The sequence below is a fragment of the Protopterus annectens genome, chromosome 9.part0 (assembly GCF_019279795.1).
Source record: "Protopterus annectens isolate FY-2018-M chromosome 9.part0, PAN1.0, whole genome shotgun sequence".
NCBI lineage: Eukaryota > Metazoa > Chordata > Ceratodontiformes > Protopteridae > Protopterus > Protopterus annectens.
The window spans coordinates 1025639690-1025783868 of NC_056743.1; positions in this window are offsets into that span (position 1 = coordinate 1025639690).

The window sequence follows — 144179 nt, forward strand, 5'->3', positions numbered from 1 at the left end:
TATGCTTAGAGAGGGCATTATGTTCAGATCTCTTCTTAATATGATAAATATGTTCTCTCATCCTATCACGCAGAACCGTATTGGTCTTGCCAATATAGAATGAATTACAGACTGCACTCTGCTAAATAAACACGGGATGTCATACAATTTGCATGAGCATAAAAATTAAACTCTCTGCATAGATCAGGGTGATAGAAAGTAGTGGAGGTATTAATAAAAGAACAAAAATTACAATTGCCACATGGTGAAGTAATACCCGATTCACTATCTGACATGTTAGAGCCTCTTTCATAACAGAGTAACCTCTTCAGGTTCTTTCTGTTCTTAAACAAGAACCTGGGTTTGTCACCAACAATCTCACCAATACCCTCATCAACCTGTAAAATAGACCAATGCTGTGCAAACAGGTTGGTGATCTCTCTATGATCGCTGGTGAAATAAGAGGGATTCTGACACCCCCTTATCAAAATTAGGTGCAATACCATTGTACACACCATACTCAAATGGTGGTCTGAAATAAGGGCTGGCTTTAGTTGTTCTTAACTTATCTAGGTCATTCCACTGTTGATTAATTTCATCATATCCATACCCCCTGGCTAGTAACCTCTCTTCTAGGTTATCCATTTCTCCCAAGAAGCCCTACAAAGTAGGATTCAAACTGGAAGCCCTCATTCCTTGCTCCCTGATCAAGTTCCAAAAAACATACCCTGGGTGCATACTGGACCTAAACAGAAAGGCATTCCTATGGCATGTTTTCCAGTGAATACAAGTATTAATAGCACAATTATACAGTTTTTCCACAAAATGATCTAAGAACTCAATATGTGTATAAGACCAGTTGATGGTGAACTTCAAACAACTGGTCAGACCATTCATCATTTGATGAAATCCCTCCAAATCTGCCCGGCTACCCTTCCACAGAAGAAACAAATCATCGACAAAACGTGGATAGAATAGAACATGCTTTCTGTATTCCTCTTTATCAAATAAAATGGTATTTTCCCAGTGTACAAGGAACATATTGGCATAGCTATTGGCACATGAAGTGCCCATAGCTACGCCATGCTTCTGAATATACATTTCCCCATCAAAGGTGAAGGCATTGTTCTCAAGGACAATCTCCAAAAATTAACAAATTAAGTCCACCTGGACAGGGGTTAAATCACCATGAAACAAGAGGTAATCATGAACGTACTGTATTCCCAAATCATTAGGTATCATTGTGAACAGGGACTGTGCATCAAAAGTAACAAAAATAACATCTTCAAAATCAATAAAACCTTTTGTACAATCATAAAGGTCTAACAAGAACTGCTTTGAGTCCCTTAGGACAACTTTACTTAAACTAATGACTGGTCTCAGAAACCTTTCAACATAAAGTGATAGCGGTTCTGTGACCCATCCACCACCTGCTACAATGGGCCTCATTGGTGGGTCAGTTGGATGTTTATGTATTTTCGGCAAACCCTGTATAAGTGGTATCAGGGGTTTGGTGACTTTCAAATAAGTGGCCACTTCTTCTGTAATACGATGACCAGAAAAAACGTCACATAAACTGTTGGAAACAGAAAAAATAATCCTATGTACATCCTCAATTGTGATCCTGCTGTAAAAACTACGATCACTAAGCATTGAAATCATGGACTGACAATAATGGGATTTATCCATCACAATGACAAGACCACCTTTATCTGCTGGACTAATAATAACAGAGTCATTATTTTGTAGATCCCTAAGGGCTATCCTTTCTTTATAAGAAATATTTTGTTTAAGGTTCCTCTTACCATTATTCTCTCTACTGTCATAAAATTTAAAAATATCATCTTCTGTAAGCATCAAATATGCTTCAACCAAAGGATGATTAGTAGGGACAAAGTTACTCAACTTCTTAAAAGTGGGGTGATGGACATTGTCACCAGATCGCTCATCTCCTAAGTTGATGTCACCATATAATAAGCGTAACATAATGTTTCTACAAAACAATTTAAGATCCAAAATAGTATCAGACATCCTGCTTTTACAAGTGGGTATAAAATACAGGCCTTTGCACAGGACCCACATCTCCTCAGGAGATAACTCATATGAAGAGATGTTCAAGATCAATGATTCAGCGCCTTCCCCCACATCTTTTTTAAGGTTTGATTCAAGTTCTGATCCCCAGACAATTTGTGCTTCTGGTGCCCCCCTGCTCATTGAGCACATACAGCCCCCTCCCCTGTCCATACGGACAGGTAAGGGAAAAGGAAGATCTCCTATAGTGCCATTTCTCATTATATTAATGGCCTCAATGTCAGCCCGATTATCTTGGGTCAAGTTCTTATTCTTGGGTCTAACCACCCTCTCATCCCTAATATCACTTTTGCCACTATTCTTATTGTTGATAACTATATTGGGCTACAAATTTCCTGCTCTAACAGATTTACAATTATCACTAGTACTGGTACCTGGCGACAAACCTGGTGTATTCAGTGGTGTAACAACACCACAATCTCTCAAAGAGGGCTCCTGGTTGTCGTCAACATGTAACACAGGGTCAATAATAACTGTAGGGCATTCCCCATCCATACTGACAACATTAACAAATTCAGAATCATTTTTGCCATTAATGGCATCACCAATAAGTAAAACAGTTCTCCTAGCTAAAGGAACATTATCGCTAGGTTTAACAGCAACATTAATACTAGAACTGAAGCCACAATTTTTCTCTACGTTATGTCCAGCATGTGGCCACATAAACACATGGCCGGTCCTAAAGTCATTAATGTCCCTTAGAATTTTAGTCTTCTTTTGATACATGAGCTTCCGCTCAAAGACGGCAATGCCGTCTAACAAACTTTTGAACAAGGGATTCAGAGTTTTTAAATTGTAATTGTTTGTAATGGTTTCCTGTCTCTCTTTCAAAGTACTCCTCAGTCTTTCCTCTTCAGGGAGGAAAAAATCAATAAGTAAACTCATGTATTTGGCGTTTACCTCCAAGTTTAATTGGAGTTCTGGATACTGTGAACCCTGGGTGGGCATTTTAAAAACTTGTAGTCCACGGGGTACAATCTTTTTCTCCAGACAGAACTCAAAGTGAGGTTGCTGTGCCTGCAGCCTTTTCAATTTCACAAAGTCACGTTCGATGGCCTCAATACTGTGCTGTAGGGAATCAAGTTCTTCCGTCTCACTGATTACATTATTCATGGCTCGTACATCGAACTGCCATAAAGAGCTCCTATCTCTCAGCAAATACTAAGAGAATCTCTCAGAGAATGTCACCTCCATACTATTCCCTTTACTAGGGTTATAATCCAATTCAATAACTGGCGACTGTTCTGCTGCCATGTCCCCCTGGACTACAACAAAGATAAAAATAATAAAAGCAACATACTAACCAAGGGACAAACACTCCATTGTGAAAATAATAAGATAAATATGTAGAAATAATGGTAACACAATGGAAGACCAGGCAGAAGACACAGTCTCTGAATCCTTCAATAAAAAGTATAAAACGTAGTATTTATTGCAGCAAACAATGGTAAGCGCTTTTACAATCAAGCTTCATCAGACCTATACAAATGCTAAAAAGTCACTCAATTTAAACACTCTCTCTATGGTTGCTGGTGTAAAAAAAGAGGGATTCTAACACCCCCCAAAAAACATATCCTGGGTGCATACTGGACCTAAACAGAAAGGCATATTTTCCGATGAATTAATAGCACAATAGAAGAGAGGTGATATTAGTCATACAGAATATAGGGAAACATACTGGATTATTTTGCTTCGAGCAGGCAGGGGGAGAGGCTTAAATGAAAGGGTCTCTATTAAGCCCGTATTGAAGAAAAGAAGATTGCAGAAATGACTGTTTTTCAGTAAACATGTCTTTCAGTAAATACATCATTATGATCTTGTTTTTATGTATGTGTATATATTTCTAATGAGACATTCACATGTTATTTTCATTTATATTATTCATTTTTACTGCATCATGCTTTTTTATATTCAGGAGGTATAGCTATAAATGTGGGTGTGATGATTTATGATGTGTTTCTTTTTAAACACTGATTATTTCTTAACTGATGTATCTTTCTTATTGGATGTTGGCTTTCTCTATGTGTTTAAATTGAGTGACTTTTTAGCATTTGTATAGGTCTGATGACGCTTGATTGTGAAAACGCTTCCCATTTGTTTGCTGCAATAAATACTACGGTTTATACTTTTTACTGAAGGATTCAGAGACTGTGTCTTCCTGCCTGGTCTTCCGTTGTGTTACCATTATTTCTACATAAATAATAAAATAACAAGTGAGAAAATAAAAAAATGATAAACCATTCACTTTAATAGAAATGAAAGATCAAATAAAAATGTTAAAAAATAATAAGGCACTGGGCTTAAATGGCCTTATACCAGAACTATATAAAATACTACCAGATGATGCAGTGTAAATATTAGATAAGGTCTCTAGAGAAATAAAAACAACTGCTGAAGTCCCACCATCATGTGAATATTCCCTTATATCACCTACAGTATTTTAAAACAAGATAAGGATCCCACAAATTGTTCATCATACGGACCCATTTCACTTTTAAATGTGGACTATAAGATGTTCATGTCCAGTTTAGCTAACAGAATTAATCTACTTATACCTAAACTAATTAACAATGATCAAACTGGGTTTATTTTAAATAGACAAGTGGAGGATAATATAATAAAGAGTATATACATTAATGCACTATGCAAATAAAAAAAATTCTATAATTAGTCTCAGTGTATATAAGGCTTTTAACTCAGTTAATTGGTCATACCTGTTTAAAACAATTAAAGTATATAATTTCTCACCTGAGCTAATTGGACTAATTTTAAGTTATAAAATAAGTCTTGTGCTTGTGTTAAAATAGGCTCTTTTCTTTCTAATTCCTTTAAATTGCAAAAAGGCACAAAACAATTCTGTCCATTATCACCTTTACTTTTTACATTAGCTCTAGAACCCTTTGCTAATAGTATTAGATTCAATAAAACATTAATGGTATCAGAATAAAAGAAGATTTTGAACTAAGGATTCAGCTCTTTACTGATATTTTACTAACAATAGGAAATATAGAGAATTCATTAAAATATATAATTAGTTATACGAGTCAGTTTGATGAAATCATAAACTTAAGATTTAATCATAATAAAACAAGTAGAGTATTAATTAATAAAAATAAAAAAAAAATCTTACAAAAAATATTCTAACTTTAACTGGAATAGCAATCAAATGAAATAGCTTGGCATAACCATTATGTCTAATAGTAAAGAAATGAAATAAACTTTCAACAGGTTGTTGATAAAATTTTAAGTTTAGTCACAAACTGGAACAAATTCTTCTTTACCATGGAAGAATGATTAATGGTTATTAAGAAGGTAATTCTCCCTAAAATATTGTTTGTCTTACAATCTTTGGTATTATCCCCAGCAAAAAAAATAAAAATGATGAAGAAGATAGATAATATTCTACTTAATTTTTTTGACATCCTATTAAACTAAAAGTCTCCTTTAATTAGCACAGAAAAGTTTGGGATAATGGTGGAATAGAATTTCCTGATATTCAATTGTATGTCACTTCAACAATTGAAGTTATAGCATTGTGGATACATTCATCTCATGATTCAAAATGGAAACAAATACATCAATTAGTATTATTAGAAAATAATAAATATAACACAACCAGTCATAAAAAATAGTCCCTAATAGTTTTATCTGGTTATTAAAGATTTTTGCGTAGGTGGAATTACACCCTCTTCTCAAATTCCCTATTTAAATAACATCCTTTCCTCTTTCCAAAGTTCACATATTGTAATCATTGTATTAAAAATTTTATATTTTCTATGTTTCCAATTGCATATACAAATGACTGCTTAGAAACTTATAACTTCAATAAAATGCTAGAATTGAAACAACAAAGTAACTTAATTTATTGGCATCACTTCTTAAATGGTGCCGATATATACAGTGGATATAAAAAGTGTACACACCCCTGTTAAAATGCCAGGTTTTTGTGATATAAAAATGAGACCACAATAAATAATTTCAAAACTTTTCCTACATGTAATGTGGCCTATAACCTGTACAATTCAATTGCAAAACAAACAAATCTGTTAGGGGAAAAAATATGAAAAATAAAAAATGTACAATAAGCTGGTTGCATAAGTGTGCACACCTTTAAATGAATACTTTTGCTCTCCAGTCTCATCCTACATGTCAAATTTTATCTGTAGATGAATTTGTGATCCTCCTATTTACCCTCAACTGTGCATGCTAGTGTGAGAAAGTATGAGTGCATACTCTGCAATTGACTGGCACACTGTCCAGGATAATCTTTTCTGTCTTGTCCCACTGACTGACATGAGAGGCTCTGGCTCTCCAAGAATGTGAACAGGATTAAGTGGTAATCAGAGAATGAGTGAATGAATGAATGAATGAATGAGTGAATGAATGAATAAATAAATAAATAAATATATATTTTCTTCCCTGCAGCCAATCATCAACTATCGTCTACCTTTTCTAGTTCACTATAGTCTACCTGACCTGCTTACCATTCATTTGCTCACCTTCACCTATATCCAAGGCCAGACTGAAGATCAAAGATGGCAGTGCAGCATCATACTTCTGCTGCTGCTGCAGAGGGCACCCTAACTCTAGCAACCTCACAGCAACCTTGTGAGCTCTGCAGTCACTGCCTTCGGAGGTGCATTCAGCCTTCCATACATACACAACCCCCAACCAAGCATCACACTGCTTATACAGTATAGAGCCCACCATGCATGCTGCTTTATTACAGTGAGTCTAGGCTGCCTCTCTCACCACCAGGATGGGCAAGCCAAAATTAGCCAGTCACTCCATCATCCCCTTACATCCCCTTCAGTATCTTTGTCATTGCCACTAATTGAATACAGGTTGCCTGGGGCACAGTAAGGCTTTATCCGTTTGTGCCACATAGATGCTAATAAAGACATATTTTTGTTCATTATGTTGTTGAACGTCACAGGTATCATCATGTGTTCTTGCTTTTAGTACATCTTCCTTATTTTGTGTATTTGGATAGAATGCATTCATAATGCTGAATGTCAGACACACTGAATGGCATTACACTGAACACAAAATGCTGAAACTCACATTGCCAAAAAACTTGTCTGACATTCTATGCAGGGGAGCAACTCCTCTGCACCCCCCATATGGGAGAGCTGTAACAACAGTACCCCCTGCTTATTATATATACCAACTGCAAGATCACACTACAGTGCAGAAATGGAGAAACACCATTCTCCACTGTACTTCAATCTCATTGTCATTTTCAGTGTTGGCCTTTTGTGTTCATCATGGCATTTTGGCCATTCAGTGTTCTGAATGTAACCCATCTGGACTGGTGAGCTAGCTATCTAACTGGTCAAATGTTAGCAAGTTTGACTAGCAAATACTAGGACCTTCTGGAATTTTCCAAGTGAACATCCTCCCTCTTAAAAATATAAACATTCTCCATTTTGCAGAAAGAGAAATATTGAAATGCAGTTTAGGAGCATAAAGAGATTATTTTCACACTAGTGGTTTCTTGCTTTCTGGACTTGATTGCTGGGGTCAGCCAGCACTGACTTCAGATCCCATAGAATCCACTATAGCACTTTTTTTCTTTGGAACTACCATCTTTGAGGCATACTCCAAAAATTATTTTTGTCAGGTATGTGCTCTCTTTCCAGGGAGGAAAAGCTTATGGTTAGCAGACTATGCATTTTTGCATGACCAGAGAGAGGAACAGAAGAACAGGAACCATCATATTACTGTCAGCTGGTATGGCCAATGCTTATTCTGTCCTAACTGCCAGGATGTACAGTGCAACATGTACAAGAACATCAGGACCGTATATACTTTCGCAGTGAGGCTCCTAAGTGACCTTCCATCACATTGTTGCATGCTGCTCCCATCAGTCTGACACTAGGTCTTTACTTGGAGCCTACGTCAGGTGCACCCCCAGCACCCCCCCCCCCCCATAGAGGCAAGGCTGCATTTGACTCATCATTCATCTTCCAATCTTCCAATCTTTCATAGCTAGTATCTATGCTGCTAGTCAAACCCAAGTTTTATGATTCATGGTCAGGACTGCATTCATCTGTGTCATAGAGCTGACAGCAGAGTAAGAATTTGTATTGCTTAAGTGTTTATTTTTATTTATTTATTTTGCTGTTGAATTTTCTTCAAACATTAAAAAATGGAGAAACAATAGAGTCAGTGCAGTGTGCAAGAAATAAAACTGAGTAAATGCAGATGAATATACATATGAATGCTGCTTAAATAAAAAGTGAGCACATCTACTGTTAACCATAAGGAATAAGGTAATAGTCATAATTATGAGGCATTTCCATACTTTGTTAGATATAATCATACCTCTCAACTGTCCAGACATTCACCTCAAAATTTTGGTCTGCTCCTCATAAATTTGTGTTTTTCTGGTAAATCAGTGATTGCTAAATTACACGTACACGAGTTTCAGACTTCATATCCTTTAGAAAATGGATGGTAACAGAAAACATTTTATTCTTACAACTTTCTAAGTTTACATCAGCAATATTTAAAATGTGTCCCTATTTTTTGGCCATTGTCCTCTCAATATTTTTGGCTTTGTCCCTATGTCTTGTAATAAGAGGTTGAGGGGTATGGATATAATTTAACTGCACTCCCTTTTTCATTCATTTACCCACTTCCTTAACAGTCAGTTGGACACTGGGTAACTGCTTCTGCCTTTGACCTTTGACTCACAAATTATTCACTTTACTAAGGCAAAAACAGAACCTAGCAGGGAGCCGTTTGCTTGTCACTCTGCAGGACTAGTGTTAGGCTAGTCTTACCTGTCCTGTCTCAGAGCTGTGGGCAAGCAATGGTCCAAATGTAGACATAATTGTACATGTTCCTATTCCAGACTTATCTCACTAATATGGCCAGCCCTATACTAATTACAGACAATTTCTGCTTGCCAATTCCCAACTGTGCTATTGCATTACCGATATCATCCTCTTAATGCCCTTCTTGTGAAGCAGGTGTTGTGTCACCTGGGTTGGTAATTGAACCTTGATCTCTTGTTCCACACCAATTTCTCAGCATCTTCACTCCAATCTTTGAATTTATTTTATAGCAGTGGCAAAAATAAGACTGGCTTCTCATTTGGCATGCTTTCCCAATACAAGAAAGCAAACAGTCTTCAGTTGTTTAGCTCTGAACCACCCGAAGTGCATAATAATTAGACAAGGTTTCTGTCATATGAAGTATAACTTTATTCATATGTTTTTGCATATACATGTTACATAAGATGTGTGGGTCACATTTGTTTGCTCCTGATATGCACTGCCTACCAATAAATCTGCTGATGCCTCTGTAAGATTGCCCAGAAAACAATAGTCTGCACACTTCCTTTCTATACTTTATCTCAGCACACAATCATTATGGCCATATTTGGATCCATCACATTTAGAAAAGAGGATGCTGTAGTGGAGAAGCTAAAGCCTAGCAGCATGCATCTGTATGAGTGAAAAGTCATTTATACTGCTGCCGTAATCATAGCATGAGCTGCATACATTATAGCTTTTCTCACAAGTGACATGACAGCATATGCATTTTTAAATTAAACCCGTTATATTCACTTGCACATCATATCTTTTACTGACAAATAGGCACTTTTCTCTGTCTCTCTGTCTGTCACACATGCGCACACTCTGTGCATTAAGGATCTTGCTCCTGATGTTTATATAATATTAGTAAATAGAGAGAAAATTAAAATTTGTTTCTGCCAGCTGTGCTATCAGTTCTGAAAGGTTTGTATCTCTGGTCCAAGCCTTGGTAACAGCAAATATGCCTACTTCCATATCCATGCTCATGAATTTCCTCCTCCCACATGCCTACTTCCATATCCATGCTAATGCATTACCTCCTCCCGCATGCCTACTTCCATATCCATACTGATACATTTCTTCCTCCCACAATGACTGTTGTGACTCAGTGCTTCTCCAGCTTTGGTGCACTTGTACATGGCTGTCTACCATGAAGAATGTGCTGTTAAGTCAGGCAGCACAAGCTTCAGCTTTTTTTTCTAGTCACAGCTTGGATCTCCAAGTGGGGGGGGGGGTGCAGGGAGGCTTGTCCACCCACATATATATTTTTTTTATAAACCAAAGAGAAAACTAGTAGAGCAGCAAAGAGATCTAAAGCTGCAAGTCTTTTTAATATTTTAGTAACCTGGGTAATTCAGATTACTGTGACTTTTTCTGTATAGTTTAAAGTTGTATAGTTCTATATTTGTTAGGACTGCAGTTGCTGCAACAACACAAAAAGTCAGAATTTCGAATACATCAGCAATTGATTCTTATATAACATAATCGCCATATTCCTTACTCCAACGATAGTGCATTCAAACCCCACTACAGCTTTCATCTTTTGCTTTGCCGACTGTTCTTTCTTCTAAGCTTTCCTTATTGGCAGTGAGCCATATCTGTTTGACATTGCTTTGCTTCACTACTGCTTTCTAACTTCTACTGTTTAGATCTGAATGAGTGTACTTGAGCACAAACTATGATACATTCCAAAACTGGAATTTGTAATAGTGGTAATTAAATTTAGTTAAGTAGTATGTATTAAATCCTTGAAACCTTGATTATTAACTTAATTATAGCTGATGTCTGCTGTTACTTTTACATGATATGGTGTTTTGCTCCAAATTTCTGCTGAAATTTGGTATTCCCACTACATATCATTAGGGTGTAATTGTTGTTGCTTTATATATTCTTCACATTATATATTTGTTACCGAGCATCACCGGGCATAACAACAATCATGCTTACTATACTTCACTGAAATGCATCTGTGTAGACACTTCAAAGGGGTATAGCCATATGATACAGTACATAATTTGGCATTATATGAAGCCATTTGTATTTTCTTATGTGTTTACTTATGGACATTTTGTTAATTGAGTAGTTATGTGATGAGCTAACATACTGCACAGCTTAAGTTTCTCTGCCTAGAGCCCACTGCATGTTGGGATAGGTATCAGTTCCTCAGTAAAGCTGGACTACAGTAGGTGGGTAACTGGAAAACTGAAAAGTTTTGAAATTAAATTCACATGGTATAAAGGGTCTACTACAACTGCCTGTGTACCATTTGCTTGAATCCCAGTTACTTGCAGCCAGTAGCCTGGGTCTGCTACATCTAAATGCATTCTGTTTGCTTGCTTGAAACTTCCTCATGGAGAGTAACTTGGCTTCCTGTTTACTTGTATGTGCTGTCGCTTGTTCTGAATTCTAGTTTGAGTACAGCACATTTTACAGCCAAACTTCTAAATTTTACTGTATTTGAATTGTATATGGCAAAAACAGATTTTATTACTGTACTGGAATGGTATATATCAAAAACAGACTTTTAATTGTATACATCAAGAACGGATCTTTTTTACTTGTGTTTTAAATGTACATGGCAAAAACAGACATTTGATATTAATCACACATAAAGCAATGCATACTGCATGGATATTATGAAGTTGTGTTATATGACTGTGGAAGTCTACATACGTGTGTGTATTAAGGACTTGTGAAGTCTTGTCAAAGTTATTTAATATAGCATCCTTTATATCAAGTGAGTGCATTATAACTGTCAGCTAAGAGAAAGGCAACATAAAGATATGTGCAATGAATTTGTAATTACAGTATCAGTGTGGTTAATGGACATGTATTAGTGGGAAAGGGGATTGTAATGAACATTTTTTCATTTTTTAGGGTTATCTTTATTTTGAGACTGGGGTTTGTGATGACTCTAAACCTCAAAAGTGGGTGCTTAACAGTTAATGTCTGGTCAAAGTGAGTGCTTAAACGTGACTGTGTAATGAACATTTATGTAGATGTGTATAGTGTGGTGATTACAACCTACAGCTATGGGCCCAGCTGTAAGGAAGTCCTCCATTTAGTACTGCTCCTTGTTCTGAATTACAGTGGAGAGATTTTCATGTTTTGTCTACTGTCTACATTTTTATGAAGATGCTTGAAGACACCTGAAGATACTCTCTCAGACGTTGCTGTCTTCATGCTTTGCCTGAATGCCCCTTAGAAGGTCAGGTAAAAAAATATTTGGCTTGTAAAGTAAAGTTCTATGTCTCCCGTGTCAGGCTTCCATAGAGTTTTGTGTGTGAGGTACATCAGACAATACACTGTAAGACACTCTCCAAAATGCAGGTGGAAACGGGAGGAAGCCTTTGAGTTTTCCACAACCATATCCCATACATCTTAAGTCTTCCCAGGACAGAGTTTTACTCCATCCACTGTACTAATCCAAAGACATTGTCTGAGAACTTGTCTTTCAGCTGATTTCAATCTGAGGCAACTTCCTCTGGTGCCATAATTTGTGTTACAAGTAGCTTAAAGTTTACATTTTGGCTGTATTCTCTAGCTAAACCCTGAGTCTGTACCTAACACCAGATTATTCTGCCAAAATGGAAGAAGCAACCCTTAGCCTTAGTTACTGGGAAGTGATTTTTACAGCATTAATGACTACTCTTTTAAAATCAGTGATCACATAGGCTGGATGGATGCAGTCACTCCCATGGACGTTGCCAAATAGCACACACTGTTCAGCATTGTTTCAAAGGCATTTTCTGATTTTATGCTCATCAGAGCATACACCATAGGTACACTCTGGCATTACTTCCTGTACTAACCTTTCCATGGATAACGCAGAGTTGTCTGCAAATAGTAGCTCTGGTTGGAAAAGTGCCATTTATTAGCCAGAAACACAACAGCTCAAGATCAACAAGGTTCTGTCATGGTGTCACCAAATGTATGGCAGTGCTACCATCTTCATTACAGGCTGCTTGTTCTTGAAAATGCTGCTGTTGTCAGCAGATCCACATCTGAGAGGATCAGCTCTGGGTTTCTGGATGTCTTGTCAGAAGCTGCAACCCTCTTCCTATTAATCATCTGCTTTATGGCATGTTTGGCTAGTAAATGCTGCACAGTCTCGGTGTCAGCTTTAGCAGTAAGTGTATTAGTAACTGCCGATGACACATTTTTGCTTAAGAAGCCAAAGTCCTCATATCATTCAGCGTTTACTAGCTTGGACACTGGCTGCAACAGGACGATGGTGGTGTTGGCATGACTTCAGCAGCTCCTCTCCTTTATGCTCAGTTAGTGTAATAGCTCATCCATGACACTTGGTTTTCCTCTTTAAAGAACAGCACCAGCACCTCTTTCCATTAGCCTCTTGTGAAACATAGTACTCATAGCCATTCCAATCCACATACAAGTCCAGCACACAAGACAAAAAAATATGACAATGGATACCAGCAAAAGCTGATTTTATTGACTCATAAATGCAGGGCCCAAAGGTCTGTTAAAACGTATACTGGGTTTGGTGCAACCACACCTTCTTCAGTACATTTGAGGCAACTAAATTGCATCACCACATTAAATACAGTGGAATATTAAATACTCAAAATTAAAAGAGGTAGACCACAAATATATACAAATGAACATTCATTCAAACAAGGACTGAGCAAAACACCCAATTTGATTATCCAGAATCGCTCCCTGTCAGACAGCAATCTTTGTAAACCTGAATTAGTTAAAGACAATGGCAACAGCCTGCCAATACCTATTAGTCAAAACCGAATATTAAAATGTTTTAACCAATGTTGCTATAAAGCATCGCTAGCATGCTCATATTAGAACAGTTGAATGTTTCTCACTATAACAAGTAATTGTATGCCTAACATCAAAAATCCTATGATTGCTGGCAGAAGTAAACTGTTTACTCCTAGAAATATCGGACATGCAGAACAAGATCCACAAGGGACACTACCTCTCAATACATCCCCAAACAAAGTCTGCTGATGTGCAGTAGATCCAATCTGTTTATCTAATTTCTTATACCTGCCAAGAATTTGTCCAATAGATTTGTCCCTTTTACAAGCAAATTGGCACTGTGATGGAATCTATGAAGCTATTTCATTATCTGCCAATAACAGACTACAATATTATCAATCAAATGCCTGAAATAAGAAGTGTTGGTTCCACAGGTTGTTGTAAAGAATAAAGAAGAATTATCCTGAGAAGATCTGTGTACATAATTCAATGTCTACCCTGTCTTTTAAATCAGCTCTGTTTTAGCCGAGGACATTTAATGATATGTGCAACTCTGTGAAAAAAAAACTTTGCCTTAATTTGGAACATATTTCATTATCAACTTCTCTGGAATAAATCTGTATAATTCTGCATGTATGTATATGTATATATATATATATATATATATATATATATATATACATACATGCAGAATTATACAGATTTATTCCAGAGAAGTTGATAATGAAATATATATATATATATATATATATATATATATCTCTATGTTACAAACTTGAAATGTTAAAATCACCTAATTTAAATTACCGAGATGAAAATCCCGAATGCTTATAATACTGAAAGTTTAAAACACCGACTGTTATAATATTGAAAAGTAACAAATGAATTAATAGGAATTTTTTTGTATATATACATATATCACTTTAAACATTTGTACTACATACCTATTCAAACATGGCAGACATTATGTAGGATGCTCCAGGCACTATCGGCAATCTCTACTGAACAGCACTATTACAAAAAGGCAAACAAGCACTAGTAGTTGAGGGATATATTACACATTTGGAGATGTGTAAAAGTGAAGAAATACTGGGCTTGTAAGTATAAATCTCTAGGGAAATGCAAAGGCAGAGCTGTTACTGTTTCTTTAGCAAACATTGAAGAACTTGTTAAGTCTGTTCTTCACAACCATACTGAAGACCCTGCTGAAATAGACAAATATGTATTCTGTACTGAATTAACACATAACACAAGGTTATCTAGAGCTACACCATGTCTACTTGATGGTGCCATGGCTTCTGCATCTCTTGATTATGTACCAAGTCTACTCAGTAGAAAATCTCTATTACAACAAGTAGGAAGAGTTCGAAAAAAAGCTGTAAAACTTGACAATTTTGCAAATCTAACTTGAGAAAATATTGATTTAAGTAAATTTCTTTTAGAAAATGTAAAATTTCTTGAGAAACAAGTTACTGATGCTGTCGCTGACAATACAGTTTTAGTGTTTACCACTGAATAATTTATACGATTTAAGCAGCCCAACTTTCTGGTTAATGGATGGTACTTATTTCTATAAAGGAATCATTTGTAGATAGCTTTATCACATCCATGGCTTAGTTATAGCAAGTCTGTGCCTCTTATTTTGTTTAATGTCTAAGAACTCATTAAAGTCATACAGTCTAATGTGGCACTGTATTTTTCATTTGTTGTCTGAAAATGGATTTGAATCTAATCTCAAATGCATACTGTACTGTGTGACTTTGAAGTTGCTGCTATGAAAAGTGTAAAACTGAATGCAAATGTTTCTAAAGGTTGCTTTTTCCACTTTGGCCAAAACATGGCAAAAAGTTCAATCTTTAGGCTTAGCTTTATTATGCAACTCTCCTGTAAAAACACTTGCTGCTTTAGCTTTTTTGAATGAAGATGAAGTCTTATCTGCATTTCAGGATATAAGAGAAATATTTTCTGTAGAAGGGAAAGAGTTAATAAAATACTTTGCTGACTGGTACTTGTTAGGAAAACGAACCAAGAAAGCTCAGTACAAGAACTACTGCTTTTGCCAGATTTACTCCTCTATTCCCTGTATCATTTTGGAATATTTCCTATTTAAATGCTTTATTTCTTCCAAGAACACAAATTCGCTAGAAGCATGATACAGAAGACTGAAGTGTTTATTGGGTACGCAAGCTACCAAGCTTTCAGTTTTAATGTCTGCTTTAGTTAGAGAACAAAACAGCATTGACAAGTTAGAATGTCAGCAGGCTGTCCACCATCTCCTAAGAAATGAAAACTTTTGCTTTGGCATTCTGAATTTGAGTACGTGTTGCAGATCAAGTCTAACTACAGTACTACTGAATTTCTACGAGATATAGCAAGGCTTTTGAAAATGTAAAGAATATATTTATTACACTTCAATTTATTAAAGTTTACTTCCTGTTGCATTATAGAGAACCTGTATTTAATAAATAAAGAAGAAAGTTTTCCTTTAAAAAAATGTACACATTTGTTTTACTTACAATACTGCAGTGGTGGAGGGAAAAATACGTAATTTCTGTACATTAAATTTTTGATGTTATGAACGCCAGTGTTTTAAACTTTCAGTATTATAAGCATTCAAGATTTTTGTCTCAGTAATTTAAATGTCATGATTTTAACAGTTCTAGCTTGTAAAGTAGATCCATATAGATACATGTATGTATATATATATGTGTGTGTGTGTGTGTGTGTGTGTGTGTGTGTGTGTGTGTGTGTGTGTGTGTGTGTGTATTTATGGGCACTGGCTGAGTCTACCCCTGCGGCCTTCCCCACGTGTCTGCTTCTATGCCTGGCTGCATGTAACTACATGTGCACAAGGCACTGCATTATCAGCTGTATCCCTCGTTGCAGCAGTCTCTTTCTACTCAGACAGGAATGTGCATAGACCTGTGTTGTAGTTTGGCACAGCTGTTATCTCCAGAAATCCCACCACTGTCATAGTGCTACCCCTGCTTGCTGCTTCACATGACTTTTATTCTCTACCTTATCTTAGGGGACATTGGTATCAGTACATGTACATTTACATGCAATGTTTTGTTACACTGAAAACATTTGACCCCCAAGACCCAGCAATGTACCAAAACTAATGGCATCCCCTTTTGCTTGTGGAACCTTATGTGATGCCTTAGGCTGCTCCAGTGGCTCTTATTATATCCTGGCATAATGCTAGATACCTCCGTCTTGTGCAATTGTGACCTGCTACCTAACTAGATGTCCCCCTTCCTTCACATATCTTCAGCAGTGTTACATTCCCAGTCTGCCATGTCTTCAGGCAGGCTACTGAGTTCCTCTCATCATACCGTCTGCCAACCTTTCAAATGTAATGACTTGACATCTGAAAGTAAGCTCCTATGTCTGTAATATAATCTCTCATACTGTCATCTACCTCTCTTCTATAGTCTCTGAATTTCTTTCTACATGCTTCAGCAATCAGTTTAAAGCATTCAGACAAACATTGTTTAAATTTATGATATTTCAAGCAATCGTCATCAGCTATTTTTTATACAGAATGCATTGTCTTTCCTATGAGTAGAGGAGTTAAAAACCTTAGCTAATGCCCCTTGTCAATTTGATTTTGATTATATACCTTTTCAGATTCTTAAATGAAATTATCAATGTAGGGAAAAACATACATAATTTCATACATTGCATAGAAATAGTTCACATCTTTGCATGCCACTGAACACCCACATATTGGTCATTATAACAAATTGTTTTTCCAGTTTTCCTGCTGCAGGTTTTATAATGCTTAATGCTTAAGTTCAGCACAAATATGTGTTGCAGTCTGACTCAGAAAAACAGTGGCAATTTTTTTGTCAGATTTTACACACACTTTCTCATGCGGACACACATACACACACACACACCCACACCCACACACACACACACACACACACACACACACACAAACATATACACACACACATATACACACACACACTTACGATTATATGACAAACAATCAGTGGAACTTTAACTCCCATTCCATCACTCTCACATCACTGAAACCCTCACAACTGAACAAACTATAAAACTTTACAAAACAGGGTTTCCAGATAGGGCACAAGACCTCTCCATCCCAACACCTCCCCTCATCTATATATATATATATATATATATATATATATATATATATATATGTATATATATATATATATATATATATATATATATATATATATGTAACTCTGACATCACATAGCAGTGGGGAAGGAGGAGAAACTTCCTAATCTCAAGCACAATATTTACCATCGTCATGTTTCAATGAATGGTATGACTGAACAAAGATGTCCAAACTCCAAAGAACCTTTCAGCTACAACCTGGTCACAGCAGCATGTCGAAATATAGTATATATACAAGAAATTTAATGTAACCAATCAAGCAACATATTTTAGGATGAAACCATTGTACCTAGAGAAAATCAACACAGACACAGGGAGAACATATAAACTCCACACAGATGATGACCAGAGATGAGGACTGAAACCCTGACCCTTAAGTTGCGATACATAGATTTTACCACTGATACACCCTGCTACTCTCTGGTAATCTAATACTTAACATAGACTTAACATCAAAAGAATAATCCATCAATGGCTGAAATATTCACTTTCATTTCAAGTGTAAAATGTCATGTCACAAATCAAGACTACTAAGTAACTATGTAAGTTATTTAATGACACAACAGTACCAACCTCCAGGTCTTTATAACAGTCAAATACTGCTGAAGTCTAACAGGCAAATTAAAACAATGTTATAGTTAAAACTTTAATGTTGCTCATGACTGTGCTTTAAAAATCTCATTTATCATTAACCCATGGTGGGTCTGAGATGGTCCATTTGTGCCAGTATATCCATTTGATTAACACAGTAGTAAATTAACAAAATTACAGCAAGGGCTCTTTGGTGTCGATTTCTGTAGACAGTCAGCCAGTGGTTTTGTTTGAAAACAGAAACAGTGTAGTGAGGAATTTATGTAAAGGTTCTAGGTGGTAAAACCAAGCCCAAGAGAAAGACATTGAACTGAAAGTGATAGATATTTACTTTTGAGTCCTAGGGACATCTGCGTGCCTTTTATGGAGGTACTAAAATATTCATCCTTCATATACAGACAGATCATCCTAGCATTTTTGCCTACTCCAGGTAAATAATTATTTAAGGTTACCATGCAAAGCATCCTTCAATTTGATTTAAATGTACAATGTCTAAAACTGATTCACTATCCTTGCTTTTAGAGGGAGTAATACAGTTGGGTAAAAGTGGCATGTGAAAAGTACCAGTCAGCACTTTTTATCAAAATATATTTTTACCAAATTAGGTTATTGCAAATTGAGAAGTATTTCATTTAAAATTTAATGACTTCAGAATTGATTATAAAAAATTCAGGGTGTGTAGATTGTAGAGCTGCAGCATGGAGTGAAATGGACAACTTTAGCCCTGCAAAAAGGTTTTTCTAGAAATGTTGTGCTTACTGTTTTGAATATTTCTTTTTGTTACAGGTAGTAGATACAGAAGAGACTGCTATATAAGAGGAAAACCCATTTTAATGATAATAAAAAACCTTGGGGAAAGCTCTTTCTCCTATTCTGGTAAAGGAGCTCTTTGCACTGCACTTTTGTTTGTGAGTTTTGTAACTTAGGTTAAAGCCCAATTTGTCTGAAGAGTTAGGCTATCTAGAGTATCACAGTGGTTTGTCTGTGTCCAACATTCTGCTGGATAACCTTGTGTATTGGTCTCTAAAATTTGCTGATTAGAAATTATCTGTCTCATATGTTCTACAAGGAGAACCAGATTAACTATCAGGTTTTACCTCATATCATGCGTTCTGGCCCCAAAACCCGGACCGTACCACAAAAGGAGGGGGTGTATCCATATTCATCAAGGATACCCACACCTCCAGGCTGGTGGCAACTCACGAAGCATCAGAGACCATTCAGGTGCAATTAACCATAGGCAAAACTGCTCTACAGTTTGTAGCATGTTACAGGCCACCCTCTCAAACTCAGGAACCCCACACAGCCTTCCTGAAGACACTGGAGAGTATAAATGTCTCTCCAAACACCATCATATTGGGTGACTTCAACTACCCAAACATAGACTGGGAACATTACTCAAGCCCCAATACCCTAGCCCAAAGGTTCCTGGAGTTCATAAACTCAAATGCTATGGAACAACTTGTCACCATTCCCACAAGAGGTGAAAATATACTAGACCTGATCATCACAAACATGGGGACAAAATGCTGCACACTGGAAGTATATCCCTCATTGGTGAGATCAGACCATAAACTAATCTCACTGGAGATCCACATCCCGCCCCCACCCCCAACAAAACACCACAGTGAAGAACTTCTCAAAAGCCAACTTCACACTTCTTAAGACTGGTGTGGTATCCTTCAAGGCCCCTGAGCCATTGGAAACCACAACCCATGCTGCTGAATCCCTTACAAATGCTTTCTACGAGCACCTCCAGGATTGCATGGATCAAGCAATCCCAAATAAAATCAAGACCCTTTCCACCAAAGGCAAGCGCCCGATCTGGTGGACCCCAGCCATAAACAAACTTTACAACAAGAGGAGAAAGCTACTACAAGATAGAGCAAAATCCCTAAAAGGGAAGACATCTCTGATCAATACTAGTAAAAACTACGATCACTCATAAAATCATCCAAGGCCAACTTTGAGAGAAAAATCGCCAAGGACTCAAAAGACAATCATAAGGCCTTCTTTAGCTATGTTAGAAATCTGGGTGGAAACTCCCAGATATGCTCAGAATTAGTCCAAAATGATACAAAAATCACTGAACCCACAGACATTGCAAACATACTGGCAGACAGGTTCAGTGAAAATTTCTCCCTCCCCCCCAAAAGGAGAAATATCTATCCCAGCAGAGTGTAGCCTCCCAATCATCTCAAATGCCCAGGTGAGAGCTGCTCTCTCTAAAGCTAAAAACACAACATCAATGGGACCGGATGGTGTCCCCGGCTGTGTGCTACACGAACTCAATGAGGAACTAAACCCACACATAAGGCTGCTGTTTAATCTTAGCCTTACCACAGGATACGTACCCAAAGAGTGGCGTATGGCAACTGTGGTCCCACTCCACAAAGGCGGTGCTTCTACGGACCCTGGTAATTACCGCCCCATAAGCTTAACAAGCCTGGTCTACAAAGCTATGGAGAGGATCATAATGGAACTCATAAATAAAGACATAGGGGACCTACAGACATTGGACCCTACCCAATTCGGCTTTGTCAAGGGCAGATCATGCCTCTTGAACTTGGTCGACTTTTTTGAAACAGTCACCAAGGCCATTGATGAGGGTAAGGCAGTTCACACAGCCTACCTTGACCTTGCAAAAGCTTTCGACACAATACCCCACTCGGGTATCATAGAAAAGCTCACCAGCTTAAATGTAAACCCATATGTCACAAGATGGGTTGCAAACTGGCTCAAGGACAGAACCCACAGGGTTAGAGTTGCTGGTGCCATGTCAGACTCCAAGCCAGTCACAAGCGGTGTCCCACAGTGCTCAGTCCTGGGCCCCCTCTTGTTCGGCATCTACTTTTCAGAAGTGCAGGCAAACATAGGAGGATTGTGGCTGACAAAGTTTGCAGATGACTGCAAACTGGGCGCCATAGTTGAAAATCCATCAGACACAGATATCCTTCAGAGAGGTCTCATAGAAACGGATAACTGGTGCCAAAGCCATGGCCTTAAGCTAAACGCCAAAAAATGTATAGTCATACCCTTTGGTAAAAACAAGGTAACCCCAAGTTACCACATAGGTGGCAATCCATTAAGCACAGAAGAGGTTATCAGGGACCTGGGGACCCAAGTTGACAGTAACCTTTCTTTTGACACTCACATTGCCAAAGTGGTTAGGAGGATCTTCTACATTGCCCACCTGATTATGAAGGGATTCACATCCAGATCAAGGGAGGTCATTGTTCCCCTGTACTCTTCACTTATCAGACCAATGATTGAGTACAGTGCCCCATTCGGAATGTATCTTACCCGACACCTGCAGCAATTGGAAAGACCCCAAAAGTTCCTCACCAAAAGGATAAAGGGGCTCAAAATATGCCATATGCTGCCTGACTGAAGAAACTCCAGCTCTATTCAGTCGCATACCGTCTGCTCAGAGGTGACCTGTGCCTTACATACAAGGCCATGTCCAACCCGGAATTAATGGACATGCTCCACCTCAAATAATCCAAATCCACCAGAGCCACAAGAGCAAGAGACTTAAACCTCAACACGGATATAAATAGGACATGCTGGAGGGACAGATTCATCACCCAGAGACTCCCTATGCTGTGGAACAGAATCCCGGTCCATGTGAGACAGAGCACCTCGCTGGCTCTGTTCAAGAGGAATCTTGACCAGTGGATGGGAGATTGTAGGTTTACCCCGGGGATCATCTCTGTATCACTGCTGGACAGAGGCACGGCAAACTAATGGGTATAGTATTCTTCAACCTAAGTGGTGGTGAAAGCCACACAACTCTGGCTAGGCTTATAAATGCCCTAGGGCAGATAGCCTAGTATGAACCTATGAACCTATGAACCTATGAACAAGGTGGCTGATGAAGTTGCAGCCCCAGGCCCACATATCTGAAAAAGGACCTGCTTCATCTATTCCCAGTTCAGTCTGAAATCACTTGCTGTTTTCACTCAAATAAATTGGCCTATTCTAATTTTCAGCTCTAGGCCTGTGAGGCCAATAATCCAGAACTATCTACAAGTCTGATAAACTTTCCTCTTATGTGAACCTCTTAGGGTTGATGGAGGTTATACTGTGAAATTGAGTTACTGTGATTTTTTTGATTTTGCAGAATGGCTGGGACAGTAGGGTGTTATGTAGGAGTGGCTTAGGTTTTGCTGCCATGATGTTTGTTGTTCAGGAAAGTGTTATATAAGTTATAAGAAAATTCCTTAAATTTTGGTCCAGATTCTTCATCTCCTTCATCAGAAAAACAAGTAAATTGTCAGTAGGTTGGTCTCCTGATGGAATGGGCAGCTGTCAGCTCTGATCTGTCACCATATGATAAGGTTTCACTTTGATCCACCATACATGCCTTCAGTTAGATAGATACGGATGCTTTTACTATACATCTGCAAACTTCTAAGCCTACCTTGACATAGGTGTACATCTAGCAAGCCCTTTAGGGCACCATTATCTCATAGCTGTACTGCTCTGACCTTTGAACATATTGGTAATGTAATTAACTGCCTTGATGGTTAGTGCGACAGAGGTATACATGATTTTGCTTAGCCTGTCTATAGTCCTGAAATCCTAATTGGAGCAAGGATTGTATAACAATTTTCAATTACCACTTGAAGAAGATCAGGTGAGTCATATCTTGGTCTGTCTTAGAACTTTAGAAGTCTTCAGGCATGTCTATGAGAACCCTGTACAATCAGTCTGCTCTTTTGCAAGCAGAAAATTGGAAGTGTATGGACTTTCCATACTGATTTAGTTATTATGCCCTGTTAAGCATGTACTACAGACAAATGGTACATGGATGAGGATTTTATAAAGTATGTTTTCTTAGGGACACTTACTGTTATATTTCAGATGTATGCCTTCCTCTTCACATGTATATTATGCCAGAAATTGATATCACAAGGAATCACAGCTGGTTTGGTCCAGTGATTATCCCCAATGTCAAAGACAAATGGAAGATGAATCTATGTCCTGTTCAGAGGATGTCGAGTGAAGGAATATTCTCTTTTCTTCAAAGTAGAAAGAACCTCTAAAGGTTGAAAAGAAATCCATGGAGACCAGGGAAGGTATTTGTCCAGATATCTGGCAGATAACTTGCATTGGTTAGGTGAATAATAGTATAAAACTAGATGTTCCTAAGCCTGCAGGGGTTCTACTTTAACTTCTTGAAATGTGGTTCTTCTAATGCCTATAACGTAACAAATGTGCTGAGAGGGTTTAGCGATTGCTGATGGCTGTACTGGTTGAGGTAGATGGATTGCTGTGTTGCTATTTTGAAGTGCACTGTTGTCCTATGGAAAATCATGAAGGACTGTCATTAAGGCGAATGCTCAAACAAGGGTCAAAGAAATGGACACGAGTTTCCTGAAACAACCTGTAGAGATCCTATTTTAAAATCTTTGACAGTATCTTTAGAGACTACTTTTACTGATCTTCATGATAAACATTCCTTCTCTAAAATCCATTCGTATATACTTAAAACCTTTTCTGGCAAGTTCAAGTTTTCCCTTAAATGACAACAATGCACACTTGACAAAAAAAATGGGAGAGAATTTTTTCTTGTTTGCATTTTTTTGTCTTTGTCTTGCTTAGGTGATGGCTTCTCTCTTTGCTTTCCCAGTTTACATTTATTCAAAATTTCTTCACTATTGGCTTCTGTTTTAAGGTATTTTCTGCCAGCAAATGTGTTTCTGGTACCTTAAGCTTTTTATTTATTTATGGATTTATTAAACAGGGTGGATTCTAACAGTTTTTATAGCTCTGTTATGTACACAAGACAAAAAAGACAGTGAGGAAAAACTAAAGATAACACAAGGCAGCATTGCCTTTATATATTGTAATATGCCAGGCAGTGCTAGAAAAAGCAGGATGTATGCCACCTTGCACAAAATGGATATATGCACTGCTGAAAAAAAGAGGTTGGGCTGCCACATCAGTGAATAAAAAAATACTTATGGAAGAAAGAGTGCTCTTATAGATTCATAGACATGTTACTAGGCTAATGTCCCAAGGGGTCTTTCTAAGCCTAGCCCAGTTTTCTTGAAAGAATAATGATGTCCTGCATATAAGTAGGACACTGAGGGTCAGGCATTTATCAGCAACCTCTGTCCATAAGGAACATAGGTGCCAGGCCCAATGTAAATTTCCTATTCCCCATCCACTTGAGTAGGTTGTGCTTAAACTGGGTAATAGATGAACTCTGCTTCACATAGATGGGAAGCCCATTACATAGAAGGGATGGTCTCTGGGACACATATCTGTCTCTCCAGCATGTTCTGTTTAAGTCACAGATAAAATTCAGGTCCCTAGACCTTGTATTTCTGGTACTCTTTGACTTATGAATATGCTGGAGATTCATAAGTGTGGGGGTTTGTGGATACCTTGTAAGCCAGCCATAGATCACCCTTCAGCAATCTATAGGAGACTGAGTACATGGAAAGGGCTTTAAAGCACTCTGCATAAAGTAGGCTTGTTATGCCTTGGATTCTTTTCGTAAGGAACCTTTGAGTTTGCTTTAGTTGCTGCATATGCCTGGTCAAGTACATACCAAACAGAGCATTGTACTGTATGACTGGTCTGATAAGGGTGGAGTGCAGTGGGATAATGACCTCTTTGGACCTAGATTCCATGCCCTTACTTATAAGTTGTGCGAAATAAAAAGATTTCAAAAATGAAAAAATAAATCACTGGAAACCAGGGCAGAGTGAGCTAAAATTCTTTAATAATTCCAAAAATTTTTCAGGTACACAGAGTGAACTGAAGTCCTTTAATGATTCCAAGCAATTTGAAGATACACAAGTAAAAACTTTCACCCACTGTGCTTCCTCAGGCGCATAAATCAACTAACAAAGGCTAGTACATGGTTTAAATACAGTGTAAAAGTCACATGTCTAAGTTAATAAGCAATTAAAAGTCAATCAATTTAAAGGAGAAGTACCAAGAAAAAAAATTGTTATGGCATATTATGATAAAATCTTGTAGCCATACATTTAAAAATTATATTTATAAATACATATGCTTGTGTATAAGAACCACATTGATAAAAACAGCCATTAGTATGCATACAAATTACATTAATAAAAGTCACATTAATAAGCATGTCTGTATATACATACAGGGTCCACTTCTAAATCTTGAATCTCAAAATTCAAAATACTGAAAAAATCTCTAAAGCTCAAAAGTACTGAAAACTCAAAATACCGAAACTCAAAATACTGAAATTCAACATATCGAAAAAAAAACCACAGGACAGCAACACTAACTATATTGCAGCACAACTACATGCAGAAACATATTACTCTTCCCCAAGTATAGGCAAGGGGACAAGCCAATTCTGAGATTGCACTCCACAACAGAAAATGACAAACATGCCATTACGTGCTTCATGACTGCCAGTTGCAACCTTCGTCATGTTCACTTTTAATTTACTATATTACAACATAACTTATCTTAGTGTAGTGAAGTGCGATCTCGAAGTTGATATATTTAAGTAGCAGGGAGTGTGGAGGGCTTGCCCCCCACATGGGGGTGAAGGGGGGCTTGCCCCCCTGCCTATACTTGGAGAAAAGTAATATGTTTATGTATGTAGTTGTGCTGCAATATAGTTAGTGTTGATGTCCTGTGTTTTTTCAATATGTGAATTTCAGTATTTTGAGTTAAATTATTTTGAGTTTTCAGTATTTTGAGCTTTAGAGATTTTGGTTTCAGTATTTTGAATTTAGAGATTTTGAGATTCGAGATTTAGAAGTGGACCCATATATATATATATATATATATATATATATATATATATATATATATATATATAGATCTAGTACTATGGCCGAACGCATAAATCACCGAATTGCAAACAACCGAATACTAAGCAACGAAAACACACTACTACGAAAACGCATTCCACCGAATCACTAATCACCGAAAAGAACACAATGGCAGGTACCTTCAGCAACTGTCATCAGAGAAAGACATAAACACAGAATTCAGTTCACAAAGTTTTACTAATACTTTTTTTTAACAAGATAATTAAGTGTAAACAGAGTCCCGTTCCGTTCATATTTGCAAAAGATTAGCAATTGCTTTCACGTAATCAAGGGGAGTGTACTCTTCTCTATTGGAGAACAAAGTCTGGAATTGCTCTTGCTGACGAATAAGGGCCCTTTTCTTTGGAGTAGGTGGGCATGCAGCAGACATCCTACACCGTACTTCATCCACCTGGTTCTGTTCACGGCTAATAGCCTGCAAAATGCTGTACACATCAAACAAATGCTTTCCTGCTATACAGCAAAACCTCTTGTGCCATGCTTCAACAGCATTCTGGGTCCTGGGCAGGTTTAACTCATTTAACACACTGATGTTCCAGAACTGCACAAGAAATAGTGGAGGGGAATCTGATAGAATTTGTAGTCCTAGTATTAAGGCATCTAGGCTTCCCTATCAAATACCAGTCCTCAAAATAATTTAAGAGCAGCTTGCCCACTACAGAAAATTGCTCTTTTAACATAACAAAAGTGTCCATGACTTTATCCTCTGGTAGGAAAACTAAGGCTGCCAACTGCTTGATACATTGTTGGAAGTGAATGTCTGAGTTGTATAGTGAAGCCAGTCCCAAACCTTGAATTTTCCGCCAAATGTTTCTTCCAAAATGGAAGAAACAACCCTTGCACACCACTCCACTAATATTGCGGTTTATGTTCTGAATGGCTGCAGGCTCAAAGTCACACAAGACAAATGAGATCTGTAGATGTAGTTTGCGGTCATTAAAGAACTGAAAAATGCATCTCCACATTAAATTGTATGCACGTAATGACTTCTTATTCATTAAGCAGTACATTAGGGGTACACTCCTGCTATAAGCACCATATTTGACAACACTATGAATGGTGCACAATTGCCTACATTCTGTACCTCTTTTGAAGTGCCATCCATTAACTATATCTTTGTAGCTGTCATGTCTTGCAAATTTGCGTCTGTTGTCAGCACTAGCACCTTGATATGATTGCTCATATCTTCACAGGACTATTTTAGGAATACACCATTTTTAAGTGGGAATTGGGTGACATCAAAGTTGAATAGATCTAATGCAATACAATTTACACCACGTCTTCTCTTAGAATGGACATGCTTAACAATCTGAAGCATGGATTGTTTGTTAGGCAAATACGGTGCAAATTCCAGGGAAGTGGAGGCTACAGCATCGTCTACAATGACACATGGTGCATCTCTGGAAAGGGATGTCCTTTGCTTCAACTCTGTTCTAATGCGATATTTCTCCACTTCTTGTGGTTCACCTGCATGGGAATGCTCAACAGATTTCCCAAGCTCTTCACCATCGGTTACAGAGATAGTGATGGCTCTACCTGTACATTTACTGGTAATTTTATACTTGCAATGCCAGTATTTACGCGTTTTAGTCTTTTTCTCTAACTACTGCGGTGGTGGTGCTGCGGTAGCGTTGTCGCCTCACAGCAAGTCGTTGTGCCGTTCGATTCTCAGCTAGAGCGTCTTCCATGTGGAAACATGCGTGAATGGGCATACCTTCGTTGAAGGTTGTACGTCAGGGCTGGCAAACTCGGCACATAAAAAATCTACTGCCAATCATTAGCGGACCGGAGTTCTGCTGTGGCGACCCCTAACTGGGAAATAGCCGAAAGACACAAGTCTTTTTCTCTAACTGGTAGACATATCCGTCCAATACCAGTATTTCTCCACCTCGTTGAGACTTTTCAGTTTTGTAACCTTGTCCCAGGACACCGGGTGCTAACCTACACATATCAGCCATGTCTCTTAGCATGGTAGTGCTAGTTCACTCATAATGATTTGATACTTGTAACCTTAATAGCTGTGTGAATTACCAGATTACCACTTAATTGCACTCTGCTGTTTTCGGTGATTAGTGATTCGGTGGAATGTATTTTCATTGGCTAGTGTTCGGTTGTTTGCAATTTGGTGATTTATGCGTTCGGCCATAAGTACTAGATCCATATATGTATATATATATATATATGTATATATATATATATATGTATATATATATATATATATATATATATATATATATATATGTATGTATGTATGTATATATATATATATATATATATATATATATGTATATGTATATGTGTGTATATATATATATATATATATATATATATATATATATATATATATATATAAAACTAAAAATATACATACAAAATAGATGCAATCAGATAATACAGCCCAAAATATGTTAGAGTTAAATCTACACATTTTCATGTTTAGCTTTAAGCATCAGTTTTAGAGAGGCTATGTCATTTAGCCCTGGGATGACATGGGCCCTGAATTGCAAAATCCAATTTAATTCCACTCTCTCAGTCCTAAGGATTGTATTGTCACCTGTTATGTTCTCAAACAGGACTTCTAAAATTAAAAACTTAAAGTTATGAGATGGCCCCTTCTCAAGCTTATGTTTGCATAAAACATTAGTGGGTATATGTCTTTTAATTTCTGAGAGGTGACTAGATATACAATCTTTGAAATTTTGATTAGTTTTTCCTATATAGAATGAATTACAATGTGAGTATGTTGCTAGGTACACCAAGTTTCTTCCGTTACAGTTACCATAGGCTTGGATTTTAAAGTCTGTGGCTGTCACTGGGTGCACTGTTGTTTTCCTTGTGTCAATATATTTACAAAACATGTAGTTTCCACATTTGTAGGTTCCTTTTTTATGAGAATTAAATGAGAATCATGAGCTAGGTCGTTCCTTATAACATAATATATTTTTTAGGTTTCTGTGTCTCTTATGTGAAAATAAAGGTTGTGGAGTGATAAAGTTACTGAGTGCAGGAACATCTTGGAGTATATGCCAGTGTTTTCTTATAATGTTCTTAATGGCTAAAGAGTTTTTGTTGTAGGTCAAAGTACATCTGAGTTTTTGTTTGTTTCCAAAATTGGTACCATGTCCTATATGTTTATCTATATTTGTTCTTGGCCTGAAAATACAGGGGCAGCAACTGTATCTCTTTTCTGTTTTACTTCTTCACAAATCTGCTGAACTTCTATTCTGTCATAGCACCTATCTAATAAATCACTGACTGCCATTTTCATTTGTTCCAACATATTATTATTTTGTGTATTCAGTCTTGCTAATCTTAAGAATTGATTGCTGGCTAGGTTCTTAAAGGTGAAATGTGGGTGCGTACTGTTTCTGTGTAATTTATTATTAAATTTAATGGGTTTCTTATATAAACCGGTGTCTAAGAAGCCTTAATCATTTTTAGTAACAGTGATGTCTAAAAAAAATCTATGCTAGAATAGGAGATATATTTCTTAAATTTCAAAAATTCACATGTATCAGATGGGACTATATTATAACATCAAAGTTTTTAAACATAGAATGCTATAATATCGAACCCGTAATGTCGAATGCTGAAAACAGCGAAGGTGCAGGACACCGAATTCTTTTCCAGGAAAAGAATTCGGTGGGCCGTTGCTGTGGCTTTGCTGTTTTCAGCATTCGATATGTTGGAACGTTACGGGTCGGGTTCAGGTAAGTGTGCGATTGTGTGTAGGTTAGGATTAGGGGGCGGGTTAGGGAGCGGGTCAGGTAAATGTGCGGTTGTGTGGACGTTAGGGTTAGGGGGCGGGTTAGGTGAGTTAGGGTTAGGGCGTGGGTCAGGCAAGTGTGTAGGTTAGGGTTAGGGGGCGGGTGAGGTGAGTGTGCGATAGTGACGGACCTTAGGGTTAGGGTTGGGTTAAGGTAAGTGGATACCTAGTAGTGTATGTAAACTTTAGTTTAGGTTTAGGTGTAGGAATTTAAGTGTATGTGTGTGGATTGCTGTTTTTTTTGTGTGTTTGTGTTGTGTGTATGTTTCTCGGAATAGCGATTTTTTTCCCTGGGAAAAAATTCGGTATTCTGACTGTTCGATGTTTTCAGATTTCGGTGTTTGGGGTTCGATATTATAACATTTGATGTTTAAAAACTTCAATGTTATAATATAGACCCGTATTAGATAAGTAGTTAAAAAACAGATCAAAGGTGATTTCATCTGCTTCCCAAATGATAAACAAATCATCCACAAATCATTTATAAAATACAACATTCTCAAGAAATGGGTTGTCAGATGATAAAATGTGCTCCTGTTCCCAAATATACATAACAAAAGGGGCATTGTATTCAATAATCGGTCTTAGAAGGGAAGAATACAGGGATGTTATGCCCACCTTGTCCCTGAATGAGATACCCTTACTAATGAGTTGGGCCATGTAGAGAGCTTTCCGTACAACAGAGGCAATATATTAGTCACAAATCAGTTTCTTATCAACCTGGGTTCATTCCCAAGTTCCTCATGACTAATTACATGCTTAGTGCCATATCAATTTGATAATTTGTGGGGATGTCATTCTCCCCAAAAGGGATGATGATACATTTTTTGGCATTCAGTTTGAGGTGATGTTTCTGGCACCAGTCATTTATTTGGGTGAGACCCTCTTGGAGGAGGTCCACATCACTAGGGGAATTGACAGCACCCAGCTTGCAGTTATCTGCAAACTTGGTCAGCCATAACCCACTAGATTTGGCCTGCACCTCTGAGAAGTATATCCCAAACAACAGAGGTCCCAAGACCAATCCCTGGGGTACACCGCTTGTTACAAGTCTACTACTTGAGGTGGTTTCCCCTATTTTTGCCTAGGTGGGTTCTATCAGTAAGCGAGTTTGCTACCCATCTGGTAACATATGGATTGATGCCTAGCTGAGAGAGTTTATCTATTAAACCTGAGTGGTGAATAGTATCAAAGGCCTTGGCCAGGTCAAGGTAGGTGGTGTGCACCATCTTCCTCTCATCTATGGCCTTGGTGACTGTCTCAAAGAAGTCGACCAAATTTAACAGGCATGACCTCTCCTTGACAAAACCAAATTGTGTCAGATCAAGTGTCTGGAGGTTGCCAATGTCCTTGTTAATGATGTCCATGATAATCCGCCCCATGGCCTTGCAGATAAGGCTAGTTAGGCTGATGAGGCTATAATTTCCTGGATCGGTGGATGCTCCAACTTTGTACAAAGAGATAATGGTAGCTGTCCTTCACTCGGCTGGTACTCAGGCTTAGGATGAATAGGGTGCCTAATGGTGTTGCAAGTTCCTGTCTGAGTTCATGTAGGATGCAGCCTGGGATGTTATTGGGTCCCATGGAGGCTGTATTTTTTGCCTTTGAGAGGGAAGTAATGACTTGCTCCCTGGAGATAAGGGGAGGGGGGCAAGTACTGGAGATGTCCTGTGTCAGTGATGGGAGGAACAGAGGAGTGAAGTTTTCCCTGAACTGGTCTGCCAGCAGGTTGGCTATATCTACAGGGTTTGTGTATATGGTGTCCTTGACCACCAGGTAAACATGCATACTAATGGCTGTTTTTATCAATGTGGTTCTTATTCATAAGCATATGTATTTATAAATATAATTTTTAAATGTACAGTTACAAGATTTTATCATAATATGCCATAACAATGTTTTTTCTTGGTACTTCTACTTTAAATAGATTGACTTTTAATTGCCTATTAACTTAGACGTAACTTTTACACTGTATTTAAACCATGTACTAGCCTTTGTTAATTGATTTATGTGCCTGAGGAAGGCCTCATGTGTATCTTAAAATTGCCTGGAATCATTAAAGGACTTCAGTTCACTCTGTGCACCTGAAAAATTGTTTGGAATTATTAAAGAATTTTAGCTCACTCTGCTCTGGCTTCCCGTGATTTATTTTTGCTAACCTACTCTAATTGTTTTTTGCATTTTGATAGCTCCCACCCATATCATCAAAAATTATCTGTCGTCAAGGGACAACTTATGACCACCCTTCAGCATGATTTTTTTTTACAAATGTGAAACCCTTAAAAGAATGTTTCTAGCTTGTGGGTACTCATCCTCTTTAATAGAGGAACTAATTGTTGAATAAGTAGAAAATGTGATTCGGGGTGGTTTAAACCTATACTTAATAAGTTAGGGTTAATGGATCCTGAAGAGATGTCTGAACCAGTATCACATAGTAGTCCCTTGAATGATATTAATGGATCCAAATTTTCATTGATTTTTAGTACCTCCTTTTCTCTAGATGCCAAATTTGCGAGAGATATTCTGTACAAAAATTGGGTTGTTTTGACTGATCACTCCCATGTAAGGAAAAGGATCCCTGATGTCCCCAAAGTTGTTTACAAGTGGGGTTCTAACCTTAAGAATTTGGTAGAGATGAGGACTCTTGTTACTCACAGAAATGGGGGGATGTTTAAGTGTGGTAGCTGTAACTACTGAAAACACATAAAAGATTCAAATAAGTTTACAGTGGGGAACCACACTTATTCAATTAATGGCAGGTATAATTACAATAGTTCTGGTGTTGTGTATTTTGCTAAATGTAAGCTGTGTCCTCAGTTCTACATTGGTAAAACTGAAAGACACTTAAAACAAAGAATTTATGAGCACCAGTATAGTATTCTGAAAGGTGATTCTACCAACGCTTTAGCTAGGCATATAACTGAAAACAATGACCATTTTTTCTTGTTTTTAGTTATTGAGCAGGTGAAAGAGAATCCCAGAATGGACCCTGGTATCTCATATTAGAAATGAGAGCTCTGGTAGCAAGTGTTAACTAATGCATATATGTTCCCAGGTTTAAATGAGCTAAGCTCTTTAAAATACCTGCTTAAATTAAAGTCTTTAGAAAGATGTTCATAGTATATATGTATGTGGATATATATATATATATATATATATATATATATGTATATATATATATATATATATATATATATATATATATATATATATATATATATATTATTATTACTTATATTATTATTTATGTTTGATTTTACATATAGTATTTATTTTATGGTTTTAAATGGACTTAATATATTCTTATGTGGTTTTTAGGGAAGGTTTGTGCCTTTAATTGTGGTGGACTAAATGATGATGTCATTTTCGGAGGCCTATTTAAACTCAGTTTGTACTTTTATGTTTGTCTGAAGAAGTTTTCATATTATTGTGTTGGAAAGTGCTCACATTTAATTTGTCTGGAGAATACCCATTGCCTTTGTTATTTGTTTTTACTTGTCTGTTTTGTCCTTTGGATTTGGGAGTTGATGATAACCCCCGGATTGCAATCATCTGCAAACTAAGCTAAAAAACTTCAGCATTTGCTTTCATTTCAGACAAATAGATATCAAAAAGAGCAGGCTGAATACCGAGCCCTGGAGGACTCTACAAGTGACTGACCTCTTGGTGGTGGTGGCCTCACCTATTTTCACCTCCTAGGTCCTATCAGTGAGCCAGTAGGCTATTCAGTGGATGATAAAAGGGTTTATACCTAAATTAGTGAACTTGTCAATGCCTGATTGGGGTATTATATCAAACACCTTGGCCAGCTTGAGGTAAGCTGTGTGCACAGTTTTACCTTCATCCAATGCTTTGGTGACCCTCTCAAAAAATTCACCAGATTTAATAGGCACAATGTTCCTTTAACAAAGGCAAAGTGTGAAAGGTCCAGCATTTGCAGTTTACCTATGTCCTTATTTATCATGCCCATGATGATACTTTTCATGCCCTTACATATGAGGCTGGTAAGACTTATGGGCTTGCAGTTACCTGGATCAGTGGTTATACCTCCTTTGTGCATTTTCCATTCCTTGGGCGCAAAACCCAATGGAAGGCTGCAGCTGAAAGCTGATTCAAGTGGACCAGAGAGGTCATGTTTCATGCTATTTATTAAACATCCAGGGATGTTATGGGGGCCCATCTATGCAGTGTTCTTGGCCTTGGAAAGTGGATTAACAATCTGTTCTCTAGTAATGGTTGGGGGGATTGTGTTATGTGGTATTTCCTTTGGACTATTGGGGGAAAGTGGGGAGAGATATTTGAGCTGAACCTCACAGCCAAAAAATTGCCAATGGCTTCCAGTTCAGTGTGGATGATGCCATTTACAATAGGTTCTGCACATTGTTGTGCATCTCCTCGGAGGGTATGGACATAGCTGTAGAAAGCTTTGTGGTTGTCCTTTGCCTGAGAAGCTATTTTTTCTTCAAATATAGCCTTTGAAGTATTAATTAACCCTGTTAGCTGCCTGTTTAGACTGGTCAGGGGGCTTTTAGTATGTATGACTTTGTTCCTTCTACGCTTGGCCAAGATTTTTTTCTTCTGTTATATAACTGATTGATAGTGTGATTTCACCAGTGTTGCTTGTCTTTTGAGTTTGTCTTATTCTTAATATGAGTGGGCACAGCTCACTCTATAAAGCTATCAATATGGCTGTACGGAGATTTTGTAAATAGATTAGTGTATTCTATGGTAGTTACTGGGTTTGGGGGGGGGTGCTGGGAATTTAGCCAAGGTGTTGCTTAGTAGAGAGAAGTTGGCCTTGGAATAGTTTCAAAAGGTTTTTGGTTTTGCTGGGTCCCTGGATTTAATTTTTATTTCAAGTAATACTGCCTTATGGTCAAATCTGATGAGCGAGGATATTACATTAAGTGAAGAACACTTGCTTCCATGTTCATGAGTACAAGGTCAAGGATGTTTGTAAACCAAGTAGGAGAGTGGACCAACTGTTCCAGGATGCTGGTATTAAGAAAGTTTAGGAATCACTGAGCTTGTGCATTAGAAGTTGTGTAGGATTCTGAATCTATAGAGGGGTAACTGAGATCCCCCATAAATATCATATTGGGTTGAACGTGAGGGACTCTAGCACATTGCGACAGGTATTATGGGTTTCCTGTGACATGGAGGTTGACCTATATGTTGCATGGATATGGTACAGCACCCTGTTTATGGAGAGTTGCGCATGTATGAGTTCTAGTGGGTCATACACTTTAACTAGTCTGGATGTGAGATTAGTCTTAATATAGACTGACACTCATCCACCTTTAGTTCTCTCCTGTGCAGTAGGTGGTCTAAAGGTGTGAAAGGCATTATAACCTTGCATTGCTGAGGTACTCTTAGTGATTTTAAACCATGTCTCTTTTACTACACAGATGTCAACACTCTCCAAGGAGAGGAAGGCTTACAGGGAGTGGAGTTTCTTGTTAAGTCTTCTAACATTGAATAATACCACCTTCAGATATTCCTTCATAGGTTCATTTAAGTGAGTAGGTTTATCAGTTTGGCATTGCCTGAAAAAGGCACCATCGGGTTGAAAAGGTCTTTGCCAATAACCCAAAGACTAGAGGGAATAAGTGCAGACCATCCCTGGTGAAGCACCATGGTCTGTCAACCATGTCTTACCAAGCTGTCAAATATAGTACCCCCTGGACTGACACCAGAAGCTAAGCCAATTGTTAAAATCAATCATTTTCTGTTGGTAACATGGCATCATCCTTGGATAAAGTAGTACATTGCTCAGTGCTAGCTCATACCTGCCTGACACACATAATCAGCGAGCTCAATCATGTCTCACTTCAAATCGTCCAGGGAGGTAAGTCTCAAGTCATTAACACCCACATGGGCTGTGACAGAGTCATACTGTCATACTGTGGTTCAATGACCTGAGTGTCTGTGTGACTTGATGGATCCTAGCCCTGGAAAGGCAGCTAACACCACTCTCCTTTCTCAGTCAGGTGAGTGGAACATCAGTGTGCCTCACTGTAAAATCACCGATGACTAGGAGATTTGTTTGTGTGCTGGTTTGCCTTATCAGCTTAACAGTGGAGGTATTGGATACAATGTTACTATGTGTAGCTGTGGGTGGTGTTTTAACAGAGTGTTTATGTGATGGCTGAGGACCCTTACTTTGACTGCACTGTCTAGGAGGCCTTAGTGTTTTAGGAAGGTTACCTCTAAGTGTAGGGTCTTTACCCTGTCCAGCATTAAACTTTATACACTATCTGTTTTATTAAGAATAGGTGGGTTGTCAGTGTACATGAGACAATTGCTACAATGTTTCAGAATACCCATCTCATCAAGACTGGCCACAGAGAGAGTCAGGAAGTGCATATCCATGGCCACTGATCTACTAGGGAGGAATGAGGATAACTTAAATATTGAATAAGTCAATAAGACAAGCAACATGATGAACTATGCTCAGCTATGACCAAGCTAGATGCTCTAGTAGTCACAAAAAATCTGCCTAGATAGTAATGCCACAAGAGTGCAGACCACAGACCAGAACAAAGCTGCTTAGAATAACAGGCACCAGCAATTTCCAGCTCAGAAGGGTGAAAGCTACACTCTCCTCCCACAAGATTGTAGACCACAAACCTTCATAATGTAAAATAACTGGTTTGGAACCCAAGTGCTTAAACCAGAAGAAAGACACTTAAAATAACAGGCACAGTAAGCTATCAGCAGTGATTCCCAGCTCAGAAGTGTGAAGGCTACTCTTTTCTTCCATAAGAGTAGACCACAAACCTTCCTAATGTAAAATAACTGGTCCAGAACTCAAGTGCTTACAACAGAACAAAGACAGTTACTATAACAGGCACAATAAGCCTTCACCAGCATTTCCCAGCTCATAAGGGTGGAGATTACCCTCTCCTTCCACAACAGTGCAGACCATAAACCTTCCTAATGTAAAATAACTGGTTTGGAGGTCGAGTGCGTAAACCAAAACTAAGACACTTTCCGAATAACAGACACAGTAAGCCTTCAACCAGCATTTCCCAGCTGATAAGGGTGTAGGCTATCTTCTCCTGCCACAAGAGTTTAGACCACAAACCTTCCTAATGCAAAATAACTGATTTCTAGCCCAAGTTCATAAATTAGAACAAAGACACTAAGAATAACAGCCACAATAAACCTTCACCAGCAATTCCCAGCTCAGAAGGGTAGAGGCTACCCTCTCTTCCCACAAGATTGTGGCCTACAAAGCTCCTTAATGTAAAATAACTGACCTGAAGACCAAGCCCTTAATCCAGAACCAAGACACTTTTAGAATAACAGACACAATAAACCTTCAACCAGCAATTCCCAGCTTAGAAGGATGTAAACTACTTCTCCTGCCACAAGAGTGTAGACTGCAAACCTTCCATATGTAAAAGCAAAAATAAAATAATAAAGTAGGAAGAAGCACAGATACAGTAAAAGCAGCTGAATCATTTTTTTTTTATTTTAAGTAAGTGGGAAGGGAGGAAACAGGAGGTAAATCAAGTTTAAGAGACTAAGAGGGTGGGCCTTCCCAACTGACTTCTCCATACTTAGTAGATTGAGCTGATGAGATGGGACTGGGTAGAGTGTCCAAAATCAGATTTATAGTATGGGTGGGCAATCAAAAACCACCAAGTTTAAAATTACAAAAGCTGGGTGGGTGGGTGAGAAAAATCAAATGCAGACAGAGATCAGCAATAGTCAGGCAGAGAACAGCAAGCAAGTCAAACAAGCATTCCAGCTAATTTAAGATGCCTCCAAATATTGCTAGTTAAATAAGGAATGCTATTTCTCAGCTCCTCTGACTAATTAGCTAGATGTTATTCAGTGTCTGCAAAGGAATTCTTTTCTAACTTATCTAACTGACCCTAGCCAAGACTTCTTAACACTCCAAAAGAACAAAAAAACTTAAAACAAAGCAAATGCAGTATAAGAAAAAGATAAAAAAATAGAAGTAACCAAACCTTAAATGAAACACTGTTAAGTATGCATTACTCTTCACCTAACTGTAAATGTCAGAAGTCCGCCAATGTTTATAGAAATAAGCATTTCTTCACACTTCTGCTAAGCCCTACCCCACACCATATCATTCCAGTTTCCCCCATTAGTGATACATCTTTTGCATCTTTTGCTTTGCATCTTTTTAGAGGTGTGATTACTACATCCTGAAGTTGCACGTAATGTCCAGTATAACAGCTTTGACTTGTAACTCTTGCCATTGACACCTCATGCCCCTTTTCTTATATGTTGCTCAGGTGCATGAGTAAATAGCTCAGAGATAATTGCACTTGTGGTAAAATGAAATGTTCATACATTGCTGATGGACATATTTACTATGCACTTAGCTTTGTTTTGTACAGCAAGCGTCACAGATTTGTTGCAAACTTTTACTTTTGTAAAAGTATTTTAGGGTTCAACTGTAATGCAATATATGTATCTGTTACTAGTGTAGGAGATATTCCTTGTTAATTAACTTGTGTAATGTTATTTTAATGTCTATGCTGAGATTGAAATAAGTCCAGATGGATCAGTGTTCCTCCCTGGTGACCTTATTGAACAAACAAACAAGCAAACAAACAAATAAATAAATAAATAAATTCTGTTTTTAAGCAAAGCTTTTTTTTGTTGTTGTACAGTACACTGAAGGATAAAATAAACTAGGTTGTTTATTAAAGATCAGAGACCTTAAAATGTCATTAATGCTATCGGCAATTAAATTACATTTCATGGTGAGTGCATTGGAGAGCACTGTAAAATATATTCTCATAATGGTTATTACAATAGTTAATTACAGTTGAATGAATGAATAATAATGACAAAGACAATAACCTGTAGGGGAGAGTCAGTGTCAACATTTGTACAGTTACAAAAGCTGCTGAAGGCCAGACAGATGAGCACTTTCAAAGTATTAATAATTTTAAAACACCAGCATGCCTCCTATTAAAGGTAGACTAATGGGGACATAGTATGACAATAAACTAAAGCTAATTGCTGTAACCTTTCATAAATAATTGCCCGTTCTCTTTTTATTATCCCTTTAGGGTATTGTTTTTCAGGTTGCTGATGTATTCTCTCCTGATGATTATAACTTTTCCTGACAGTAGAATAATGCTTTAAGGATTTACTGATGCTTTAAAAAAATTTTAACAAATACAATAATTAGATATGGTTCTTCTTGCATACTAATAACATTTTATATTTTTTTCATGTTATTTATTAACAAAGAAAGATTCACTGGGGCACTGTCTTTATCCTTAGTAGGTTATCTTAAATTAACCTGTAGCTTGCAGTCCTCCTGAAATATTTATCATTGGCAATTAAATTATAATTATTGCTCATGGTAGTAACTGTGATGTCAGATGTCCTACTGCATTACTTCAGTTATAGAAAAAGCAGCAGAAAGAGATGAACTTACATGACTCATAATCTTATGCAAAGTCCACTCTTCTAAGAAATGTGGAAGGGGAATGCAGAACAAATGGGAAATGACAATCTGGCAAAATCCATTGTTAATTAATCAGGTAACAAGTACCTTTTTATTACATGAGGTACTTATTGAATGAAAGTAGCTTGGCCATGTAGTTTCTGAAGCACTTGGGTAATGAGTGCAACCTTAAAATCAGCAGTAGTCAGATAATTCCATGTATCTAGGTGGGAGTATTAGCTTCATGCCTTCATCCAGCTCTTACGGACTGGCTGGGCAAATTCAATCCTTCACTTGAAAGTAATTTGCTGTGCTTTGGTCTTCATAACATTTAAACTCACTTGTAGCTTTCTGCATAAATCAGCTGCATGGCATTTACACTCAGTGAGATGCTCCTGCTGTACAAAAGGCCAACATAGCATTTACATGCATTTATAATCAGCTTCTTAAACAGAGCAAATGGCATTTATATTCACCTACTGCCTGCTGTGCAAAGCAACAGTTTTGCATTTAGAATAATTTCTTACCTGTTGCACAAATAACCTGCATTGTATTTCAATTGATTTATCATCTTGCACCAATAGCTTACACAATATTACTACCTGTTTATAGCTGGCTGCACAGATGGCTTGTGGAACATTTATGCTCTTGTTCAGTCTGCTGTACAATCAGTTTGCGTGGATTTTGCAGTAACTCACAGCCTGCTGTGTAAATAACCTGCATAGCATTTATAGTCACACCTAGTGAGGCATATAATACACTGTTTATTCCTCACTCTGTGACTGTCCCATCCCAGTAGGTAACACTGCTTGTTATCCACTTCGTATTTGCTCAAATCAGTTCCTTTAACTACTATGACCATCATTATTAATACTGTGTTCTGAGGCTCCACCTTGCACCATAAAGTCTGCAGTGATCTGACATTTTCATTGTTTGCAGACTCATCTGTGATGTAACTAGTGCCAAGCCTTGCCATGCGGTGGGTTTGCCATCACACTGATGCCCGTTGCATCATGATTTCTCCCATTTCAGGGATGAAGCCAGTTAAAGTTACTAAGCACAAGAAGGGTCAGCTGATGGAAAAGATGAGACATTTGTGTATATGTTTCCATGCCTCTGTTCAAATGTTTCTCCAGGAGCATCATGTGGCAGAGACTGGTCACCATACATTCCAACCTCCTGGTGAAAGACATCTGGACAAAGCCATAAAGAAAGGGAGTCAAAAATCCAAAAATAGTTCCAGATTTTAAATATTGCTCTTATAAACTTAAATTTAGCTAGAATAACAAGATTTGTGTTAGCATGCATTTTTCTGAAGGATACAAAGTCTGAAACTCAAATGCATGTCATTATTTAATGACTTCAATCCTCAGTAACTTGCCAAAACCCCACAAATTTTAAGAAGAACAGACCAAAAATATGAGGCAAAAATCTGGACATTCTGTGAAAATCTGGACAGTTGAGAGGTATGCTGGTTTCGTATTACATTAGACTGTCCAAAATGTACTTATATAAGTCCCACCAATAATCAGCAGATTGTTGATATCCCTGGTCTGAAAAAAAAAAAATCAGTGGAATCTTTAACGTCAGGCATGAAAGACAAGACTTCTGATGCTTCATTTCTGTGAGTCACAACTATTCCATTTAAAACAGATTGCTATCCCTTCTCACAGACTAGCTTTAGCCATCTTTATAGAATACAGCCTATTCTACATTCAAAAGCATGCATGGATGCTAACTGGGCACAGCAAAAGGTATGCCCATTGTAAGTGAAACACTCCCAACAGAAAAATGTCCAGCAAGCACACAGTAAGAAACAATATCAAATAATGCAGCAAATGTATCTAGCCAGTGGAAAAAAGTAAATAAACACAAAACAATGTCTCCTTAAAAGCCAAAATACAACCATTACAGAAGCAAATGCAAAACAGCAAATAGACAAGTAAGCTTCACAGAGCTAATTACGATTTCTGTGCTACTTCTCAAGTAGCCAATGGAACTGGAACATAAACAGTTTCTGATCAAAAAATTGCATATAAAAATTAAAATACAGAACTTAAAGTGCCAAAATAGCTAATAAGAGATTTGTAAATGTACAAAAGAAAAAAAACAAACAAAAAAATAAAGACAGACTACCCAGAACTGATATTAATTTATAATTGCTTTCTATGCAGTCTGTAGGAATGGAACACAAGCAGTTTCCAATCTGCAAACTGCATAGAAAGAAATAAAATGTACATATTTAAACTATATAATCTCTCATTATAAACAAATACAATGTAAGCCATGTTAAGGAGAAGATAATGAATCCCTTAAAATGGTACAGACTGGACTCTGCGTAATGTACTTTGCAAGCGTAGGTTTACACATACTCTATAGTTGAGGAGTAGATCAGTTAGGCATTCACTATGTGATAGAACATATGGGAGTGGGGCTCAGTAAAGGTCATTTATACCATAACAGCATTTAACAACAGGTAAGAAATGTCTGTCTTAAATAATGTCATTGTATAATAGCCATAGTACATGCCTGGTTGTGGGTAAAACAGGATTTATCCATACCCAAATGTGAATTATTACTAGAATAAACATGTTTCCTATATCCTACAAGCCCTGAAACAGTCACATGTTCCTGATGGGCAAGTGAGCTTTACCCGGTTAGTGAGGAATAAATAAATAAACATAGCCTAAACTGTTCTATGTTATAGATAAATTTTAAGTCCAATATTTATGTTCACATGGAGCTTATTAAAGCATTATTCCCTATCTAAGTGAAAGTCTTTGTTGTATTTATTTCAGAATTATTTTATGGAAAGAATGAAGAAAAGTTAATCAGTCTAACTGTACATACTCTTGAAATGAGAGGAGACTCACCCATAGAAGAATAACCTTTATAATGTAGGAACATGCTGAGTAGGATATATTCATTTTAAGATAGATGTAAGGAAACACTTGTTTATTAGAATAGTGGTATGTACCTATAATCTTTTAATATGTGAAACAGGGATGATGCACATGGGACTACTAAAGAATGTGAGGAGGTTGTACCACGGCTAACAGAAAAAAATGGAATATGGAGTGGTCCAAGTGAGTCATACCTACAATCAACACTGCCGTTTCTGTGTTATCAAGTAACATTATAATACAGAAAACATAAAAAGTAAAAAAAGCTAATGTGGGTAAATGTGAATATGTAGATGGCTGATTGGTCTTTTCAAAGTCTTTCAGAATTGATGTGTTCTAATGGTTAAAAGAATGAAAGTTACAAAAATAAAAAAAAATACAGACATAAGAAAATGTAATTTATGTTGTTTCCAAGTTAGACTGTCTTTTTATATGATACTGACTAAATTTGATTTTAAACCAATGGTGCACAACATCCAGCCCAGGGGCCAAATCTGGCCCTCCATGCAATGCAATCCGGCCCCCGGAGAGTAACCAAAAAATTTAAAAAAATGTGAAAAATACTATGCCTTACTCCAGTCATGCAAACTTTTCAGCATGTGGTTACTTACCCAACTGACTGCATTTGCACACACCTCTAATTTTAGCTGTGGAAGCAACTATTCTTCCTTGTTTATAACTTATAGTCTGTAAACAGTAGTAACTTTCTGCAAGAGTTTGTAATAAGTCATGGCTGCAAGCCAGAATAAAGTTAAATGCAAAGTTTATGTAGAAAACAGGCAATTTCATGACTGCTATCTTAAGCATAAATGCTAGTCACCTATACCTATTTTTAACTTGTAACAACTTACTTTGTTTTGAGGTGGCTGGCAGATGCATTAAGAATTTGTGTAGTGGTCCTCCCCACAAAAAGGTTATGCACCACTGCTTTAAAGTTACCAAAGGTATCAAATTGGCTTTTCAGCTATGAATTGAAAATTACATTTTGTGAGGATATTTCTAACACATTATATTTCTGATTAGAGTAGTTAGGTATGGAGTGCAGTATATGGAAGAGAAAGGACATTAAAAAAAAACAAACAGAAAAGCTATCATTTACTACACGACCTTAGAGTTCCGCTGTGGCGACCCCTAACCGGGAAAGCCGAAAGACACAACAACAACCTTAGTTTTATCTCTTAGTTTTATCTCTTCTGCAGTGGTGAATGCCACACATATTAAATAAATGAACATTAACATTTTTCTTGCAAGTACTCAGTGTAGTGGTGGTGCTGTGGTAGCGCTGTCGCCACAAAGTAAGACGCTGTTCGGTTCGATTCTCAGCTGGAGCGTCTTCTGCGTGGAGACATGCGTGAATGGGTGTACCTTCGTTGAAGGTTGTGTGTCAGGGCTGGTAACTCGGCATGTAAAAATCAACTACCAATCATTAGCGGACCGGAGTTCCGCTGTGGCGACCCCTAACCGGGAAAAGCCAAAAGACACAAACAAACTGAGCAATCAGAACTAAGATATCAAGGGAAGTGTAACAAGAAAATAATATTAAAGTATGACTGTAGGTAGTCAGATTCTAACAATGCCCTGATGACTCGGTAATGAGTTACGAAAGAGGTGCAGCCCTGGCTTAAAATATTCTTTATTGTGCTCAGTCAGTCTTAAAAAAACATAGACTGTTTCATATTCTACTCCAGATGTGCCAGACAATAAGCCATGATAAAAAGCAATTTCCTAATTAGCAGGCAACTTCCTAATTCCCTGGAGCTTCTATTAATAGAGTTTTTTCTGAGACTGTGCATTGTCACAGATTTGTACATTGACTTTGTGTATAGGGTTATTAAATGCCTTCCTTTGCCAAGGGGTATAGTGATACTGCTCAAATGAGAAAAACAGAAAAATGCAAATTTGCCACAACTATTCTGTAGAGAGTCTGTAGTGGTGTATTTGTATTAAATTTTATCTTAATAATGGAAAAGTGAAAAGTAAAAACTAATGTGAACTATTGTAGAAGATGTAGTCAGCTAACTATTTTTCGAATGGAAAGATGAACAAAAAAGGACTCCAGTCCTCTTCCCAGGATAAAATACAGTTAAACACTTTCTTCCCAAATCATCACAGGACTTCTTCAAAATAAAAAATACATCATAAGACCATTCTTAAATACTAAAATTAATTAAACCACAACAATTTCAGACCAATCATGCTAAAGCTAGATGAAAATGAATTAAATACATTCCACTTTTATTTCTAAAGGAACAAAATAGTTATCCATTGAGAGAGTATTCATCACCTAATATTGCATTTGACCCTAATAATATTAGTGGCAAACAACTGGGAATTAACAATGGAGGTGATTTTGGCACAACAACTTTTATTAGTGGCTTTCCCTGACAGTCCCTTAATTAATGAAGTTTTAAATAAAAACTGGAGCTTAATAACCGCACATCCAGACATCGCTGAGAAATTGAGTTCCAAACCACATATTGTATATTAGAAAGGAACCTCCTTTAAAAAACATTTTGATTTCCCCTACCGTTGGGAGTGTGAATATTTTTGGGAATATTCCCCTTACAGTAGTTTCCAATGACTTGAGGCACTTCAATGTATATAATTATAATACTTTTAACATCACTAAAGCTCATGTTGAACTTTTCAGCAAAGTTTTTTCATTCATACCTACCAGAACTTTTGATATAACCAATACTTGTAAGTGAATTAAATTTTTTCATTAGGAAACTCAATTTGAAATTAATGTTGGACGAGTGGGGTAATGTGCATGATTTCAATCACTTGAAGCTGCCTAGCACTTTCAATCCACCATTGCATTAAGTTTTACACAATTTTGAACTGCGCATTAAGTCTCAGATATATGGGTTTGAATCATTCGGACCAAAATGTTGGAACTTAACTTTATAAGAGAAAAATTTAATCAACCAGATTCACTCCAGTGACCAAATAAGAGTCAGGAAACTGGATAAAGGAGTGTGGTTGTTATCATGAACAAAATCGATTATAGCCAAAGGATCTATAATTTATTATTTGATGATGCCTAGGAAAAAGTCTGTCTCAATGAGGTGTATATATAGAATATCACAAGATTGATACTTTATTATATGTTATGCTAATGCAGGGCCAATTGAGCCTGGATGAATACAAGTATTTACATATTACACACCAAAAATCCATAAGTATCTTCAGAATCCACCTCTTAGACCAATTGTGCATGCGGGTACTTCCAAGAAGCAACATGCAGCAAAATTCATTGACCATGACTTAAAATTTAATTTACAAAAAATCCCATACTTATGTAAGGATTCTTGGGATTTCTTATCAAAGTGCAATAAGATAACACCTGTTGATAAATTGTACTTCATAATTATTGGCACAAAGGACTTATTTATAGATATACTACGTGATATTGGCCTTGAATGTTTTTTAGAATTTCTTAGTGAAAAACATGTATTTCCCAAAATAGAATTAACACCTATGCTCAGCTAATGGAATTAGTGTTGTTGAACAATTTTATTTATTTTAAAGGCCAATATTTACATCAAACTACTGATGTGACATGGGTGCAGCATGTGTTCCTTTTTTTGCCAATATAGCCATGGTCCAGTGGGAGTCAAAGTACATCCTTAATAGTCCCACAGCTTCTTCTTGGGCATTATATACTAGATACCTGGACAATATATGCATTTTTGGATAGATAACAAGAGAAGGTAGCAGGCTTTATAGAGTCTAGCAATCGTACTGCAAAGTTTTTATCATTTTCTTATATAGTTACAGAAACAGAATGTTTCTTTTTAGATGTTCTGATTTAAGAAGAATATTAATAGAAATACGCTTATTTCATTCATTTACAGAAAATCAACATATTCTCATGCCTTCCTACATTATTCTGGCTGCCACCCTTTCCACCAAAAAAGGCAGTCATTAAGGGCCACACTGTCCGAGCAGCTCACATGACATTCTAGGCCAAGAATTTAATTTCTGAATGCCATTTCTTAGCTAATATTTTATTTTATTTTACATTTGTTAACTGGGGGTGTCTGACTGAGCCGAACAGGCCCTTTTTCAGCAGAGGTCCAGGGAAAAAAGCTCCACACAGAAAAATTACAGCTACATTTAGATATTTAGACATGATCAGTATACACATAAATTACAACAGACATGTTTTTACAGTGGTATGCAGCACATCAACAGCTACAGTGGATAGAACAAATAAGAAAATATTAATTTAAAAATAAAGGCAATTAATAGATTTGTGATGTACAGCTGAAATTTGGAACATAGGTAGAATACATACATAGTACACAGGTACAGTACATATATTGTAGATTAGCAAGTGTTTGTGAGTAAGAGTGAAAAGTATTATCAAGTACTCTAGGTTTAGTATGTGTACCTTATCCACTTTCACTAGCCTGGGTAGCAGTCATGGCCCTGCCAACTTTTCTTGAGATGTTGCCTAATGAGGTTTTTAAAGGAGGATTTGCATGATGTGTTTTGTATGCTAGTGGGGAGAGAGTTCCATTTTTTAGCCACTGAACTACTATATAGTGTGTCTCTAAAGCTATTGTAGCTGTTGGCGGCTTCTAGTAGTAGTTTGCTTGATGAACTAAGAGGCCTTTTGGTTAAGTGATGTACTAGGTTTTTGAGGGCAGAACACTTATTGGGGAGGTAATAGATAGAATGACAGAGGCAGAGCTGATTAAAGGTTAGGAGGTTGGGCAGTTCAATCCAGTGGAGCTGTCTCAAAGCAGTACAGTGATGACTTCTATATGAGCAATTTGCAACAAAGCAGGCAATTCTGTTATAGCAGGCTTCCATTTTGCTTAGTTCAGTTTTGTTGAGATTAGTCAGAATGGGAGATGCAAAGAGTAGGGTGGATAGAAGTTGGGAGCGAGCAATAGCTGATCTTGTGTTGTTGGTAAGAAACGGTTTGATACGGTAGAGTGATCCCAGTTTGGCATGCACTTTTTTAATAGTTAAGATGACTATCAAATTTTAGGTGGGAGTCTATGGTTATTCCCAATAGCTTAGCCTGTGGCACTGGACTGATTAGAGTAGCATTTGTGGAGTAGATAGTGAATTGACTGTTATCAGTGTTTTTGTTATAACTGGTTATAATCATAAGCTGAGCTTTCTTTGGATTGAGGATAAGTTGGACTTTGTAATGTAGTTTTCAATGTCAGAGAATGCTAGTTGAGTTGTTTGCAGGAGGGTGGGAATGTTTTGTGCAGCACAGATTAAGGAAGTATCATCTGCATACTGAATGATAGATGTATGGTGTGTGGAGGTATGGAGGTCATTTGTGAAGATTGTGAATAGTAGTGGTCCTAAGACAGAACCCTGTGGGACTGCTATAGTTATGGGCAGCTGAGGAGAGAGAGATAATTTTCCTATTTCACAGCTTGATACTTGTCAGTTAAGTAGATTTTCAGGTAAGAGTGGAATTTGATAGGTTGTATTGGTTTAGTTTGTTTAGCAGGATATGTTTAAAAAGAGACGGTATCCAGCCAACTTGATTACTAAGGTTGGATGAAGTCATCTCAAAGAGACAAAAAGGGTGATACATTCCACTTTTATTTCAAAAGGAACAAAATGATAATCAAATGAGAGAGTATGTATTCCCCACCTAATGCAGCATTTGACCCTAATAATATTAGTGGCAAACAGTTGGGGCTTAACAATGGAGGTGATTTTGGCACAGATTTTATTAATACCTTTCCCCAACATCCCCTTAATTAATGAAGTTTTAAATAAAAACTGGAGCTTAACTGCACATCTGGATATTGTTGAAAAATTGAGTTCCAAACCATGTATTGTATACAAGAAACAAATCCCCTTTAAAAAACATTTTGGGAATTTACTGGATGGTCCTATTAATTATTCCCTCAAGATGTTATCTGTGCCTGATGCAAATATTGCAAGTGCATATTTACTGGGGATTTTATTTATATTCAAAAATGCACCATCAAAACCACAGGGAAGTTTAATTGCAATACCGAAGGGATACTTTATTTAGGCACCTGCCAATACTGTTTAGCCTTTTACATAAGGACAACTGAGAGGAAAACAAGGAAACATGTATACAAGCATATTTATAACATAAATAAAAAAAATAATTTCTAATGCTCTATACAAGTATATAAAATCAAATCCCCCCCACAGTTTCTTGTTCTTTGTGGTTGAACAGGTGCTACAACACCCCAGAGGAAGTCCCTGGAGTTTATTGTTGGAGAAGAGGGAGCTTTGGTGGCAACTTTGCCTTAATGCCTTAACACCACCAGGTATAAACAATTTGATTTCAATTTCATGTCTTTTAAAACTTAGATCATACTGTAGGTAATGCATGTTAGACTTCTTAGATAATCATTTAGTTTATTTATTTATTTTGTATTTTAATTTTTATTTCTTACAGCACAATGATTATTTCAATTAGTCATGTGGTTATGCAGTTAATACTAGATTTAATTTATTTTCATCTAGCATTAACAAGGTTGGTCTGAAATGGGCATGTGTTTAGTTAATTTTAGTATTTAAGAGTGGTCTTATGATGTATTTTTTATTCTGAAGAAGTCCTGCAATGATATGGGATGAATGCACTAAATGAATTGTATTTTATTCTGGGAAGAGGATTGGCGTCTGTTTGTTGGTTGTCTTGTGGTTTTAACAGTTTATTGATTCTTTGGTTCATCATTATTTTTCTAATGTCATCAAATATAAAGTCTCTGAAGTACTTTAACTTTAGTTTTTTTGCGGTGTTTGTAAACTGATGGGAGGCTGGATTCAGTCATATTTCTTACAGTATATTTTGTTGCTGCACTGCTGACAGGCATGTGAAATTCATAAGCTATCATTAATTTGTCATTAGATGCTCAGTGAAGCCCACAATGAAACAGAAAGTACACAGAGCATAGTAAACAGCTTAATTCAGTGGTGTAGCAGGCACCACTAAAAAGATACTAGTCATTAGTGAGGGAGACTAGAAGACAGCTAGGGTGCAAACCTGGACATATCATGACGTCAGATGGAATAAACACATTAAAATTTAGACAGTGTTGCAGAGTGTTCATCTTGCATTGAACAAGTACATTTGGCAGTGGGGGGATGGGGCACTGTGAAGTAAGGATTAACACTGACATGGACTGTGCCCCCTGCATTTTAATAGTATACATCAAACTCCAGGGGGTTACAGTGAAGGAAAAGGGTGCATATTTAGTAGTGTGTGACCTATGTGCACAAAATGCACAGGTTACTTGGGAAACAGTTGTTATAAAGGGTAGGAAAAAATTAAAGCATACTGCAGAAGCTGTTTGAACTTTCTAACTTAGCTCAAACACAGAAAGAGACATATATTAGACATGGACATAATATATTTGCATTTATAGGCTTCCTTACATGTGAATATTGTCTAATTTGTCAGTTGCTAAGTATCTGGACTCATTTTCCTGTTTTTTTTGTTTCCCTATTAGTCCACGGTTGCGTTATCATAGTGGTAGTATATATAATTAAGGAGGGTGATGTCACCCATATTGGGGGTGCAGGAGTTTAATCCCCTGCAACCCTACAAAAAATCAATATTTTATATTTTGTTTGAAGGAGATTGTGATTGAACATTTGATTGAGCGGTTTGTTTGGAGTGATTTCTTTTGATGTTTTATAATGGAAATACATTTATATCTATCTGTCTATCTATATAGACACGCACACATACACATAATATACATATGACCACATATAGATGTGTGTGTGTGTGTGTGTGTGTGTGTGTGTGTGTGTGTGTCTATCTATGCTCATGCATACACATAGGCATTCAATGCACAGTGCACTAAAATGTCTGAGATTTTGGACCTTAGTTTCTGAACTGTACTTTGTTCATTATACATACCACCTTATTAGTTCTCCTCACTTTTACATCTCATTTGATCTTTCTGCTCTGTGAGTGCCATAACAAAATTCACAGTCCTGCACATAGCAAACTGTCTTTGCCACTGCTAATAAAAGTACAGCCTACACCTGCATGTTGATATAGCTATGTGGAAGCACTCCACAGGTGACATGATAGCAACCCGATATGTGTATGTTAAGATTTGTGTATGTGTATGTGTATATAAAATATTTGTGTATATATTGTACACAGAACACTACAACTGAAACATCAATGGCTTTGGCAGCCCAGTATATTGGCTTCTTTTGTGTTAGTGTCCTTCTATAACAGCATTGGAAAGCAGTTTCATACAACAACTTTTATACAGGTGCAGTTGCCTCTGTTTGTACTGTTATCCTTGCTCTGTCATTCATTTGCATGTGTACTTATCTCTAAGTAGCACACTGCTTTTGCAGACCTGCTTTAGCTTTCAAAGATTTGAAAACCTGGCTATCCCTTCCATTTTCCTATGTACTGGTCATATGCAGTGACTAATCTGCATGTATCATTTGCCTACAAAATGCCATGCTTCCAGGCAGGAGCGGCCCTAGGTCAACTGGTGCCCTAGGCAAAAGGGCTCCACGGCGCCCTCCACCACACTACCTGCTGCCCCCATCCTGGTCTACCTATACCAGATAAATGCTGGAAAAGTGCCCCTGCTAGACCGGCGCCCTAGGCAGCCGCCTAGTTGGTCTATGCCTAAGGCTGGCTATGCTTCCAGGGTCTCTCCTGAAAAAGACAGGTATTGGCCCAGTGAGTCATCTGTTTAAAAATTGTAAATACATACAAAAGTATGATTATCATATAGGAACAGTCTTTGTTGTATTACACCACTACAACTATTTTAGTGCACTGGGGTTGGGTGTTGGTAATTGTAGACTGAAAAAATATTTTTCATGGCTAAAAGCTAGTGCCAGCCTTCTGCTGTTGTGTAATTTTGTAATCAGATAAAGGAGTATTTCTAATAAGATACCTAATTATCTTTCTTACATATGACACTGTCATTTTAAAGACCTTCCCAGATAGCTGTTGAAGGCACTGTCAGGTGATAGCCACCAAGCCGTGTGTGTGTGTGTGTGTGTGAGTAACTGTGTGTGTGTGTGTGTGTGTGTGTGTGTGTGTGTGTGTGAGAGTAACTTTGTGTGTTTGTATGTGTATGAGAGTAACCGTGTGTGTGTGTGTGTGTGTGTGTGTGTGTGTGTGAGAGCAACTGTGTGTGTGTGTGTGAGAGTGTCAGTGTGTGTATGTGTATGAGAGTAACTGTGTGTGTGAGTGTCAGTATGTGTATGAGAGTAACTGAGTGTGTGTGTGTGTGTGTGTGTGTGTGTGTGTGTGTGTGTGTGTGCAAGCGTGTGTGTGCGTGTGTGTGTGTGTGTGTGTGTGTGTGTATGCCTCTGTATATGTATATTCATGTATTTGTGTGTTTGTTTGGTTGGGAGTGTGGTGTGACATGGGGTAGCATTTGGTAAATTGCAATTAATAAGATGTGCCCTGTGTTTGGGTATATTAAAAGTCTATGTGTCCCCGAAAACCTGAATTTACTCAATCTTAAGTAAAGGCATACTGAACAGTTCTGTACTGTGTAGACAGCCATTATTCAAACATACCTGAGGTTTTTTCTTACAGTCTTTTCTTTTTCCTGCTGACCGGCTGTTGGAACGTCAGAATACTACACTTGTGTCACTCATTCAGCTTACCTTCTACTCTTCTCTTCTCTTTTCTTTTTTTTCCCCACTTTTCTCTGATTTTTGTTTTTTAATAGTATCCATATTCTTCACCTCCTTATTATTCTGTTTATACCTAAATTTCTGCTAAGGACAGATTTTGCTTCTATAATACATTGGAAAGATTAAAGTATCTGTAGTGTTGAAGCTTGTATAATGTTTTTCACTTTAACTTGCTGAGTTTGTTATTATTCTTATAAATAGGTTCTAACTGAAAAGATGCACACATGGTTCAACATATCTACCTTACTTGCTGGAACGTTGATTCATGGCCCACCTGGCAAGCCAGTAAGGAATATTATTATATTCCTATGCATATGCCACTTTAGTTCACAATACTGAGCCTATGTATTCAGTTTAGATTTAACTGTAGTGTACAAGACATCCTGTTATTTTAGTTGGAGAAGAGATACTGCATTGAGGTTTGAAGGCAGGTAAGAACCTGCAGGGATGTGGAGGGGTGTAAAAAGAGATATACCTGGCAATGTAAAGTATACAGCATTGCTAAGCTATAAATGTTTTTTAATCTGTAGATGAAAATGCATTTAATCTGTGCTCCGAGCATTTAATAGAAACAACACTTGGTAGAAGAGTTGTGTGCATTGAAGTAGCTTTAGTTCAACAATTAGTCAGAGTCCAGAAATATACATGTATAAGAGTGTGTGGGGGGATAGTGTCACTAGTTACTATGGAAATTTTGTCTTTTCAAATACTGTAAGAATGTAATCCATTTTTCATGCACTACAAACACTGAGTTGCCTTATGTAGCAGTGACTGCTTCCAAGAGGTGAAGAAGGCTGCCTGCAAAGCAACATTTAGTTAGGGAGAAAATGGGAATGCTGTCATAGGAATATCCAAGACCATGTTGTGTAAGGAAGAATAGCTAGATTTTGTGTGAGATGACATCACAAATTGGGGGCCAGCCAGTAAAGAATTGTTATCACAAGGTTTCAGCTGTCAGAGGAAACTAATATTGTCTGCTCTCCGCTAGGGGAGGGGAAAAGAGTGCTGCCTGTATTATTGACTAACTGTGGTTCTACAATTAATGGGCTGTTGAGCAGAATATAGGAGGTATAGTCTTGAATTTCATAGAAAATTATTTTTTATCATCTAGAGGTTAATTTCAAGGGGCATCTAGAATGATGACCTTACTATATGACTTAGGATCACAGCATATGCAAACAAAGGCTGTGAGAATCTAACTCTTGTCTACACAACATAGTTTGTCAAGCCTTGTGCCTTAACATAATGTGTTCCACAGGATAAGTGTGAGTGTCAAACCCTGTACCTTAACATAATGTGTTCCACAGGATAACTGTGAGCGTCAAACCTTGTGCCTTAATGTAATGTTGTTCTACAGGATAAATGTGAGTGTCAAACCCCTGTGCCTTAACATAATGTGCTCCACAGGATAACTGTGAGTGTCAAACCCTGTGCCTTAATGTAATGTTGTTCTGCAGGATAACTGTGCGTGCCTATGGCCCGCCCAGTCCTTCTTTCATGTACTTTGTGTTGACCTACACTATTTTGGTTGGCATAACATTTTCTCCATTGGCTCCCCTTGGTCATTCTTAAGGAAGCACTATGAGCAAGGGTGATATATGTATCTTTCATGGGCACCTGTTTCCTAGGTTCTTTTTTGTGTATCAGACTGATGAAGGGACGAACAAATAATTCTTAAAGAAAATGTAGACCCATGGCTGGCTATTGCCTTCAGTCATGCATGGTGTTCCATTCATGCCCATTAGCTTCTTTTTCTAGGGTTTGATAACTGTTTGGAAGAAATGCCAGTTTGCTGAGGTATCATCAGTTTAGAATTCTGGGGGTTCTCCAACTCTCCTCTGATTCCGTAACTATCACAGATCTGTCTACTATGTATTTCATATGTTTTCAATGTAATGAACAGCGAGTCAAAATGATATTTCTGTTTCCCTATCTGCCCATCCTTTAGGACTGAGACTAGCACACCTGAATATTGGTTGTATCACCAAACATTTTATAAACTTAACACTTGGATTAGTTATCTTGACCCTAACATATTAGGCATATCTTAAACCAGGCTTTCCAGTCTCCTATCTTCAGGTGGAAGATTGCTGCAAGCAGGATGAAGGTGGACTTTAGATCAGTGAAGTTTTGGTAAAAGCAGTTACGATCGTCTCTGAATGCACCCTGGTGAGAAAATGCAAAATCACCTGAGGTTTATTAGTCAAACTGGCTTGTTGCTAAGGTAAAGGGGATAGGAACACAAAGCTCTTTGCATTCTTCTGCTACCTTCCTCTTCTTGACTCACCTAGTAACCAGGAAGTGCTTACTTGGGAAATGCTGCCTCACATCAACCAATGCAGTTTCATCCTAATGGATGATTTCTTTATCTATACTGGAGAATTCTTGGCACTCTAAACACACCAACATTTTACTGACCTCAAACTGACACAGTTATTTAAGGATCTTACAACTTCAGATCCTTACAGGTCATTCTTAAGATTCCCTTCTGCTGCTGTGCTGGTCAGACAAGTATATAAAAACATTTCAGTCTGCCATCTCTTTTAGAAGACTCTCCTCCTTTGCTGAATAAAGATTTCTTCCTTACCTCAGTTTCTGAAAATAGAATCCATTTTTTTATAATCTAGATGTGTCTATGGCCCTCTGTAACTTCTGAATCACTCAGCTGTACTGCAGAACACATACCATCTTGTCCCTCACAGAACGATAAGAGATAAAAAACAAAATGATTAATTAAGTACATAAATATCTCCTCTTGTTACACTGTGTGACAAGATGTTGACCAGACAAAGTGGAACTCCATGAGATGGCCTGCCTGCATATTGTCTGAAATTAATTCCAAAAGATGATTAGCACTGTATGAAATTAATATAAAAAGACAATTACCTTAAACAGGCAGGTCATGGTCATGCTTATCCCTTGGAGATTCTGCTTAGAGAAACAAATACGCTAGTTGATAGAGCTAAGCACCTTGTTGGCCTGTGAGCTGATTAAAGACCTGCGTGAACCCTTATTTTCAAGAGGAGAGTGCCTTTTTAGGGAGCATTACTTCGCAACTTCTCAAAGATTCTTTCTCCTCTGTAATCTCTGACTCCCTTAGTCACATTACAATTAAACAAAACAAAACAAAAAAAAAATCTTGTTGTAATGCAGCATCTGCTATTACACTGTGAAGTATGAAGCCCATGTGTGGAATCTTCAACATCCTACATTTTAAAAACAATGCTGTGTATTTGTAATCTTAACTCTTGAACCTGTCACCTATCAATAAAAAAACTAGATCCCAATAGATGTAAGAAATGAACTGCACAGCTGTAGTTTGATATGCAAACTGATCAATGAAAACTAATGCATATCCTTACAAATACTGCTGAAACTAAGAAACGTTCCAAGAATTCTAAGATATAGTACAGCCACAGTTACTTCATTATGTCACAACACCCACTGCCGTATTTTCCCTGATCTGGAATCTTATTCATAATGACTTAAAATGCTGCTCACAATGTCATATTTCACTCAAACAAAAAGAAATCTCTCTCTGGAGAATCTTGCTTTAAATTTATGTGTAATATCACTTACCTGCATTCCTGCTGATAATTTATTCCAGATAGGTCTAAAGCTATGATGGTATTTACTTTAGTACCCACATAATTTTTTTGTTTACCCAAGGATATTTTATCTGATATATCTGTGAAATGTGCTGTTATGCTGAACTTAATATTCTGAGTCTATATTTGCAAGCTTGTTTCTCTTGTTCATGTTATTTTAATTTCTGTAACTAGGTCATGGCTGAAAAAGGCCAGAATGTTCCAGGTCACTTACCTTCAAGATAGGCAGACAGATAGCTAGATATAAAGATAGATAGATAGATAGATAGATAGATAGATAGAGAGACAGAAACAGACAGATTTATAGATAGAGTAGATAAATAAACACCTATTAATAGCTTCAAGCATTACTGATGGTGCTGTAAAAAAACAACACATATATAAATAGAAATAAGTAGAAATTTTTCATAAGTAGAAAGTTTTCTTATTTAGTTTGCCCTGCACTGTAGGGTATTTTGCAGTTTTCTTTTGCTGTTAGTCCTGTAAGTAACCCCAGTTAATGCAACAGAGTCTAGATTTAAGTACTGCCAGGGTCAATGAATCCTTTGAACTGTATGAGTATTTGCCATATTTGTTCTGTCCTACTTTGGCAATGTGCTGTGTGTTTGATTCACTGGATATAGATACATAAATAAATACGGTTTTGGCTGCAGTACTGTTCATGATTGTTTTGCTCAGTATTTAGAACATTATAAATATGAACTACTGAATTACTTAAGTGCAAATGATTCAGTGTTGGGAGTTTTAAAATGCTTTGCTAAGTGCTAGAATTTCAGCTGACTATGCATATGAAGTACACTGTTATGTTATAGGAATGCCAACTGTATTTAATTTGATGAGGCACCTTCCAGTCAGTTCTTTTTTTTTTTTTTTTTGCTTGGCTCTAACCTCTCCACTTACTAATTTTATACCACGTTTATTCTGAGTACGGGAAACAGACATGTACAGGGATCATTTCTATGAGTGTCAGTAATGGAAATCATTATCACTGAAAGTTTCTTCCAGAGCACATTTATACTGCTTTTTCCCTTGTGCTGTGCAACTGTAGACTCAGTCTATATATAAGTTAAAGGGTGTGGGAGCCTACCCCCACATGGGGGGACTACAGGGAGTCTTGCAAAAAAGATCTGTGAATTGCTGAAAGTTGTTTTCAGTAATATGGATTAGCATTCCTGGCACTAAGAGCAATTTCCATAAATGAGTTATTAACTCTCCTAGTTTTTACACCTCACTTAGCTGGACCATTTAGCTCAGAAAATGTATTTTAACTCAAGATGGATTTAACTTCTGGAGCTTTTTGACCACAGTTGTTGACTACGTTACTGTAGATTATTAAGTCTTCCAAAGGGTTAAGTCTGAGCCGCTAATAATATAAATTTAGAATGATTTCCTGCAATTGTTTTTTTTTTCATAAATTTTCTATTCTCATATATACTTGTCTCTTAACCTTTGAAATCACAAAATGAAGTTTTTCTACTTTCCCAGTCACTTTATGTATTTATCCTATCAATCTTATGTATTCTTCCCTGATCTCTTTCATTCTGTATGTCCATTGCATTTAGTACAAAGTCCCAGGTTTTGTGTGTGATATGTTTGACCATTGCTTGTGTTCTGCTTTTAGTTTTCTCATCCTTATGGTTCTCTTACATATCCTTTTACTCTGTCACTTCTGCTTATGTGCTTGTGTCGCTCTCACACTCTACATTTAAAGTAGTATTGTCCTACCTCCCATTAGCATATCCTTATTGCACACCTAGGATACACTTACATATGTTTTTTTAACTGCTTTTGCCCCTGTGCCTGCTGACCATCAGGCCTTCTCCAGTTATCCTCTTCCTGTTTTCACCAGTACTAGATATCCTAAGTACAAGGGTGATAACCATCTGGGGGCCCCTCACATACTCAGCAAAGAGGTCTGTTTGCCCTCTCTGTGGACATGAGGGTGCATTGTAGGGGGCCCTACCTCCCTTCCCTGAATGGGGTGTACAAGTGACCCATATGATCACAGTGACCACAACACTCTTACCAAAGTGTGTGCTGTCTCTGTCATGTACTTGCAGTGAGAACTACCACTGAAGTAGCTTGATGACCAACTGCCCATCCCAAGCTGACCCCTGCAGCAGCCCTCTCTTTTGTGGGACTGTGGCACTGGAGTGTCCTGGTCTGAAAAATACAAAAATCATCTAGCACACCAATAGCCTAGGTGTAGTCGATCCATACTTGAAATTTAATCTCCATATTATCCTGCTTCAACAATTACTCTTGCCTTAGCATACTTAGAACAAAAAGGTACTATAGCTACATTCTATGTACATATGTCCTATGCTCCTGTGTCTCCAGGCTATCAAGTACATATAATAACATAGCAAAGCTTGCCTCAACTTCTTCTATGCTCTTTTATCATTGCAATCTAAAATGCCCTGTCTTATATCAGTTGCGTTTTACATATAAATTCTTATCCAAAAACTGCTTTGTTTCATTGTACATGCTGCCACCTCCTGGAATGGTGTTCAATATCCTTTGGTCATTTTCAATATTGTGCCTTTAAGTGTCCAAATCTAGCAGCCACTATAGGCATTCTTCCTGCATATTTCATTTAAGTAAAGTGAGGAACGTGCAGCTGTCCTAACTTGTGTGCAACTTATACTGTCAATTTAAGAGGCCTACGGCTAACTGCCTAATTATCTGGGCTGGAACTAAATATGTTCTCCTCAAATGCTATTACTTTGATCTTAGGTTCATAGGTTCATAGGCTAGTACTAGGCTAACTGCTCTTGCGAGCCATTTTAAGCCTAGCCAGTTATCCCCTGTGAGATTCAAACCCTGTACCTTGTGTTTGTAAGGCAAACACCTTAACCATTAGGCCACCCCCCCCCTTATGGCTTGAAAGTCAGAGCCCTTTAGTAGACTTATTGCCATTTCTGTATCCCTGACACAGCCTACACCTCATTCCAGACACTTCTTGGTTATACAGTTATCAAACATTGCCCCCTCTTTGACTTCCCTGGCATCTTAATTCTGTTCCCACACAATCCTCTAAATCTACTTTACTGACAGTTTTAATCATCTTCCCTCCTTGTGTTCTCTTTAACTTACTTGTGTGTGATGGGGCCTTGATATTTTAACATTCAGTTATTTCTTCCCTACAGTTGCTTGAGGTGGAATTGCTTGAGCATCAATAGTATGTAAAAAAAAAAAAAGAGAGAGAGAGAGAATAAAAGGCATAAAGCTGTTCCCCAATGGAAATCATTGTTGGTAGAATTTCAAAGTGTGTGCCTGCAATGATTCACCTGTTTTGAGAGATTTCCCACTTCTTCAAGTTAGTTTGACTGCAGAGATAGAATATATAAGTTTGGGAGGGGGGACTTGGCCTCTGCAAAAACAATTAAAATTGATTTTTCCCTTATATATTTTGGGCATTTTTTTCATCCTTTCAATGCAATGGTTTTAAGGCAATCTTCATTTCATAGTAGAACCTTCAATTATTACTGCTGTGTGAGTTAATCTACAAATGCTATGGTGTACTTATATGTTTCACTGTAAGTCCTTTGTTCATTTCTGTATAAACTGTTATTAGGAGCTCAGTCTCCTTCAAAACTGGGTTTTGTTCTCTTGGAAATCCTGGTAAACAAAACAAAAACAACACAACTGAATGGACTGAATGAAAAATGAATGAAAGACTGAATGAATAAGTATTTGAATAAATAAACATATTTCAATAATTTTCTGATATTGGACTAATACTATCTATGTAGGAAGATGTAAGCATAAATATAACATGAGAAAAGATCTAATTTATATAACACATAACTTACTGAGGTTAATTTAGAGATTTGAAATGCAGTATCTTGTTTTCATTTTGACACATTTAATGACTTAATATGTTACTGCCCATTATCCCATCACTAAACGGTACAGTTTCTGCCTCTACAGCTCTGGTGCAGATTGGTGGTAGAGACACTGCCTCCAGGAGAAAAATACCGATGGTCTACAAGAAGAAGGCACATAGCATGAAGAAAGACAACCAAAGAAGTGCTGTTCTTGTGCTGTGACTGGAGCTAGCAGAGATGATTACAGCTAAAAAGGTAACATAAAGGGAATAAGACATGAGGTGAAGGAAATGAAAAGTGGGGACAGTGCAAACACATAAAGGGAATAAAACAAGAGTTGAAAGAAATGAAAAGTGGGGACAGTGAAAATACATAAAGGAAATAAAACGTGAGCTGAAGGAAATGAAAAGTGGGAAAGTTCAATGACATAAAGGGAATGAAACATGAGCTGAATGTAATAAAAAGTGAATCAGTGCAAAGACATAAAGGGAATAAAACAAGTACTGAAAGAAATGAGAAGTGGGGACAGTGCAAAAACATAAAGGGAATAAAATAAGTACTGAAAGAAATGAGAAGTGGGGAAAGTGCAAAAACATAAAGGGAATAAACATACGCTGAAGGAAATTAAATGTGTGGACAGTGCAAAAACATAAAGGAAATAAAAGGTAAGCTGAAGGAAATGAAAAGTGGGGACAGTGCAAAGGCAAAAGGGAATAAAACAAGAGATGAATGTAATAAAAGGTGAGTCAGTGCAAAGAGATAAAAGAAATAAAACATGAGCTGAAGGAAAGGAAAAGTGGGGACAGTGCAAAAACATAAAGGGAATAAGACTTCCCAAAATGGTATGAATTGGAACAGCATCTGTTTTAGGTACGTTTATGAAACGTTGGTGATTCCACATCACTAGATGTAGCTGATATAGCTGCTGTTCACGAAAATCAAAATATGGAGGATGCTAAAGATGCTTTCATTTGCAATTCTATTTTGGAAAAGCTTCTGCAATTATTATGCTCTGTAGAATCTGTGCTGTCTGAACATCTGAGGCTCACAATTATGAATTCAAGATCATTAATCACTTAAATACATGTTCATACGTGAATCCAAAAGTCAGAGTGCATGCCTTGAAGTATTTTCATTAATCTGAGGTACAGTGATCTTAAAATTGATATATATATAAGTGCCACTGATATGAGGTATAGCCACCCATGGGGGGTGCACTAGTGTAAATCCCTCCTACAATTTTATTTTAATGGTGTTTAACATCATTTGCAATATTTGCTGTTTTCTTTGGTAATTGCAAGTTCTTGTTCAACTTTTTTGAACTTGATTGTTTTGGATTTTTGTTACTGAGTCCAATAGAATATATGAGAGCATCAGGCCAGGATCTGAAGTAACACATATTTACATTATCACATTAGAAACTGTCTCATCATATATCTGACAACATAGGCAGGGTTTTGGAGAAAGGGGCACTGTTTATATTCTATATGGACTTGGTAAGGTAATTAATTCTGTTACAAAGGAAGAATGCTTGTTTAACTTGGATTTTTCATGACAACATTCAAAGACTTAAACTGGGACAGCAACAGGATGAATGATAATTTCACCAGGGCCAGGATCATCACATCTCACTTGTCCATAATAATTGTTCATTTGTTAGTTCACAAAATCAGAAAACTTAAAAGAGTTTGACTGGAAGTGGAGGAGTTAGTTATTGTAACAAACTTGGGATACTGCAGCCCTGGATAAGCTATTTCGTGATCTTGGAGAGGGATTTTTTACAGAGGTTAATAATAACTGGAACTCAATTATGAGATGGGGTAATCACAGGATGGTCACATGATCTTTCTTGCAGTCAGTCCTATTTATTTTATTCACTAGTGATGACCTTAGAAGGGAATCTATATACCTTTACATAAGACACTAAGGTCTGTAACAGGGGAACAGACACATGGGTAAGGAATGGAAAAATAAAACAAAGCAAGCTGGAGAAGCTTGTATACCGTGGCAGAACAGATCAAACATGAACACATGCAAAAGATGTTGTTCTTGTGAAATAACATTGTGATAAAATAATATATGGGGTGACTTATACTCACAAACCAAGGAAGTGACTTTGATGATCAAATGTGTTAACTCAGAGACACCCAAACAATGTGCTAAAGATACAGTAACAGAAAATAGACTGTTAGGTGAACACTGTTTAAGGAGGATGTGTGCCTTATATCATGCAACATGAGACACTGCGACATAGTTTTGGAAGAAGTGCTCACAACTATGTATTTCTTAATGACCAAATCAGAAACCAGTCAAACACTGTTATAATTTATTCATTATTCTTCCAAACAGATGCATCGTGATGTTTGATGTTAATGAAGGGAATGCTTGCCTGAGATCAGATAAAATGTTGGTTACCGTAGGCCTAGAGCACTTACCATCTTTATATAATATCCTACCTCAGAGGCCACACAGTGGGTGTTTACAGTTCTGCAGAGAAGAATCTTCAAGGAATTAACCTTTGGCCCATTCTGTTATCACCATGATGGTAGGTTCCGTCTATCCCCCTTTTACCCCTCTTTATTTTATCCAAGAATGCCCCTCAACCTAGCATGCCAGCAACAGCTAATGTACTCATCTCTCCCAATATTGCTGCGGAAGGAGAAGGCCTGAATAAATACGTTTCAAAATAGGAAATTCATTCTTCACTTTAAAAATGATGACTCCCTTTGTCTAACCAGTCCTTCATAATCCCTCCACCGTAGTCTTACTCCTTGCTTTTATGAAGCATTGGGGATGGGTCCATGTCCGACCAAGTAACTCCTGGACAGTGGGCTCTGCCTCCGCTTTATGTCTACTTTATAACTTCAGGTGAATCAGCCTACAACACCTCTATCCCACAGTCCTTTTGCTGCCTACTGATGTGAATTAGGTATATTCTACCCTGTTAAACGTACATGCCTCTTCTTCCATCCCCCCTGAGCCTAACATATACACTCTTTCTACTCTTTCAGGTTTAACTTGTCATGTTTTGGGGGAAAGTTACAGCAAATATTCCAGCACAAGCTTGTTGCAGCTAACATGCTGAAAGCTGACAATACATTTTACAAGTAGATCTGTACTGGGGGCAGGCAACATCACAAAGGTAACATGGTCCACATCCAGACATAACTGCAAACCCCTACAGCTTCACATCTTTTTACCAGTTTATTCATGCTGTCTGTGAAATCAGGGAATAAGTTACATCAAACTCTGTGGCAGAGAGCGCCCTTGCTGCATACAAGTCATTGGTTTAACAGAAGCTTTGTTCGCTTGCAGTATTTACAAAGCGTCTTTGTAACTGGTCCCTAAACTCTTCTCCAAACAACCAGGAAGTTTTGCAGAAGGTGTCGGATACCTGATATTAATATTATAATAATTGCACACTAGAATAGGAAAACTTAATTCAAGGGAAAGGATACAAGAGATATATATATTTTTGCAGGATGCTTTGAACAGCACACTGCATTATCTATGAAACAATATATTATAGAGCAATAAAAATGAACTTAAAAAAATAAACATTAAAAATGGAACAAATCATGTCATTTTCACATGTTGTCACACCTGGGAATTTGTTTTCAGTTTCAGTTTCATTTCACAGGTAAGTTAAATGGCTTAGATTTTCCTCTTTCCTATAAAACCTAGTTAAAATATGACAGTCAACACTGATAAATAAATAAAAAACACAGGCTGTCCAAATTGAAAAGATATTTACACAGAATGAAAGATAATAGTGGATACAAACATAACATGACAGAGAAAAAAAATTCTAAGGGTACCGACTGCTGCAAGCATTTAATTCAAGCATAAAAAATATATTTTGTTTTATTAAGAGAGTAAATCAAAATCCCCATACTCTTCAAAGGTACATCTGTATGTAATCAAATGACTCTAGTGCCTGACTTGGAATATTTTTGGTATTAAAACTAGAAAATTTATGTATTTGTAGATGCAGGATGTACTATAGTTGCATAAAAGCTGATAAAATTGCTCACATGGAATTCACCACTCACAAAATAATGACCACATCTTACTATGACTATGTTGCAAACCTCTAATAATAGCTTTGAAAATGAATAGTTTTTTATTTCCCATTCTGTTTACTGGAAAAAATATCTCTGATGCTGTGGGTTAAACAGCATTAGGGTTGTCAACAACAAGAAATTCAATGAGTAGCGGCAAACTTCATCTAACATACCACACAGACTATAGGGAAAGAGAAGTGTTTTATTGACTGCAGATGACAGAGCTACCATTGTCAGCTCAAAATGCACATTTTATTTTAAGTGCTTGCATCTGCTGGGAGGGCAATGAAGAGGCCTGGCTATAATGTAGTTCTAGAACCAAGGTATATATACTTCCCCTCAAAAGTGATCATACAATGTATACAAGAATTCACTTTTCATTCAGTCTTTGAAATCAGCTATGCTGTTCGATAAAAATACTGCAAGAGCTATGCTTGTTACTGACAAGCCCAACATTTTCTTAATGTTAATAAAACGACCCCATGCAGGTTACCTACTAGAACACGTATAAGTTGCATGGAGACAAACAATCTTTGCTTTCTGAACCTTTATTGATAATACATTTGCAAAAAAGGAATAGTATTTAAATGTTTTGTTTATTTTCAAAATGTTTATTGCATTTGGGCAATTCATTTCTACATGTAGATTTTTTTTATTTTGCCATTTTAAATACTGAGCAAAATTTATTACTGTCAGGTGTTGTGTTACTAATTTTTTTATATTATTTCAAGAAAGATTTCATACTTTAATTTATAAAAAAACACTAAAAAAGAAATGTCTTCCACAGGTTCTACCTGACATAGTCGAAACCACACAACACCGACAACCACATCACCGACACCACATATTCGACAGTCCATAAACACGAAACCACACATAACCGACAACGAAATAACCGACGGTACACAAACACGAAACCCCATACACTGCACACACCACAATAACAATTAAAAACAAAACACATCCCCATTCCACAAACCACACACACAACACAAGCACACCAAAATCCTTACAAGCCCACACTAAACCTTACCCTAACCCTAAGGTCCGTCACTATCGCACACTTACCTACCCGCTCCTAACCCTAACCCACTTAACGTCGCGCTATCGCACCCTAACCCTAACTCACTTAACCCACCCCTATCGCTTCCTAACCCTAACTCACTTAACCCACCCCTATCCCTCCCTAGCCCTAACTCACTTAACCCACCCCTATCGCTCCTAACCCTAACTCACTTAACCCACCCCTATCCCCACAGACCGTCAATCTCCACACTTACCTGCCTCGCACCCTAACGTCCGTCACTACCGCATACTCACACAGCCTTTCCCCATGTCGGCATCCTCGGCGTTGGTGTTGTCATCCGTCGTGTCGGTCTTCTGCACTGTCGATGTTCTGCCACTCGCGATTCGCGTCGGTCTTCTTCGATTTCGATCTTCTGGAGCTCCGAATTCCGATGTCGGTCTTCTGCGCTGTCGACGAAGTCAGGTAGAACCCTTCCACAAGATATTGCAAATCGGTTTTAAGTGACTTATATGCAGTTTTAGTCTACATTCTCTAAATGCTTTGTACAGTAGCTATTTTGCTGTAATGTTTTCTAATAGCAATCACAATTTCTGCCCATGCTATAGCTTGGGGGTGTAATGACTATTTTCTGTTGATTGTCCTTGGCTTCATCAAAGAACGTCACCTTTCTGCATAGCTTTAGTGAAAAGCATGGCAATAATCAGAAGAAACTGCCTTAAATTTCAGTTTTTATTACCAAATTACTTTCCAATGGAAGAGAAGTGCACTCTTTAGTTTTCTGTTGTGAAAATTTTCAGTTTTGCCTTCTACAGGTATTCTGTGTAGAATATATAATGAGAATAAAACAGTATGTATGAGAAAATGCAAATACATACATATTATATATATATATATATATATATACACACACACATATATATGTATATATATAGCTCTAGATACACACACACACACACATATATATATATATATATATATCTATATATATATATAGATATAGATACACACACATATATATATGTGTGTGTGTGTGTATGTGTGTACACATGTGTGTGTGTATATATATATATATATATATATATATATATATATATATATATATATATATATATATATAGGTTCATAGGTTCATAGGTTCATACTAAGCTATCTGCCCTAGGGCATTTATAAGCCTAGCCAGAGTGTGTATGACTTTTGCCACCCATTTTAAATTAATTTTGCTATGCCCTTTTTCGAGGTTAGCATACTGTGCCTCTGTCTAACAGTGACACAGAAGTGATACCTGGGGTAAACCTACGATCTCCCATCCACTCATCAAGATTCCTCTTGAAGAGAGTCAATGAGGGACTCTGCCTAACCTGGACTGGGATTTTATTCCAGAGTGAAGGGAGCCTCTGGTTTATGAATCTGTCCCTCCAGCATGTCCTATTTATTTCAGTGCTGAGGTTTAAGTCCCTCGAGCGCGTAGCTCGATGGGATTTGGATTTTCTGAGGTGCAGCATGTCCATTAATTCCGGGCTGGACATGGCTTTATATGTCAGGCACAGATCGCCTCTGAGCAGGCGGTATGCCACCGAGTAGAGCTAGAGTTTCTTTAACCGGGCAGCATACGGCATCTGTTTGAGCCCCTTGATCCTCTCGGTGAGGTACTTTTGGGGTCTTTCCAGTTGCTGCAGGTGTCTGGTAAGGTACATCCCAAAAGGGGCATTGTACTCAATTATGGGCCTGATGAGGGATGAGTAAAGCGGCACGATGACCTCCCCTGATCTAGATGTGAATTCCTTCATGATTAGGTGGGCTATATAAAATGTTTTTCTAACCACTTTGGCCACGTGGTTGTCAAATGAGAGATTGCTATCAACTTGGGTCTCCAGGTCCCTAATTACTTCTTCTGTACTTAATGGATTACCACCTATGTGGTAATTTGTGGGCACTTTGTTTTTGCCAAAGGGGATGACTATACACTTTTTGGCGTTTAGCTTGAGGCCATGGCTCTGCCACCATTTGTCTGTTTCTATGAGGCCCTTTTGGAGGATGCTTGTGTCAGCTGGGGAGTCTATTATGGTGCCCAGTTTGCAGTCATCTGCGAACTTGGTCAGCCACAGTCCTTCCATGTTGGCCTGTACCTCCGAGAAATATATACCGAACAAGAGAGGTCCCAAGACTGAGCCTTGTGGGATGCCACTTGTAACTGGTTTGGAGTCTGACATGGCTCCAGCTATTCTAACCATGTGGGTTCTGTCTTTGAGCCAGTTTGCAACCCATCTAGTGACATAGGGGTTTATATTTAAGCTGGTGAGCTTGTCTATAATGCCCAAGTGGGGTATTGTATCGAAGGCTTTTGCGAGGTCCAGGTAGGCTGTGTGGACCACCTCCCCTTGTCAATGGCCTTGGTGACTGTTTCAAAGAAATCGACCAGGTTTAAGAGGCAGGATCTGCCCTTAACAAAGCTGAACTGGGTAGGATCCAGTGTCTGTAGGTCCCCAATATCTTTATTTATAAGGTCCATGATGATCCTTTCCATAGCTTTGCAGACCAAGCTAGTGAGACTTATGGGGCGATAGTTTCCAGGATCCGTTGAGGCACCACCTTTGTGGAGAGGGACCACTGTTGCTGTACGCCACTCTTTGGGTACATATCCTGTAGTAAGGCTGAGATTGAACAGTAGTTTTAGGTTTGGGTTTAGCTCTTCTTGGAGTTCATGTAGACGCAGCCCGGGACACCGTCTGGTCCCATTGATGCTGTGTTTCTTGCTTTGGAGAGGGCAGCTTTTACCTGAGCATCTGAGATGTCAGGGGGGCAGCACTCTGCTGGGATAGATATTTGCCCTTTTGGTGGGGAGGGGGGAGAAGTTTGCGCTGAACCTGTCAGCTAGGATGTTGGCAATGTTTGTGGGTTCGTGTATTTTTGTCATTTTGGACTAATTCTGAGCATATCTGGGAATTCCCACCCAGGTTCCTAACATAACTAAAGAAAGCCTTGTGATTATCCTTAGTGTCCTGTGCAATTTTTCTCTCGAAGCTGGCCTTAGACAATTTTATGAGTGCCGTTAGTTTTTTGCTAATACTGATCAGAGATGCCTTCCCTTTTTGGGATTTTGCTCTGTCATGTAGTAGCTTCCTCCTTCTATTGTATAGTTTGTTTATGGCTGGGGTCCACCAGACAGGACGTCTGCCTTTGGAGGATTGGGTCTTGGTTTTATTTGGGATTGCATGATTCATGCATTCCTGAAGGTGTTCATAGAATGCGTTTATAAAGGATTTTGTGGTCTGGGCCGTATTATCCACAGGCCCGGGGGCTTTGAAGGATTCCATCTCGGTTTTGAGGAGTGTGAAATTTGCTTTAGAGAAGTTTTTCACTGAGGTTTTCTGGGCATGGGGTGGGGTCGGGATGTGAATATCCAGTGAGATTAGTTTATGGTCTGATCTTACCAGTGAGGGATACACTTCTGGTCTGGAGCATGGAGTCCCCATGTTGGTGATGATCAGGTCCAGTATGTTTTCCCCTCTTGTGGGAGTGGTAACAAGTTGTTCCATAGCATTTGAGTTTATAAATTCTAGGAACCTTTGGGCTAGGGTGTTGGCGCTAGAGTAATGCTCCCAGTCTATGGTTGGGTAGTTGAAGTCACCCAATATAATGGTGTTTGGAGAGATCTTCATATTTTCCAGTGTTCTCAGGAAGGCCGAGTGGGATTCCTGGGTTTGGGAGGGTGGTCTGTAGCAGGCTATAAACTGGAAGGCAGTTTTACCCACTGTTAGTTGCACATGGATAGTCTCTGATGCTTCGTGCTGTGTCACCAACCTGGAGGTGTGGGTATCTTTGACGAATATTGATACTCCCCCTCCTTTTGTGGTTCGGTCCAAGTTTTAGGTTCATAGGTTCATAGGTTCGTACTAGGCTATCTGCCCTAGGGCATTTATAAGCCCAGCCAGAGTGTATGTGGCTTACACTACCCCTTAGGATGAGAATACTACGCCCTTTTAGGGTTTAGTTTACTATGCCTCTGTCTAGTAGTGACAAAGAGATGACCCCCGGGGTAAACCTACGATCTCCCATCCACTCGTCGAGATTTCTCTTTAATAGAGTCAGTGAGGGGCTCTGCCTAACATGGGCTGGGATTCTGTTCCAGAGTGTAGGGAGCCTCTGGGTTATGAATCTGTCCCTCCAGCACGTTCTATTTATTTCTGTGTTGAGGTTTAAGTCACTTGTTCTCGTGGCTCTGATGGATTTGGATTTTCTGAGGTGGAGCATGTCCATTAATTCAGGATTGGACATGGCCTTGTACGTCAGGCACAGATCACCTCTGAGTAGGCGGTATGCGACTGAATAGAGCTGGAGTTTTTTCAGTCGGGCAGCATATGACATATGTTTAAGACCCTTTATCCTCTTGGTGAGGAACTTTTGGGGTCTTTCCAACTGCTGCAGGTGTCGGGTGAGATACATCCCAAATGGGGCATTGTACTCAATCATTGGCCTGATAAGAGAAGAGTACAGGGCACAATGACCTCTCTTGATCTAGATGTGAAACCCTTCATGATAAGGTGGGCAATATAGAAGGTCTTCCTAACCACTTTGGCAATGTGAGTGTCAAATGAGAGGTTACTGTCAACCTGCGTCCCTAGGTCCCTGATTACCTCTTCCGTACTTAATGGATTACCGCCTATGTGGTAATTTGTCAGTACCTTGTTTTTCCCAAAGGGTATGACTATACATTTTTTGGCGTTTAGCTTAAGGCCATGGCTCTGGCACCAATTATCCATTTCTATGAGGCCTCTCTGAAGGATGTTTGTGTCTGCTGGAGTATCAATTATGGCGCCCAGTTTGCAGTCATCTGCGAACTTTGTCAGCCACAATCCTCCTATGTTTGCCTGTACCTCGGAAAAATAAATGCCGAACAAGAGGGGTCCCAGGACTGAGCCCTGTGGGACACCGCTTGTGACTGGCTTAGAGTCTGACATAGCTCCAGCAACTCTGACCCTGTGGGTTCTGTCCTTGAGCCAGTTTGCAACCCATCTTGTGACATATGGGTTTACATTTAAGCTGGTGAGTTTGTCTATGATGCCCGAGTGGGGTATTGTGTCAAAGGCTTTTGCAAGGTCAAGGTAGGCTGTGTGAACTGCCTTACCCTCATCAATGGCCTTAGTGACTGTTTCAAAAAAGTCGACCAAGTTCAGAAGGCAGGATCTGCCCTTGACAAAGCCAAATTGGGTAGGATCCAATGTCTGTAGGTCCCCAATGTCTTTGTTTATGAGTTCCATAATGATCCTCTCCATAGCTTTGCAGACCAGGCTCGTCAGGCTTATGGGGCGGTAATTTCCAGGGTCCGTAGAATCACCGCCTTTGTGAAGTGGGACCACTGTTGCCGTATGCCACTCTTTGGTACGTATCCTGTGGTAAGGCTAAGATTAAACAGCAGCCTTATGTGTGGGTTTAGTTCCTCTTGGAGTTCATGTAGCACACAGCCCGGGACACCATCCGGTCCCATTGATGCTGTGTTTTTAGCTTTAGAGAGGGCGGCTCTCACCTGGGCATCTGAGATGTTAGGGAGGCTACACTCTGCTGGGATAGTTATTTCTCCTTTTGGGGGGGAGGGGGAGGAGAAATTTGCACTGAACCTGTCTGCCAGAATGTTGGCAATGTCAGTGGGTTCAGTGTATTTTGTGTCATTTTGGACTAACTCTGAGCATATCTGGGAGTTTCCACCCAGGTTTCTAACATAGTTAAAGAAGGCCTTGTGATTGTCTTTTGTGTCATTTGCGATTTTTCTCTCAAAGTTGGCCTTGGATGATTTTATGAGTGATCGTAGTTTTTTGCTAGTACTGATCAGAGATGCCTTTCCTTTTAGGGATTTTGCTCTGTCATGTAGTAGCTTCCTCCTTCTATTGTAAAGTTTGTTTATGGCTGGGGTCCACCAGACCGGTCGCCTGCCTTTGGGGGAATGGGTCTTGGTTTTATTTGGGATTGCATGATCCATGCATTCTTGAAGGTGCCCATAGAAGGCATTTGCAAGGGATTCAGCAGTGTGGGTTGTGGTTTCCACTGGCCCAGGGGCCTTGAAAGATACCACTTCAGTCTTAAGAAGTGTGAAGTTTGCTTTTGAGAAGTTCTTCACTGTGGTCTTTTGTGCAGGGGTGGGGGCGGATGTGGATTTCCAGTGAGATTAATTTATGGTCTGATCTTACCAAAGAGGGATGTACTTCCGGTGTGGAGCATTTTGTCCCCATGTTTGTGAAGATCAGGTCTAGTATATTGTCTCCTCTTGTGGGAATGGTGACTAGTTGTTCCATTGCATTTGAGTTTATGAATTCTAAGAACCTTTGGGCTAGAGTGTTGGGGCTTGAGTAATGTTCCCAGTCTATGTTTGGGTAGTTGAAGTCTCCCAAAATGATGGTATTTGGAGAGACATTCATACTCTCCAGTGTCTTCAGGAAGGCTGTGTGGGGTTCCTGAGTTTGAGAGGGTGGTCTATAGCATGCTAAAAACTGCAAGGCAGTTTTGCCTATGGTTAGTTGCACCTGGATAGTCTCCGATGCTTCGTGCGTTGCCACTAACCTGGAGGTGTGGGTATCTTTGATGAAAATGGATACTCCCCCTCCTTTTGTGGTTCTGTCCAAGTTTTGGGGCCGGAAAGCATGATATGAGGTAAAACCTGATAGTGCTGGGGTGCTCTCAGGAGCCTTGAACCAGGTTTCAGTCACTGCACAGACATCGATGTTCTCCATACTGAGAAGGGCTTCGAGGGCGTGCATCTTGAGGTTTAGACTTCTGGCATTGAGAAGCATTACCCTTAGTTTTTTTCCACTTGTGTTTTCTAGGGAGGTAGGTTTGTCATTTGAGCCTTGCCTAAAAAAGGCACTATGGGAGTGGCAAGAGCCTTGGCCAATATCCGAAGCCCAGGGGTGACAGGTGCAAACCATCCCTTGAAGCAGCGTGGCTTGTCAAGCATGTCATCCCAAGCAGACAGACACTGGATCCCCTTAGAATGACACCAGTAATTAAGCCAATTGTTAAAACTGATCATTTTGTCTTTGTACTGTGGCATCATTCTTGGTGAGGGTAAGATGCTGCTCAGGGTCAGGGTCATACCGGCCTGGGCTACATAATCAGAGAGCTCCTCTATGTCTCTTTTCATGTAGTCCAGGGAGGTACGTCTCAGGTCGTTTACACCTGCATGTACAATGACTGAGTCATATTTGTACTTGCTGTGGAGTGACCTGAGTGCTTGTGTTATGTGGCGGATTCTAGCTCCCGACAGGCAGCTTACTGTGACCCTCTCCTTGTTCAGTCTGGTGAGCGGGACGTCAGTGTGCTTGACTATGGAGTCACCTATTACAAGTGTGTCTGGCATATTGTTTGGCCTTAAGGGCTGTGACTGTTTAGCACACTGACTTTGTGAACTATGTGTTGCATTTGCTATGTCTTGAGGTGGTGGTTGCTTGGGTGTCTGCTTTGGAGGCCTCTGTTGTTTTGGTAGATTTTTAATCAGCGCCTCCGAGTATGTTTTTGTGTGTTTATGTGTTTGGTTTGTAGTTGTGATAGTTCTATGTGAGACTGGGTTTGTGGTGTGCGTGGTTACCTTCTCCTCCTGACTGGTCTTGCCAGTACTGAATTGAGAGAGCTCAGCCTCCAGTTTGGCTATATAGTTGCATCTCTCGCATATATTTGTATTTGTTGGGAGGAAGAGAGGGTTGTCTGTGTACATGAGGCAATTGTAACATTGCCTCAAGATTCCCAGATTCACCAGCTGAACAGGAGAGGATGCTAGCAACTGACCCTTCGACATGCTAGAAATAGTGAAAAAGATTGCTGTGTAACTAGTCAGAAAGGACCTATAGGGAAATGGGTACTCAACAGAATTTAGGTGAATGAAGTACTTTTCGTTTGTTTAAGAGTGCTTTACCTGTATACAAAATGCTTTAGGAGCAAGTGCTGAGCTTTTCAGATAGAGTATAGGCTGTTTAGATTGCAAGTAGAACAGTTCTAAGGGAAAAATTGAAGAGCAGACTTGACGGAGCCAGAAAAAGTTTAACCTTGTTTAACCGGCCGGAAATTTTGGGGCCGAAAAGCATGGTATGAGGTATAACCTGGTAGTGCTGGGGTGCTCTCCAGAGCCTTGAACCAGGTTTCTGTTACTGCACAGATATCGATGTTCTCCATGCTAAGGAGAGTTTCGAGTGCGTGCATCTTGAGGTTTAGACTGGCGTTGAGTAGCATTACTCTTAGTTTCTTATCCCTTGTGATATCTATGGAGGTGGGTTTGTCTTTTGAGCCTTGCCTAAAAAAGGCACTATGGGGGTAGCAAGAGCCTTTGCCAATATCCGAAAGCCCAGGGGTGACAGGTGCGAGCCATCCCTAGCGAAGCATCGTGGGTTGTCGAGCATGTCATCCCAGGCTGACAGGCATTGGATCCCCTTTGAATGACACCAATACTTAAGCCAATTGTTGAAATTGATAATCTTGTCTTCATACTGTGGCATCATTCTTGGTGAGGGTAAGATGCTACTCAAGGTCAGGGTCATACCGGCCTGGGCTACATGCTCAGAGAGCTCCTGTATGTCTCTTTTCATGTAGTCCAGGGAGGTACTATATATACTTATTTGAGGTATATATATACTTATTTGTCATTTGTTAACCGGGTTAGTCCATCTGAGCTAATGGCCCGTTTTCAGTGGAGACCCGTGGAGAAAAGCTCCAGCAATACAAACATAAAAAAGATAACATAGTAGGCAATACACAAAACCCAAGGAAAACTGTGCATCAATACATCATAAGCAAAAATGACATATGCAGTAATCAGGTGAAACGAATTTGTTTGTGTCTTTCGGCTTTTCCCGGTTAGGGGTCGCCACAGCGGAACTCTGGTCCACTAATGATTGGCAGTAGATTTTTACATACTGGCTTGCTGGGCCTAACGCACAACCTTCAACAAAGGAACGCCCATTCACGCATGTCGCTACACAGAAGACGCTTTATCTGAGAATCGAACGGGCAACGTCTGTGAGGTGACAACGCTATTGCAGCACCACCACCGCAGTAATCAGGTGAAACGAATAACTAATAAAAATAAAACAAAATGAAGTAAATACAACTATTACATTTAAGTATGTACAATAATGACATATCTTTCCCAAGTTGCATAATGTGGAATTGTCTTTTGAGCAGATTAGTAATTGAATTATTAGATGTAGACAGATAGTGAAAAGAAAAAGAAAGGAAAATGCAGATTATGGAGGACTTAGGCAAGGACAGGCTTTTGAGTTCAGAAAGTAGTGCTTGACTTCAGTTGTAAAGCAGCTGGAACTAGTGATGCTACAAATGTGAGATGGTAGCCTATTCCACGCAAGGGACACAGAGTGTTTATAGAGGAGTTTACCATAAGTTTTGTTGGGTTTATAGATGTTTAGAAGGTGCTGCTCAGAACTATGAAGAGACCGGGTTGGGGTATAAGGGGATACTAAGGTAGAGACTGATGGGCAGGTTAGTGGTTTGTTGAGTAGGAAGTGTGTCAGCTGCAGGTGGGCAAGTAGTAAGAGCTGGGGGAATTCTAGCCATTGAAGCTGTTTCAGGGCAAGGCAATGATGAAATTTATAAGGTTGGTTACTGGTGAATCTCACTATGTTATTGTAAGCTTGTAATATAAAGATATATATATATATATATATATATATATATATATATATATATATATATACATACAGATATGTAAAATGTCTGCAAATAAACCATTGCGACCACATATGACAGATGATAACAAATAGCAAAATTTACTTTATTGAATGTCATCAGGCATGCTCCCATGCAAAGACAGGGTGTGTAACAAAAGAATAATATTTTTTGCACAGAGAAGCCCCCTGCAGTTCCTACCTCCCCTGCTAATTGTATATACAAATTCTGAGATGCCACTACAGTGGGGAGTGGGTATAGTCTCAATCCCTAATGACCACGGTAGCATGATCTCACACTGACACTTGACCAGCTGTTAAGCCAATCAACTGAGCTTGAGTTAACAGCAACTAACAAGACATTACCTCTGGTTATCCCCCAATAAATAATCGTTCCTCTACCAGTTATCACCAAAGAACAGGTTGCCACTGCCCTCTCTAAAGCTGAAGACATGGCTTTGATGGGTTGCTACAATATCCCAGGATGTCTCTTAAATAGCTTGAAACAAGACCTATCAGGCTCACTAGAATTTCTATTTAAACACAGCCTCCAGTCAGTCTAGCTTTGTCCTTGTGGAGTTGAGGACAGCAACAGTCATCCCTCTGCATAATGGGGGACCATCAACAGACCCAGGAAATTACAGACCTAAAATTTTGAATAGTCTTATATGCAAGGCCATGGAAAGAGTAGTCATGGACTTGATAAATAATGACACAGGCACCTCCAAACACTGGACACAACCCAGTTCAGTTTTCTCAAGGACTAGTCATATCTGCTCATTCCCACTCAGGTAATATAGATAAACTCACAAAATTGGGTATACATCCCTACTGAATAGCCAAATGGCTCATGTGCAGAACACATATTGCTAATGTGGGAGAATCCAGATCCAGCAAGAGGCCATTTACTAGTGCTGTACGACTGTATTCAGTGCTGAGATGTCTCCTGTTTGGAATATACTGGCCTGAAGTCAATGGTAATGTAGAATGCCTTTGGCTGACTAAGTTTGCTGATGACTGCAAGTTGGGAGGCAATCACTGAATCCCCTAAGGATGTAGATATCTTTCAAAAGAGTCTGACTCAGACAAATGATTGGTGCCAGAGCCATAGCCTAAAACTAAATGCAAGAAAATGCATAATCATACGCTTTGGGAAACATCCCTACAAATTACAACATTAATAGCACACCCCTATGCACACAGATAGATGGTAGCCTGAACTTTGACCACCCCACCTCTCAACTGTCCAGTTGTTGTATAACTCTAGCAGGTACACCAGAAGGCACACTCCAACTGCTGGTGTACCTCAGACAGCACCAGCATCTGTATCTGATGTTATCTATTCACAGGCAACTCTCAGAAGAGGATCCCCTGACCCCCCCCCCTTCTTTGAAGTGACCATGGATAGTACCACTAAGCTCTTCAGATCACCTTCTGTTGGATGACCCCCCCCCCCCTACTGAAATGTAGAGTGGAGACCTCTGGCAACCAACACATTGTGTGCCTCAGTCTCAGGTGTTTACTGTCAGTCCTCTGCTTCAACCACAGATGGACCTGTGGGATGAGAAAAATAACACAGAAAGACAAAAATAAAACACATTTAATACCTGTTTATGTTATAACTACAACTGCAAAGGCACATTGAAGTAATACATATAGTACATGTAACTAACTGCCTGGAGAAGTGGTCAGCCCTCCTGAGGCAGGTGCCCCTGTCATGTTGTCACTTCTCTCTAACACAGCAAAAGAAAACAGGAATAGCTTAGTAGGCTTTGAACCTGCACCCCCTCCAAAAGAAAAATATAATTACTTACAATAAAAACTTAGTACATTGTCTCTAACATCTGCCTCCCTCTGGTGAAACAAGTAGAGGTGACACTATTACTGGCTGATAAACCTGCACCTGCTCTGCTCATCAAAACGGATAATGCCAATGGCATTATCCACCATCCTAACTAACTGATGACAGGCATCCACATTATACAATGGGACATTATAATGAACCAGGAACACTCCTCAAAGTCCCTGGGGAGGAGATACAAAACAAATTCTGCTTTGCCTTTCAGTCCAGGTTGGAGCCCTGCTGAACCTAGTATCTGAGGAGGCAATGTTCCCTTAACAGGCCAACTCAAGGAGCCAAGAGGTAGCCCCATTTGCACAGCCATAAGTTAGGACATCATGTGATATGCATCATAGGGCAATGCTATGTAAGTGAAAGCATCTGTAGTACAGGATCACCATGTTATGAGTTTAGCAGGTGCTTTGTACAAGCATAGTATGCACATGTTCCACTGGTACCAGAATGCACAGGGACAAGCAGACTAGTATAGTTCGGGTGTGAGTCCAATATGTATTACAGTAACAAATCAAAGACAATTGTGCTAAATTCCCTCATTTAAAATTACCACTACACTAGGAGGTATATTGTAGAGTGATTTAAAACATAGCCACGATATTGTGGAATGCTGCATAACAATATACAAGTTAATAGTCAGGATTTCACTGAAACCAACATTGCAATTTGCAATGGGCGTCCTTAAGGAAGACGACCTGGTAATGTACCTCTGTACTGTACTGGATGTCAGAAACAGGGATATAGAGCAAGTACAAAGTCATGACAATTACATATCTAGCAGTGGGACGGGCACACTGTCGTAGGAAATGAAAGTCATGTAGAGCTCTACTTCTCACCTCTGATATATTTTAAGATAAACTAGATGTTTTGTTTATGCAACAGCTACTAGCTATGCATATCTTAGTAGACTCTTCACTAGCTTTGTACACTAAAGCCTAACACTTTCTAAGTGATACGACTATATGCTTTTTAAACTGTTTGGTGCTTTCTAAACTGTTTGGTGCTATTGACATTTGGTGTACTGTAACATATTGGCATTGAAAGAACGTTTTGCTTGCTGTATAAGTCTGATGTAAACTACTGTTAATATTCCTTATATTTTTAAGGACAGTCATATCCTCAGGAATTACTGTATTATGTAATGTTGTTACTGCTCTGTCTTATATAGAGTATATTTATAGGATATATAGCCAGTCAGCCTCTAGGGTTTTTGCTATCTGAAAGCTTTTACTTTCCTCCATTCCTTAGTACGCCCTGCCTCCCAGAAGAACACCTTTGCCCAAGTGCAGAGAGCCTGCTGCAGGACACTAAACAGTAACAGGACCCTTACAGCATCGCGAGAGACCCCTACCAAAAATTCAGACAAAGCATCTTGTATGTCCAACTCTGTGTTTATTTTTTGTAAACCAGTAACTGCTCTGTCCTAGTTTGTAGCAACAGAAGCATGCCACAAAGAAACCTCTGTCCTCCTCCTTTCCCCCTGTCTTGTTCGTACCTCTCAAACTCTGCTGCTTAGTTATTGTGTGACCTGTTTTTCTATTTTTTTTAACTGCTCCTATCCCTATAGCACTGCTGTACTGACCCCCGTCTACCACCCTTTACCCAACAGACTGTACAAGGCCACTGTAAATAGGGAAAGGTCCTACAACTAACCTTCATTGTGCTTCCCTTTTCTGTTCTCTGCTCTACCAGTGCCCTTGGCTCCCCTATTGTATATTTAATTTCAGTAACTCAGTCTCCAATTGCATTTCCTACTTTTCTGTTATTTTTAAAAATATTTTACTTGCCTTCTTGACCTTTTTTCCCCCACCCCCTGTCCTAGGTGATACCGTACACTCCCTTTCTTTGACTTTTGTTCTTTTCTTTTCTTCACAGCTTCTACCATACTAAAATACATGCTAGCCTTCTTGATCCACTAAATTACATACCTCAGTCTATTGCCTTTTGTTCTTTTTCTCCCTGTGTGGAGATAGGTTTTTTGCTGGATTCTTGGGCTGTTAGGGCTTCCAAGGTCCAGTGAAACCTGCTCCATTCACTGCACTCTGGGCTCACTTCGGTCCCATACCCTACCCCTACTCTCACCCACCCCTTATATTTATACTAACCCAGACCCACCCAATCACTACCTCATTAGCCTCCCTCCCACCAACTCATGGGACACTCCCCATATAACTCCTCCCACATACTCACACTGCTATCTACTCACACTGCTATAATCCTCAACATGACTTACCTTATTAATAAATTACAACATACACAATCCCTACTACTCATTCTCATCTGGACTGCTCTTCTAGGCCTACTATACAATACCACCTCTATATACACTACCCTAAGCTCACCACTGCAGTCATCCAGCACCTACACCCCAGACAGCCATAATAGTTACTCTGACATCTCCCCTTCTTTACTTGCAACTCATACCACTACTCTCACCCAAACAAAACTTCTCTATATCAAATTCAAACTTAAACTCTGTCTCTCTCAATATCCCAGACCACTCTCTAAACATGATCAAACTCAAACTATAACTCACCTTCTCACACTTACTGCATGTGGGGACACCCACCCCAGCCCAAACCACTCCCAAAATTCCAACAGAAACTCAACCCCTGCCCAAACCATTCCCAAAACTCCAAAAAAACCCAAAGCAAAACCAATTACACTTTATAACAATGAACATTTTTAGCATCTGTAATAAAGTTACTGAATCTCATACCTGGCTAACTACTCACATCCCAGATATTATTGCAGTAACCGAAGCATCGCTAAAGCCACATATTTCAGATACTGAAATTCTCCCTCCAGGCTACAGCATAATTTGCGGTGGTGTTGCATTAATATACCAAAATTTCCTAAATCTCACTTCCTACCCAAAACCAGCCCCTACCTTTCAAAATCTAGAATTTCTCCTAACTACTCTTCAAATAAACAACAATAAACACCTAACTGTTGCAGTAGTCTATATCCCTCCAGGAAAGAACATTCCCATTTTAGAAGAATTTCTATCATGGATAAGTCTAAATATATCAAATGAAACTATAATTCTAGGAGATACAAATATTAACTGGCACAATCTCTCTGCTATACCCAACTAATGCTAGCCCATAAACTAATTTATAGACCAAATAACTGCCCAGCACTCTCATCAATAATACAAACTTATATTCCTTCGTGCACCCTTGGATCCTCCTATAAATTACTACTAAGTGTAACCAAGCCCAAAGAAAAAGAGCTGGACAATGCTTGTTCTCATATAGCATTGCTAAGAAATGGAACTCCTTACCCTCCCACATTGCCCAGCTAGACTCCACAAAGACATACAAAGTAGCATTAAAAACTTACCTCCTTGACAACCTCACATGCCAGTGTAATTCAAGTAAACCACCATAAAACCAGCACTACTTAATACTTACCCAGTTCCGTAGGCTCTAAATAACTCTTATCCAGACAGCATTAGTCTTATACTACTATTACTGCTGTAACTGATTTACAGCAAGAACTGCCATGTTTTTTCTTGCAATGCCAAAAGTAACAACTCAGAATTATTGTACTACACTACCAACTGTTTATCAAAGTTTATAGAAGTTTTGATTACATACTGTTAAGTTTAATATTGTCTATATATTGTTTAATTTTTTTAAATCTTGTAACATTGTTTAATTTGATACTTGAAAATTGTTTTGTCATCTGTCTATATGTTCTTCTTTTGGCTTTTCCCGGTTAGTGGTCGCCACAGCGGAACTCCGGTCCACTAATGATTGGCAGTCGATTTTTTATGGGTGCCGAGGTGCCAGCTCGATGCCCAAACTTCATCGAACGCACACCCATTCTACGCATGTCTTTTGAATGCCACTCAACTGCGGGGAGGAGATGCAGACTCCACACAGAAGGCACTCCAGCCGAGAATCGAACGGGAGAACCTCTTGCTGTGAGGCAACAATGCTAGTGCTGCACCACCGCAGCTTACTGTCATCTGTCTATATCTTACTGTTTAATTGTGGAACTTTTCTCCCCAGACCTCCACTGAAAATGGGTTACTGACCCAGTGGACTTTCCCAGTTAACAAATGTAAATAAATAAATAAAATGTAGATGTCTGCTATGGAGGGGACACACACTGCAGTATAAGACATAGGGCACGGGCATAACAATTACACTTCCAGCTGGGGGGGGGGGGTACACACACTGTGGTCTATGTGCACCAAAGGTAGCAAATACTACAGAAGACACAGTGAATTCTGTACATAGGTGAAGACATATAGAGGATACCAGTCTGTGCAGTCACAGAACCCTGGTTCAAGACCTCAGAGAGTACCACAGCCTTGCAAGGCTACAATTCCTTCCACACCTTTAGACTGCAAAATGAATGTGTGAAAACCAAAGGAGGTGGTGTTTCTATCTATATTAGAGATATATTCACCTTCCTTCAAGTTAGACTGGACAACTCCATGGAGTTGCTCCAAGTCGAGGTGATGGTGGGTAAGACCCCCGATCAAGTCATAGCCAGTTATAGATCCCTCTCCATGTGTCATGATGCACAAGAAGCCTACTTGATCAAATTGGATAAAATACAGATTTTACTGAGCACTCTGGTTATGGGAGATTTCAATTATCCCACCATCAACTGGGAAATCTACTCTAGCCCCAAATTGGTAGCACAAAGTTTCCTTGACAGTTAATTCAAATGCCTTGGAACATATTGTTCATATGCTGACAAGAGGAACAAACATTCTAGATCTGGTCCTCACTAACATGTCAAACAGAGGTACTGCTGCAACTTTTGGACACTCATTAGTTAAATCTGACCACAAAACAAACACCTTCAAGCTGGCACTAACACCAGAACTCTCAAACGGTGAAATCAGACTAAAAAACTTCACAAAGGCAAACTATACCTTCCTAGGTGAAGGTATGAATGCATGTCAATTGCCACCCCAAGCTAGAAGTGGTAACTACGCTGAAGCTTACACTAAAGCTCTGTACAATCAGTTGCTTAAGTGTATAAACACGGCTGTACCAGAAAGAATCAAAGCTAGACCCCCCAAGTAAAAACAAGCTGCCATGGTGGACATCCAGCAAAAAACCAAAGCCGAAACCGGTCTATTCTTGTTTATTTTGCGGTTCCTAATATGCTTAACTACTTAAATTAGTTTCACAGCTCACAGTTGCTGGCTTCTTTTCTTTTTGGAATTTGTATTTGCCTTAGCCGTGCAATTGCTTCCGTGCAGGGGAAGTTATTTTGATGGACATCCAGCATCAACAAACTTTACAATAAACATAAAAAGTTGCTGTCCAAGAAAACAAAGAAAAGATCGCAGCAATGAAAAAGCACCGTCCTCAGCCTCAGCAGGCAAATAAAGCAACTTGTCAAATCCTCTAAGGGCTCCTTTGAAAGAAATTTAACAAGTACAGCCAAGGGTAACCATAAGGCCTTTTATAGATATGTACATAACCTAAAAGGAAGGACTCAAGCATGTGCAGAACTAGTGACCAATGGTATCACACACACACTGACCCCACAGAGATAGTAAACCTGCTAGCAGATAGGTCTGGCAAAAACTTCACTCCCTTATTCCCTCCTAACTTATCACAAACCTTCCCCCAAACTCCTCCCTTTACCCTACATATCTGAAGAGCATGTCTTCAAAGCCTTGTCCAAGGCAAAAAACACAACCTCTGCTGCACCAGATGGCATCCCAGGCTGTCTTCTAAACAAGCTAAAACATTAACTAGTATCCCCATTAAGCCCCCTTTTCAATCATAGCCTAACTACAGGCTTTGTACCTGCAGAATGGAGAACAGCTAAAGTTATTCCCCTTCACAAAGGTGGCCTAGCAACAGACCCAGAGAATTACAGACCCATATGCCTGACTAGCCTCATCTGTAAGGCCATGGAACATATCATTATGAACCTCATAAATAAAGACATAGGTGACCTCCAAACCCTGGATCTTACCCAATTCGGCATCATCAAGGGCAGATCCTGCCTGTTAAATCTGGTGGACTTCTTTGAAAAATTGACCAGGGCCATTGATGAGGGCAAATCTGTGCACACAGCATACCTTGACTTGGCAAGGCTTTTGACACAATCCCACATTCAGGCATTACTGATAAACTTAGCAAACTGAATGTAAACCCCTTTGTTGTAAGATGGGTTGTCAACTGGCTCACAAACCAGACAAATGCTATAAAAGTGGGTGACTCTACATCATTTGATAGACCTGTTACCAGTGGGGTGCAATAGGGGTCAGTGCTGGGCCCCCTACTGTTTGGTATATACTTCTCAGAAGTTCATGTTAAAACTAAGGGGTTGTGGCTGACCATGTTTTTCACGACTGCAAACTAGGTGCAATCAATGAATCTCCAAATGATGTCAGTATACTCCAGGAGGGACTCACGCAGACCAATGACTGGTGCATTAGTCACAGTCTCAAACTGAATGCAAAGAAATGCATCATCATTCCCTTTGGCACAAACAATGTCCCTTCACAGCATCAAATCAACAACAATACCCTAAGTACCCATGATTTGGTAAGGGACCTGGGATTACAAGTTGACTGCAACATAACTTCGACCACCATGTGTCTACTGTAATAAGGAAGGCTTTCTACATAGCACACTTGATTAGTAAAGCTGTCAGCTCGAGAGCAAAAGAGATTATAACCCCTCTATACTCAGCACTAATCCATCCAGTAATTGAGTATAATGCCCTGTTTGGCATGGACTGCCAAAGGTTTCTAACAAAGAAGATCAAGGGGCTTCAGCATGTGCCTTACACAGACCAGCTAAAGTCCCTATCACTATACTCTGTTCTGTATAGACTTCTTATGGGAGACTTATGTCTGGCCTACAGAGCAATCCATGACACAAGCCTAATGAACTTGCTGCATATTAGTAAATAAAATGAGACTAGGGCTACCTGTTCCATGGACCTAAATATGGCCTGCGACTTAAATAGGACATGCTGGAGGGACAGATTTATCTCTCACTGACTGCCACATCTTTGGAACAGGCTACCAATTTATGTGAAATGGAGCACTCCTATGATACTGTTCAAGAGGAACCTGGATGAGTGGATACAGCACTGTAAATTCTTACCGGGGATACTGCCCACAACCATCCTGGACATGGGCAGTCATCATTAAATGCAGTCTTGGGTATTGACTAACATTTTCATGGTATTATATCAGGGTGAAATGGCTAGGCTTAAAATGACCTGTGGGTCAATAGCCTAGTAATCTCCTATGATCCTATGATAAACAAGATGTGCACAGTGTGGTATGCTGTCAGCACAGCAACATGTGACTATTGACAGAGAAGATATCCTATCACTGCTGTTGGTACAGGATGGGGGGGGGGCTGGGCAAAGCATGCAAATGGACAGATACTTTGGCACCAAATGGGGGTGGGCCATTGCATATACATACTTATCACCCAGGGACAGTCTTCTGCACCAGCACTCTAAATGATGTGCAATCTAGAGGTGTACATATCTTTTCTTGGACTCATAAAAAAGATGAATGATTGAAAAAGTAACTGTTCAGAGGAGTCAGGTGTTCCTGCAGATATGGCATGTGCATCCTGGACAAATGTCCCTATCCAAGGCAAAGAACACAGCTTCCATGGGACCTGATAGTATCCCAGACTGTATTCTTCACCATCTGCAGCAAGAACTGTCTTCACCATTGAGCACCTTATTCAACCACAGCCTAAAACAGGCTTCATTCCAGCAGAGTGGAGAACTGCCATTATCATCCCCTTGCACAAAGGTGGTGCCACTACTGACCCTGGAAACTGTTGCCCCATTAGCTTGACAAGTCTGATCTGTAAAGCCATGAAGAGTATTATTATGGATCTATTGAACAAGGATACAGGCAATCTACAAACACTTGACTGCACCCAGTTTGGATTTGTCAAGGGCAGATCTTGGCTGTTGAACCTGGTTGACTTCTTTGAGACTGTCACCAAGGTCCTGGATGAGGGAAAGTCAGTACATACAGATTACATGCATGCACACTAGAACACAGGACTGTAGGAACACTACTAGGCAAGCATTCAAAGGGACCATAAGAGGCTTAGCTATGTGCACCTTTGAGGAGACGCACTTAAAAGTGCTTGACACCTTTTATGAGTACTTAATTGTGTCCACATCCAAAAATTAAGCAGGACAGTACATGCAACTCAGTAAATATGTCTTCAAGATTAACCTTAATGGTAAACAAAGTAATAATTTGCTTGGTCTGTAATTATAACTTATTTGGTAGGCTGGTAATGCATTCAGTTTGGAACCTATCCTTCCAGAAAGTCTTGTTTACTCGTTGGTATAAAAATATGGGTATTTGTAGAGTTACTGGTTTTACAAAGAATTAGGAGGTAGGACTAGCTCACTTATGGTTTAAATAAATGAAATAAAATTCACCTTAGAGTAGCCCATAGACTGCTGGGTATGAGATGAGTTATGTTAACCTATCCAGATAGTCAATGGATTTAAGGCCTTTTTTTTTTTTGTTTACAAAGAATTGGGACATTTACAGTGAAGTGAGATGCTTTGATTTGTGCATACTAAAGAAGGCAATGTATTCACTGCTGGATCTGATAAGGGAAGAATACAGCCATAGGATAACTTCTTTGGATCATGAAGATATTCTTTGGCAGTTAACTGTGTCGGATAGAAAGATGTCTAGGCAAAGGTGGAAGCATGGTGATCAGATCAGAGAAAGTTGTCCACATAAATACCCAGGTCTCTCATGATTGTATCTGTTTGAAGAGGAGTATCATTTCTAACATATGAGTAGTAAAAAGCTGTTTTGCTGAATGCTACTATGATGCAGTTTTCTGCATGTAGCTTGAGTCCATTTGTAGTACATCAGGTATGTTCCAGCCCATTTTAGAGCAGCTGAGTATCACTGTATGAGTGGATAACAGTTGTGCAGCTTGCAGTCATCAGTGAACTTGGACAACAAAACCAGACTTCAGGGACATTAGCTTGGATGCCTTCAAAATAAATGACATACAGGTGAGGGCCCACACTGATCTCTGTGGAAACCCCCTTTTTGCAATACAACTTTCACTACTTTGGATCTGTTGACTAGCTAGTTTGCAATCCAGTGAACAATGTAGTGCTTCATATTATGCTTGTATAACTTTTTAATAATGCCAGCATAGGGGATAGTGACCTCTGTGACCTTTTCAAAGAAGTTTATTAAGTTCAGGAAACAGGATATGCCCTTCACAAATCCAGAATGAATGATGTCTAGATCAGTTTGGCTATCTGTGCCTGTGTAAATGAGTTCTGCTATGATACATTCCATGGTTTTGCATACAAGGCAGGTGAGGCTAATGGGACTGCAATTACCTAGCTCTGTCAAGGGACCATCTTTGTGTAGAGCAGTCACTGTGGTTGTTCTCGAGGCATTAGGGGCAAACCCTGTGGATAGGCAGAGATTGAACAACACATTTTTCTCCACAAATTGTGTATCTGTATGAGTGGACGGGAAATAAATTTGGATTAGTCTGGCTGCTGTTGACTTTATTTTATCTTGTTTGAGCTTTACCTTGTGCCTTTCTAAGGACTCAGAGGCAGTGCCTAAGTTTACTTTTACTGTGTGCGCTCTCCCTCATCTTTTTTTTAAACACAACTGTACATCCAGTCAGAAATCACAAAGAAAATCAAAATGCCGATCCACTAAGGAGCTTTACTATTATTTGATATTAACAGTGACTTGAGTTCATGGAGTCAAAAACAGGTTAAATGGGTTAAAGGGGATTGAAAACTGATGTCAGCATATAAAAGGCTATAATACTTGACCTATTTTGTGAAGTAGACTATGCTTGATATGATATACTACCATAATACAATGAGAAGTAATAAGAAACAAAGCTATGCAACTACTTTCCACCAATAAAGGAATACACAATTAAGCAGAATTATAAAAAGGAAGAAGTGAAATACTAAACATGTACTTACTAGATGAATATGCTGACAAAGAATTATGAATTCAATAATATAGACAATAAAATGCAAATTTATATTATGTATGGATATTCATCCATGATATTAAGAAGGAAAATCCCTCAAGCAGTAGAATTCTCTTACAAGTTTGGTGGAGTATAGAAGATGTCTAGAATTCTAAGAAATTCAAGCAAGGGGCATAAAAGGCAAATATAAAAGTGAAGTTTATACGATAGCCACAAGTAACTGTACAAGGCGTAAGAGACAATTTAATACAAATCACTACAAGAAACAATCAGTAACACTCAAGGTAAGTTGATTATGGAGAAATGTTTAGATTCCATCAGAGAACAAACTTTTCAGCAAAAGGGAAGCAACATTTCATCTGTGGTAAATGAAATCATTTTGCCAAATGATGAATGTTAAACAAATAAAAGACAAAACAGATTAGCTGTACATGCATGTCATAAAACAAAGTGCATCAAGTCCAAGTAAATTACCAGAGTGCAGTACTCTTATTGAATATTCAAATAATGTAGAATGTACAGCCTTAAACATTACTGACAAATAGCAACAAGAAATCGTCATTCAACTAGAAAGCATTCCGACTCCATTAATGACATATTTAACTAAAGCTGTTAATATTGTGAATGCTGTCATATTCAGGACACTTGACAAGACGGCCTGCTTTAAACTATACAGAAGCCAACATATATCCATATAACAGTGAAAATCTTCTATAACTGGATCTAATTGCTACAGTAAGCTGTAACTGAATTCAGAAAGGATCACAGCAGAACTTTATGTAGTAAAAGGAACAGAAAAGACCATGGCAGGTCATGAAACAGTGGCAAGTTTAGATCCAAACAAGAATTTGCATCTCACAGAAAACACTCCCAATGAAAGCAAAATGTCAGATAAATTAAAGGAAGAATATTGAGTGACTGGAAAGTTAAATGATTATTGTGGTAAAACTTCACATAGATAAGGCAATCCAACTAGTAAATCAACTGCACAACAGTCCATTTGACATAATGCATTCCATAGCCATACAGATCCTTCTTGAATTGCATACTGCCCAGTAACACCTCCAGTATATGCCTTTATTGGAGGACAAATTGCCTACTGGTGTCAGAGCAGGTGGTATTGGTAAAGTGTCCCTTACTGGAAGAGGTGATGGAAGAAATTAGTGTGAAAATAGGTGCCTGAGCTGACTAACTAGAAGTTGTCTTCTGGAAATGACCTTCTCCTAGCCCTTGGTTAAATTTAAAGGTGCTGTTAACTGTAAGTGAATGTGCTTGATGGCCAGCTGTCTTTTGTCCTGACAGGTCAAACAGTGATCAAGAGAACTCATTATATTCTGCAAGCATATGGCCATAGCCTTGGCTGCAGCTGTCTGCAGGGCCACTATAGCCATGATCATGTACATCACTTCTCATTTGGAGGATGGCCTGCTCAATCCAGTCATAACTGTGATGTTCTTGCCAACTTTCAGTCGTCTACTGCTAAATCTAGTTAGCTAGGTCATCAGCATATTTACCTGCTGCATAAATCACATGTCTGGGTATACTGCAAGCAGTGTGGTAGGAGGGATTATTGGTATTAAAGGAACATGGCTCAGTGACAAGAGGGGTGCAACATGGAGATACCTGAATACTGAATATAGGTTGTACAGGAATGACAGTGGTAGGAGAAAGAGGGCGGAGTAGCAAACTAAATCAAACAGGGTATCAGATGTGAGGAAGGACAGGAGAGAAGGAAGAATACCATATCAGAAGTGGGGCAAAGGTACAGCCAGGGTTATAAACCTGAAGCAGAGAGGTAGTGGGTTAATATAAGACACACAAGACTATCCATGTGCAACTAACAGTGGGTAAAACTGCCTTCCAGTTTATAGCCTGCTACAGACCACCCTCCCAAACCCAGGAACCCCACTCGGCCTTCCTGAGAACACTGGAAAATATGAAGGTCTCTCCAAACACCATTATATTGGGTGACTTCAACTAACCAAACATAAACTGGGAGCATTACTCTAGCTCCAACACCCTAGCCCAAAGGTTCCCAGAATTTATAAACTCAAATGCTATGGAACAACTTGTTACCACTCCCACAAGAGGGGAAAACATACTGGACCTGATCATCACCAACATGGGGACTCTATGCTCCAGACCAGAAGTGTATCCCTCACTGGTAAGATCAGACCATAAACTAATCTCACTGGATATTCACATCCTGACCCCACCCCCTACCCAGAAAACCACAGTGAAATACTTCTCTAAAGCAAATTTCACACTCCTCAAAACTGAGGTGGAATCCTTCAAAGCCTCCTGGCCTGTGGAAAATACGGCCCAGACCACAGAATCCTTTATAAACGCATTCTATGAACACCTTCAGGAATGCATGGGTCATGCGATCCCAAATAAAACCAAGACCCAATCCTCCAAAGGCAGACGACCCCAGCCATAAACAAACTATACAATAGAAGGAGGAAGCTACTAAATGATAGAGCAAAATCCCAAAAAGGGAAGGCATCACTGATCAGTATTAGCAAAAAACTACGGGCACACATAAAATTGTCTAAGGCCAGCTTCGAGAGAAAAATTGCACAGGACACTAAGGATAATCACAAGGCTTTCTTTAGTTATGTTAGGAACCTGGGTGGTAATTCCCAGATATGCTCAGAATTAGTCCAAAATGACAAAAAATACACCGAACCCACAGACATTGCCAACATCCTAGCTGACAGGTTCAGCGCAAACTCCCCATCAAAAGGGCAAATATCTATCCCAGCAGAGTGCTGCCCCCCTGACATCTCAGATGCTCAGGTAAGAGCCGCCCTCTCCAAAGCAAAAAACACAGCATCAATGGGACCAGATAGTGTCCCGGGCTGCATCCTACATGAACTCCAAGAAGAGCTAAACCCAAACATAAAACTACTGTTTAATCTCAGCCTTACTACAGGATATGTGCCCAAAGAGTGGCATACAGCAACAGTGGTCCCTCTCCATAAAGGTGATGCCTCAATGGATCCTGGAAACTATTGCCCCATAAGCCTGACTAGCTTGGTCTGCAAAGCTATGGAAAGGATCATCATGGACCTCATAAATAAAGATATTGGGGACCTACAAACACTGGATCCTACCCAGTTCGGCTTTGTTAAGGGCAGATCCTGCCTCTTAAACCTGCTTGATTTCTTTGAAACAGTCACCAAGGCGATTGACGAGGGGAAGGTGGTCCACACAGCCTACCTGGACCTCGCAAAAGCCTTCGATACAATACCCCACTCGGGCATTATAGATAAGCTCACCAGCTTAAATATAAGCCCCTATGTCACTAGATGGATTGCAAACTGGCTCAAGGACAGAACCCACATGGTTAGAATAGCTGGAGCCATGTCAGACTCCAAACCAGTTACAAGTGGCATCCCACAAGGCTCAGTCCTGGGACCTCTCTTGTTCGGTATATATTTCTCGGAGGTACAAGCCAACACGGAAGGACTGTGGCTGACCAAGTTCGCAGATGACTGAAAACTGGGCGCCATAATCGACTCTCCAGCCGACACAAGCATCCTCCAAAAGGGCCTCATAGAAACAGACAACTGGTGCCAGAGCCATGGCCTCAAGCTAAATGCCAAAAAGTATATAGTCATCCCCTTTGGCAAAAATAAAGTGCCCACAAATTACCACATAGGTGGTAATCCATTAAGTACAGAAGAAGTAATTAGGGACCTGGGGACCCAAGTTGATAGCAATCTCTCATTTGACAACCACATGGCCAAAGTGGTTAGAAAAACATTTTATATAGCCCACCTAATCATGAAGGGATTCACATCTAGATCAGGGGAGGTCATCGTGCCTCTTTACTCATCCCTCATCAGGCCCATAATTGAGTACAATGCCCCTTTTGGGATGTACCTTACCAGACACCTGCAGCAACTGGAAAGACCCCAAAAGTACCTCACCAAGAGGATCAAAGGGCTCAAACAGATGCCATATGCTGCCCAGTTAAAGAAACTCCAGCTCTACTCAGTGGCATACCGCCTGTTCAGAGGCGATCTGTGCCTGATGTATACAGCCATGTTCAACCCGGAATTAATGCACATGCTGCACCTCAGAAAATCCAAATCCCATCGAGCTACACGCTCGAGAGACTTGAACCTCAGCACTGAAATAAATAGGACATGCTGGAGGGACAGATTCATAACCCAGAGGCTCCCTTCACTCTGGAATAAAATCCCAGTCCAGGTTAGGCAGAGTCCCTCCTTGACTCTCTTCAAGAGGAATCTTGATGAGTGGATGGGAGATCGTAGGTTTACCCCGAGTATCACTTCTGTGTCACTGTTAGACAGAGGCACAGTATACTAACCTCGAAAAAGGGCATAGCAAAATAAATTTAAAATGGGTGGCGAAAGCCAAACACATTCTGGCTAGGCTTATAAATTCCCTAGGGCAGATAGCCTAGTATGAACCTATGAACCTATGAACAAAATGAGAGAGGAGGATAAGGGACTGGAAGAAAGAATAAAGACATATGGAAGCTAGTAATATTCTTAGGGATCTGAGTCTGCAAAGAGCAAACTGGGAAATTCTAAGGTGGAGGGAGTGGAGGTTGACTGAGTTCTTCGAACATGAGAAGTTCAGCCATCTGCTGCAGGATTGTACCAGAAAGGATAGAATTTTGGACATGGTCCTAACCAATACTGAGGATGTCATGGGACATGCAGGCTAAGGCACCATTGACAAACAGTGATCATGCCACTGTATGGTTTAGAGTGAGGGGGAATAAAAAATAAAGCAAAGATAAAGACAGTGTTGTAGGATTTTAGAACAGTGGATTATACTGGGTTGGGGAAGTGGCTGGGGTGAATTAGGAGACAGAGAGCAAATCATGGCAGAAAGGAGGTTATTGGAATGGATCAGTTCTCAAGTGCTCAGAGCGGTGGACAAAGGTATGACGAACAGGTAAAAAGGCAAAAACAGAAGAAGGCCAATGTGGCTACATAGAAATATGAGGTTAGCAATTATGAAAAATACAGGGATTTAAGAGGTGGAAAGGAAGAAATCTGGAAGTGGACAAAGCACACTACATAGAGGCTAGCAGAAGGGCAACAAAGGTAATAAGAATAGCAAATGCTAAAGTCAAAAATGAGTTAGCAGAACAGATCAAAAAGGAAAGTAAGAGCTTTTTAAAAACATAGCAAAAAGAAAGAAAGGAGTCAGAATTGACTAGGATGAGTAAAGATGGGAAGCAGATCACAGAAGGCAAGGAAAAAAGCAGAGGCAACAAATACGTTGTTTCAGTTTTAACACAAGAAAAAAAGGAGAGTGCCATGTTACGGGGGAGGCAGGACAGAATGGGAGAACAGTGGAAAGACAGCAGAATAGAGGAAGAGGAGGAGAGACTGAAGCTGTTAGGGAGAATAAATCACAAGGACCTTATAGATATTCTCTCAAAGTCCCCAGATATCTGGCCAGTGTGTTAAAAGATCCTGATAGAGATTTTCAACAGTGCACTGGCTACTGCAAATGGGGGGGGGGATCCAGACAACTATATAAACTACAGGACTTTTAATTTAATAACATTAGCAGGAATATCATGGGGAGAATGCTGAAGGAAAGTCTGGAAGTATTTCTACTGGACAACAATCTCCAAGTCAGCAACCAAGTAGTTTATTTCATGACTAGAGAAGAACAACAACAACAAATACAGCTGATAATTCATGACTAAATAACGTGCATCATGATTCTTTATTAGAAATTTGTAAAAAAACTTCATGTTTATAATGTTTTAGTAAAGGCCCCAATGCATGTTATTACTAGAAAACAAACATGGTTTCATGGGCAGGAGCAGCTGTCAGTCAAATCTGATCTAGTTTTATGACTGTAATACAGATGAACTTGACAGAGGATTACCGGTAGACTGGAGAGGATGGGAATAGGGCCAGAACTGAGGAAGTGGGGCTAAAACTGAGGACGTGGATAGCTGCATATTTGAATGGTATGGAGGCTGTTGTGACAAAGGCAAAGGCAGGCATTTGAAAGTGACAAGTGGAATACCACAGGAGTTATCCTAGGTGCAGTATTCTTCAGGATGTTGACATATATGAAGGAGTAAAGAATGATATCAATCTCTTTGCATCTGGCACAAAGATGGGTGTAGCTATCTAGTAAAAGATATGGAAAGGCTGATGAAATCGGCAGTAGGAAGGAATATGAGGTTCTGTACAAACACACAGTACTGCACTTGGGCTGTAATACATCTGGTGTGAAACATCAGATAGAAGGAGTGCAACTGTTGGCAGGAAAATAATCTGGGAATGTTTGTCACTTTGGGATTAGACCATATGGAGTACATTAAGAGGACAATGGTAACAGCAAATGGAATGGTGGGATATAGGCTCAAGAGGTGAGATTGCAGAAGCAAAAAGGTAATGTCTTTACTTCTAGAGGGCCTTGGTTGGACCATACCTTGATTACCCTATGCAGTTCTGGAGGCCATTAAAGGAAAACAAACACCAGATTGCTAGAATTAATTTAGGAGAAAGCTACCTGAAAGATCTGTGAGTGGAGGGAAAGAATATGAATAGAGGCTTGAGGAGCTAGAGCTCTTCTCACTTGAAACTTGAATTGAAAGACAGGACATATTGCTGTGAAGAACATGTCATGGATATGTGAAGGGGTCAATGCAACAAGAAAGACAGTGGGAAGAGGAGATGGGAGAGGTTGTAGATGGTATGGCCTAACCACTTTTCTCAAAGAAAGACTAGTGGATTCATAGAACTGACTGCATTACAATGAGTGGTGGAGAGGGACTCTACAGAGGCATTCAAGATGGTATGGTGAAGGGAAAAAGTATAAGGGAGAAAGGGAAGAAAGAAAGGTAGAATGTTAAGGCACTTAGCAGGGCAGAGTAGCTGGACTTATTGTTTCCTTCTGTTATCAAGCAAATGCAATGTAATATGACATTTTGACACAGGAGCCACAACAAAGGATTACTGCTTTCTTCACATCTAGCATATTGCACCATCAATTACTGCTTGGTAGCTGCATAATGGTTCTCCTCTGCAGCCTCTGGTTCTTGTTCTATTGTTGTTTAAACCACAACACAGATGCAACATATGTCCCACAAAAGGATATGATCCCCGAGTCTTGCTCCAGCAGTGTCTCAATTCTAAAATTTGAGCAAGAAAAAAAAGGGGACAGTTTATGCACACACAAGAAATGCAATTCAGACACATGATAGCCACAATGAGGAAATATCTCATTATTTAGATGCCCTTGAATCGTGATGTTACTGCTAGTGCTAATCAATGCTTTGTTCTGGTAATCACCACTGGTGGTCCATGCATCATGTTGGCGTAGACCCCCTCCCCTCATTAACTCTCACACACACACACACACACACACACACACACACACACACACACGCACACACACACACACACACACACGCACACACACACACACGCACACACACACACACACACACACACACACACACACACACACACACACACACACATTCTCCACATACATATATACACACACTCTTGTACTCTTATGATCCCCTAACTAACCCGCCTACTGCAACTAACCAGGCAGGCACACACTCATGTCTCCACACACTCACCCAAGACCACTCATACTCCTACGAACATGCACACACTGCTATGCACATGTGCATGTGCCCACACCCCCACCACCACCACTACCTCACCACAGACTCTTACCCGATTTTACCTTTTATGCAGTCTCCCCTATTGATTACAATGGGGGATGTAGCATTTTTGGCTGTGTTAGTTGGGACAGTCATGCTAATTTGTGCAGTCACTCAGCTTTATAACTACCTTAAGTGGAGACATTTCTGGAGGAGAGCACATGGCTAGTTAGCATAGGTCACTCCCCTGGAATACCTCATTAGTATTTAGAATGACTGTGTAGACAGCCTACTACAGTCATTCTACTGACCATGTAGAATCTTTCTGGTGTGTCTGCTTTTGAATTAAAAAGTGCTACCATCAGCAGATTTTTACCCAAGGTAGGGTTTTCCACTGCCAGAAGCCATTTCTGAATCAAAGCCTTTGTGTTTAGCCAGAGACTGGATGCTAACATTTTGTATTGATATGCAAGTATCATACAAGGCAATGGGAAGAGTTTTCTAAACAGATATGTTATTTCCATGCTGGTTAGGACATTAAGTGACCTACTATACCTTTTGGACTTCCAGTGGGAAGAACACTTTTAGATTTTTCACCCAAACAAAAACAAAGACCATACCCATACCATAATTGCCCCTAATCCATTTTGACCTAACTTAGATGTCCCAGATTTTGGCCTTGATAAATATGATTGTACCATAAGCCCCTTGTAGAGCCCACTGAAGTATGTGTCTGTTTTATGCAGTGTGGAGTTACCTATAATTAGGATGATTTGCGGCTTGAAGATGTTACTTTATGGGCTTTTGAGTCTGGCTTGAGTCAGTTCTAAATCTGGAGGATTAAGGCTATGAGCTGTTGATGAGCTTTATCCTGTAGTCTAGGATTTCATTTCCCCATCCACGTTTGTCCACCGAGCAAACCACATAGTACTCCTGAGACTGTGAGTTCCTGTAACTTAAGGAGCAGTCCAGTACTCTAGTTAAAGTGCTCATAATTCTAGACTTGCCTGTATGTGATTTACTGTGGTTAGTAGATGCAGTCTGCAACATGTATGAGGTTCTGTCTTGTGATATACAGATGAGACTTTCACTGGTGCAGTCATACATATTTAGAGGGAAGTGGGTGCATATTTTCAAAGGATGGCATTGATGCTGAAAATTTAGCCTAAGTATTATATCTATACTCACAATTTGTGCAGATATTTAAAGTTTTGCCAGTAAGCAGTGTATTTTCTGTTCACATAATGCAGTTCATACACGTTTGGACATTTTATCATCGAGTCTTTCAAGGTAGTTTTGCACAGTAATGGTATAACTAATTTAAAGTAAGGTTATTCCTGTTTAAAAATAAAAGTCAGAAGACAGTCAAAACCCAGGTTAACCTTTGTCAAAGGGGCATTACAGTGGGAAGTAATTTTTGTAGGAAGAAATTGTTTTAAAATCATACAGGAAAACAGTGCACTTTTGAAAATTCAAAAAAAGTTGGTACTGTGTGAACAAAATACTGGTCTAAGAGAATAAGAACTTCTTTACACCCTGTATAGATAGTCTGTGCTCGGTGTAAAATATTGATTTGCAACAATTAATAACATAACAGTAATGACTAAAAATGAATAAGCAATTTATTTAGCTTCACTTACATTAATACAGAAGTGAATTACTTATGTTCCAAAGACAAGCATCTGGAGCATTTCTCCCCGGGCCTCCGCTGAAAACAGGCTCTGTGGAACCTAGTCGGACTTTCCTGGTCAACAAATGATAAATAAAAATAAAATAAATAAATAAAATGTTAAATAGTAATTGCTTTTGTCAGTATATCATTTTTGTTGAGAGCAATATAGTCTACTCATGTCAGAACTGGGAACTAACTATAATGTAAACAAATTATAGGTGCACTCATTGATGTGTCCAGTTACTTTGCAGAACAATGATAGATCATGAGAGTAACTCATAGAAGCAGTCTGGAAAAGGGGTAAACATGTACATGTGCAATTAAGTGGGTTTGAAGTAACGAATGGGAGAGTAACTGAAATTAATTTGTCTAAATGGTGCAGCTTCACAGTTTGATCTTGAAGGTGTGAAAGAGACATGAATGTAAAGGCTACTGAGTTAAATTAGCACGAGTGGGGTTAGGAACACAATGGGTGAGGTGGAGAGGATCGGATTTATTCATACAGCAGTCTATTCTGGAAGCTGAAAAAACATAGACGTAGTGCTCACAAATGTGCCTGTGCACACTCAGACAGATACACACACGTGCACATAAAATGTTTCTGCCCTCTCATGTTGTTGAAAAGCAAATAACAATTTCTTTAGACCTGACAGAAACAAATAAAGAGTTCATAGTTTGCTTTCTCTGTCAGATATAAACTTAAACAAAATAAGACAGCATTGCAGTAACATAAAAGATAAACAAGTAAAGGGAAATGTTAGTATAAAATCCACAAAAACAGATTTAGTTAAGCAACAGAATGTTTTCTCAGCTGTCTTATGAAAACTTGAGGGACTGATATTGTTTATACATTAACCTTGTCAGCTATGCTCCCCATGACTCATGTTTCATAGCTTGTCATTGCCAGTGGCACAACATCCTGCATGTCACGTTTAATGGATGCCACTAATAGTGTCATCTTTTTTTACCGGGCTTACACACTCCCACAGATTATTGGCATGGAGCACTGCGTCATATGAAAATGCATATTAAAATGCTGCCCGCTGCATGTGTGTTGCATGGTCATCCATATCAAGATAAGTCTGGGCAATGTATTAACAGATGTAGATACAAGAAAACATGCTATGTATTGTATGGAACATGAAAGTGCATCATACTGCAATAAGTGTTATAGTGCTGTATGTTCTGCTGCTGTATGGTCTGCTGATGTCTAGTAGAAAGCAGATGTATACGGCATGTTATTCAAGAACAAATGCAGTGCAGAGTCCTCATTTCATATACACAGACACCAGCATTAATTTAAGTCTCATCATTATCCTTGTATAAGGAGGCCATATTGTATTTAACACTGCTGTGCATCATGTCACACATACAGCACTGTATAACTGCGGCAATGTTTCTCGGTTCATTGTCCCCACAAGTACATCATCCAGTTCCCTGTTATACAGTAAGTGCTCCACTTTTCCATGTTTCATTTACTATCACACGTTTCCGGTCCACCCTATGGTTGCATGGTATGGATAGACTACGTGCCACAATTACACATGGTGAAAATGACTGTATGCATTGAATGTTGAATGCAAAGGTGCTGAATACTGAAACAATATCGTAAAAGGGAGATTATGTTCTGGTCTTTATAGCGTTATAAGACATTTTAGACTTGCTTGGAGAGATACATGAATGTAAGAGCAGTGGAGGTATGCTGGCACTCTTAGCTCTCATCAATGAGGAGGAGTTGTAGGTGGCAATTACCCATTGAAGTATCAAAGGTGGCCTGGAGGTTGTTTCTCCATTACAGCCAGATATGTTTTCATGGATAAGAATCTGTTCTGTGCCTGCATGCTATGCAGTTCAGTGGTGACAGACTCCAGGTATATTTGTTTTTCTTACCACTGTAAAGCACAGGATGGCCATTGAGATAAGGACAACACAGTACAATTTCAGGCACCTAATGGCTGTGATGCTGACCAGTATACATGTCAGGCTCCTCCTGTGGCTACATATCAACACTCATGAAAGCTGTCTTCAATTACTGTTTGCACAGCCATCAATCTGTCATGTCTAATTCCTGTTTTCTCCACACAGGTGAAAGGGAATCATGTGCTACTTCCACAAATACTGTGCCACATATTTCTCATATTAACCTGCTTGAGGCCATACATAAGGTACATACCATCTGGGCATGTGGTAACAGCATGTGGGTTTGATAATTTTTATACAACAAAACTGACAATGACATGGTGAAATGTAGATATGTCTGCTGCAAGATTATGTGGCAACTCTACAACAAAGGATGACATGAAAACAACACAGGACCATGCTGCTAATGATGTTCACGAAGGTGACATCAGTGTAGAAAATGAGACAGCACACAGTGTTGGGGCAACACATGTTACAAAGCTAGTTTATGGCACTGCTATTTTGACAGTAGTGCTCACTAGTGCAGTCATAAATAAACACATAATTAAGTGGGTAGCACAGACTCAGTCACATAACTAAGACACACACATGGGGGACCTCCACTGTCACGGCTCAAAGCTATGTGCAACAGGAGGAATATGTACATTAGCAATGTGTTCACCTATGGCAATGCATGTGCCCGTGTACGATCTCATGATGTCAGGGTGGATGATATAACTGGTTCTGTGAATGCAGATGCACTTTACACCAGCATGTGGCTACACGTCTGGAAACAAAGCAATCCATAAACTGCACTGTGGTGCACATTTAGTATTCTGCTGGCAGACAGCTACATGCTCTGGGACACAGGCATAATAATCTTCTGGCTAATATGTGGAGACATACCTACAGTACACAGTGCTTATAACAGGTGTTACATGCTCTGGCCAAAAGTTTGAAAGGATATGCTACCATACTACAAGCCAAATATGGAGTTATTAAGCACATTAGCCAAATATTTAATTAATAAGCACATTCCATGCTTCAGTATTAGACAGCATGTAATCTACTATACTATTTAGTACAGTTTTATATTTATAATTTTGTCTAGCACTGGACAAAAAATCCACTGCGTAACATTTTTATTTAATATCAACTATTGTTCCACACATACCTCTCAGTTTCTTAGCGCAAGAAATCTTGGCAAAGCCAAAAATAATGGGTGGGCAAAGGCCCAAAAATAGGGACATATTTTAAATATTGCTCTTATAAACTTAGATATAGGTTTTGAGTTAGCATGCATTTTCTGAAGGCTATGAAGTCTGAAATGCAAATGCCTGTCATTATTTCATAACTTCCATCCTCAGCAATTTGCCAGAAGACCACAAATTGTATGAGGAATAGACTAAGAATATGGGGAAAAATCTGGACATTCTGTGAAATTCTGAACAGTTGAGATTTATGGTTCCATGTATACTCTATTGTGGTATGAATGAGGTACAATTTTAGGGTTTTTGTATAATTTATGCCTTGAAGTCATAGCACACAGGTCAATTAGCAAATTGTAGTTCATGCTTCTACTCAGACATTACATTACTTCTCCCTTCAGGCTTCATTTAGGATGGCAGGTTAATATAATGATTGATTGCTATGCATTTAGATTTCTGCAATTGTCTGCAAGGTATTAGACTACAAACAAATTAATCTAGACTGGACTCTTCTCTTGATATGATGTTCAAGAGAAATGTTAATTGTTTTTCACTGGCTCTCTCATTCCTTTCTTTGGAAGGTGTACCATTTAATGAGTACAAAATCTGTTGCTTCTTGGCTGACATCCTTGTGATCTGAGCTCATTGCCACTCTCTAACCACTGGTGTCACGAATGCTTAGTTCTTACCTATGCTAACAGTGTGGCTACACGCAGCAGGCTCAAGAAATCTTTCCTGCTTTATTCAGCTTCTGTAGCAGTGCCACTAATTCTACAAAATGTGCCTAGGCAGTGTTTAAAACTACAAAATATCAGTACTGTACATCATAATTCTAAAAAAAAAGTTTCTTATGAGGTCCACACATCTTTTAGTCAATGGCCATACTTCAAATAATCAAAGGTTAAAGCTGACGTCTTGCTGATAGTTAAACAACATACACAAGTGAAGAACTGTCCCTAGAACAGAGGTGATGGTGCGAGCTCCACTACATGCATGTAGTGCAGTGTCTTGGCAGGCTCTTCATTCAGTGAAGGAATGCACTTTACAGAAATGTGGTTGTTTTATGTGCAAGCACGAACCGTTTAAGATATATTACTAGTGCTCTTCCAACATTGTTGCAAAACTGTAATGCCATCGTTGGAGACGGTTCTTTATCAAACAGCAGCACAGTTCATTAAGTTCTAAAAGAATGACTACCGTGTTGCTTTAGAATATATCAGAAGATAACAAAAATTCTGGCATATGGCCTTCTCTCGGGGATGGCTTCCATTAATGGCAATTGACTTTCCCCCTGCAATGCTGAAATTTTCATTTATTTCTTTTTCACAAGGAAATAAATTGCTGCACAGTGTCTGCAGATGGTTACGTAGTACTCAAAGGCTGAAATTTAGTAATGTATCTAATATCTCCAGCTAGAGCCTTCACAGTTTTCTATGCAATCTGGAAAGTGAAAAAATATAAAAATATATAAAACACATTGTAATCTTGTGTTCGAGTCTTTTAACCTTGTCCTGGAAAAGTGATATAGCTCTAGTTAGCACAAAGTTGACAACAACATGAAACAAGTCTTACATGCTTGGATTGTTATAGCTGACAAAAAATGTGCTACTACTTTCTGGGAAATATTGTGGTGACTTTTTTTCTGTTTAAATGCAATTTCTTTCTTTATCTTATGGAGACAAACAATGATAGGAAAGTTACATTTCTATTGGCAGTTTTAAGTTTTATAACACACATCGTACAATTAATGAAACAGATGTATGGCATTGTAGGCAGACTATGAAAAATGCATTCAAGTGTACATACATACATGATTGCCATTGTTGATATGACATTCTGATCCCAAGTGCAAACATGGGAAAAAAGAGGGCCAGATGGATGGATTGTGGTTATATTACTTCATGTTGTGTGTATATTGTTGATTATTGCTTGTAAATAAAACCCCATATTTTAATATCTATTCATTCACTATCCTAATCTTACTACTTAAGTAGGAATCAGCCTAATTACACTTCACTAGTGTACATAATGCACCCTAGATAACCTTCTGTTACCACCAACAGAATTAACTCTACCTATCCAGCCACCACAGTTGAGCCACAGAATGTTAATTCTGTTTCTCTGGGCAACCTAAACTCCCCTGGTATCCTGATACAGTCTAGTAACTGCCTCATGTTGATGAGTATTAGTATTAACTAACACAACATCCATCAGTAAGAATGTTAATTATATTGCCTTGATCAGCCTAATTTCCCCAGTTACCCTTAAGCAGTGAAGTAACTGCCTCATGGTGATGGATACTACTGTTAACTAACACAATATCCATCAGCAAGAAATGCATCTTATATATAAGGACATGGAGGCAGATGTCATAGATATTTACAGGAAGAATAAACATGATAGGGTACCTCAGCCACTCATCAACTCATTCTCATACAAAGCTACTACTTATATAGTTACACTGCCATCCATGCCTTCTACTATCACTCATGTAGTTACACCGCCATCCATAAATACTACTATCACTCATGTAGTTACACCACCATCCATGCCTACTACTATTACTCATGTAGTCACACCACCATCCATGAGTTATACCGCTATTCATGTTTACTACTGTCACTCATGTAGTTACATCACCATTCATGCCTATCACTGTCACTCATGTAGTTACACTGCCATCCATGTCTACTAATGTCACTCATGTAGTTACACTGCCATCCATGCCTACTAATGTCACTCATGTAGTTACACAGCCATCCATGCTTACTACTATCACTCATGTAGTTACACTGCCATCCATGCCTACTACTATCACTCATATAGTTACACTGCCATCCATGCCTACTACTATGACTAATGTAGTTACACCACCATCCATGCCTACCACTATCACTCATGTAGTTACACCTTCATCCATGCCTACCACTATCACTCATGTAGTTACACTGCCATCATACTTGCCAACCTCTCAGAGCAAGAAATCTGGACGAAGCCGTAATTAAAAGTCAGACAAAGGCCCAAAAATATGGTCAATTTTTAAATAGTGATCTTACAGACATAGAAAGTTGATAGAATAACAGTTTTTGCATTAGCATGAATTTTCTGAAGGATATGAAGTCCAAAATTCAAATGTCTGTCATTATTTTCTAACTTCAATCTTTAATGATTTGCCACTAATTTGCCAGAAATCCACAACTGTATGAAAAATGGACCAAAAATATGAGGCAAAAATCTGGACATTCTGTAAAAATCTGTGCAGCTGAGAGGTATGACTGACATCCATGCCTACCACTATCACTCTTGTAGTTACAAAGCCATCCATGCCTACTACTATCACTCGTGTAGTTACAATGCCATCCATGCCTACTACTATCACTCATGTAGTTACTCTGCTATCCATGCCTGCTGCTGTCACTCATGTAGTTACACTGTCATCCATGCATACTTCTATTATTTGTGTAGTTACACCACCATCCATGCCTACTACTATCACTCATGTAGTTACATAACCATCCATGCCTACTACTGCCACTCATGTTGTTAAATCACCATCCATGCCTACTACTATCACTCATGTAGTTACACTGCTATCCATGTTTACTACTATCACTCATATAGTTACACCGCCACCCATGCCTACTATCACTCACTAAGTTACAATGCCAATCCATGCCTACAACTATCACTTATGTAGTTATACTGCCATCCATTCCTACCACTATCCCTCATGTAGTTACACTGCAATCCATGCCTACCACTATCACAATTGTGGTTACACTGCCATTCATGCCTAGCACTATCACCCATGTAGTTACACCACCATCTATGCCTACTACTGTAACTCATGAAGTTATACCACCATCCATGCCTAATATGATCAATCACGTAGTTATGCCATCCATGCCGACTACTATCACTCATGTAGTTACACTGCCATCCATGCCAACCACTATTACTCATGTAGTTACACTGCCATCTATGCCTACCACTATCACTCATGTAGTTGCACCACCATCCATGCCTACTACTATCACCCATGTAGATAAACCGCCATCCATGCCTACCACTATCACTCATGTAGTTAGACTGCTATCCATGCCTACCACTGTCACTCATGTACTTACATCACCATCCATGCCTACTACTATCACTCATGTAGTTGCACCGCCATCCATGCCTACTACTATCACTTATATAGTTACACTGCCATCCATCTCTACTACTATCATTGATATAGTTACACTGTCATCCATGCCTAGTACTGTCACTCATGTACTTACATCACCATCCATGCCTACTACTATCACTCATGTAGTTGCACCGCCATCCATGCCTACTACTATCACTCATATAGTTACACTGCTATCCATGCCTACCACTGTCAGTCATGTAATTACACTGCCATGCATGCCTACCACTATCACAGATGTGGTTACACCACTATCCATGCCCACTACTATCACTCCTGTAGTTACACCACCATCCATGCCTATTACTGTCACTCATATAGTTACACTGCCATCCACACCTAATACGATGACTTATGTAGTTATAATGCAATCCATGCCTACTTCTATCACTCTTTTAGTTACACTGCCATCCATGCCTACTACTATCACTCATGTAGTTACCCCACTATCCATGCCTACTACTATCACTCATAGTTACATCACTATCCATGCCTGCCACTATCACTCATGTAGTTACACTGCCATCTATGGCTACTACTGTCACTCATGTAGTTACACTGCCATCCATGCCTCCTACTGTCACTCATGTATTTACACCACCATCCATGCGTACTATCACTTATGTAGTTACAGCAATGTCCATGCCTACTACTATCACTCATGTAGCTACACTGTCATCCATGCCTACCACTATCACTTATGTAGTTACACCACCAGCCATGCCTACCACTGTCACTCATGTAGTTACACTGCCATCCATGTCTACTACTATTACTCACTTAATAACACTGCCATACATGCCTACTACTATCATTCAAGTAGTTACACTGCCATCCATGCCTACTACTATCATTCATGTAGTTACACCATCATCCATGCCTACTATCACTCATGTAGTACCACCTCCAACCATGCCTACCTCTGTCACTCATGTAGTTACACTGCCATCGATGCCTACTGCTGTCACTCATGTAGTTACACTGCCATCCATGCCTACTACTATCACTGATGTAGTTACACTGCCATCTACGCCTGCTACTTTCATTCATGCAGTTACACCACCATCCTTGTCTACTACTGCCACTCATGTAGTTACATCAGTATGCATGCCACCTATATCACTCATGTAGTTATACCGCCATCCATACTTAATACTATCACTCATGTAGTTACACCGCCACCCATGCCTACCACTGTCACTCATGTAATGCCTGCCACTATCACTCATGTGGTTACACTACCATCTATGCCTACCACTGTCACTCATGTAGTTACATCACCATCCATGCCTAATACTATCACTCATGTAGTTACACCATCATCCATGCCTAATACTATCACTCAAGTAGCTACACCGACATCAGTGCCTACCGCTACTACTCATGTAGTTACACTGTCATCCATGCCTACTATTGTCACTCATGTAGTTACACCACCATCCATGCCTACTATCACTCATGTAGTTACACCACCAGCCATGCCTACCACTATCACGCATGTAGTTACACCACCATCCATGCCTACCACTATCACTCATGTAGTCACACCGCCACCCATATCTACTATTATCACTCATGTAGTTACAACACTATCCATGCCTACTACTATTACTTATGTAGCTATGCTGGCATCCATTCCTACCACTATCACTCGTGGTTAAACCACCATCCATGCCTACTACTGCCACTCATGTAGTTACATCACCATACATGCTTACTACTTTTACTCATGTACTTACATCACCATCCATGCCTACTATGATCACTCATTTAGTTATACCGCCATCCATGCCTACTACTATCACTTATGTAGATACACTGCCATCCATGCCTACCACTATCACTCATGTAATGCCTACCGCTATCACTCATGTGGTTACACTACCATCCATGCCTACCACTGTCACTCATGTAGTTACATCAAAATCCATGACTACTACTATCACTCATGCAGTTACACCACCATCCATGCTTACTACTATCACTCATGTAGCAACACCGCCATCAATGCCTACCACTATCACTCGTGTAGTTATACTGTCATCCATGCATACTACTATCATTCATGTAGTTATACTGCCATCTATGCATATTATTGTCACTCATGTAGTTACACTGTCATCCATGCATACTACTATCATTCATGTAGTTACAATGCTATCCATACCTAATATTGTGACTCATGTAGTTGCACCACCATTGATGCCTACTATCACTGATGTAGTTACACCAACAACCATTTCTGCCACTATCACTCATGTAGTTACATAGCCATTCATGCCTAACACTATCATTCAAGTAGTTATACCTTCACCCATGCCTACTACTATCACTAATGTAGTTACAACACCATCCATGCCTACTACTATCAGTTATGTAACTACCCTGCCATCCATTCCTACCACTATCACTCATGTGGTTACACCACCATCCATGCCTACCACTATCACTCATGTAGTTACATCAGCATCCATGCCTTCTGCTATCACTCATGTAGTTACATCACGATCCATGCCTACTGCTGCCACTCACGTAGTTACATCACCATACATGCTTACTACTTTCACTCATGTAGTAACACCATCAGCCATGCTTACTGCTATCACTCATGTAGTTACACCACCACCCATGCCTACTACTATCACTCAAATAATTACACCACTATCGATGCCTACTATGGTCACTCATGTAGTTACACCACCATCCATGCTTACTATTATCACTCATGTAGTTACATCGCCACCCATGCCTACTACTATCACTCATATAATTATATCACTATCGATGCCTACTACTGTCACTCATGTAGTTACACCACCATTCATGCCTACTACTATCCCTCATGTAGTGACACTGCCATCCATGCTTACCACTATCACAAATGTGGTTACACCACCATTCATGCCTAACACTATCACTAATGTAGTTAAATCACCATCCATGGCTACTACTACCACTCATGTAGTTGCACCACCATATTTGCCTACTATTGTCACTCGTGTAGTTACACCACCATCCATGCCTACCACTGTCACTAATATAGTTACACCGCCATTCATGCCTAATACTGTCACTCATATACTTACATCACCATCCATGCCTACTACTATCACTCATGTAGTTACACCACCATCCATGCCTACTACAATCACTTATGTAGTTACACTGTCATACATGACTAACACAATGACTCATGTAGTTACAACACCATCCATGCCTACTACTATTACTCATGTAGTTACACTGCCATCCATGCCCACTGCTATCACTCATGTAGTTACACCAGCATCCAAGCCTACCCCTAGCAATCATGTAATTACACTGTTTTTCATGCCTACTACTCTCATTCGTAGATACACCACCATCCATGCCTACTACTTTCACTCATGTAGTCACACCACCATCCATGAGTTACACCACCATCCTTGCTTACTACTGTCACTCATGTAATTACATCACCATTCATGCCTATCACTATCACTCATGTAATTACACTGCCATCCATGCCTACTACTATCATTCATGTAGTTACACTGCCATCTGTCTACTACTGCCACTCGTGTAGTTACATCACCATCCATGCCGACTACTGCCACTCATGTAGTTATACTGCACCCATGCCTACTACTATCACTCATGTAGTTACACCACTATCGATGCCTACTACTGTCACTCATGTCGTTACACCACCATCCATGCCTATTACTATCCCTCATGTAGTTACACTGCCATCCATGCCTACCACTATTACAAAAGTGGTTACGCTGCCATTCATGCCTAGCACTATCACTAATGTAGTCACAGCACCATCAATGGCTACTACTGCCACTCATGTAGTTGCACCACCATCTATGCCTACTATTGTCACTCATGTAGTTACACTGCCACCCATGCCTAATACGATCACTCATGTAGTTACACCATCCATGCCTACTACTATCACTCATGTAGTTACACTGCCGTCCATGCCTACCACTATCACTCATGTAGTTACACCACCATCCATGCCTACCGCTATCATGCATATAGTTACACCGCCATCCATGCCTACTACTGTCACTCATGTAGTTACACTGCCATCCATGCCTACTACTGTCACTCATGTAGGTAAACTGCCATCCATGCAAACTACTATCATTGATATAGTTACACCGCCATCCATGGCTACTAATGTCACTCATATACTTACATCACCATCCATGCCTGCTACTATCACTCATGTAGATACACTGCCATCCATGCCTATTACGATCACTTATATAGTTATACTGCCATCCATGCCTACCACTGTCATTCATATAGTTGCACTGCCATGCATGCCTACCACTATCACAAATGTGGTTATACATGCTATCCATACCTACTACTATCACTCCTGTAGTTACACCACCATCCATGCCTACTACTGTCACTCATGTAGTTACAATGTCATACATGACTAACACGATGACTAATGTAGTTACAATGCCATCCATGCCTACTACTATCACTCATGTAGTTACACTGTCGTCCATTTCTACTACTATCACTCATGTAGTTACACCACCATGCATACCTACCCCTATCAATCATGTAGTTACACCACCTTCCATGCCTACTATCATTCGTAGTTACACCGCCAGCCATGCCTTCTTCTATCACTTATGCAGTCACACCACCATCCATGAGTTACACTGCAGTCCATGTTTACTACTGTCACTCATGTAGTTACATCACCATTCATGCCTACCATTATCACTCATGTAATTACACTGCTATCCATGCTTACTATCACTCATGTAGATACTACACCACTTATGCCTACTACTACTATCACTCATGTAGTTACACCATCCATGCCTACTACTATCACTCATGTAGTTACACCACCATCCATACCTACTATCACTCATGTAGTTACACCACCATCCATGCCTACTAATGTCACTCATGTAGTTACACCACAATCCATGCCTACCACTATCACAAATGTGGTTATACACACTATCCAAGCCTACTACTATCACTTCTCTAGTTACACCACCATGCATATCTACTACTATCACTGATGTAGTTAAACTGCCATCCATGCCTACCGCTATCACTCATGTAGTTACAGTGCCATCCATGCCTACTACTATCACTCATATAGTTACACTGCCATCCATGCCTACTACTTTGACTAATGTGGTTACACCACCATCCATGCCTACCACTGTCACTCATGTAGTTACACCTCAATCCATGCCTACCACTATCACTCATGTAGTTATACTGCCATGCATACCTACCCCTATCAATCATGTAGTTACACCACCTTCCATGCCTACTATCATTCGTAGTTACACCGCCAGCCATGCCTTCTTCTATCACTTATACAGTCACACCACCATCCATGAGTTACACTGCAGTCCATGTTTACTACTGTCACTCATGTAGTTACATCACCATTCATGCCTACCATTATCACTCATGTAATTACACTGCTATCCATGCTTACTATCACTCATGTAGATACTACACCACTTATGCCTACTACTACTATCACTCATGTAGTTACACCATCCATGCCTACTACTATCACTTATGTAGTTACACCACCATCCATACCTACTATCACTCATGTAGTTACACCACCATCCATGCCTACTAATGTCACTAATGTAGTTACACCACAATCCATGCCTACCACTATCACAAATGTGGTTATACACACTATCCAAGCCTACTACTATCACTTCTCTAGTTACACCACCATGCATATCTACTACTATCACTCATGTAGTTAAACTGCCATTCATGCATACCACTATCACTCATGTAGTTACAGTGCCATCCATGCCTACTACTATCACTCATATAGTTACACTGCCATCCATGCCTACTACTTTGACTAATGTGGTTACACCACCATCCTTGCCTACCACTGTCACTCATGTAGTTACACCTCAATCCATGCCTACCACTATCACTCATGTAGTTACTACACTGCCATCATACTTACCAACCTCTTAGAGCAAGAAATCTGGATGAAGCCATAATTAAAAGTTAGACAAAGTCCCACAAATAGGGCCAATTTTTAAATAGTGCTCTTCAGACATAGAAAGTTGATAGAATAACAGTTTTTCCATTAGCATGAATTTTCTGAAGGATATGAAGTCCAAAACCCAAATGTACATCATTATTTTCTAACTTCAACCTTTAATGATTTGCCACTAATTTGGCAGAAATCCACAACTTTATGAAAAACGAACCAAAAATATGAGGCAAAAATCTGGACATCCTGTAAAAATCTGTGCAGCTGAGAGGTATGACTGCCATTCATACCTACTACTGTCACTCATGTAGTTACAAAACCATCCATGGCTACTACTATCACTCATATAGTTACAATGCCATCCATTCCTACTACTATCACTCATGTAGTTACACTGCCATATATGCCTACTACTATCATTCATGTAGTTACAATGCCATCCATGCCTACTACTATCAGTCATATGGATACACAGTCATCAATGCATACTTCTATCATTCATGTAGTTACATCACCATCCATGCCTACTACTATCACTCATGTAGTTACTCCACCATTCATGCCTAGCACTATCACTCCTGTAGTAACATCAGCATCCATGCCTACTACTATTATTCATATAGTTCCACCACTATCCATGCCTACTACTTTCAGTCATGTAGTTACACCACCATCCATGCCTACAACTATCCCTCATGTAGTTACACTGCCACCCATTCCTACCACAATTACAAATGTGGTTAGACCGTCATTCATGCCTAGCACTATCACTTATGTATTTACATCACCATCCATGGCTACTATCACTCATGTAGTTACACCACCATCCATGCCTACTACTATAACTCATATTGTTTCACTGCTATCCACGCCTACCACTGTCACTCATGTAGTTACACTGCCAGGCATGCCCACCACTATCACGAATGTGGTTACACCACTATCCATGCCTACTTCTATCACTTCTGTAGTTACACCATCATTCATGCCTACTACTATCACTCATGTAGTCTCACCACTATCCATGCCTACCCCTATCTCTCATGTAGTTACACTGCCTTCCATGCCTATTACTATCACTTGTAGTTACACCTCCATCCATGCCTACTACTATCACTCTTGTAGTTACACTGCCATCCATGGCTACTGCTGTCTCTCATGTAGTTATACCTCCATCCATGCCTGCTACTGTCACTCATGTAGTTACACCACCATCCATGCTTACTACTATTCCTCATGTAGTTACAACAATGTCCATGCCTACTACTACCACTCATGCAGTTACACTGTCATCCATGCCTACCACTATCACTCATGTAGTTACACTGCCATCCATGGCTACTACTGTCACTCATGTAGTTAAACCACCATCCATGCCTGCTACTGTCACTCATGTAGTTACACCACCATCCATGCCTACTACTATTCTCATGTAGTTACAACGATGTCCATGCCTACTACTACCACTCATGCAGATACGCTGTCATCCATGCCTACCACTATCACTCATGTATTTACACCATGATCCATGCCTACCACTGTCACTCATGTAGTTACACTGCCATCCATGCCTACTACTATTACTCACTTAGTTGCACCACCATCCATGACTACTACTATCATTCATGTAGTTACACTGCCATCCATGCCTCCTATCGGTCATGTAGTTACTCCGCCATCAATGCTTACTACTGTCAGTCATGTAGTTAAACTGCCATCCATGCCTACTACTGTCACTCATGTAGTTACACTGCCATCCATGCCTACTACTATCACTTATGTAGATACACTACCATCCATGCCTGCTACTATCATTCATGCAGTTACACCGCCATCCATGTCTACTACTGCCCCTCATATAGTTACTTCAGAATGCATGCCTACTATATCACTTATGTAGTTATACTGCCATCCATACTTACTACTATCACTCATGTAATTACACTGCCAACCAAGCATACTGCTATAACTCATGTGGTTACACTACCATCCATGCCTACCACTATCACTCATGTAATGCCTGTCACTATCACTCATGTGGTTACACTTCCATCCATGCCTACCACTGTCACTCATGTAGTTACATCACAATCCATGCCTACTACTATCACTCACGTAGTACACCGCCATCCATGCCTACTATCACTCATGTAGTTACACTGTCATCCATGCATACTACAATTCATGTAGTTACACTGCCATCCATGCCTATTATTGTCACTCATGTAGTTACACCACCATCCATGCCTACTATCACTCATGTAGTTACATCACCTGCCATGCCTACGACTATCACTCATGTAGTTACACTGCCATCCATGCCCACCATTATCACCAATGTGGTTACACTGCCACCCATGCCTACTACTATCACTCATGTAGTTACAACACCATCCATGCCTACTGCTATTACTTATGTAGCTCCGCTGCCATCCATTCCTACCATTATCACTTATGTGGTTGAACCACCATCCATGCCTACTGCTCTCACTAATGTAGTTACACTGTCATTCATGCTTACTACTATCACTCATGTAGTTGCAGCACCACCAATGCCTACTACTATTACTCATATAGTTACAACACTATCGATGCCTTCTACTGTACTCATGTAATTACACCACCATCCATGCCTACTACTATCCCTCATGTAGTTACACTGCCATCCATGCCTACCACTATCACAAATGTGGTTACAACTCTATTCATGCCTAGCACTATCATTCATGCAGTTACATCACCATCCATGCCTACTACTATCACTCATGTAGTTACACTGCCGTCCATGCCAACCACTATTACTTATGTAGTTACACCGCTATCCATGCCTACCACTATCACCCATGTAGTTACATCACCATACATGCTTACTACTTTCACTCATGTACTTACATCACCATCCATGCCTACTACTATCACTCATGTAGTTACACCGCCATCCATGCCTACTAGCACTCATATAGTTACACTGATATCCACTCCTACCACTGTCACTCATGTAGGTACACTGCCATGCATGCCTACCACTATCACAAATGTGGTTACACCACTATCCATGCCTACTACTATCACTCCTTTAGTTAAACCATCATCCTTGCCTACTACTGTCTATCATGTAGTTACACTGCCATCCATGCCTAATACGATGACTCATGTAGTTACAATGCCATCCATGCCTACAACTATCACTCGTGTAGTTACACTGCAGCCCTTGCCTACTACTATCACTCATGTAATTACACCAACATCCATGCCTACCCCATCACTCATGTAGTTACACCGTCTTCCATGCCTACCCCTATCTCTCATGTAGTTACACTGCCTTCCATGCCTATTACTATCACTTGTAGTTAAACCGCCATCCATGCCTACCACTATCACTCTTGCAGTTACACTGCCATCCATGGCTAATACTGTCAGTCGTGTAGTTATACTGCCATCCATGCCTGCTACTGTCACTCATGTAGTTACACCACCATCCATGCCTACTACTATCACTCATGTAGTTAAAACGATGTCCATGCCTACTACTAACACTCATGTAGTTACATCACCATACATGCTTACTACTTTCATTCATGTATTTACCCTGCCATCCATGCTTACTACTATCACTCATGGAGTTATACCGCCACCCATGCCTACTACTATCACTCATATAGTTACACCACTATCGATGCATACTACTGTCACTCATGTAGTTACACCACCATGCATGCCTACTCTCACTCATGTAGTTACACCACCATCCATGCCTACCACTATCACTAATGGAGTTACACCTTGACCCATGCCTACTACTATCACTAATGTAGTTTCAACACCATCCATGTGTACTACTATCACTTATGTAGCTATGCTGCCATCCATTCTTACCACTATCACTCATGTGGTTACACCACCATCCATGCCTACCACTATCACTCATGTAGTTACATCAGCATCCATGCCTTCTGCTATCACTCATGTAGTTACATCACCATACATGCCTACTACTGCCACTCATGTAGTTACATCAACATACATGCTTACTACTTTCATTCATGTGTTTATCCTGCCATCCATGCCTATTACTATCACTCATAGTTATACCGCCACCCATGCCTACTACTGTCACTCATATAGTTACACCACTATCGATGCATACTACTGTCACTCATGTAGTTACACCACCATCCATGACTACTACTTTTCCTCATGTAGTTACACTGTCATCCATTCCTACCACTATCACAAATGTGGTTAAACTGCCATTCATGCCTAGTACTATCACTAATGTAGTTACACCACCAACCATGCCTACTACTATTGTTCATGTTGTTACAACCATGTCCATGCCTACTACTATCACTCATGTAGTTACACTGTCATCCATGCCTACCACTATCACTCATGTAGTTACATTGCCATCCATACCTACCAGTGTCACTCATGTAGTTACACTGCCATCCATGCCTACTACAATTATTCACTTAGTTACACCACCATCCATGCCTACTACTATCACTCATGTTGTTACACTGCCATCCATGCCTACCACTATCACTCATTTAGTTACACCTCCATCCATGCCTACCACTGTCACCCATCAATGCCTACTACTGTCGCTCATGTAGTTACACTGCCATCCATGCCAACTACTTTTCCTCATGTAGTTACACTGACATCCATTCCTACCACTATCACAAATGTGGTTAAACTGCCATTCATGCCTAGTACTATTACTAATGTAGTTACATCACCATCCATGGCTGCTACTACCACTCATTTAGTTGCACCATCATCTATGGCTACTACTGCCAATCATGTAGTTACACCACCATCCATGCCTAATATGATCACTCAAGTAGTTACGCCATCCATGCCTACTACTATCACTCGTGTAGTTACACTGCCATCCATGCCTACCACTATCACTCACATAGTTACACAGCCATCCACACCTACTACTGTCACTCATGTACTTACATCACTATCCATGACTACTACTATTACTCATGCAGTTACATCGCCATCCATGCCTACTACAATCACTCATATAGCTATACTACCATCCATGCCTACCACTTTCACTCATATAGTTACACTGCCATGCATGCCTACAACTATCACAAATGTGGGTATACACGCTATCCATACCTACTGCTATTCTCACTCTTGTATTTACTCCACCATGCATTCCTACTACTGTCACTCATGTAGTTACACTGCCATACATGACTAAGACGATGACTCATGTAGTTACAATGCCATCCATGCCTACTACTATCACTCATGTAGTTACACTGTCATCAATGCCCACTACTACCACTCATGTAGTTACAATACCATCCATGTCTACCCCTTTCAATCATGTAGTTACACTGCCTTCCATGCCTACTACTATCAATCGTAGTTACACCGCCATCTATGCCTATTACTGTCACTCATGTATCACACCACCATCCATGAGTTACACCGCCATCCATGCCTACTACTGTCACTCATGTAGTTAAATCACCATTCATGCCTACCACTATCACTCATGTAATTACACTGCCATCCATGCCTACTACTATCATTCATGTAGTTACACTGCCATCCATATCTACTACTGCCACTCATGTAGTTACGTTCCCATCCATGCCTACTATCACTCATGTAGTTACACCGCCATCCATGCCTACCACTATCACTAATGGAGTTGCACCTTGACCCATGCCTACTACTATCACTAATATAGTTTCAAAACCATCCATGTGTACTACTATCACTTATGTAGCTATGCTGCCATCCATTCCTACGACTATCACTCATGTGGTTACACCACCATCCATGCCTACCACTATCACTCATGTAATTACACTGCCATCCATGCCTACTACTATCATTCATGTAGTTACACTGCCATCCATGCCTACTATTGTCACTCATGTAGTTACATCACCATGCATGCCTACTATCACTCATGTAGTTACACCGCCATCCATGCCTACCACTATCACTAATGGAGTTACACCTTGACCCATGCCTACTACTATCACTAATGTAGTTTCAACACCATCCATGTGTATTACTATCACTTATGTAGCTATGCTGCCATCCATTCCTACCACTATCACTCATGTGGTTACACCACCATCCATGCCTACCACTATCACTCATGTAGTTACATCAGCATCCATGTCTTCTGCTATCACTCATGTAGTTACATCACCATACATGCCTACTACTGCCACTCATGTAGTTACATCACCATACATGCCTACTACTGCCACTCATGTAGTTACATCACCATACATGCTTACTACTTTCATTCATGTATTTACCCTGCCATCCATGCTTACTACTATCACTCATGTAGTTACACCGCCATCCATGCCTACCACTATCACTAATGGAGTTACACATTGACCCATGCCTACTACTATCACTAATGTAGTTTCAACACCATCCATGTGTACTACTATCACTTATGTAGCTATGCTGCCACCCATTCCTACCACTATCACTCATGTGGTTACACCACCATCCATGCCTACCACTATCACTCATGTAATTACACTACCATACATGCCTACTACTATCATTCATGTAGTTACATTGCCATCCATGCCTATTATTGTCACTCATGTAGTTACACCACCATCCATGCCTACTATCACTCATGTAGTTACACTGCTATCCATGCCTACCACTATCACTAATGGAGTTACACCTTGACCCATGCCTACTACTATCACTAATGTAGTTTCAACACCATCCATGTGTACTACTATCACTTATGTAGCTATGCTGCCATCCATTCTTACCACTATCACTCATGTGGTTACACCACCATCCATGCCTACCACTATCACTCATGTAGTTACATCAGCATCCATGCCTTCTGCTATCACTCATGTAGTTACATCACCATACATGCCTACTACTGCCACTCATGTAGTTACATCACCATACATGCTTACTACTTTCCTTCATGTATTTACCCTGCCATCCATGCCTACTACTATCACTCATGTAGTCATACCGCCACCCATGCCTCCTACTATCACTCATATAGTTACACCACTATCGATGCATACTACTGTCACTCATGTAGTTACACCACCATCCATGCCTACTACTTTTCCTCATGTAGTTACACTGTCATCCATTCCTACCACTATCACAAATGTGGTTAAACTGCCATTCATGCTTAGTACTATCACTAATGTAGTTACACCACCATCCATGCCTACTACTATTGCTCATGTTGTTACAACCATGTCCATGCCTACTACTATCACTCATGTAGTTACACTGTCATCCATGCCTACCACTATCACTCATGTAGTTACACTGCCATCCATACCTACCAGTGTCACTCATGTAGTTACACTGCCATCCATGCCTACTACTATTACTCACTTAGTTACACTACCATCCATGCCTACTATCATTCATGTAGTTACACTGCCATCCATGCCTACTACTATCATTCATGTAGTTACACCATCATCCATGCCTACTATCACTCATGTTGTTACACTGCCATCCATGCCTACCACTATCACTCATTTAGTTACACCTGCATCCTTGCCTACCAATGTCACCCATCGATGCCTACTACTGTCGCTCATGTAGTTACACTGCCATCCATGCCTACTACTTTTCCTCATGTAGTTACACTGCCATCCTATCCTACCACTATCACAAATGTGGTTAAACTGCCATTCATGCCTAGTACTATCACTAATGTAGTTACATCACCATCCATGGCTACTACTACCACTCATTTAGTTGCACCACCATCTATGGCTACTACTGTCAATCATGTAGTTACACCGCCATCCATGTCTAATATGATCACTCATGTAGTTACGCCATCCATGCCTACTACTATCACTCATGTAGTTACACTGCCATCCATGCCTACCACTATCACTCACGTAGTTACACTGCCATCCATGCCTACTACTGTCACTCATGTACTTACATCACTATTCATGACTACTACTATTACTCATGTAGTTACATCGCCATCCATGCCTACTACAATCACACATATAGCTATACTGCCATCCATGCCTACCACTTTCACTCGTATAGTTACACTGCCAAGCATGCCTACAATTATCACAAATGTGGGTATACATGCTATCCATACCTACTACTGTTCTCACTCTTGTATTTACTCCACCATGCATTCCTACTACTGTCACTCATGTAGTTACACTGTCATACATGACTAAGACGATGACTCATGTAGTTACAACGCCATCCATGCCTACTACTATCACTCATGTAGTTACACTGTCATCCATGCCCACTACTACCACTCATGTAGTTACAATACCATCCAGGTCTACCCCTTTCAATCATGTAGTTACACTGCCTTCCATGCCTACTACTATCTTTCGTAGTTACACCGCCATCTATGCCTACTACTATCACTCATGTAGTCGCACCACCATCCATGAGTTATACTGCCATCCATGCCTACTACTGTCACTCATGTAGTTACATCACCATTCATGCCTACCACTATCACTCATGTAATTACACTGCCATCCATGCCTACTACTATCATTCATGTAGTTACACTGCCATCCATATCTACTACTGCCACTCATGTAGTTACATTCCCATCCATGCCTACTACTATCACTCATGTAGTTACACTGCCATCCATGCTTACTACTATCGCTCATGTAGGTACAACGCCACCTATGCCTACTACTACTATCACTCATGTAGTTACGCCATCCATGCCTACTACTATCACTTATGTAGTTACACAGCCATCCATATATATTATCACTCATGTAGTTACACCACCATCCATGCCTACTAATGTCACTCATGTAGTTACACCACAATCCATGCCTACCACTATCACAAATGTGGTTATACATACTATCCATACCTACTACTATCACTCCTCTAGTTACACCACCATGCATATCTACTACTATCACTCATGTAGTTAAACTGCCATCCATGCCTCCTACTATTACTCATATAGTTACACAGCCATCCATGCTTACTACTATCACTCATGTAGTTACAATGCCATCCATGCCTACTACTATCACTCATATAGTTACACTGCCATCCATGCCTACTACTATGACTAATGTGGTTACACCACCATCCATGCCTACCACTATCATTCATGTAGTTACACCTCAATCCATGACTACCACTATCACTCATGTAGTTACACTGCCATCATACTTGCCAACCTCTTAGAGCAAGAAATCTGGATGAAGCCATAATTAAAAGTCGGACAAAGTCCCACAAATAGGGCCATTTTTTAAATAGTGCTCTTCAGACATAGAAAGCTGATAGAATAACAGTTTTTCCATTAGCATACATTTTCAGAAGGATATGATGTCCAAAACCCAAATGTCTGTCATTATTTTCTAACTTCAACCTTTAATGATTTGCCACTAATTTGGCAGAAATCCACAACTTTATGAAAAATGGACCAAAAATATGAGGCAAAAACCTGGACATTCTGTAAAAATCTGTGTAGCTGAAAGGTATGACTACCATGAATGCCTACTGCTGTCACTCATGTAGTCACAATGCCATCCATGCCTACTACTATCACTCGTGTAGTTACATCACCATCCATGCCTACTACTATCACTCATGTAGTTACACTGCCATCCATGTCTGCAACTATCACTTATGTAGTTACACTGTCATCAATACATACTTCTGTCACTCATGTAGTTACATTACCATTCATGCCTAACACTATCACTCATGTAGTTACATCAGCATCCATGCCTACTACTATCACTCATATAGTTCCAACACTATCCATGCCTACTACTGTCACTCATGTAGTTACACCACCATTCATTGCCTACGTCTCTCTCTCATGTAGTTACACTGCCATCCATGCCTACCACTATCACAAATGTGGTTACACCTCCATTCATCCCTAGCACTGTCACTCATGTAGTTACATCACCATCAATGGCTACTGTCACTCATGTAGTTACACCGCCATTCATGGCTACTACTATCACTCATATAGTTAGACTGCTATCCATGCCTACCATGTCACTCATGTAGTTACACTGCCATGCATGCCTAAAACTATCACAAATTGGGTTACACCACTATCCATAATTACTACTATCACTCCTGTAGTTACACCACCAGCCATCCCTACTACTGTCACTCATGTAGTTACACTGCCATCCATGCCTAATACGATGACTCATGTAGTTACAATGCCATCCATGCCTACTACTATCACTCATGTAGTTACACCACCATCCATGTCTACCCCTATCACTCATGTAGTTACATTGCCTTCCATGCTACTACTATCACTTGTAGTTACACAGCCATCCATGCCTACCACTATCACTCATGTAGTTACACTGCCATCCATGGTTACTACTGTCCCTCTTGTAGTTATACCACCATCAATGCCTGCTAATGTCACTCATGTAGTTACTCAACCATCCATGCCTACTACTATCACTCATGTAGTTAGAACGATGTCCATGCCTACTACTATCACTCATGTAGTTACACCTTCATCCATGCCTACTACTGTCACTCATGTAGTTAGACTGCCCTTCATGCCTCCTAGTATTACTCACTTTGTGACACCACCATCCATGCCTACTACTTTCATTCATGTAGTTACACTGCCATCCAAGCCTTCTACTATCATTCATGTAGTTACACCATCATCCATGCCTACTATCACTCATGTAGTTACACTGCCATCCATGCCTACCACTATCACTCATGTAGTTACACCTCCGTCCATGCCTTCCACTGTCACTCATGTAGTTACACTGCCATCGATGCATACTACTGTCACTCATGTAGTTACACTGCCATCCATGCCTCCTATCCGTCATGTAGCTATGCCGCATCCATGCATACTACTATCAGTCATGTAGTTAAACCCCCATCCATGCTTATTACAGTCACTCATGCAGTTACACTGCCATCTATGCCAACTACTATCACTGATGTACTTACACTGCCATCCATGCCTGCTACTATCATTCATGCAGTTACACCACCATCCATGTCTACTACTGCCACTCATGTAGTTACTTCAGCATGCATGCGTACTATATCACTCATGTAGTTACACTGCCATCCATGCCTCCTATCCATCATGTAGTTATGCCACCATCCATGCATACTACTATCAGTCATGTAGTTAAACCGCCATCCATGCTTATTACAGTCACTCATGTAGTTACACTGCCATCCAAGCCTACCACTATCACTCATGTAGTTACACCTCCATCTATGCCTACTACTATCACTCATGTAGTAACACTGCCATCCATGCCTACCACTATCACTCATGTAGTTACACCTCTATATATGCCTACCCCTATCGCTCATGTAGTTACACCACCACCCATGCCTACCCCATCACTCATATAGTTATACAGACATCCATGCCTACCACTGTCACTCATGTAGTTATACTGCCATCCATGCCTACCACTATCACTCATGTAGTTATACCGACATCCATGCCTACTACTATCACTCATGTAGTTACACTGCCATCCATGCTTAGGAGTGTCACTCATTTAGTTACACTGCCAACCATGCCTACTACTATCACTCATGTAGTGACACTGGCATCAGTGCCTGCTACTATCACATAGACGTGTAACGTTACAAGCATCCACCTAAGCTAAATCAGATAACAATACCTGAAGTGTTCTAGTTATTGATAGTTAAATTTTTAAGCTTACCTACTCTATACTTTCCAGACTGACAAAGGTGACTGTCCATTGTCTCTTAGTTACTAGGATTAAGGATATCATTATGGCCCTCTAGGGCCTGAATCATTCAAAATATGAGCATGTGGTTATGCTCATACTAGAGGTAAGCAAAATGCAGAAAAACATAGCAGTGCTCTAGTTCTATGTTCTCAAGGAGAGGAACTCCAAGCTTAGAATGATGCCTAAATACAAGTCAGCTGGTGTAAATTGCATTATTCCAGTGGGATATAGTTCATGAGAACCTGGGAAAATGTGGTAGGCAGACATTTATGCTTTGTCATATAGGAGCTGCACCTGTCCTTTGAGGATTTTCATACAATGGCAGAATCTTTTTCCACCCATATAGTGTGTTTTGGATAAATTAAAATTGTTAAACCTTCCAACCTGCCAGGCAAATGATTGTCTGAAATATATGAGTTGGAAACTTTCCTACACCTGGAAGATGTAAACAGTTGCGTGAATATTGAAACCTGGTCCTAATCTACAAAAGCACTCTTTCTATTCTAGCATTCACTGACTATCATTTCTTCATAGATAGATACTTGGCAAGTGGTCCAGGAGACTGTTGAGGAAGAAGCCTAGCTCAGTTTTCCCAACTGCCTCAGAGTACTTTCTGGGTTAAATTCATCTCAGGAGTCACTGCCAAACGTAAACATTATCACATTTCAATCTGCCCTATTCCTTTTCTGCTTCATTTCCTCCCTTTTTTCCAGCTTCTTCATGTTTCTCTTCCCTGTAATATAGTGCAAGCTAATAACATTGTGTATATTTACCACATTAACTTGACTTCCTACCATCATCTTCTGAACTCTTAACTCATCTTCAGCGAGCCTTCTTTTATGGTACTGTTGGCTAAGCCTACAATGGTCTGTATCCCTGTCTTAGTATAAACCAATGAACATCTTATTTATTGGAAATCATACCTCTCAACCTCTTAGCACAAAAATGTGGGCAAAGACAAAAATAATGGTGGGACAAAAACAGGGGCAAACTTTAAATATTGCTCTCACAAACTTATAAAGTTGCTAGAATAAAAAGTATTCTGTTATCATGAATTTTCTGAAGGTTATGAAGTCTGAAACTCAAATGCTTGTCATTATTAAATGAATTCTGTCCTCATGGATTTGTCACAATAAACCCAAAAAACACAAATTTTATGAGGAACAGACTAAAAATATGAGGCAAAAATATGGACATTCTGCAAAAATCTTGACAGTTGAGAGCTATGATTGGAATGATTTTTTAATAGGTTACAGTAAAAGATAGAAATTTCTGTTTTTAGTGACACTCTTCTTTTTGGTGACTGTGTGAGACATAGGGAGCTGACAGAAATAATTGCTGACAGCATAGCTCGCAACCCTCCACCTCTAAACTGAGGAACACTACCCCTTATAATGTGGAACAAATAGATGAAATATAAAACATTTACTAATGTCTTATTAACAAGTTCAACTAAGAAGCCCATAAGATGGTTAAAATATGCTGGCTTTACTTATAAAAATATCTTTTAATGGATTAATAAAATTCTATTCTTTTTACCATGGACAGCAATTAAAAAAATTCCTAACACTGAATGTGTAACAGACTCTTTCAATGAGGAACTTTGAGGAGCATGAACTTCTTAAGACCCCAAATGAGGTACGTTCCTCGCAATGATGTACATTTGAGAGATATGGTTGACAATATAATTGCAGTTTAAAGCATTTCTTCCATTATTAGGATGCTAGGTGCAATGAATTCCACATCAGGTACTTAAATGAAGAAGAGAGAGATGTCAGCTGTTTCACATGATAACTGATAAGCAGGGTGTAGCTCCATACAGCTGCACATTAATCAATGGAAATGATCAGTTTTTAATATTACTAATATGAGTCTATTCATAGGAAATTTCATTTTCTTTATATTATGCACAGTTTTGATTTTGCTAGAAGTAAGGCATATGCATAACTTATAATTTAGAAGCACTGTCGAATATATAAAAACCCTGGAGCTAAATCACTGAATAAGCATTATTGTGACTAAGCTGTGGGCACCCAGATAAATGTCAAAGCAAAAAAGCAGCTAAACATATTCCAGTAATATCTCACATTATGGAAATGATAAGTAAATCCTCCTGAAGGGATATGGAGAGACTTAGTTTTGTACAAAATCATAAAATGAATAGAAAGGATGCTGGATCTTGACAAGGACAACTTTGAGACAAGTTTTTGTCAATATATGGCAATAAATGACTCTGCTGTTTTAAGAGAACCAATAAATCTAAGGAGAACAAAGGCAAATTTAAGGTAAAAAAATCATATTGGCATGTGTAAACTATAGCAAATTACATGCATATAGGTAATTGTAAATTATGTGGAGTGAACCCATGGAAATATAAAAGGAATTAGTAGTACATTTAAATCCATGTGCATGTAGTTCTATTTTCATTCATACCATTTATCAAGTTTATTTTAAATTTTGAATGTGGTTGAAAGGTGTATAGCAAATCAGAACAGTCTATCTATTTTATGTGGAAAACTAATTTTTGACTATGCATTTGGGATAAGTAACATTCCAGGTTTGTTTAGCATATTACCTGCTGAAGAATTAACATAAAAAAGATATAAGTTCTAGTAACAAAGTTATGTAAAGAATGACAGGGACAGACTGATATTGGCAGGCTTGAAGAGCATTATTGCCCATGCCTGAAACATTTGTATGCATGTATATCTGGAATGTGAAACAGAGCAGGTGGGGGTTAGCCAGGTACATTTGCACTAAATGATGCACTTGCATGGTCTTGCAAGTTTGCATGTCTTTTGTCAAAGTAATTTTATGACTATCAGTGACTGAACTTAGATTAGATATACATTCAGATTTCATAGCAGTAAAATTATATCAAAATCTGTAGCACTAAAGGCAAAAATTGTGAGCTGTCAAGAAGGCATCAAAATGACTAAGAGAAAAACAGAAATGCTGTACAGGTAGAAGCGGAAATGAAAAGACAATGACAGACTAAAGGGGAAGTTGACATTTGCTACCAAGTACTGTGTCTTAATACAGACTGACAGATTAATGTGCTGGCATTCTGTTACGTTGGACGATGCTGATGCTTAATGTTGATGTACATGTATTTCTAATCAAGTAAGATGAATATATAATATTTACAGAACACATGCAATAAAGCCATAATTTATCTTACAGAGACAGGAGATTTTTTCCCCACATCACAACAGAATAACTGGCATTGATTGAATTGGATTAACACAATTAACAAAATGCGGTCAATCAGTCAATAATTATAAATACTGGATTACGCCTTGTCTTACGAAATATAGAAAAAAAAATAATTGTGCTCTTTATATCTACTGCCTTCTATAAAACAGAATCTTTGAAGAACTTTTTGACTAATATTACATTTTAGAGATTTGTAAAACAAACCTAGGATAGGGTACAGTAAGACAACATGCACCGCAGAGACAGGCAGTACAAAGTGGGAAACATCAGCACCTCTATATAAAAATGGATAAGACATACAGCACAACACATTATTTATAGACTTGTGAACATCAACTCAAACAAGACATAGCATACAGGATACCATAACACTGTAATATTCTACTGTATACATACAGTGTACTGCCATCATGGGCATTGCAATAATACACACACATGTGACACAGCACAAAAGTATTGTTAAACAACATGTCAACACCATGTCAACAACATGTCACCCTTCAGTAATATTGACAAATAAAATAGATCACAGCACAAGCAACTGTGAAACCAGAAACCAGTACAGAGAACAAGTAGAAAATGTGACATGACAAGTAATACTCAATAGACATGCCATGTAGATGTGTCTATGTGTGAAGAATCCTTTAAACAGAAGTAGAAACAAGAGGAAGGAACCTAGACATGCAAGTAAGGGCTGCAGAGCTGACAGCAACAATGTTATAACAGCATCAGGATTTACTCATATCTCTCTACAGAACATGAGCACACATGTCATGACACAATACTCCATTTAAATAGAAAACTAATAAAAATTCACAAATACTGGAAAGCACAGAAAATTATACGCAAGATACAACAGCAATATTGCCACTACAAAATGTTGCCCACCCTATTGCCAGCATTCTGTAAGGGTAGGGTACCACCCCAATATCTGCCCCTGTATTCATATGGGGTACTTCCACCAGGCTGTGGCCAGTCACCTCTTGCCATTGCCCCAGTGCCTCTCTCCTCTGAGTGGATGTGGAAGATAGATGGTTGCATGTGGCATCATAGCTACTCACACACCACACTTTGATGGACACCACAGACATAGGCTGTGGCCTGATGCACAGATGATTGTTTTTTCATTTTTTACAAGTCTCCAGCAGGTCTGGGGCAGCCTGTGTTCAGTGGCAAGCTCCAAATCTGTCAACAGTACTGCCTGGACTGCACACTGTATCTGAGATATCTGCAGGTATACAGGTGTTTAGGGGAATATATATGATGTTATAATAATGGAAACATGAACCACAAAGCATTAGAGTAAATGATTGTGTATAACACACAGGATCACCCATTACCAACAGTTCAAAAAAACAGATGTGAGAAAATCAGATATAGTAGTCCATTAAAAAATGACAAAAGAAGCATTGATCATTGAATTTGTTGTAACACCTTATTGTCAGCTTTACATTCAGTCATTCTCAAAATGTCCTATTCACACAAATTGTGAAAGGCAGAGATAGTAACATGTGACAGAGAGTTCAAGCAGATAGAGTTCTTAAAAACACATTCATTGTTGTATTCAGCATCCTGAAAAACATAAGCTAAATTAAGCTTTCTGCAAAACAGTTTCAAATTGAGCAAAGTGTTTTCAGCACTGTTTCTTTTGCTAGGTATAAAAGACAAACCTTTCTGAAGAAGACTAATTTGTATACCATTAAGGTTCTCTTTGGTGAAATTGTAAATGTTTGAAGACAGACTGCAATTTTTAAAAAAACTCATTCTTTCAACCAACATTAGTATGACAATAAGTTTTTTAAGTTAGACAACAAAGAAAGGAAAGCCTTGGTTGAACTTAGTAATAGACTTGATTTATGGTTTATGAAAGCTGATAAAGGCAGTGGTCTAGTTATTTTGTATCAATCTGACTATATTAATGAAATTGAAAAGATGTTAACCAAACCTTTGGAATACAGATCTGTGACTTTGGCTGACATTCGTTTGCAGTATAAGTATGTTCACAATGTCCTGCTTGATTTGCTAGCCAATGGTTTGATTTCTTTTGACTGTACAAGTTTCTTTGTCGAACATCCTAAAATAGCAGTCCTTTTTGGAATTCCTAAATGCATAGTCATATTTTTATACTGCCCTTTAGACCAATAGTTTCTGCTTCTAAAAGAGTGTAACTGAAAATATATCACTTTTTAAGATCAGTTTTTGCATTCCCTAGTGCAGAAACTTAGTTTTATTAAGGATTCCTGACATTTTTTGGATTCTTTGCAGTCTTTTACTTCAGACATTTCAGCACTTAGGTTATTTACCTTGGATGTCAAATCCCTTTACACCTGTATACCTATCGCTGAAGGTGTTGAATATCTGAGGTTATTTTTGGTTAAATATACCAGTTTTTCCAAGTCAAAGTCAAAAGTCAAAGTAAACTTTATTGTCATTTAGCCATAACCATACCCAAGTTTCAGCTGAATGAAATTGCATTCCTTCAAGCTCATGCACAAAAACATACAGCAGAACACAATAACATATAGCAACATATGTCAAAAAAACGCAAATACTTAAATAACAGCAATGAAGAGCCAACCGAAGACCAGAAGCTTAAAACAAACATGATACATGGACAGCTTCCATCACCCCATCGCCAACTCCATGCATCACCATCAACATTTAAAACAGTTCTTTCGTCTGACTATCCTCTTCACCACAGACTTTCCAACCATTGCTACCTGCAGGCCTGAATGGTTACACCATCACTAGTAACATCTGACTCTCTCTTCATCTACAGTCTTCGCAACCACCTCTACCTGCATGCCTGAATGGCCACACCATCTCCAGCAACCACCGAAGTCCTTTCATCTGATGTCACTGACTCTCACAGTCCACCATATAGACCGTCTTCTTGAGCATTTCCTACCCTGTCCACTGCATCTCAAGATCAATCAGTCCATTATCATATCCCAATGAAAATTCCTTTTCTGCACTCTGTATTGGGTTGGCTCATCATTGCACACCCAACTTCCACTGCTCCAACATTATGTTCCAAACAGACAATAACAGGCAAACAGTTCCATTTAGGACACCATGAGCAACTTCCACCGCAACATCCGCTCACTCGACAACAAAGAAGACTCACGATATAAAAAAAAATATCACAAGGTACGACATAAAAATGAAAAGTGCATATCAGGAAGCCAGAGAGGCTGCTACCATACGAAGCACCACCATCTTCCTGTAGGCTTTATAGTGTTAGATATGTGATATGGTGATATGGTTAGCATTTGTATATAACGATATGGTTAGCATTTGTTGTGAGATGATGGAGGTGATGTTAGTGTGACGACCGCTCTGTGGGACAGTAATGAAGGAGCCTGAATTCTCACCACTGACACTGGAGAGGGATGTTCACTAAGCTGTGTGTGTCATTTGAGATTGCAAGTTGCAATGTGCTGTTCAATTTATACTACAACCGCAATCCGCATCTCCGCAAGCAGTGTGTTTTATTTTTGGTTATGCACCCAGTAATGCTGTGTAAGGTTTACTTTTACTATATAATGGATGGAACAGTTAAGTTTTAGCCCAGTTTGCAGTGTATGTTTCCTGTAAACTTGGTGATTTTCATCGTGTTACCCTGCTGCAGTCATCACAATTGGGTTATCCTGTCGTCAGGCAGTCCCGCAGTCAGCCGGAATTCCAAAGTCTTGGTCCGGCGTCGGTTGCTGTCGCTTCTTCCCTGACATCAGTGCGCCAGGGGTATATATAATGCATCCGATGCCATTTTCTTCAGTCTTTCTTGCCGCGCGGTGTCCGAAGCAGAAGCAGTTCGCAAGTGCCGGTCAGCCTACTCCTGAGATTTTCGAAGTCGAATTTCAGATCCGAAGTCTTCAATAAAGCTAAGTACCCTGTTGGGGAAACTTTTCTTGCCTCAGACCGATGTCAGAAAAAGTTAACAATAGTATTTCTTGTGGGAAGCAAATACCTCTTAAGGATTTTCATTCTTACTGCATACCTTGCCTAGGCCCAGACCACAGCGTCATTGGTTGTCGTTTTTGTGCTAGGTTTAAAAAGTGTACTATATAAAGATGCTTTGATTTCGCATGACACTACTTCGGTAGAAAATTTAACTACACTATGCCGTCGGAGCAACCGACTATCGGCATGCACAAAAAACGCAAGGATAAGGACAGGCAGCCTAGACCTAAGCCAGACTCCGAGGCCTCGGCTGGTCTGGTCTCCGGTTTACCGGTCTTCAGTGAGGCTTAGACGCAGCCCCTGACTACCGCAGATGTGGAACCCGAGACTGCTTCGGAGCTTTTGGCAGAGAGTACTAGGCCGACACAGCCATTTTGTCTAGCCCCTACCGACGACACTGCTGAAAAAGACGTCGGTGCTACAGAAACACTTTTGGTTTCTGAAGGCATCTTCAGACTGATGACGCTCACCTTTAAAACGTATCCTAAGACCAAGACTCCTATTAAACCTAAAAAGACTGCACTTCAGTCTCCAGTTCAAGGCCCCATGCCTAAGAAACAGATGCTCAAAATGGCTGAAGACTTGATCTCTTTAATCAGGGGTTCCCAACCCCCACCCAACAAAAGGCCTAGACAAGAGGAAGATTATGCCTCCTCTGAACAAGTGTCTATTTCCTCAGACTCCTCTGAGGACCAAGATTAATCCTTCACCCCTTATGAAGACACACTATGAGGGAACATTTTCACTGGGAAGGTCAGGACTACTCTGACTCAAAGAAAAGGCTCAGAGAGTTTCTTTTACTCCCCCAGCACAGACCACTTGCCATCCCACCGTTTTAGACATTGTGGATGATGTTTACTTAGAATCCAGTTTGAACCCAGATTCTCTGCCTCCTGCTCCAGCCAAATCTGACAGATACTATAGAGTGCCTGATTCCCACAAATTTCTTTATAAAAGCCCTGTTTCTGATCCAGAGACTATCTCCCAGGGTCCTAAAGGAGTTAAGGCTTCTAGGGCAAAAAATCCTGTACCCTCTGAAAGGGACTCCAGAGCACTAGACAGGTGGGGGAAAAAGGTTTACACTTCAGCCACTCTAGCTATGAGGGCACTAAATTGCCAGTTTCACATGCTAAAATATCAGCAATTTCTACTGTCTCAGTTAAGACAAAAAATGAGCACACTCATTCAACAGTCTGAATTGAAAGAAATGCAGGATCTGTTGCATGCAACTGAACAGGTGGGCAAACATATTTTACAATGTGGGTTTGATTCTTTGGAGGCTTCCTGCAGAGCAGCTGTCACTGGGTCTGTTATATGTAGGCATGCTTGGTTAAAGGAACAAACTCTGCCTGATCATGTTAAAGCAAAGCTTCTAGATGCTCCCTTACAGCAGGATGTTCTTTTTGGAGTTAAAGCAGAGGAAGTCTTAAAGAAAATGGAGGATAAGGCAAAATCTATGCAGACAGTCAAAGATTTCCTACAGGTACAGCCCCCTCGCTTCAGCAGAAATTGGCCAACAAAAAATTGGTCCTTTCCAGCTACTGACAGACCACAGAGGGGTAAATACAGACGTCCAAGAGGCAGAGGACAACCACAAGCCCAGTACAAACCTCGACAATGGGGCACTGCAATACAGAAGGGAGGAGAAGACAGGTCCCAAACTACCAGAAGGCAAACTCAGTGACTTGCACCTCATCTGGCCAAGCAACACTCTCTTGGCAGCCCCCTTGGGAGAAAAACACGCACTTTTTTCAGACAACTGGCACATTGTCACAAAGGACAAATGGGTCCTAGACATAATTTCACGAGGATGCAGATTCCATTTTCACACCTTGCCAATGAAAAGAGGAATGCCAAACCTGCCACAAAATCAATGGGCAGAGGCACAAAAACAAATTACAGCTCTCATGGACATGAGAGCCATTCAACTGGTACCTACTCAAGAGCAAGGCCAAGGATTTTACTCAAGACTCTTTCTAGTTCCCAGAAAGGACAATGCCTGGAGACCAATTCTGGACCTTTCAATTCTAAACACCTTCTTACAAGTACCCAAATTCAAGATGCTAACACTACAGCAGCTTCTTCCCATGTTGGGCAAGAAAGCATGGCTAGTAACATTGGACCTCAAGGAGGCATACCTGCATGTCCCTATCAGGCAAAGTTGCAGAAGATACCTCCATTTCATTGCAGGTTCAACCCATTATCAATTCTCTGCACTGCCCTTTGGCTTATCTACTGCGCCCAGGGTCTTCACAAAATGCCTGGCACCAGTAATTACATACTGCAGACAAAGAGGAATTCAAATATACCCATACCTGGACGACTGCCTCATCCAAGCAGAACGCAAGGACATCCTCTTACAACATCTGGCTTTTGTAAAACATCTTCTAAGTTGCCTGGGGTACACAGTAAATGAAAAGAAATCAAAACTAGTACCCTCACAAAATATGAAATTCCTGGGTGCCAGCTTGAATACAACAGCCCGGAAGACTTATCTGATGCCAGACAAACAACTACAACTGACTCAGTATATTTCAAAACAATGGCAACAAGGACCCATCTACCTGCATTAAACATTCTGCAGGCCTTGGGCTTCATGGCATCTTGCATACTACTAATGCCATTTGCAAAGCTGCATATGAGGAAATTACAGTGGTACCTAAAAAGCGTATGGTCTCAACACAGCCACAGCTTGGACACAATCATATCTCTCATTCCCTGCCTACAACAGGAGTTTCTATGGTGGTCACAGGCATGTCACCTCAACAAGGGTCAGCCTTTCACCTTGCCCCCAGCCAGGCAAACTATGACAACAGATGCATCGGACTACGCCTGGGGGGCACACATGGCAGAACAGTGCGTTCAAGGCGTATGGACTGCAGAATAAAAGGAATCTGCACATCAATCAAAAAGAGATGCCAGTTGTACAGAATGCTCTGACAGCCTTCAAGAATCTGTTACATCCAGGACAACTTACAATAAGGACGGACAACACCACAGTAATGTGGTACATAAACAAACAAGGGGGTACACACTCCTACCCCATATGCAGGCAAGCAATGATCTTGTGGAACACAGCTCTGGCTTACCAAATTCAGTTACAAACTCAATTCCTGCCAGGAAAAAAGAACACATTGGCAGACGACCTCAGCAGAAACATCATGGATCCCCACGAGTGGAAACTGGATCCACAAGTATTTGCGATGATAACTCAAAAATGGGGCCTTCCAGACATAGACCTGTTTGCCAGTCCTCAAAACTATCAACTAACAAAATTTTGTACAAGGACACCTCACCATCAAGCTTGGAAAGTGGACGCACTCTCATTCAGTTGGAAAAACCTGACAGTATATGCCTTCCCTCCATTGCCTCTCCTCACAACGGTGCTTTTGAAAGTCAGAAAGGAGAGACCACGACTGATACTCATAGCCCCAGACTGGCCACGCCAGCACTGGTACCCACTATTGAGGAATACGGCCCAGGGCCCACCTTGGATTTTACCACAAATTGCCCATTTGCTCACACAGCAAAACAATCAGATTCTTCACAGGCAGCTCAAAACCTTAAATCTGTCTGCATGGCAAATCACCTATGCATCCAGCCACCTCCTCTTTCCCAAGCAGTTATGGATGTTATTCTGGAAGCTAGGAGGCCTAGCACCAGGAAGGCCTATTCGGACAAATGGAAAAGGTTTTGTGCCTGGAACCAAGATAAAGACCAAAACACACTTCAGCCTCACATGCCTCAGATTCTACAGTACTTAACTGAGATGTTGCACAAAGGACTTTCTTTTTCTTCCATTAAAATCCATGCATCAGCTATTTCAGCCCACTACAACATGGATCCAGCCTTATTTTCGCATCCACTTCTAAGACAGTTCCTCAGAGGGGCAAAAAACATTAGGCCCCCCAGGAGAGCACCTACACCAACGTGGGACCTCAATTTTATTCTGGAAAAACTTATGCTACCTCCCTTTGAACCAGCTTTCTCTGCAGATCTATAGTTTCTATCATGGAAGACTGCCCTGCTGCTAGCAATAACTTCAGCTAGAAGAGTCTCAGAGCTGCAGGCACTAATGGCAGTGGAACCTTTCCTCATTTTCCATCAAGACATAGTTTCTCTATGAACTAATCCTTCCTTCATGCCTAAGGTGCTTTCCAGTGTGGCTTTAAATCAAACCATCCACTTACCCACCTTCTTCCCAAATCCACAGAACAAAGGAGAAAGACTCCTGCATTTCTTGGACATTCACAGGCAACTTCGTTACTACTTGGATAAAACTAAGGTTTTCAGAAAATCTGACCAGCTCTTTGTATCCTATGCTACAGCTTCACAAGGGAAGGCTATATCAAAACAAACCATTTCCAAATGGATAGGACATTGCATTCGTTTTGCTATACCCATCATGGAAAACCAGTTCCTGCTACCATTAGGCCCCACTCTACCAGGGCAACAGCTACATCTACAGCCTTCCTCAGGGGGGTTCCAACCAAGGAGATTTTGGAAGCTGCAACTTGGAGTTCAGTACACACCTTTACCAAACACTATCACTTACCACATTACTCTAAGACTAGAGCTGGCTTCACCACTGCAGTTCTGCAGGGCCTTCTAGCCTCCTCTAACCCTCTATAACTCCTCCACCCATCCTTAGCTTTGGGATTCTACCCAAGTGTGATGACTGCAGCAGGGTAACACGATGAACATAGTACAGTTTTGTACCTACCATAAATATAGATGTTCGAGTGTACACCCTGCTGCAGTCCAGGTTACCCCCCCTCCATCCCCTCTGATCTAACTGACTAAATCTCTACAATACCTTCCTGATGTATTTGCTTATAGCTGGAGGGATTTTGTGTTTGTGCAAAAATTACTTAATTTGGTACTAATTACTAACCACCTTTTTGGGGGCACCTAACATCTGGGGCAAGAAAAACTGAAGAAAATGGCGTCGGATGCATTTTATATACCCCTGGCGCACTGACGTCAGGGAAGAAGCGACAGCAACCAACGCTGGACTTTGGAATTCCGGCCAACTGCGGGACCGCCTGACGACAGGATAACCCAATTGTGATGACTGCAGCAGGGTGTGCACTCGAACATCTACATTTATGGTGGTACAAAACTGTACTTTTTTGTCTATTGTCCTATGATCCTGCTTGACCGTTTTACAGCACTTAACCATTGTGAGTCAGGTCAGAGTATAACCACATGAGCTCAGAGTCCTGATAAAGAATTAACATTACAGAGCAAATAACATTCTTCTGTCAGATTCAGTAGTTGTGCATGCTGACTCTTGATTTTAAAGTAATTGCATGTTATAGGAAACCACTTTTTCATGTGGGATGGAGTGTTGTGACAGGAAAGCAAACTGTTATGTTATACGTCACAAAATGTGACTTTTGCAATGATGTTTGTAACTTTATTTTAATTATTACAGTGCCCCTTTCCGTGGCGTGGGGTTGTAAGCCTTTATAAGAGGTTATTAAGGAATATTTCACCTTAGTCAAAATTAATGTGTGTGTGTGTGTGTGTGTGTGTGTGTGTGTGTGTGTGTGTGTGTGTGTGTGTGTGTGTGTGTGTGTGTGTTGTTGTGTGTGTGTGTTATATAGTAGCTTATAAGGGTTTTATAGTACAGCACAGTACATTTGTCTCTCTTAATGACATTTGGTTTAGATATTGTTTAAACCTGCTTTTTGATCATGAAGAAAAGGGTACTGTTGTTTCTCTTCAAACCTGTAACCACAGAGCACAGGCTTAACTTATCTCTGAAGACAAATACGATTTTGCATTGTATCTTGATTACAGATAAGAGAGCAAATGTGTCTGAGGAAAACTGAAAAAAACTCCTTTGGTATCTCATATGGTTTTAAAGTGTGTAAGGGGCGATTTGGCTGCTTTATGTTTTCAAATACTGTTGTAGTTTATCCAAGCAAGAAGCACGGTTTGATTTTTTAACAGAAAACAAGAGTTGCAGTTCATTAGTTGTATTGTGTTTCCAAAATAATGTGCAGACATCCCCAAACTGGTAACATTAGTAAAGTGAAAGTACAAAGTAGGCTAGAAGTCACTTTTAGGTAGAAGAATGCACATGCTGTCACTACAGTGTGGTACCCAAATGCAGTATTAAATACACTTTATTCTCTGGGACTGAGACTGTAAACTAAAGTTCTATCTGTCTTCTCTGCTGGCTGAGAAAGTAGATTTTTTTTTCAGAATTTTTTTCATGTTTTCTTTTAATGTTATTTTCTAGTCCTATCCCTAATCACACTGCAATTAAATTCATAATCATTAGCTTTTGTTGTCTAGATAAAGAACAGATGTATTACTTAATACAGTAATCCATGGTTTAGTACAGTAAATCAAGAAAACCTTTTAGAGCATTGCTAACACCTTTGTAGTATCCTCCTATTTTTCTGATTAATTAAAAAGGTAGTTTCTGTCAGTAATTCCTCTACTCTATACTCATTCTAGTGCTAAACTGGTGACACAGAACTTTATCTTTTCTTTATTCAGGGTATTATGCCTTCTGTAAACTCAGTTGTGTATGGTGTGGACTTTATCCTCCAGCTGATGTCATTTAGTCAACTAAAATCCAGGATCTCCAAGGTAATTGCCATGGCAATGCACTCCAATCTCTAGGATTATCATGTGCCAGTCCTGTCTCCTAATGTCATCTATAATATTGACAACACATAATTAATGCTGTCAGTTGATCATTGCAATCCAGTGACCCCCCCTCCTCCATGTCCACATACCTGTCAGATTTGCTGGGCATGGTTTGTACTCATACAATGTTACTAAGGCCTGGAACTTTTTACCTGCATCCATCAGGTCGATACCCTCCATCCAGTCCTTTAAAACCATTCTGAAAGACTTCCTAGCCAAAATTAGGCTCTGTTCTTGCTCAACTCCCAGGATAAACTATATTCTTAAATATGAACAAGTACGTATTCATACCTTACACCTCCTTACTCTACTCTCTTCACTCAGTTCCTTACTTCAGTCAGTTTCTCTCCTCTGCCTCTCTTTCTAAATATGTCTGACCTTGATTTTTCGCTCAATTTGTATTGCAGTTCCTATTTGTTTGTATTATACTAACTTACATTTAAATTCTGTACAAACTGGCTAAAAGTTCTTTAAATTTTAAATCACTGTTACATAAGTTGTATCTTTTCTGAACTGATATTTTCACATTATGCCTAATTTGGTATAATTATTTAAACTGCAGATGTTTTTGCATTACATGAAGATTGTAAGATTATCATTCTTAAAATGTTTTTGTAATACTTTGGAGCTTTTCTCCCTGGGCTTTCACTGAAAATTGGCCCCTACCCAGTTGGACTTTCTCACTAATCAAATGTCAATAAATAAATAAAATGTCAATAATGCATAGCCATAGAGATAATCCTTGATGTCAGACTGACGCTAAAAGATGAGATGATGTTTATTTTTAGGTTTTAATGCTCTCATTTTAGGATTGCTGTCTTCACAAATGTGAAGAGTTTCCTGATGTAGTGCATACTGGATTACCCTCTGAATGGGCTATTTATACCTCCTTGCTCTTGAGACTTCCAGTCTCACAACTTGATCTACTGCAGATGGTGAATAACTCATCAGCTTGTCTAGTAACTGAAGTTATCGCCATAGTAGATCTACTAGGTTATACGATTTCTGCATTGCTGACACTGCCTGCCTATTCAATCCTGTATCTTTTATAAAGTTTTGGTTGTGGTTTACATAGCTCTGCTGGTCACATGACTTACTTAGGTGAACATCACACTGGCTCCTCCAGCCATATTTAGAAACTGTTAGCTCAATATTGACCAGCTTGTGTGCTTCATTCTGCTACTTTAGGGATACTGGTTGCACTGAAGACATGTTTGGAGTTTTCTGGATATAAACTAATTTGTCAACAAGGATCTGTACCTGTAGAATCTACCATTGTGACTGTGAGATCAAGTTTATGACTTAAAGCATAACTTTCAGGTGATTTCTGTGGTGTATATAAAACAGAAACAAAGTTGCTGATTGATGTAGGAGTTTTGATTGCTCTTGGCATGTTACCAAATCAGCGTTACTGAATTTGCAGTGCTGAAATAGATACAGAGACATGCAAATCCTCAAACTTTATATAAATATCTGTTTCCCAAGCCAGTTAACTTTTTATTGGTGGACCTTTTTCAGTGATAATACATACTAGATATGATAACAGTAAACTGCAGTAGGAAATTAGCACTTATTTGTTGTTAATGGAACTACACTCTTGGCAAATTACTATGATATATTTTGGAGGTCACCATTTGTATGTGAGCAGTGAATTAAAATATGCACTTAGTACTGTTTGGAAAGGAAAATGTTGTCTGTCCTCATGTAGTAATGTCTCAGTTTGCTCTTATGTACTTTATCATTTCTCTTTATATGGGCAGGTTTAGAAAATTGTGAGCAAGGGTTTCTAAAATACATATTTGTACATGTTCATGCTTGTTCCCTCTTGCTCACTCTCTCTCTCTCTCTGACACATAGATTAGATTTGCATGCTCACACATGCCCACAGTGTGTATGAATGCATGACATTGGTGCATGGAGACCGTTATGTAGCTATAACTGCAAAAAAATGTTGAGTAATTGTATTGATAACTGTATAGCTGCTGGTGTGTTATTTAATATCAGTGTAGAATCAGTTAATTTTATTTTTATAAAAGAAAATTGTATTTTAGTTTTAGACAAGTTCAAAGTTTGATACAAGTTCAAATCATCATCAGCCCCCTTTTTTCCATTTTCTATATGTTGTCGGGGAATCGTGTTAACTGGTGCCATCCCTCTCGATTCAATGCAACACTCCTGCCTTCTTTGACACTCATGCCTGACTGCCGCAAATCTGTCACACAATCCATCCACCTCTTTGCTGGACATCCTTGTTTCCTCTTACTTTCTTCCTGTCTGTTCCAAGTCTTTTTCACCAGACCTTTCTGTACATGTCCAAACCACTGTAATCTGTTCTCTTTGATCTTGTCTGCAATTGGAGCTACTTTGGCTTCCGCTCTTATGTCCTCATTTCTTTGTCCCACAGAGTGCATCTTATCACCCTTCTCAGGCACTTCATTTCATCACCTCTAGTTTCTTCATCTGCTCTGCCTTTACTGCCTAGGTTTCCTTACCATACAGTAGTACTGGTTGGACCACTGTCTTGTACACCTTACTTCTGAGCTTCTTTGGCATTCTTCTGTCATAGACTACACCTGACACTCTATGCCAATTTGCAGCTCCTCTGATTTGACCTCTTCATTCAGACTTCCCTTCTCCTCAACAACCCCTCCTAGATGCTTGAAGCTATTTACCTGTGCCACTATCTTCCCTTCTATATCAATTCTCAACTTGTTCTGATTTCCCCAGTTTGCTGCCATTACCACTGTCTTATCTGCACTTAGTTCAGTGTTAATGTAAATAAATCACTATTGTTCTGGTTATATTTTGTGTTTAATATTTCCCACTATTCCACTGGAATGGGTGGGGTTATGCAATTAGTCATGTAAATTGTATGTTAATCAGCATACCAATTTTTGGCCAGTTGTATCTACTTTTCATGGGCCTTTGTCCAGATTTTTGATGTTTCCAGGTTGACAGGTATGTGTGGGGAATGGTCCTTTTTGTTGTCAGGCCCAAGACAGAATACTCAATACTGAGAGATTTCTCTTTGTAATATCTAACATTTTTAAGATGGCTGGCAGAACAACCTCATCTAGTCACCTGACTCTAAGTTCTCATATTATTCCTCTTTGCAGGTTGAGAGATGATGTTAGCATAGATGCGATAAGATGTACATCTAAAGTTTTGCTAATGTTTATGGCAGTGCCTGAGGTTCCCCTCTTTTTATTGAGCTAATGAAGAAAGTCTTCTTCCAGACATGCCATTGCAGTTCTATTCAGAGCTCTGAGATAAGCACTTCTTTGGCCCAACACGTGATCCAATTAACAGTATTTTTCTTAAAGTAAAAAGTAAGCTAGCTGTTTAATCTCTTCTCTTACAGTGTCTTTTGCTAACATATATACACACAGTCTCACATGTATATTCCTTCTTTGTCCAGCTGGACCCATTGTTGATACTTTTTTTAACACTATCAACTTTACAACCACAGTTTAATTTCCAAATGCATTGCAGGTCTAATATGTTGTAACATGAACATCTGTACAAATCAGTCTGATATTCAAATGCCATACAGTTCTAATACATTTGTAACATAAACATTTGTGCAAATCAGTTTGATATTGAAATGCCATACAGTTCTAGTACATTTGTAACACAAGCATCTTGTATAAATCAGTTTGATATTCAAAGGACATATCATTCTTTAGAGAACTCCAGTTTGGTATGCTGACACTATTCCATATCATCACAGTTAGAAAATAACTTTTTTTCTCTTTAATGGTAAATATTACCAACAACTCAAGAGTATTGTTATGGGTGCCACCGTTGCATCCTCTTTTACTAACTGTGTCACGGGGTGGTGGGAGACCCAACTTCTTAAAAACATTACATTTTCTGAAAGACATGTTAAGATGTATAAGAGGTTTGTGGACAACCTGTTTTCTATTACTAATGCATCTTTAGATGCATTTGTTAAAGATATTACTGATAGTATGAACTTTTTAAGCTTTGTCTTGGGCCAAGTAGGAAAAAGTATTCCATATTTGGAGATGGTAGTTAGTTGGGATGCTGCCAATTGCAGTTTTTCTAGTGGGATGTACAGAAAACCTAGTTTCTGTAACAATTATTTATATTACCTTAGTGCTCATCCCACTTGAAAGGTCTGTTATATTAGAATATGGCAGTTATTTAAGAAATGTCCAGGAAATATTTAAGAAGAACTGGAATATTTTTAAAGTTAATAGAGATCTATTAGGTGTTGTTGGTGTACAACCTAAGTTTGTATATAAGACTGGACAAAACTTCAAGGCTAGGTTTGAAAGCCATACTAATATTAGACTAGTGGATGAACATAAGGGCATGAAAACCAGTAAATGTGGATCCTCTAGACAATGTAGTTATATACTGGATGTTGAAACCATCATATTGGACAATATTCTTAAGAGTAAGATATATTTTCAGGGTGGTAATTGTTCTACAAAAAGTGTGGTCTACCTGGCTAAATGTAAGGACTGTCCAGTGTTCTATATAGGCAAAAAGGACAGAGCCTTAAGACGTCGGATTTATGAACATACATATGACGTTAACAAAAAAAGTGAGAACAATGCACTATACAAACACATGGAATCTAGTTCGTCATGTTCTGGATTCCAGTTTGGTATTTTAGAACAAGTAAGAGATAATCCGAGGGGTGGAGATGTTAAGATTCTAGTGGAGGAAAGAGACACTTGATGGCAACTTAGATTAAACGCTTCTAAGTCACCAGGTATTAATGAGACCATTTCCATTTTACCTTTTTTAAAATGTAAAGCTTTGTCCCTCACTTGATATTTCCATTTTTATACATGCAGCAAGGAGAATGGTGTTAGAATAAACACAGGCTGCATGTACAATTTACAATTTTTTAACAACATTTTTTTAAACAATATTATTTAGTTCTTAGTGTATGTACAATATTTATATATATAAAATAATGTTTGTTTACACATTTTAAATGTTTTATTAAGAAGGAGTGTCAATATTCTGTATTCATTATGAATGGGGGGGGGGTTCCCAGTCACTTGAGTATTAAGTGTTAAAATTGGGGTCATTGTGCTTTAAGAGGAATAAGTCTTAATTGGTTTAATTGTTTCAATTGATTTATTGTTTTTTTGGTGTACTATATAAGGTTGGGGTTTGTCTGTTAGTAATTGTTCTGATGAAGTCCACTTTTTTAGTGGATGAAAGCGCTCAACAATAAAGATTTTGGACTTATTCCTGTGGCAGGCCATGATTTTCCAGCCTACATACGGTACGTGTACTATTTTTGTTGAAAAGAAATATTCCCAGAGGTCAGATGATATGACTCTCTAGAATGACCACTGACTTTGCTAACTTTTCTAAAGTGATAAATAGAGAGGCCTAGCTGCTTCTTTGTGGGAGAAAGAATCAGTCTGGTTTGATCTAGCTAGAAGCATTTCTGCAACACTGTGTTATTTTGATTGGTTAATTTGTCTGGTTTCTGTTTCTTTGCCTTTAATAGCCAGTGTTTTAAACCAATTTCTACGTGTTTGTTCAAGTTGTTTAAAGCTGCAGTGAGATAGGCCTTCTGCCATTTGCTCTGCTGCGATATTGGAAAAAGATAAGTGCTTATTTTAAACTGTTTTCTGCACTTCTGTTTTAGTGCATATCTGTTTAATCTGTGCTCCCACCTGCTACTGTTGTGGTCTTAAAGCTTGGTGGCTTTGAGTTGCCGGTCTCTAGTATAAAGTTGATACTGGACACTCCCCCCAGTCACATTATATCAATTCATTCTACTGTTTATAGTAAGAACTTAGTAAAAGCCCATCCATTTAGCTTCTCACCCTTGAATTATATTATTATCTTCTGTCTCCTCACTTTCTACTAAAAAAAAAAAAAATTGTACCTCTTCTTACTTCATTTTGCTGCCTGTGAGTTCAACTGCATTTAGTTTGCCGTATTTATTACTGCTTGTTGGTAGCCTCATTAAATTGATGACAGTATTCTACTGAATTGCTGCTTTATTTGTGCTGTCTTTTACTGTTGTGATTATGAGCTACAGTTTTAAAGCAATCTACTGATTAACTATATTTCATTGCAATCTATTGCTGTTTAACTGTATTTTTTCATACTGTGAGTTATTTTCTTTTGACTATAAGTGATTAATCTGTGCTTCATTGTGAGTTTTTTTTACTGTGTTCGTAACCTTAAAATTAGCATATTTTAGATACAGGTCTACTACATCTAGAGCTTCAGGTGCACAGTTATTAACCCTTTTTGAGGTATTGCAGCTACAAATTTTCCCTTAGTAGCACTTGTGTTATCATCTACTAGTACTACTCTTAGACCTTCCTCCCTTTACCCTCTTAGCTCCTTCAGTTTCTGACAAATATGGATGGACAGTTTCCTACATTTTCTCCTGCCAGTGTGGTTGATATGGGCATCCCGAGACAGTGTAGCAACTGCTTCATGTACACGAACAACCCTCTACTACCACCACCTAGGAACACAGTTTGTGAGAGATGCATTTACATCAAGCACCTAGTATATACCTCTCAACCTCTTATAGCAAGAAATCTGGACATAGCCATAAATAAAAGTGGTACAAAGGCCCCAAAATAGGGACAATTTTTAAATATTGCTCTTACAAACTTATCAAGTTGATAAAATGACAGGTTTTACATTAGCATGAATTTTCTGAAGGGTATAAAGTCTGAAACTCAAATGTCTGTCATTATTTTCTAACTTCAGTCTTTAACGATTTGCTACCAATTTGCCAAAAACACAATTTTCTGAAAAATTGACCAAACATAGGAGGCAAAAATCTGGACATTCTGCGAAAATCTGTACAGTTGAGAGGTATGAGTCCTAGTGTCATTGTTCTCTCCCCCACAAACCAGTATATCTGGCACTGAGGAGGCTGGCAACATGAACACCACACCTCAAACACCACCCATATCTACCCAACACACCCCCACATATGCAGAGGTCCTCAGCAAAAGAATACCCAAAGAAAAGAAACCTCCAAGGCATAAATACATGTGAACTCCACTGCCCACCAGATTAAACACCACACATAGTCCACACACCTGTGTCTCACAGCCACTAAGGCCTAAAAATAAACCAAACATATTTGTCATAGGACACTCCATTGTGAGACACAGATGTGCCCCTCACCAGGCTGGATAAGGTGAAATTCATGGTTAGTTGTTTGTTGGGTGCCAGAATCTGCCATATCAGCAATGCACTCGAGTATCTCAACAGGTACTGTTATGACTCTGTTAAAGTCCATGTTGGAGTGAATGACTTGAGATGTACCTCCCTGGACTATATCAAGAGAGACATGATCGAGCTCTCTGAGTATGTGTCCCAGGCAGGTATCTTCCTTGCCTTAAGCAGTATTCTACTGTCACCCAGAATGATGCCTCAATACAAACAGAAAATGATTGACTTTAACAATTTGCTTAGTTTCTGGTGTCATTCCAAGGGGATCCAGTACCTGACAGCCTGGGATGACACTATTGACAAACCACGATGCTTTGCCAGAGATGGCCTGCATCTGTCTGCCTTGGGCTTCAGGCTCCTGGCAAAGGCTCTTGCCTCCCTCATAGTGCCTTTTTAGGCAATGCCATGAGGTCAAAACTACCAACATGAAAATTTCATCAAAACGTAACTTAAAGGTCATGCTGCTAAATGCTAGGAGTCTATACATGAAACTGCACTCATTGCAAGCATTCTTAACTCTAGAAGAAGCTGACATTTGTGCAGTCACAGAAACCTGGTTCAAAGCTGTGGAGAGTACCCCAGCCATATCAGATTACTCATCCTATCATTCATTCAGACCCCAAACTGTGGGCAGCAAAACAAAAGGAAGTGGAGTTGCAATATATATAAAAGACATATACACCTCTAGGCTGGTCAAACAGTATGATGCACAGGAACCACTCCAGGTGCAGTTAACAACTGACAAGACCCCTATTCAAATCATAACTAGCTAGCTATAGGCCTCCAAATCTGACTCAAGATGCCCACTCCACCTATCTGGACCTCTTCAAATCTATCAAGATTCAACCATTTACCCTGATCCTGGGTGACTTTAACTATCCATCCATAGACTGGAAGAAATACTCATGTCAAAACACAAATTCCCAGAGATTCCTTGATTTTGTCAGTGCAAATGCCTTGGACCAGTTGGTTGACACGCCCACAAGAGGTGAAAATATCTTGGACTTGGTATTAACCAACAAGAGCATTCCCTACAATGTCATCATCCCTGATAAGATCCGACCATAAAGCAGTCACTTTCGAAGTTACCATCTCCCTCCCAGCTAGGGACAAACAAAAAAACTTCTCCAAAGCTGATTACAACCTCCTGAGGGAAGGTATAAACAGCTTCACAGCCTTCTCCCCCTCCATAGGAACTGGCACATATGTCCAAACCTACACCAAAGTACTATATGAGCATTTATATAGCTGCATGGAATCAGGAATACCAGACAGGATGAAATCCTTCTCCTCAAGGAAGAGTAAACCTGTCTGGTGGACATCTGCAATAAAAAAAAATTGCTGTCCAGGACCAAGAAGGAGCAAGTGTTTAATTGGAAGCAATCTCTTCCTAGCCTGAACAAGCAAATAAGAGCACTAGTGAAATCCTCGAAAGCAAACTTCGAGTCCAAACTGGCCACATCTACTAAAGACAATCATAAGGCCTTCTTCACATATGTCCACATTCTCAAGGGAAGCACCCAGATCTGCTCAGAACTGGTGGTCAAGGACACCATGTACATGAATGCTGTAGATATAGCCAACCTGCTGGCAAACAGGTTCAGTAAAAATTTCACTCCTCTGTTCCCCCCATCAGTAAAACAGGGCATCCCTGCTGTCCCCCCATCATTTAAAACAGGGCATCCCCAGTACCTGCTTCCTGTCCCTTACCTCTAGGGAGCAAGTCAACACTGCCCTCTCAAAGGCAAAAAATACATCCTCCATGGGACTCAATAACATCCCAGGCTGCATCCTACATGAACTCAGGCAGGAATTTGCAGCACCATAAGGCACCCTATACAACCAAAGCCTGAGAACTGGCTTCATCCCAGCTGAGTGGAGGACAGCTACTGTCATCCCTTTGCACAAAGGTGGAGCATCCACCGATCCAGGAAATTATAGACCCATCAGCCTAACTAGCCTGATCTGCAAGACCATGGAGCGGATTATCATGGACCTTATTAAAAAGGACTTTGGCAACCTCCAGACACTTGATCTCACACAGTTTGGTTTTGTCAAGGGGAGGTCATGCCTGTTAAATATGGAGAAGCCACCTCAAGTAGTAGGCCTGTAACAAGCGATGTATTCCAGGGATCGGTCTTGGGGCCTCTGCTGTTTGGGATATACTTCTCAGAGGTGCAGGCCAAATCTAGTGGGCTATGGCTGACCAAGTTTGCAGGTGACTGCAAGCTGGGTGCTTTCATCAATTCCCCTAGTGATGTGGATACACTCCAAGAGGGTCTCACCCAAACAAACTGCTGGTGCCAGAAACATGGCCTCAAACTGAATGCCAAAATCTGCACCATCATCTCTTTTGGGGAGAGTGACATCCCCAGAAATTATCACATTGATAATAAGGTATCAAACACGCAATCAGTCGTGAGAGACATGAACATGGGTTTGGCAGTAGTACTGTTAAAGTGCACACTGAAGGTGAGAAGTGGGACACTCATAATCTAAAATAGTTAGAGGCATTCAATTAGTTATAAGTACCACTGTGAGATCAGGCACTCAGTATTGTTCATACTCACAACTCATAGTGACAGAAGCTTCAGCATTGCAACAACTTTTAAACACCTTCCCAAGTGATCTGAGTAGCTTACCATCTTATACTGCATGGAAGCAGAATTTTATAGCAACACACCTCACTACTATTACCATATGTTGCCTTAGAATTACCAGAGGGCCTCTCATTGCAACTTTCTACCTTTTACCTCTAGTCTCTCTT